The following is a 141,069-nucleotide window of genomic DNA, read 5'->3' on the forward strand; positions in this document are numbered from 1 at the left end:
AACTGCAGCTGGCTCCCTGTTTCCCGCAAGGGCAAGGCTGGACAGAGGGAAGCTCCTGGCAAGCTGGTGGTAAAGCTGTGAACTCTGAAACTGACCAAGGAAACAAAGGAGTCACCAAGTCTGCAGAACCAGTGCAGGTGAGGAACAGGCGCAGACAGCCATGGAGTTTTACTGCCAAGGAGGATTCCTGATTTAGCTTGGTGGGAGGTGATTTAGCTTGTCCAGGGCACAGGAGGCTCATCTCGCAGGAGAGGGACACAAGTTTTGGAGTGGAAAGGATGAGAGGAATCTCTTGAGACCCAAGTCAGCTTCTCTGTTTTGACAGGCTGTATTTGCAGTCTCCAGACCATGGCCAAGGGCAAAGGCCTGGGAGGAAGTCCATTCTGCTCAGTGGTGTCTTCCTGCTCCCCACCTCATTATGTGATAAGGAGGAGACTGGGAGGTCAGGGACAGTGTGGCCTTGGTTGAACAGGGGACAAAGCCAGCTTCTGAGGGTGGAGTAACCCTATCACCTGCTCTTTGTTTTCTGAGCTCCACAGATACGGCTTCAAGAGCCCGGGATGAGGCCAGCCTCTGGGCTTTCTGTTGAGAATGAAATTTCCACCTGTCCCCACAGTGTGACTGGAGGAGGCTGTCTAGGGAGGCTCACCCAAAGCCGGGGTGCACCCTCTGTCCCAGGTCCTATGAGTTCCACCCTCCAAGCAAGAAGGACGTAAACTTGGATCAAAGGAAGAACCTTGCTGATTAAATCCCCAGTGAAAATCTGAAGGGAAAGGTGATTTTAGAAGTCTGTGTAAGAAAAACCTGGTTTCCTCTGAGGAACTGCATCAAGGCCACTGAAATTACAATGAAAGGAGACAATGTCTCTAGATGCTTTAATGACAAACGAGAACTGCCAAGTACTCTCTTTCCTTTTTGCTCTGGCTTGTGGGAATTTCAACTACAGCAGTTCAATTTTTCCTTACAGTTGAGGTACTTAGAAACTCCTTATTTCGCAACCTGCTTTTCTATTCGCATTGCCTTATTTCACTATAATTTAACTTGCCTCGATCTTTTGTAGCCTTAAGAAACAGATAAAATTAAATGCGGAATAACATCCCAGTCTCTCTCTCCCGGGCAATGAAAAGGGGAGGAGCTGACCCTGCTGGGCACGGCGGCCACCAGGTGGCGCCCAAGCTCCCCAGCTGCCCGCGCCCCGACCCCACATCGCCCTCTTCTCCAGCCACCTGCACCACTCAGAGGGTCCCCACAGCGCTTCTGTGCCGCCGGCCGGTCTGGTCTCTGCTGTGCCACGCTTCCGAAAGCCTCTGGCCTAAAATGCTCTGGGTTCGCCTTCAGGGACTGGGCAAAGCCAAATGCCAACTGATTAGATCAATGCTCCAAATGTTTCAAATGGGTGAGGCCCTGGCCAGCAAGAACAGGGGGTTGTGAGGCCATACAGTCTCCAAACCCGTCAGACCGCAGCAGTGAGACCCTCATCACAGAAAGCACGGAGGGGGTCACAGGAAGGCCTTTCCCCTGTCACTACATGTGACTTCTGTCTGAAATGGTGCATTGCTTCTAGCAGCACATCCCTGGACAGTAGTTACCACCACTTGGAAGACAGAAATTGTTAAAAGACTCACACGCTGGTGTTACCATTCACGTTGGCCTCCGTGACGCATTCAGAGAAATTGTGTCATTTAAGCTGTTGTGCAACAGCTTCACGCCAGAATTCTATCAGACCTTCAAAGACGAGCTTATACCTTTACTGTAGAAATTATTCCAAAAAACTGAGAAGGAAAGACTCTTCCCCCCCAACATGTTTTACAAAGCAAACATCATCCTGATACCAAAACCAGGAAAATACCTCAACTAAAAAGAATTTCAGACCAATTTCACTAATGAAAATAGATGCAGAAATTCTCAATAAAATCCTAGCCCACAGATTACAGCTTATCATTAAAAAAAAAAAATCATTCACCTGTGGCTCAAAGGAGTAGGGTGCCAGCCCCGTATGCCGGAGGTGGCGGGTTCAAACCCAGCCCCAGCCAAAAAAACTGCATAAGAAAAAAAAATCATTCATCACAATCAAGTAGGTTTCATTCCAGGGATGAAAGGCTAGTTTAACATATGCAAGTCCATAAACATAATTCACCATTTTGACAGAAGCAAAAACAAAGACCATATGATCCTCTCAATAGATGCAGAAAAAGCATTTGCTAAAATTCAGCATCCTTTTCTAACCAGAACACTTAAGAATTTAGGCACAGGTGGCACATTTCTTAAATGAATTGAAGCCATTGATGACAAACACACAGTTAATAGTATACTAAATGGAGTAAAACTGAAAGCTTTTCCACTTAGAACTGGAGCCAGACAAGTGGCCTCCATCACCACTGCTATTCACCATAGTGCTGGGAGTTCTTGCCAACACAATCAGGAAAGAGAAGGAAATAAAGGGCATCCAAATGGGAGCAGAGGAGGTCAAACTCTCCCTCTTTGCTGATGATATGATCTTATACTTAGAAAACCCCAAGACTCCTGGAAGTGATCAAAAAATATAGCAATGTTTCAGTTTATAAAACCAATGTCCACAAATCAGTAGCCTTTGTATATGCCAATAACAGCCAAGATGAGAAGCTAATTAAGGACACAATTCCCTTGAAAGTAGCCTCAAAAAATAAAATGAAATACCTAGGAATATACTGAACAAAATTTTCTTTCCTCTACAAAGCAAATTAATAGCAAGAAAAGAAATAGCAGAAGATATTAACAAATGGAAGAACATACCATGCTCTTGGCTGGGAAGAATCAACATTGTTCAAGTATCTATACTTCCCAAAGCAATCTACAGATTCAATACAATCCCCATTAAAATACCATCATCATACTATCAAGATTTGGAAAAAATAATTCTTTGTTTTGTATGGATCCAGAAAAAGCCTCATATGGGCAAGGGAATTCTTAGTAATAAAAACAAAGCTGGGGATATCTACCTACCAGAATTCAGGCTATGCTACAAGGCCCTAGTGATCAAAACAGCATGGTATTGGTACAAAAATAGAGACACTGACAATTGGAACTGAATAGAAAACCCCATGAGAGGAAACTAACATCTTACGGCCACCTGATATTTCATAAACCAAACAAGAACATAGACTGGGGAAAAGAATCTCTATTCAATAAATGGTGCTGGGAGAACTGGATAACCACATGTAAAAGAGCAAAACTGAACCCACATCTCTCACCATTTACAAAAATTCATTCAAGACGGATAAAGATTTAAAGCTAAGGCATGAAACAATACAAATCTTCAAAGAAAGTGTGGAGGAAAATACGTGAAGATATTGGCCTGGGGATTTTATGAAGAAGACTTCCATGACAATTGCCACAACAACAATAAACAAATGGGACTTAATTAAACTGAAAAGCTTCTGTACAGCTAAGGAAACAACAATCAAATCAGACAGACAATCTTCAGAATGGGAAAAGATCTTTGCATATTATGAATCAGACAAAAGCTTGACAACTAGGATCTACGGAGAACTCAAATTAACCAAGAAAAAAAAAGAACCAACAATCTCATATACCACTGGCATGAATAGAACCTTCTCTATAGAAGACAGATGAATGGCTAACAAACATATGAAAAAATGCTCATTCTCCCCAATCATCAGAGAAATGCAAATCAAAACTACCCTGAAATAGCCCACATCACAGTCTCAAAGCTGCAGATGCTGGCGTGGATGTGGAGAGAAGGGAACACTTTACACTGCTGGTGGGACTGCAAACTAATACAACCTTTTTGGAAGGAAGTATGGAGAAACCTCAAAGAACTCAAATTAGACCTCCCATTTGATCCTGCAATCCCATTACTAGGCATCTACCCAGAAGAAGAAAAATCCTTTTACTGTAGGGATTTGCACTAGACAGTTTATGGCAGCTCAATTTACAATGGCCAAAATGTGGAAACAACCTAAATGCCCACCAACCCAGGAAAGGATTAACAAGCTATGGTATGTGTATACCATGGAATACTATTCAGCAATTAAAAGAGATGGAGACTTATACCTTTTGTATTAACCCGGATTGAGGTGGTATGCACTCTTTTTAGGAAAGTATCGTAAGAATGGAGAAGCAAGAATCCAATGTACTCAATTCCAATATGAACGCAGTAGATGAGCTAATACTTGGTGTCGGGGTAGGGGAAGGAGGGAGTGGGGAGGGGAGCGGGTTGGGGGGTCATGGTGTATGGCACACCTCTTGGGGGTGAAACATAATTATAAGAAGGAATTTACCTAACACATGCAAACAGTGTAACCTCATTATTTGTACCCTCAATGAATCCCAAAGAAAAGAATAAATAGTTTATAAATAAATAAATAAATAAAGCTGTTGTGGACGTAGACCTCTGTGCCCAAGATTAGGAAAAAAGTCTTTAGCTAAAGTTGAAAGAATGTACTTACATATTACCTTTAAATTCAGGTTCTTTTTATTTTTATACTAAGTATTTTATTTTCCAGTACCACCAGTGTATATAAAATAATTACCCTTGTGAAGGAGAACTCCATGCACATTCAGAGAGGTAGATGTTAAGCGTTGACAAAGGCAGAAGTTGGTGTGTTACAGGCTTCAAAGTTAGCTGTGTTGAACATTTACTGGCTTGTGAGAAGTGGTTTAGGAAACCTTTGAAAGATTTATTTTACTGCGAAAGGAACAGACTTCCTGAGGTCTGAAGGGATTTGTGGTGGAAGATTTCTGCGGACAGAATCGTTTCGCGTCTGTGGTTGAGTGTGGCCTCCAGCCTGAGCTGTTGAACCACTTTCTTCGCCGTAGCTGCTGGAGGAAGCAGAGATGGCGCAGGCAAGAGCCGGGGGTGGTGCAAGAGAGAATCAGGGGTGGCCCACAGGAAAGCCAGGCCAAGCGTTACCTTTTGGCGGGGCCAGATAACTGGGCCTAAATTCAGGTTCTTGACACCTTGTTGAAGCTCCTTGTCCTGATAGTTAAGTGTGAAAAGAGGTGTTTCCATTGACAATCTACTTTATGCATGCTGTTTTCTCAAGCCTCTGCAGTATCTGATCAGTTGTATTTCCAGAAATTTGAAAAGAAGTGGAACCCTGCAAATGAACCCTGCATTTACATCCAGGCTGGGCACATGGGATGTCGCGGCGTGGGCAGGGAAGCAGTACTCAGCGTTCCTGCTGCTCTCCTGAAATTCAGACTGCTAGACCTGCTCCTTGATACTGTTCTGGGTGGAAAGAGAGGAAGCAGCTTTCCACAGTTGGTTTTATTGGCCTTTAAAACTCTCTTGCAGGAATTCTGAGTCTACTCAGATACCTTTTAGTCAATGGATTAGAGAATTCATTCATCTATAGAGAGAGGGAAAATACCTGCATTGCTCATGATTTACCTGGGGCTAAAGACATCAGGCGGGAGCTCAAAGTCACTCACACACAAGTGTATGCCTGATTTTGCCTAGTCCAACACACTCCACTGTGACCGTCCCCTGCCCTTGGGGCCAGGGGCTCAAGGAGCAGCCGATACGAAAACCCAGCTTGAGTATATCCCCAACTGTCACAAAAATCTCCGGTGGCTCACCCTGTGCTCCCACCAGTCCCACTCATGCTCATCTGAAACAGTTAAGGTACCCCAAGACGATTTCTGCAGGACTTGATGGGTCCATTTGTGTTTTAAAGCAGACACCAGGTGGTGTTCAGTGCAGGCCACAGTGAGCCCAGGAGCAGGAATATGGCAGGTTCTTACTTGGAAGGAGGATCGTTAAGGCCTGGATGTAACTGGATCAAGGTGCTAATATAGGCTTTGAGCAAGACCTGGCAGCCCGGACACTGGGCTCCAATAAGGGCTAAGGTCTATATGTCTTACATCCCAGAGCCTACTCTAGGATAGAAATAATGTATGAGGCAACCTCAGTGTTTTTAATGGAAAAGGTCTGAGCATAGGAGAAGACTCCAGAAGCGTCAGGGCCCTCCAGGGAGTGAGGAGCCTGCCTCTGTGGGAACAAGCCAGTGCACGCCCGGCGGGAGGGAAGGCCCTGGTAAACGTGCTCCATGACTCCATCTCCAAGGAGTGGCTGTCGTCTCCTGACTCCACACAGGAGAGCACGATGCCATCTGTGGTGGGCTTCCCTTCTTCTCCCTCACAGAAGGGGACATTTTACATTTTCTGTTTCCAGGTGGCGTCTGTGACATCCTTGGGGTCACTCTGTTTGGCAGCCTGCCTGTGATGAGGGTGGGTCACTGAGAAAGGGTGGAACCAGAGCCCGTCAGAGCCGGGTGCTGTGGCAATCCTGGGGACACCTGAGGACACTGAGATTGGGGCAGTGGCTCGTGATGTAGCCGGGGGAGCCACCACATGGCCATTGGTCTGCTGGCTCATGCCTCGATGACCTCTGCCCTATTCACTGGAGTCCATATCTCTGTCTCTGAGTTGGCATATTGCTTTTCATCACCAGCTAGCAACTCTGAGTCACATTTCTGGGCAGGAGTGCTAGTGGCTTTCTAGGAATCAGCTCTGCAGAAAGAAGCCCCTTACTGTTCTGGGCCCTGTGGTTCTGTTGTCATTGGTGTGACCCGACTAGCCCATTTTCCAAGAATGACCACGTAGCAGCTGTGGGCTGCAGAATTTAATTTTGTGTTGTTGACTATGGTTGGCATCTTGAACCAACCTCAGGCAGCAGTCTAGCCCAAGGCCTGGCAAAATTACAATGCTTGGGCCAAATATGGCCCACCAGCTGTTCTTGTAAATAAAGTTTTATTGGAATTCAGCCACTTCCACTCCTGTTTTACCCACAGCCACTCTCGTACTGCAGTGGCAGAAGTGAGTAGTTGCAACAAAGGCTGCATGGCTGGCAAAGCCTAAAATATGTTATCTAGCCCTTTCCAGGAAGACTTTGCTTACTCTTGGTCCAGAATTAGAAGAGACTACATTTTTAATTTATTTAAATTGGGACAGAAGATTACAATTCTGAGTCCTGGGAAGTGCAGGATGTTTGGGGCAGGATTTAAGGCTCCCAACCCAAGGATGGCAAAGACTTGAGGCTTCAGGTCAAGGCTGATGACTGGTTATAGCTACCTGGAGGGATGTGTTGGGAAGGTTTCGAAGACTCTGTCTGGGCTGGTGTGGGCCCCTCCAAGGAGATGAACACAGTTACGATTAATTTATACAAAGAGCACCACACTGGGAAATGAGCGAGGCAAACCCAGGCTCTTCTCCAAAGGTAAACAGTATCCAGGAACAGCTTAGCATTGCCCCAGTGCTGCACTGGCGCTGCTGAACTTGGAGTTGTAAATTCACCTTTACTGGGGTGAGAGGGAGGTGAGATTCAAATTCCATTTGAATGGTTGCAGCCTCCACCTTTTTTTTCTTTTTTGAGACAGAGTCTCACTATGTCGCCCTCAGTAGAGTGCCGTAGCATCACAATTCACGGCAACCTCAAACTCTTGGGTTTAAGCGATTCTCTAAGTAGCTGGGACTACAGGCACCTGCCACGGTGCCCAGCTATCTTTTTGTTGCAGTTGTCGTTTTTTTTTTTAGCAGACCTGGGCCAGAGTCAAACCCACCAGCCTCAGGGTATGTGGCTGGTACCCTAAGCACTGAGCACGGACGCCGAGCCTCCAGCTCCAGCTTTATAATTAAAGCTCTCCATGCAGTCAGGTAAGGCTGGCAGAGCACAAGTGTTTGCTTAGGAGAGCTTCTTGTGTGAAGAGTCCTGTTTTGGGGAGGGAAGAATTTATTTATCTGTCCAATCAAAATGCCAGCTAAAGTGTTCCAAGTTATTTTAAAATGAAAAGCACACGATGGATGACCAGGCATGTTCACTGCAGAAAGCAGTGCTCAGCGCAGCTCCTCCCTCTCTCTCTCACACACAAACACACACGCTTTCTGAAAAGTATCCAGCCATGTACTATGAAAAATAGAGATATTTATTATCTTAACAATAGCTGGATACTTTCCAGACAGCCCTCATATATAAATCCCTTAGACTGTGGTTTTTAAAGTTGAATAATCTGAAGACTTCCTACCCCTTATGTCCAATAGCCTGTAATTCTGTAACTGCAGCAAACGGCTCTTCCTCAGCGATCCAGATAAATTCAGGCAGTGGAGTGGTCTCCTGCAGCCCCTCAGCCGTCCAGTAACTGTGTTGCTGAAAAGGTACACACATATCTAGTTTTTGGAACTCAAATTACATTACAAATACACTGGGTCTGCTACTCATGCTAATTTTTTTTTTTTTTTTTGTAGAGACAGTTTCACTTTATGGCCCTCAGTAGAGTGCCGTGGCCTCACACAGCTCACAGCCTCACAGCAACCTCTAACTCTTGAGCTTAAGCGATTCTCTTGCCTCAGCCTCCCAAGTAGCTGGGACTACAGGCGCCCGCCACAACGCCTGGCTATTTTTTTCTTGCAGTTTGGCTGGGGCTAGGTTTGAACCCGCCATGCTCGGCATATGGGGTTGGCGCCCTACCCACTGAGCCACAGGTGCCACCCTACTCATGCTAATTTTTTAAGAGCACATCAGCCACTTTTGTGTAAATCCAGAGTTTTCAGATATTGCATGGCTTTTCAGGGAAGAACTACCAGTAGTCTTCTGTGTGTTTCAGCTGTTTTATCAAGGTGTTTTTTCCACTTAAGTAGAGCTTAAAACTTCTCAGGGCCACCATTCCCTGACAGTGAAATACAGATAAAGAACCGAAGAACTCAGGAAGGCATGCTGCCTGGCACCAAGCACCAACCTCTCCCACGTGTCACCGGGTCTCTCCCACATTCAACATTTCGGACTTAATTTTTTTTTTCCTTCACACCATGAAAAATTGCTGAACAGGCTCCAGCTGACTAGGTTTTCTTTTCATTTAAAAAATGATAGGAAGCATTTAAATTGCATAAGCCCACCAGACCCTATCTCAAATGCTGACTATTCAAAAAATGTATCTTACAACTTAAATTTGTTGAGAATTTATTTGCATAAAAATGAGTTTTTTCCCACGGAGTCCCTAGAAATCTATCACCTCTCAGCCGAGGAGGGGTGGTGGTGGGCACCTGTCTTAGTGATCCTTGTAACTAAGAACACTGGTATGTCCAGCGTGAGTTTGTGAGTTGAAGAACAACAGACAGGGTGATCAGATGTAGAATTCTTCCATGTCATTATCTGCAGGACCGGGAGGCCCTGGGGGTGGTGGCCCATCTCTGCCAGTCTGCCCTGCTCTGGGAGAGTCAGAAGGGAGTAGTGGGGAGGAGTCTGTGCAGGGCGAGGCACTGGGAGACAGGGGAGAAGTACCAGCTGTCACTGAGGAGCAGGAAGACCCTTTGGTAAAGAAAGGGAGGGAAGCCCAGAGGGCCGCTGTGGCCCCCCTACTGACAGTGGGCAGTGGTCCTTCTCTAGAATCCTTGTGTGTTGACCAACGGCTGCTGCATCCCTCGGAGGGCAGAGGTGTTTCTGCCATGCTGCAGAACCTGCTGGGAGCGGAGTATGCAGACACCACAGACAGGTCTGAGGAGGACAGCCGCAGGCCAGTGTCCACATCTGTCTCCTGGGCCCCCTCTAGGTCATCAATGGAGAGGAGATGGCCGTGCCTCTGCTCCGATGCCCTGTGCCCTCGAGTGCCTGTGTTTGAAAACCAATGTGGTTCCTCTAAGGAGGCCGGGGAGGGGCCTTCTGTAGGCAAACAAAACAAGGACTTGCTTCTCTGGAAACACCAGGGAGGGCTGGGGATACTGTTGGCTTGTTCAGCAAGTCCCTGCTGGTGCCCAGGAGGCAGCCCTGTCCAGCTGGACCCCAGGTGTGGATTGTTGAGGGAGGGCTGGTGGCTGCTGCCAGGCATAGGGCTTGCTGCGGTAGCACATGGCGAAGGGATGGAATGAGGTCTCTTCCCGGAGCAGTGGTGCGCTCGGCCAGGCCTGGGGACCTTCTTGTGCACCCTCTGTGCCTGTGGGGAGAAGCAGACAATGTTAGTGCAGAGTGGGGGCTGGCTGATTACACATTAGGAGACACTGTCTTCAATCATTGGAAACTTCCAGCAATGTCATGGCCATAAAGCATTTGATTCTCCAAACTCTAGAGTAGTGATTTCCAGCCTTTTTCATCTCATAGCACATTTGAAGCTGTAGTTAAACGTCTACAGCACACTTAAATTATGTTGCTCAAAATAAAAACAATAAAATTATACTTGTTGGTGCAACTTGACACAAAATGAATAACACCTATTCCATCAATATGCTTTGAACTGAGGGATCCAAGGAGGCCAATATCCTGAGCCCTCTGGAGGGAGTCAAGGGTGCAGCCCCCTCCCAATGATCCTCACAGGTTTTTACTGCAATCTCAGGCATGAGAAAATATAGCACAGCAGAAAGCTTCCAAGGGAGAGTCAAGGTTAAAAAACAAGTAATTTTTCTTTAATTGCATGATTGATCTTAACACATTCTGTTTACTACACTCCTGTTTTGCCTTTTTCTTATCATTGCTAAATATGACTGAGGGCTGGGACAGTGTGCTGTGTCTAGTGAGTATTGTTTTTAGTACTCAAGGCCTGCAGTGATGCTTGGATTTTTCTCAGATCACTCTGTCCCTGGTGCTTAGCACTTTTAACTCTATGCTCTATCCTACATATACTTACTGTGCTTTGAACTTCTTTCAAAAATAATTAACGATCTTTAAAAAGTTTCATGGCACACCCAAGATTCTCTCATGGCACACCAGTGTGCCAGAGCATACTGATTGAAAATCAATACTATAGAGACAGAGGCAGCAGAGCTTTGAGGGGCACCAGACTTCTCAGTGTGATGAGTCATCCCTAAGGCTAGGAAGAGATTTCGCTCCTCAATGCAATTTAGAATAGTATTTCTGAAAGTACACATGTCCATGGTGCTCAACATATTAGCAAAAAGAATAAAGGCCTGACTTGGCCTGGTATTGGAGCCAAGAATCACCACAATGCATAGCTCTTGCTTCCCTCCAACCACAGCATCACCAGCTGTTCACCTGGTAGACTCTGGTCAGAAACATTACCGATGGGAGGATGGGCATGAGCAGGACAGGACCTGCACAGTTTCAGGTTAGATTCACACAGGTCCTGGTTCAGGACAGGGGCTGACAGCACTCAGGGTCCACCTGCCTGGGCAGGCCTGGTAATTTTCTTTGGCTCTGCTGGGGGTGGAGGGATTGGCTTCTCAAGTGGGGTCCTGCCTGACTTAAAGACAACTGGAAAATGCAAATGACTGGGCTTCTGTGTGTGCAGTCCCCCTGCTGGGGGCTCGTCTCTGGCCTCTCTTGTGTGCAAGGCTGCTTGACTTGGAATGCTGCAGGCCGAGAGCGAGACACTGCAGATGTTTCAAGACACTCTTCCCCCGGACCTTTCCAGAGTGAAACAAGCACCTGTGTCCCCCTCACACAGATGCCTCCCTGGCTCTGAGCTCTTGGTGGCTGCCCTTCTGAGCTGCTCTGAGGGCAGTGGAGATATACTATGGGGTCAGTGTCCTCTCTTTCTTTTTGAGACAGTGCAGGCAGGCTGCCTCACCATAGATCAGAAGCTCTCTTCTTTTCTGTTTAAGGAACTTTCTCTAAAGAACATAACAGCATCTCATAAATTAATCTGCTTAGGGCAACCAGCCAGGGAGTTCTGGTTATGTTCCCAAAGTCATCAAAAAATTGGAATTCAGTAATTGACCCATGGCTTTTTTCCTGAAACTTCTAAAAGTAGGAAGTTTGCAGTTGGGGGAGTGAAGGGGCATGGAGAGCACTGTGCAGCCAAGGATCTGGGTGTCGAGAAGCTTATTCCCCTCCGGCACATTTGACTTCTGGTAAAGGTGACCCTGCCCCTCCCCAGGAAACCTGGCAAAGTCTCCCTATTCTCTCAGGGTCAGAGTGTTGTCCCTCAGCCTCACACTTCCCCTTTCTGAGTAAGGTCATTTCCTCTCGTTCTGTCCTTGGCAGAAAGCATGATGCCTCAACAGTGTGGCAATGTCTGCTGTGGATGGACCAGTGATGCACCTTTCAACCCAGGAACTAAAAACTATTGGGGGACGGGGTTCACATGAGAAACCAGATTTTTGCTCTAAATAAAAACACCATATTCTACTTCTCCTTTCACTTTTCTCTGGGTGGTTTTCACATACCCACTAAGGATGTTACACACAGGCAAGCCTGTGTTGCCTTTTTTTTTTTTTTTAATTTCAAAAAATTAAGAGGGTACAATGTTTTTGGTTACATGTATTGATTTTGTTATGCTTGATTCAAGGTTATAAGTGTGCCCACCACCCAAATAGTGGTCATTGTACACTGTCACATGTTCCTGGGGAAGGAGACTTGCAAACACCCCCAGCAAGAGCTGTGGCTAACCTGTGTATTAGAAATATAACGCCCTTGCTCAAACTGGGGGGCAAAGGTCTACAGACAATGCCTACCATTTTTAAAATTTAATTTTAATTTTTATAACTGCCAGTTTTTAGAAACAAACTAGTTATACAAAGCTTATGATGGGATAAAAAGAGTCCACCCTTACCCTGGAGTCTTATTCCTCAATCACTGCTGACTATAAACTCTTTGCAATGGTGAAAATGTTCAGCATCTGAGCTGTTCAATATAGTTACCACTAGCGTGTCGGTTCTCCCCAGAGGGGACGTCCTCAGTCTACTGGCTGGGCACATGTTAGAAACCCAGCAGCCAGTTAGGTAAGGTTGGGCTGGTGGGATCCCAGTGACCCTGGAAGCGCAATGCAGAGCCGCACCTTCTCCTCCTGGGCTCAGTGTGGTCCACTTGCCCTCAACTGTGCTCAGGTCTGAGTCTGCTGGTCCATGTGTCCAGAGGGGATGCTTCAGTCTTCTGATGGAATGAGGAAAGAGGTAGCTGACCTGGGGGTCCAGCTGCTTTGTGTGTAGATATATGCTCCAATAAACCTTTACTCACAGAAGCAGGTGGCAGGCCAGATTGGGTCTGTGAGCTTTCTTGTCTCCTGTCAACTAACTTCAAAACCAATTTTTCAGTGTTTCTGTGCCCTTCCCTGGGCAGACGCTGTGCACAGGCTTTGCCTGTCTCCCTGTTAGCTGGGCCGTCCCTCCTGGCCCTTCCTCAGAGGTGACACCAGGCCTGAAGCAGCAAGTCCTGGCCCTTCAGTGACTCAGAATGATGATGACACAAGGACAGTCCCTTGAGGACAGGAAGGGAGCCTGGTTTGGGAGTCCCTGATCTTGCAGAGAGCAGGAGGATGTACTCCCCCCAAACTAGCCTGCTGACCTCATGTGTCCCACCCCCCATGAGGCAATGGGGTAGAAGGAGGTCCAGTTCTGCTGAGCTGGGCCACCCGGCATTCCTGGAAGAGGGAAGTAGCTGGTCCTGCACTTGGAGTTATCTAAGCTTCAAATGTGGGATACTTACCACCTTTATTGTTTTTTGGCCTAGACTCCAATCTAATTCAGGGATAAATGGGCAATCATCAACGCCATCTGCTATAAATAAAATGGATTATCAAAACTCAGAGGCAGTGATAGTGCAAGGCTGAGCAAGCTGACCACACCAGAAAAGGAACCACACCAAAGTCCTCCGCTGGACTCAGTGAGGTCATCACGGCCCAGCCCACAGCTAGCCATCACAGTCCCTGTCACATCGCCCTCAGTGTCAGCTATCTACACCATTAACAGCATCAGTGAAATACAAAGATGTGCCAGAAAAGATACTGTCAGGCTCTGCAAGGCCAGGCCGTCAAGCAGATATGCCGAAAGGAACAGAAACGAGGGAAGAATTTATTGTTCCATGGGCCAGTACTCCCATAATTCTGATGGCAAGTAAGAATCACCTGGGAAGCTTTTTTAAACAATCTCTGGGGGTCCCAGGTACTAACTGTGATGCTCCCTGGCTGATCTGAGTTAATGTGCAGCCAGAACAGGGGCCATTGCTTCAGGCCAGCTTTCTCTTTCCCCTTCTGCCTGGCTGGCTTTATTTTTCTTGTTTTGGGGCCTGTCCCTATTTTTATGGCTACTGACATGATGATGTTCTGAATGACTATATACACTGTTTATTTTCATGACTCTTCAAAATTTGAAAAACTTTCTTTCGCACTCTCTGTCAAGTAAACTCTTGCAATCTTTCAGCTTCAAAAATCTGTGATTCTGGAAAGCTGTGAAAAATGGGACCCCGAAAATTGTGCTTGTATGTTTTGCACTGGGAAGTCCAGTGGCAAGGTGAAGTCAGCACATGGGAATATTCTTTTCTCTTTGTCTCACTCCCTCCTCTATGTTAATTCATTTAGCATTCACTTTTTTTCCTTTTTTTTTTTTTTTTTATACAATTATGTTGGCTAAAGTATGCTGAACTTACCCTCTCAATTAACCTCTGTCTGGAAAATGATAAGGATAATGGAAATTCTGGAGACTGGGTTTCCATTGCTACATTCCCCTCTCAATACTATTTTTCACTTTGTTCTTATTTGCAAATCTGTTTTAATAACAAAACTTGCATTTTAGCTTTAAATCATCATCAGTCAACCTTTACTATGTCTTACGTAAGTTTGCTCTTGCAATAACATTTGTTAACTGACTTAAAACAGAGAACTATTGAATGTATCTGTAATGCCTGTGCCAGAAACACAAGGTGCCCGCCTCAGAAGAGATCAACTACCTGCCCACAGAACAAAGACTGCGGCTGAACAGAAGTCCCATCCAGCCTTCCTCAGAACACAAGGACGTCATTACCCTTGCAGATTCTAAAGAGCAAAGAGAGACCTGCTCTTTTCCATAAAGCTGCCTACCTGGGGGAAAGTGTTGATTATTGAGAACTGGCCTTGTAATCACAATGCCTCTACTAAGCAAACAGAATTTAGGAAAATAACTAAGAAAATGCCACGAAAGCTATGTTAACTAGTGTGATGAAAATGTGTCAAACGGTCTATGAACCAAGTGTATGGTGCCCCATGGTCATACTAAAGTACACAGCTATGATTTAATAAAAAAAAAAAAAAAAAAAAAAACTTAGGGCAGCGCTGGGAGTTGCCTGGGTTGATACCCAGCAGCCAGGAGTGCCATGAACTCCCTGCTATCTGCGTGAGCAGTTTCTCACTGTGTTCCTAGGTATTCTCCTGGCCAGAATTCTGTGTGTGCTTTCTTGGGTGGTAAGAAGCAAGTAAAAAATATTAAATTAAAAAACAAAACAAAAACTATTCTCTTTGAAGTACTCACTATTTACAGAAGAATAGCAGACTCTATTCTTTCTTCACAGAAACAGAAGACGCTAAAGACTGCTTGACAGATGCTCAGAGTTTGTCAACTGTCTAAGCATCTTTATCAAAGGCAAGATGTGGGGCAAGTATGTTGTGAAGAGGAAATTACCTCAGGTTTGCATTTTCAGGGACTGCAACCCCCTCCTTAGTCAGTCAGCCGGCCATGACCTGAACAAGTCCCAGCCACTTTAACTTGCTGGAGGGCGAATCTGAGTCTAGGGCCTCTGACTCAGTTGGGGTCCAGCCTGGAGCAACACAGGACCTTCATGGGGCTGGGCCAGATCCCCATTTCCCTGGGGTCTGGGAGCCCCTAGAGTAAAGGTAACTTTTATAGGAATACCCCGGGTGAGAATATATCCCTTGAACTATCTCACTGACCCTAAATTACCCAGTTCAGTAGCTGAGTCCTGGGATCAGCCCTGGCCACACCTGGACTAGTCCTGTCTGGGATTAAACTAACCCTCTAATATTCAGGACAGGGGGTTACATAGATAAAATTCTGAAATATCAATGTAGGTTTTCTGATTTGTTTTTGTACACAAAACAAAATCCAAAAGCTACTTAAAAAATTAATATTCAATTAAAGTTACCAATTTCAAGCTCAGTTTTCCTTTAAACTTATTGATGATTTCAACTCACAAATCTTATTATTCTATTAATAAATACAGCAAATGTTAACAATTATTTTTATTTTTTTAGAGACAGGGTCTTGCTCTGTCACCTAGGCTGAAGTATATTATCACAATCATAGCTCACTGAAGCCTCAAACTCCTGGGTTCAAGAGATGTGCACCACCGTGCCTGGCTATTGTTTTTTGTAGAAATATGGTCTCACCATGTTGTCCAGGCTGGTCTCAAACTCTTGACCTTAAGTGCTCCTTCCACTTCAGCCTCTCAAAGTGTTTGGATTATAGGTGTGAGCCACCATGCCTGGCCTAACAATTATTTATAAAAGGGCTTTTGTAGTTTAATTAATTTCCTTTAACGTCTTAAACTGCACTTACACATTTAATGCACTGATTTTCTTTTTAAGTACTTTAGTGGTCTAGTTAGTAAACAGAATCTTTAAACTACTTCACTCTTACCAATCCAATCAAATATACAAATCTGGTAAATACCGAATTCTCCTAAATATTTTAATGCTATAAATTTGCTAAACTTTACTGTTATATTCCTCGACTTAAAATTACACATCTAAATCAATTCTCAACTACATTTCAAATTAGAAGTATGAGGCTGACCTCTTGTTCTAATAGGTCAAGTTCTCTAAATCACAACAAATTCTTAAAATACCAAACATGAACAAATTGTTTCTGAATCTAACACAAAAATGTTAAATTTTTCTGGGATTAAACAAGGGTCCACTAAGGAGATAATTACATCATTCCAAACAGCATGGGGCTGCTTTTTTAGGTGACTGCGATGTGGGGACAGTGACGTGGGCCAGGGGTGTGTGACCTCCTTGGTAGCTGCAACAAAAAGGAATCTAGAACTTGTGAGGGTTGTTTCCATGGCCCATCTTCCTGGACCTCAGTCATTGCTGAATTCCTCTCTGCTGACAGATTTCTGCAGCCGCCTCAGACTGTGGCTAATTTCCACCACTGTGACCGAGACTCTGTGTGTCTGTCTCCCGTAAGGTATTTACACTGTACCGGGTTGGATCCCTTGTCTCTCTTCAGGTTTTGCCGCCTCCCTGCTGACAGTGAGTGTGTTGGGGATGGAAGAGAAGACCTGGTTGCATCTGGAAGGCTCCGTTATCAGAAGTGTCCCCTCAAATGAGGCACTCGGGAAGGGGACCCTAAACCAGCTGGGCAACTGAGGAGGGAAGCAGGGTTAGGGAAGACAGACACTAATGCTGCTCATAACTTAGCTGTCAAAATCATTACCCTTAAACAGGCCTCGGAAAACAACTCCCCTTACTGGCTCTGGCCCACGGGTCTCCAGAGGGTCGTCTCTGCCTCCCTGTGGAGACAGAGTGACTGAGCTGAGTGTGGACACCTGACCTAAGGGAACAGGATGAAAAGACTGAGCTGACTGTGACTCACACAGCTGAGGGGGTCACACCAATGGTACAGTGAGAGTCTGGAGTCATGTCTAAGAGAAACACGATTAGCTCTGATTTCCACCCATTTCACGAAGCCCTGGAAACTTCCTTAATTAATTTCCTCAGGGTTAGGGTTAGGGTTACCCTAATTTCCTTTCTTGAACTGTTTTTCGTCTTCCTGTCTGTGGCCCTTTCAGAGGAGATGAGAACTGAATTTTGTCCCCTAAGACTGAGTGTTTCACTCTTTAGGGGGCACGCACAGAAGCCCAACTCACACTGTTAAGAAGGGAGTGTCAGGACACCGAGGAGACTCCCACAACTGCTCATGTGACCCAGCTGGGCCACAGAGGTGGAGCACGGATTTAGAGGCAACCAGAGGCCCCTTCTTTATCTTCCCCAGCCTTCTCTGGGCTGGCCAGCACCATTTCTCTCTCTCACAAAGCAGGACAGCTTGCTCTCCCTGGTGGAGAACACAGCTGCTGACCACTCCCAAGCTTTGGGCTTCAGCTGCCCAGAGGGAGACCATCTTTTCTTTCTCAAACCAGTCCTCAATGTCCACAAGATGTCCTGTGCACAGTCTGGACACATCAACTACGGCTAGAGAGGCCGGACCAGGTTATTCTGTGTGAATGGGGGAAGAAGGCTCTCCACAAAGCAGTACCAGAACGAGAACACCTTACTTGGCCACAGTATTCAGTGACCAGGGCTGACTGTGACCAGAAGGCCAGCTTATCTTCACCCTCAGACCACTGCTTAAAAGGCTCGGGAGTAGCTGTTTCTCTTAAATAGCTAAATTACATTTCTCTCGTTTTTAGGTTCTCCCGTTATTTTTTTTAATTTTTGATTTCAAATTAATATGAAGGTACACATTTTTAGGTTACATTGTTTTCAATTCTAAGATAAGGTTCAAGTTGTAGTTGAGCTCTTCCTCACACTGCACATTCGGTGAGATCCCGGCAAACATCCTCCCTCTTTGCTCTTCCCCTTGCTAGGCTATATTTGTATTTAATCATTCATGTGGGCATGTAATTATCTATATATTGGTTTCATAATACTATTGAGTACATTGGATGTGTTTTTTTCCATTCTTGAGATACCTTACTAAGAGGAATGAATTTAAACTCCATCCAGGTAAACACAAAAGATGTAAAGTCTCCATCTTTTCTTATGGCTGAGTACACTCCACGGTGTACATATACCACCATTTGCTAATCCATTCATGGGTTGATGGGTGTTTAGGCTGTTTCCATGACTTGAAAATTGTGACTTGAGCTGCAATTAACATTCTGGTGCTGGAGGCACCTGAAGCTCAAGGAGTAGGGCGCCGGCCCCATATACCAGGGGTGCAGGTTCAAGCCTGGCCCCAGCCAAAACCTGCAAAACAACAACAACAAAAACATTCTGGTGCAAATGTCTTTGTGGTAAAATGATTTTGTTCTTGATACCTAGTAATGGGATTGCAGGATCAAATAAAAGGTGGACTTTTAGTTCTTTAAGAATTTTCCATACTTCTTTCCATAAAGGTTGTATCGATTTGGAACCCCACCAGCGTGTAAAAGGGTTCTATTCTCTTTGCATCTTTGCCAGCATCTGGAGATCTGGAACTTTATGACGTGGGCTAATCTCACTGAGGTCAGGGGAATTTTGATTTGCATTTCTCTGATCATTAGGGAGAGATGAGCACTTTGTATAGGTTGTTAGTTATCCGTCTGTCTTCTTCAGAGAAGTTTCTGTTCATGTCTCCTGCCCACTTATAAATGGGGTTGTTTGCTCTTTTCTTATTAATTGGAGTTCTGTCTAGGTTCTAGCCCATTTACATTGTTTGAGTGTCTTTCGAATCAGAAAAGAACACTCAAAATTCTTCTTTCCATAAAAGCTAGGTGATAAGGAACCTGTGAAACCTAATTTCTTAGAGATATATAGGAAAGGAACACAAAGGAGCATCCTAATGATTCAGGTGTGGCTTCAGCCTTGCAGTTCGAGACTTTTCCTTTGCTTCTCATTTTTGGAAAGCTACTCTTTTGAGATCCAGGGGAGAAAAATCTATTTGCAATTTCCTACATTAAATATTGCAGATCAGTACTACATTAGAATCAGAATAAGAGGACACACATTTCAGAATTTTCAAAATCCTATATATATTTTGCATATTATGTAAAAGCATTACATTTGAAAACAAAAACAGTCATTTCTTCCAAAGGAGACTTACCTACATATTCCCAAAAGTTTTTGGTTTGAATTACTAGTGAATCTTAACATGTGTGGGGACAAGGCTCACGTAACCAAAAATCCTTAGGCTTTGAAAGTTTAATAAACAGGGCTTTGATAAGCAGAATCAGCCTTGTACCACAAGTCTGACGTAGCAGGTTGAATCTGCTGACTCTCCCCACAGAGTCTCCCAACATGTGCTATAGCTCTTATTACCACTGCTGTGTATGTGCCTCCCCGGCTAGAATAAACCTCCCCTGGGCCAGGGGCTTTGGTCTATGTTGTTTACAGACACATCCTGAGCTCACAGAACCTGGCACGGAACAGGCTCTCTCTAAGCTGGCTGAAGGAAGAGCTGGTTAGACTTAGACATGATATAAATTCCTCATGACCTAAAGATTACAGGTCTGTGTTGCTGCCAACAACTGCCACAAGGATTAGCTACAGGAGCGGCTGCGGTGGCAGGACTTTGCTTATTCCCAGGTGTCACTGTGAGAATCAGAACACAGGCACACGGGGCAGCCCCCCTTCTTCCTAAGTTGGTGGTCGTGTCTTCCAGAGTGATAGACTCCTGCCCCTGCCCCTTCCATTCTCACTTACAGACGTTTTACAATTGCTTTTGGTAAGTCAGCAGCCTACATGGCTCACAATGAGCCCCATCGCCTTCTCTAGAATCTAGTCGTCAAGTTCTGCCAGGCGGATTCCTGGTCGCTAATGTACATTATGAGTACAGCTTTGGATGGCTACTTTAGGAGAAACATTTGTCTTATAATTTATCTAGCATATGATAGCTTTTGTATATTCCAAAAAAATCTGGCAATATTTATTCAGTGGGCTCTATAGGTAAAAACTACCCAAAACTATCTCCCCCAAATGGCTTAATATGTTCATATTTCTCCAAGGTATGCGATTTTTCATATATCGAAAAGTGTTGAATACAACAAGGTGTTAACATCTCATGCCCACTCCCTAAATAAAATTATTCTTATTTCTAACATCCATGCATGCACATAAATTATCATTTACCCACATGTATACATATATGCATGAGAATATGTACACATAATAGAACCTATGTATCGTTTTCTTTGTTTTTTTTTTTTGCTGACTCACTTGAAACTAGCTTCTAGGAATAATTTATATTTTGCTGAATCACTTGACACTAGCTTCTAGGAATAATTTATTTATTAATTGGATAGTAGAATGCTGTGGCATCATAGCTCACAGTGTAGACGGGCATACATTCACATATATCAATCAAGCGTCTGGAATTCTTAGGGGCTTTTCTGTGGTCTTAGAAGAGGCCCTGGAGGTTGGGAGGCCCTTGGCGGCCACCAAATTCAGTTACTGGTGGAGCTATCTCTGTGCATTTAATCCTTACTGGGCCGCTGATTAGCCCTGTGGCCTGAAGCAAGGGGCTTATGGGCCCTGATGATGTCAGTGGTGGTGATAATGATAATCATGATGAGAGTAGCAAATTCTTTTTTTTTTTGAGACAGAGTCTCACACTGTCATCCTTAGTAGAATGCTGTGGCGTCACAGCTCACACCAACCTCAAACTCCTGAGCTTAAGCGATTCTCTTGCCTCAGCCTCCTGAGTAGCTGGGACTACAGGCGCCCGCCACAACGCCCAGCTATTTTTAGAGACAGGATCTCGCTCTGGCTCAGGATGGTCTCAAACCTGTGGGCTCAAGCAGTGCACCTGCCTCATCTTCCCAGGGTTCTGGGATTACAGGCAGGAGCCACCAAATTTTGATTTGCAATTCTCTGCCAAATTATTATTTTTATTAGATCATAACTGTGTACATTACTGCATTTATGGGGTACAATGTGCTAATTTCATATATAATTTGGAATGTTTACATCAAACTGGTTAACATAGCCTTCACCTCACTTGTTATGCTTAGACATTTATACTCTACTTTTAATATATTTGACACATACCCTTGCAATATGCACAACAGGTGATGATCCTCCCTCCAGCTGGCTACCCTGCTCCCTCCCCTTGCCCTCCTCTTCTCTTCTTCTTTCTGGGCTTTATCATTTGTATGACAGTGTGGGTGATTATATATTGGTTTCATAATAGTACTGAGTACATTGGATATTTTTTCTTCCATTCTTGAGATACTTTACTAAGAAGAACATGTTCCAGCTCCATCCATGTAAACATAAAAGAGGTAGAGTCTCCATCTTTTTTATGGCTGCATGATATTCCATGGTGTACATATACCATAATTTGTTAATCCATTCATGGGTCGATGGGCACTTGGGCTGCTTCTATGACTTGGCAATTATGAATTGGGCTGCAAATGTCTTTGTTGTAAAGTGATTTCTGGTCATCTGAATATATACCTAGTAAAGGAACTGTAGGATCAAATGGCAGGTCTACTTAGAGCTCCGTACGTGTTCTCCAAACTTCTTTCCAGAAGGGACGTATTAGTTTACATTCCCATCAGCCGTGCACAAGTGTTTCCTTCTCTCCACATCCACACCAACATCTGTAATTTTGGGATTTTGTTACATGGGCTAATCTTATTGGAGTTAGATGGTATCTCGACATAGTTTTGATTTGCATTTCTCTGATGATTAAAGATGATGAGCATTTTTTCATGTGTTCATGCGCCTGTCTTCTTCAGAGAAGCTGCTGCTTAAGTCTCTTGCCCACAATGAAATGGGATCACTTGTTCTTTTCTTATTAGTTTGAGTTCTCTGTGGATTCTAGTTATCAAAACATAACCTGCAAATATCTTCTCTCATTCTGAGGGCTGTCTGCTTGCTTTACTAACTGTGTTCTTGGCAGTGCAGAAGCTTTTTAGTTTGATCAAGTCCCAGTAATGTATTTTTGGTGTTGTTTAGATTGCCCAGGGGGTCCTCTTCATAAAATATTCTCCCAGGCTGATTTCCTCAAGTGTTTTCTCTGCCCTCTCTTCTAGTGTCTTTATAGTTTCATGTCTTTAAGTTTAAATCTTTTATTCAGTGAGAATCAATTTTTGTTAATGGTGAAAGGTGTGGGTCCAGTTTCAGTCTTCTACACGTGACCAACCAATTCACCCAGCACCATTTGTTAAACAGGAAATCTTTCCCCTAATTTATGTTTTGATAGGCTTATCAAAGATCAAACGACGATAAGTGGCTGGGTTCATCTCTTGGTTCTCTATTCTGTTCCATACATCTACCTCTCTGTTTTTATGTCAGTACTATGCTGTTTTGATCACTATAGATTTTACAGTATAGCCTGAAGTCTGGCAGCATGATTCCTCCCACTTTGTTTTTATTTCTGAGTAATGTCTTGGCTATTCGAGGTTTCTGATTCCATATAAAATGAAGTACTATGACAGTAGTGCTTTAATAGGGATTGCATTAAATTTGTATATTGCTTTGGGAAGTATGGACATTTTAATAATGTTGATTCTTCTAAGCCATGGTGTGTTTTTCCACTTGCTAACATCTTCAGCTATTTCCTTTCTCAGAGTTTCGTAGTTTTCTTTCACGCCCTTTATTAGGTAAAGTCCTAAATATTTCATCTTTTTTTGGTACTACCGTAAAAGGAATAGAGTCCTTGACTATTTTTTCAGCTTTTATTGTTGGTATATATAAAAGCTACTGATTTGTAAATATTGATTTTGTATCCCGAGATGCTGCTGTATTCCTTGATCACTTCTAAGAGTTTTGTAGTTGAGTCCTTGTGGTTTTCCAGGTATAAGATCATGTCATCTGCAAAGAGTGAGAGTTTGATCTCCTCTGACCCCATTTGGATACCCTTGATCACCTTCTCTTGCCTGATTGCATTTTTTCATGTGTTCATGTACCTGTCTTCTTCAGAGAAGCTGCTGCTTAAGTCTCTTGCCCACAATGAAATGGGATCACTTGTTCTTTTCTTATTAGTTTGAGTTCTCTGTGGATTCTCTGTGCATTATTATGTTGAATAGCAATGGAGACAAAAGACATCCTTGTCTAGTTCCAGACCTGAGTGGAAATGTTTTCAATTTTGTTCCATTCAATATGTTATTGGCTGCGGTTTTGCTGTAGATGGCCTCTATCCGTTTAAGAAATGACTCATCTAAGCCTATTTTTTGTGTTCTGATCATGAAAGGATGCTGGATATTATCAAAAGCTTTTTCTGCATCAATTGAGAGAATCATATGGTCTTTGTTTTTTATTTTGTTTATATGGTATTATATTTATAGATTTATATATGTTAAACCAAACTTGTAATCTTGGGACAAAACCAATTTGATCATGGTGTATAATTTTTTTGATGTACTGTTGAATTCTGTTTGCTAGGATCTTATTGAATATTTTTGCATCAATATTCATTAGTGATATTGGTCTATAATTTTCTTTCTTTGTTGGATCTTTTCCTGGTTTGGGGATCAGGGTGATATTCGCTTCATAGAATGTGTTTGGAAGTATTCCTTCTTTTTCTATGTTTTGGAAAAGGTTATGTAATATAGGTACTAGTTCCTCTTTAAAGGTTTGGTAGAATTCTGACGTGAAGCCTTCTGGACCTGGGCTTTCGTATAGTTGATGCTATTTCAGTACTTGATATAGGCCTGTTCAACATTTCCAGTTCTTTCTAGCTGAGTCTAGGAAGGTGGTCTAGGTATTGGTCTATTTCCTCCAGATTTTCATATTTCTGAGAATAGAGTTTTTGTAGTAATCATTAAGGATTTTTTTCAATTTCCGAGGTGTCTGTTGCTATTTCTCTATCATTTCTGATTGATGATATTAGGGATTTTAATTTTTGGCTTCTGGTTAGGTTAGCCAAAGGTTTATCAATTTTGTTAATCTTTTCAAAATACCAACTTTTTGATTTGTTGATCTTATGAATGATTCTTTTGTTTTCTATTTCATTTAATTCTGCTCTAATTTTGGTTATTTCTTTTCTTCTGCTGGGATTGAGGTTGGAATGTTCTTACTTTTCCAGTTGCTTGAGATGACTCAGTAAGTTGTTGATTTCTTCTCTATTCTCTTGAGGAGGGCTTGCAATGGTATAAATTTCCCTCTTAGGACTGTCTCTGCAGTATCCCATAGGTTTTGATAATTCGTGTCTTCATTATCATTTTGTTCCAAAAATTTGGTGATTTCCTTCTTAATCTCGTCTTTGACCCAGCTATCATTCAGCATAAGGTTATTTAGTTTCCATGACTTTGTTTGAGTACCAAGATTCCTGTTGTTGTTTTGACTTTTATTCCATGGTGGTCTGAGAAAATACAAGGAATAATTTCTATTCTTTTAAATTTACCGAGGTTAGACTTGTGACCTAAGATGTCATCAATTTTGGAGGATGTTCAATGGGCTGATGAGAAGAATGTGTGTTCAGTTTTGTTAGGATGAAATGTTCTGTAGATGTCTGTTAAATCCATTTGTTGTGGGGTCAAGTTTAAGTCCAATATTTCTTTGTTTAGTTTTTTTCTTGGTGGGTCTATCCAATATTGCCAAAGGGGTGTTAAAAATCTCTATTTAACTATTATAGGACAGGAAGATATCAAATTGTTGATATCTTTTAAGCTTTCCTTTATAAATTGAGGAAAATTACAGTATAGTACAAGAAGATATCAAATTGTTCATATCTGTTAAGGTTTCCTTTATAAATTGAGGAGCATTCTAATAGGGCGCATAAATGTTAATAAGTGCAATCTCTTCATGTTGAATGTTTCCCTTGACAAATATGAAATAATTGTCCTCATCTTTCCTTACCTTTGTTGGTTTAAAGCCTATTGTATCTGCAAATAAAATTGCAACCCCTGCTTTTTTTCTGATTTCCATTTGCCTGAATTATAGATGTCCATCCCTTCACCCTCAGTCTATTTTTATCCTTTAAGGTAAGATGAGATTCCTGTATGCAACAGACATCTGGCTTGAGTTTTTGTATCCAGTTAGCTAACCTGTGTTTCTTGAGAGGACAATTAAAGCCATTCACATTAATTGAGAGTATTGATAAGCATGGAAGTGTTTTGGTTGTCATGAATTTCAAGTGACCAGTGGATCTTTTCAATCCTTTCACCATTGTGGATGTTAGATTTTATTCAAGGCTTTCCGGTGACTTTACTTTGGTGGTAGACCATTAAGCTGATCATTATGGAGGATCAGTCTGAGAATATCCTTGAGACCTGGTTTACTTATGGCAAATTTCTTCGATGTGTGTAAGTCAGTGAAGTATTTGATTTCTCCATCACAAATGAAACTCAGTTTAGCTAGATATAGGATCCTGGGCTGGAAATTGTTGTCTTTTAGGAGATTGAATGTCCATGACCATCCTCTTCTGGCTTGAAAAGTTTCAGCTGACAGATCTGCAGTCATGCTAATATTCTTCTCCTTGTAGGTTATACTTTACTCGCATCTGGCTGCTTGCAGAATTTTCTCCTTCATATTAAATTTGGCAAAGTTGATTACAATGTGTCTAGGAGATGCTTTATTTGGATTGAGTTGTACTGGGGTTTTGAAACTGTCTGCTATCAGAATTTCTGTATCTCTTGCCATGCTTGAGAAATTCTCTATTATATCTTGGAGTAGAGCATCTATGCCTTTAGGACCATCCTCTTCTCCTTCAGGAATTCCTATAAGGTGAATGTTTGCTCTTCTGGAGTGGTCCCACAGCTCTGATTGGGAATGATCCGTTTTTGCTCTCCACTTCTCTTCCTCTTTGAGCATTTGGGAGCATTGAAAAGCTTTGTCTTCAATGTCAGAGATCCTTTCTTGAGTGCCTGATCCACTCTATTACTGAGGGATTCTACTGTATTATGAAGCTCTTCAAATATCTTTCTCATTTCTTTAAGGTCTGTAATTTCTTTTTTTGCATTATGTCCAAATCCTTAGAGATTTTATCTTTGAATTCATTGATTTCTTGAGACACCTTTGAACTACTCCTTGAATTTCTAATTCCAACTTTACTTCCATATTCTGAATTCTATTTCTTTCTTTTTTTTTTTTTTTTTCCGGCCAGGGCTGGGTTTGAACCTGCCACCTCCAGTATATGGCGCTGCCCCTGAATTCTATTTCTGACATTTTAGCCATTTGTTTATGAATGGCATCTTCTGTTGAATCTCCTTTGTCATTCTTTGGGGGAATCGATCTACTCTGATTATTCATGTTGCCAGAGTTTTTACGCTGGTTCTGCCCCATGATTATTTTTCACAGTTTGTCTAGTGAAGCTGGTAAGGTGAAATTGGATTGAGGGCTCCAGGAGTTGTAGTTGACAAGTCCTTTAACAAAGAGCTGGGACTTGTGACTGTGGTTTTCCCCCTACACCTTTACAAAGGTCCCTTTCAGTCCTGCAGCCTTAGACTCTGGGGACCTGATTGGTGTGATGGGGCTAGGTGGTTCTGTCTTGTATTCAGCCAGCCTCAATCCAATCCTAGTGAATTGGTGGCTTTCAGCTGAAATCTCAGCTGGGGAGTGGTACAAGCAACTAAGACGCCCCCATCCCCCCACCAGTGACAAGTGGAAGAGGAGAATCAGTCCCTCCCACTACAATGCCACCAGGGCTCAACCTTGAACAGTTCCCAGGTGGCCGGCCCAGGTAAAGAGTTCCAAACCAATTGTCCCAGGCAACACAATCACTGTTCAAGTGGGAGAGTTCAAAAGGTCTCTGGCAACCAGACTGCAGGGGTCCACTGGCAGCTCAAGTGTGACTTGCGCCAGTGCTCAGTGGAGTCAGAAAGGCCCACCCAGCAAAAGAGTTAGTCCGGGGGGGTTGGAACATCCTTACCCACCTTGCACCTCAGCCACACTCATTCACTGGTAACCCCGCAGGGCTGTGGCCCAGTTCCCTCCAATGCACAAGTACACCAGGAATTTGTGCCTGTCTGAGTCAAAGGGGAGTTAATGCTTCCACAGCCAGGCCACCACACTCTGCAACTTGTAGGCAGGAGGAGCTCAAGCCTGATTCCCTCTGGTGCTCATTGGAAACTGGGGAGTGTTCCACCTGCATCTGTTCCAAGCTGGAGTTACCGTCACAGCATGTGATTCTCTTCCTCAGAGACCATGCCTCTGCCCTGGCCACACTCCTCCTCTGGAACCCCTGCTGCATGAGGTCTGGCTCCCTTTAGTGGTCCACAGAATTGGGGAGGTGTTTGACCTTGGTGGGAGTGTGCTGCTGTGGATCCAGGGTGCCACTGTGGTTGGAGGGTGCCGCTCACGGGAGGTGTGATCCCTGCAGGTTGGAGGTGTGGCGGCCACCCGTGGGAGGTGCGGCAACCCCACACGCCTTCCAGCTATGCACGTCCCTGGCATGGGGCCAGTCTCCCTCCACGTGCAACTCCCTATTTCTACTAGAGTCACAGTTTTAGTGCAGCTGTGCCACGGCCCATGAGATGCCCAGCCCTAGCAAGGAACCACCAGATGCTCCGGGTTCTGCAGGGGGTGGCTTCCAGACCACCAGGAGAAGGGGGAAGGATGGACTAGGAGTTCAGGAAGGCAGGGAAAATATTTGTTCAACTTTTATTCCAGACAAGAGACTGCCCCAGCTTGCAGCGGGATCTCTCTGGAGAAGAAGTCCCGTTCTTCAACCACTCTCTCCCATGGGGGTGAAACAAGAGGTCTTCTGTTCACTGCTCGCTTGTAGAGAGCACACAGCAAGCCACTCTCTTGGGGGAGGGGATGGACTCTCGTCTTCTTTGGGATGGATTTTGTACCTGAAATTTGCTTCCTTGGAGTCCCAGCTTGCCTCAGCAGGAATGATGTGAACTTATGAATCTTCTCTCTCAGCTCAGCTCCTGACCTTCAGCTTTACTGGGTTTGTTCTGGCCATTATCTCTCCCTCTGAACAGGAGCTTCTTTTGAAAGCTTGCTCCAGTCAGCCATCTTACCTCTTCTTCTCCCCAGCCAAATTCTTAATGGTCCTTACTGTGTGCTAGGATTTGCCATTCTAAATTCTTTCCCTGCATGTTACTCATTTCATCCCATAACCATCGGTGACCCTGGACTTGGCTACACTGGAACTACATATCCCAGATTTTCCTTCCCCGTGGGATAGTTAGGCCTGGCATGTGAGGCAGGAAGGCGCGAGAAGCCATTTCTCACGCTCTGAAGGTGGGAGCTGGGCTATGCCCTACCTGCTGCCCACTATGTTGGCACAAGGCCTCTCTCCAGGCCTGCAGTTCCTCCAGCTCGCACTGGATCTCCGATTCTGGCTTTTTCCAGTCCTGGGCAGGTCTGCTTTAGGACCAAGGCAATGGCTGCCAGGTGTTGTGCAGGTCACGGCATCACTGAAGTTGAGGTGGCGAGAAACAGACCTGGGCTCCCTTCTCCTAAAAGCCCAACTGACCTGGAAGTTCCCAGCCCCACACCAGCAGCAGTCTTGTCTGACAGCACCTCTGACTGCACGGCCTTCCAGCTAGCTCATGCCTAGCCCCTAGGAGAGCATTGGCTGGGGTCAGCATCTGGCAAGGTGCTCACTTCATCTGTGAGTGATAGAGGCACAGAGAGGAAGTAACTTGCCCAGAGCTGCAGACATAGCACCTGGAAGAGATGGGACACAAATGCACACCCTGCTCACAAGCCAGCCTTCTGATCATTTTTTCTAATTTGCAAAATGGCAAAGATAATTCTTAGCATTAAGGGATTAAAGATGGTATGTACAAAATGTCTGAACTATGATAGGTATGGACACATACTTAATAAACGTGATGGATATCCTAATTACCCTGAATAATTACATGAATAGATCAAATCAACACATGTACCCTGAAAATATGGGCAGCTATTATGTATAATAAATTAAAATCTCAGTAAATAAATAAGTGGAAGCCACTGCTATGGAAGATATAAAAATGCTATGTGCAAATATATTCTTCTTTTTAGAGATGTGGTCTTGCTCTGCTGTCTGGAGTGCAGAGGCAGTTACAGAGCTACTGTCTTGAGCTCTCAGGCTCAAGCGATTCTACTCCTCCAGCCTCCTGAGCAGCTGGGATGTAGGCATGTGCCACTGTGCCTGGCAAGTGCATGCAATAAAGCCCTCTTCAGGTTCAGTAAAGCGACATCTAAAAGCACAGGCCACCAAGGGCCTTACTTACGGGTAAGGCTTGAGTCCCTGAGGACACAGAAAGGGAATATGACTTGGGCCGAATCTTGAGGGACTCCATAAGGATAAGGGGATCACGGACAACTGGCAGAGAGGGAGGTGTCTTATGGGTCAGCCCAACTGGTTGCTCCTGTCCTATCACTGTGAGGTTTTATTTCCACCAGTTCTAATTTACCTCCTCTTCTGAGCTCTAACAAATAGCGATAGTGGGCACTGAAATGCTATTCCAGAGCAAACAAGAGGCATCTCTGGCCTAAAGACTCCATGGTAACAGCTACCAAAGTTATCAGTCACCCTGGACTCTGTCCACAGCCACACATAAAGCATTTGCGCATTTTCCAAAAAGTCACAGTGGAAGGCCACTTACTGTTATTTTGAATGATTCTCCTAAAAGGAACCTAGTGAGGGTCAGCACTCGTAATAAGTTTGTTTTTAGATCTAGATTTTTTTTTTTCAATCAAACAATTAAAAAAAAAAACTTTTCATTTTTCTTTCTTCTCTGGCTTCAGGAAGCTCAGCACTTAACTCCAAATTCCTTTCTCTGTCCTTGCCTGATCTCTGTGGCAACAACTATCCTGCTACATATGTACTTAACACTTCACATGAGGCAGTGAATAACTTACAGATGTCAAGTGCAGACCCTAAGAAGTACTGAAGAAATACAATCTGAGACTGAACAGCATTCCATGAAGTTCCCAGCCAGCAGAAGCACCCTGAAAGCACACAGGGGCTCGCTCTCTTTTCAGAGGGGCCTGGAGGGCTTCACTCGTCCAGCTAGAATTCTGCTCCTGTTTAACCAGGTGTCCCACCTACTTACGAATCACTGAGTGGGATGCTCATTTACTTGGCCACGTGAGGGCCCCTGTGGGAAGCACACCCAGACAGGACTGTCACATGTTAATCACATCACCGTCCAGCCAGGGGTGCAGGACGTACTCTTCCCCGGAAGGGAGAAGAGGCATCTTTGGGAACGTGTGTGGGGAGGTCCGGTCCACAGAGCGGTGGACAGAGGCTGAGGCACCATTCAGGTCCTTTTCAGCAGAGCTGAACTGATGAACTCAGCTGTTTCCAGCATATGTTAGGAAGTGCACACAGAGAACTCAGGGAAAGGGAAAACCGAACAAATGAAACACACTTAGCAAAGGCTCTTTTCCTACATTTTTTAGGATAAATGAGGGGGGGAAGTGGGAACGATTTTTTTCAGAGAAAACTCACACATCTAGCTTACGTGACAAAAAAGATGGAAGAAAACATACAAAAATGCTCTATTCTGGTAGCAGTGATTTATACTGGGGAGAATTCACTGGAAATTAAAGCTGGGTTTTGGTTGATGTTTTAAGGTTAGGCCAATCTGACCAAGCTGTCAGGTCACCACATAGGGTTTGGTCTCTGCTGGGTGGGATGTAAAGCTCCAACCCCAATTGCTGCCTCCCAGGGCCATGCGCCATAACCTCTCTGCTTCCTGGAGCTGGGGGCTCTTCTGGAGAGCACCCCACTGCCCTATGCTGGGGCTCACATGCATCAGACCACATGGAACGATTTGGTCCAGGTGTGAACCTGGTGCACGGGGACCCACTAGCTCACCGTTGCCCCCCTCCAGCTCCGAGTGTGGCCAAAAGGAGTTGTTCCAAGTGTTTGCTGACCCCAACAGCTCCTGCCAGTACAGGGCTGGCTGTTTTTGTGCAGGCTACTCCCAGGCACAATGAGGGCAGCCTGTAGGCCCAAGTCCCATGGGATGGGCCCTGCCTACTAGACACTGAAACTGTAGAAACAGCAGCATTTTCTTCCATATCTCACACTAAATCAGACCCCTTTGGAAGCAGGACAGTGCATAGACCAAACTAAATAAGCAAAGTGAGACAGGCAGGCCATGAGCTCTAAGACGCAGAGCAGAAGACACTGTAAATGCCTCACTTTCCTTCTGCCTCAAAGACCTGATTCTGAGTCCTGCCATGCTCCATAACTAGCTTCTTTTTTTTTTTTTTTCTTAAAAGAAAAACTACTCTTCTCTTCAGGGCTGAAAAGGCTACGATATCACTTATAGCTTCTGCAGGAGACGTCAAACCCAGACAACACTCTAGGAAATGACTTCTATGGGGGTGATCTTCAACCGCCCTGTGCAGATGAGATAGCCCAGTGCAAGCAATGAGGCTGACAGAGACCAGAGAGCTTCCTCAGTCTGGATGGGGTCAGCAAGCCCAGGGAGGGCATAGCAGGCTGGCCCTAAGCTCTAAGCATCACTTCCCCAGGTCTGGGCCCCCTCAGCCTGCAACCCCATAGCCAAAGGCCTGCTGTTCACATGCTGTCGTCCTGCCCCCACATGTGGGTCCCCTGCACCCCTTCCCTGAGACACCAGAAAGCCAGGGGAAGGGGAAGGCAAGCCAATGCTTGCGGAGTAGCTGCCATGTGTCAGACACCAGGCTTGGGGCTGTAACTAGATGAAAACAGTGGGAGGAAGGTTTGTTCACCCTCTAAATACCTCTTGAGATTTGTAATCTTGATGGTATGTCCCAAGTCTGCTATTAAATACAACTGCAATATACTTTAAAAAGTGGACACGTCTTAGGCAGTGGAAATCAGAGCTGAAGCAACAGCTGGGTGTCTGGAGATTGTGTCTTGAAGAGGGCCACTGCAGCAGCTCCTGGGGCTGGTCAGAGAGGCAGAACCACAGGCCCAGCCCAGACCCCCTGGTCCAGGCTCTGGAGGCAGGGCCCTGGAGTCTGCTAGTGGTCTTCTGCCTACTGAAGTTGGAGACGTGCCCTCCTGGGTCCATGAGACGGCTGTGCCCCAGTCCCACCACTTCCCATGGCTAACACTGGCAAGTGGGTAGTTCTCTGACCTAAACCCCAGTGTGGGCAGTACTGGGTGGGGCTAAGAATGGTCTCTGGTAGAGACGCTGGGAAGGGTAAGATACCAGAGCATACCCAGGCCAGAGCATGGAACTGATTAAGTGTGCAGTGACTATCAGTCATCACGTCATTATTAGTTGTCATCTCCAAGACAAGATGCTGAGCAGCTGGAGACGGTCTGCCCCTGCCTCTGGCAACAAGAAGCAGAGGTGCCGTGACAGCAGGGTGGACCACGGTGGTGTGTGCGCCTGGCCTTCCCAAGGACACTGGCCGAGCCCTTCCCACACTCTCCCAGCCTCCCCTGGGAGAAAGGGGACACATGGCTGGCCTGGTGGGGAAAACTCTGTAGCTGGCACATGAGGCCTAGGGCCTGGCAGGAGGGGCAGGGCGAGAGCACGGGGTGGCTACCCCACAGCCCTCTCTACTCTCTGCTCCTGCTTTTGGCAGCCGGAGGGTCCTGCTCAGTCAGTCAGCAGTCAGCCATGTGAGAGGGGCCCTCGTCTGAGACACGCCGGGTGTCTCGCTGTGGGGCCTCCCCATCCCGCGCCACTCCCTAGCTCCCACCTCTCCATCTCCCCTTCCTCATCCCCTCTTTCACTAATTCCACAAATACTTATGGGCGTCTTAACAGGGCCAGCTGTGGTTAGAGGCACTAGGGAAACAAAGCGCCTGCCCTCAAGGTGCTTGTCCTGGTGGGGGCGGGGCGGATGTCCAGGCTGTGACACAGTCCCCGGTGCTGTGGGGTAAGCCAGGTGGTTTGCAGGGGAGAGGGAGCATGTTTCACAGCAGAGGCCTTGGTAGGAGCCTATGTTTACATGGGAGGGGACCAAGCAGGGGGCACTGCAGGTGCAGCCTGAGACTGTGTGCCCTGGTGTCCTGCAGGAACCCCAGGAGCTCAGGGTGGCCTAGGCAGCGAGAGGGAGGGGAGGTAGCAGTGAGGCTTGGTCAGGAGGCAGCACGGGGCCTAACCCCTCACTGGGGAAAACGGGTTTGGCTCTGTGGGCTGGGCAGCCAGACGAGTCACACGGTCTGCGTTTTTCAAGGACCCCCCACCCCCGTTGACCGTCCAGTAAGAAGTGACTGCAGGAGTTGAGAGCAGAAATAAGGGGACTCATCAGGAGGCTCCTGAGGAAACTTTAAGGATTCAGAGCCGGTGGTGGCCACACCCTGAGGTGGAGCGCACGGGGTCTCCTCAAAGTGGGCTCTGGTGTTTTGGTCTGAGCAAGTGGAGGATGGTTTGCCCTTTCCCGAGTTAGTTTCTTCCCAGACAGTAGCTCAGAAGACCTGGGCTCCCCTAGGTCCACGCCCACTCTCAACTCAGCTCAGGCAACCTTTTGCGACCATCCCCGGCCCTGCCCAGCATTAACCACCAGCCTCTGCATGGTGACAGGAACCGTCCCTGGTTTGTGGGACGCCTACCCAGGGGCACTCCAAAAGCATTCTTTCCGAATGTCTGAGTAACTCTGCGAGGGAAGAGTTACTAACCTAAACTTTCGGATGGGGGAGCGGAGGTTCCCAGCACAATGTAACCTGCCCCTTGTCATTCAACAAGTACACAGGAGAACTTGGATTCAACTCAGATGCATCTGACTCCGAAGCCCTTGCGACAGTCGCCCTGGATGAGTTCTTAAAATCACAGCGCCTGGAACATTTTGCTAGATTTTTTAGTTCTCGTGTCTGCTGTGAAAAGTGGGGCTGGGTACAGGGGGCTTACCCAACCCCCCAGGCCTAAGAACCGAGAGGGGTTAAGGACCCTTGAGAGGGCCCCTTTATACCTCTTGCTTCACCATCTCCCGCTCAAATTCATTCATTTTTAGACAATCTACTAATCAACACAGATAATATGCAACTAAACAGATAAATATACAAGATAATTGTTATGGCTTAAATTGTCTCCTGCTCCCTGGAATCCTTATATTGAAGTCCCGAATGCTAGTAACCTCAGAATAGGATCTCATTTGGAAATAATGAGCGGCTGCAGATGGAATTAACCAAGACGAGGCCACACTGGAGTGGGGTGGGCCCTAATGCAATGACTGGCGTTCTCCTATCAGCAGAAAATTTGGTCCCAGACGTGCCTGGAGAGAATGGACATGAGGACAGAGGTCATGGACGCTGCCACACACCAAGGGACAGAGACTGTCAGCAGGTCACTGGGAGCTAGGGGGCAGGCATGGGACAGTCTTCCACATGTCCCCGGAGACGCTGCTGACACCTAGACTTTGAATTTCTAGCCTCCAGAACTCTGAGACAATACATTTGTATTGTGTAAACCACCCAATCTGTGGTACTGTGTTAAAATTAAGATAGTAGTTTAAAATAGGGACTCAGCGTGTCAAAAGAAAAACAAATTAGAGTGCTCAGGGCCAGGGGAGGGAACCGTTGAGGTGGAGCAGGCAGCAAGGGCCTCTCTGAAACCCTTGTGATGGGAAGGAACCTGCAACAGGAGAGTCTCAGAGGAGATGATTCCAGGCAGAGAGAAGAGCAGACACCAAGCCCTGCTGCAGGAGTGAGCTCACAGCAGGTCGATGCGGGAAAGCAGAGCCAGCAAGAGCCGGGGGAGAGGAGGGGCGGGAAGAGGGGGGCCAGAGAGGCGGCAGCGCCAGCTGACTGAAGCCTTTGCGCAGATCTGGAAGGGACGGCAAGGACTGGGGGAAGTCGTGGGAAAGCCTTAGTCCTGAAAGAGATGTGGTGGTAACACACGTCAGCACACGACGCAGGTGGCCTGGGTCTGCAGCATGCAAGGCCAGGTGCTGCTCTAGGACAAAGCTCCCTTCCATGCGTGCTCTGTCCTTTCTGCCACTGTGACCTTCCCCACCTCCAGCACAGAGCACCCCTGTGTGTCACCTCACAGACAACAAGTCTCTCTTGCAAGTCCCTAAAGAACAAGTCTCGCCCTTGTGCACTGCTGATCAGACTAAAAATGGTGCTACTTCTATGGAAACAGGGAGGTGGTTCCTCTCCTCCAAAAATTAAATACGATGACCTGAAGAGGTATCTATGTACCACTTTCATAGCCGCACTGTTCACAACAGCCAAGGAGTGGAGGCAACGCAGGTGCTGGTCAGTGAATGAACGGATAAAAAGAAATGGGTCCTATCATGCAGCCTTAAAAGGGAAGGAAGTTCTGACATGTGCCACAATGTGGGTGCACCTCGAGGACATTATGCTAAGTGACCATGCAAGTCACAAAAGACAAATACTACACAGCTACATTTACATGAGGAGCTCAGGACAGTCAGCCTCACATAGCTGCATTTACATGGGGTGCTCAGGACTGTCAGCTTCACAGAGACAGACAGCAGAGTGGGGGTGACGGGCTGGGGAGGGGAATGGGGAGTGGTCAACAGGTACAGACTTTCAGTTTTGCAAAACGAAAGGAGATCGTGAGATGGCTGCGTAATAATGTGAACATGTGTAATGCCACTGAACGTGTGAAATGGTTAAAATGATTAACTTTATGTTGTATCTATTTTACTACAATTAAAAATTAAAAAAAATCTTTGGCACCCATTTACTCATCACATCCCCAGTGGCACCTGTTGCCGTGTCCTCACAGAGACGGTGTCCCTGGTGTCTCAGGACTGATGGCCCAGTCAGTCTCCTTGTGCACCAAGATGACAAGCAAGCCAGCTGGTGTGGATGAACAGCCCAGGAATCTGCCTGACAACTCTTCTCTTGTCTCTGTACCAGCTGTTCCTGCCTTTAAGCCTCATTTAAAGCTTTGAGTCGACACCCATCCTCCTTTGGCCGGATGAGGACACACAGCAGATTCCTATCAATAGTAGGAATCAATATCAATAAGGCTGCATCTTTTAAGGTGACTGTCTTCCATGGAAGGAGTCTTCCACAGACTAGACACTACTGCTAAACTGCCTTCCTATTTGAAAGACATGGAATTGCCTGCTTTAACATCTTCCAGTCTAAGCCTGCAGTCACAATCTTGCTGTGACCCAAATTGAGCTTTGGGTCCTCAATTGTCTGTGAGCCTCAGGGGAGCCCAAATTGCTTCTTAAGGAGAACAATGTCTCTGCCTATGGCATTCTCGTAGTAAGACTGCAAAGGAAGCAGGGAGGGCTTCCCTTCAGGCTGGCGTCCTTGGCAGGCTGAGCTCCCTAGGAGGGTACCAAGCACAAGCCAGCGTGCTGTGCTGTGCACTGGACACACAAGCCTATCCTTTACCTATCATATGGAACAGGTGTATTCCAGGCACCTGGCTGGGAATAAAAAAGGTAAACTCACTATCACTTGCTATCTAATGAAAGCTTGGCTGAGAGAAACTAATTTGAGGAAATTATCTGGAATTGCAGTCCTCCTGCTCAGATTAAACAAAGCCACCAGGCGCTGCAGGCAGGGACCACCCTGTTGGGTCCACCTCCCTCTGTGCAGTGGCTTCTCTGTACTGCTCTTGGCTGGATACACCAGCTTCCACTGCGGCGCCCTGTTAAGAGTTGCACAGAGCCTCCTCATGTGGTTATTCTCGGGCTGCGGCTGAGCATGGCGGCTGATGCCACTGTGGACATGAGATGATGGAGGGAGACTTTGCTTCCCAGACTAAGAACAGGAATACTCATGCATCTACAGTACAGTTGATCTTTCTCTCTCAGACTCTGAACCATACCATTGATAATTTTCTACTTTGCTTTTGTGCTAGAGAACTCAAAGCCAGATTTGGGGCCTTTCTTTGGAATAGCTCTGTCCAATAGAATTTTTTTGCAATGATGGAAACTTTCTGTACCTATGCTGTCCAATACGGTAGCCACCAGCCACAGGTGGCTAGGGCTACCACAGAACAGCACAGCTCTGGAAAATACATAGCAAATAACATAATTTGGCGATGTTACACTTACTTTACCTTCTTTTCCTATCAATATTAGCCGTCTACTTCAAATTCCTCATATCTAATTGTTTTTATTAATCTTATTGATTGATATATATCTTTGTCATCTTAAATCTTTTTCTTTTTAAACGTGAGATTTACTTATAAATACAAAAACAGGTAAGGTAGCTACAGTCCTAACTTTTTTACTAGCTACTTCTCCTCCCTGTCCCCTTTCACACAATACAGAGTCATTAACTGTTCATTTACGGGCAGGAAGTCCCAGGGCAGGGAGGAAGGGCCTTTTCTTCTGTCTCTGGTCTGTGCCGTTATCCGCATGCTGCTTACACAAACGTTCAGTCTGTGGAAATGCACTGAGCTGTATGCTACTTAGGACGTGCACCTTTCTGTACGTGTGTAATTTGTAGTATTCTTCAATAAAAAATAAACAAAAACATATAAAGAGAACTACTATGTTCAAAAGACAATGTCACTTTGGTTCTAGGAGAAGTGCAAAGAATCATGTTAAGTTCTTGACTCCAGGGGCTGTAGTTTAGTATCACAGAGCGCCAGTGCAAATTTCCACAATGCATTTTCCGGGGCGTGGGGGTGGGCACCTCCCGATGCTAGCCACTCCTCACCCACCTCTCTGCCTTTCCTCCCCAATCAGGCAATGCCAAGAAGGAAAGAGGGATACATTTCAGGAAGGGGACCGTTTTTCATCTATCTTATCAGACATTGGTAAAAATATTTCCAAATTCTTATAAGGTGCTGAGTAGCTCCCCAAACAACATCTCAGTTTTTTTCCTCTAAAAGAATTAAAATGGGGGGGGTCCCTGAAATATGGAACATTAAGTTAATGGAGCAGGAAGAAGAAGTAAAATGCAATCTATATTTTAAGGAAGCAACTAAAAACTACCCAGCCAAGATTTTCTTCAATGTATAATTTCATTCAACTAAACAAAAATAAATTTATCTTAAAAGTTATGGTTGAATGTAGCAGCCCATATAGCCTATGGCTAGGAGGAGTGAGAGTTACAAGAAATACCTGTATAGCTCAATAATGGAACACCTTGGTGGAAAGGGCATGGAGAGGGATTTAGCTCTCCTAACAAGCATGAGAGCTCGCGAGATGAGAGCAGTGGTGAATCGGCAGTCTCTACACCTGTGCTGTTGAGAGGCACGAGATCAGCCTTCTATTAGGCTGGAGGAGCAGGCAATCGGGAGCATGTGCATTCTATCATGGACTCACTTACTCTGACTCTGTCTCCTCTCCTGCCTGCAGAACGCCAGCACGGGATCTCTCTGCTGAAGATTACCAAGCTCTGCTAAAGACGAAGATCTATCTATTCTAAGAAGACTGTTTTACTTTCTCTAAGACACACACACTTTCTCTCCAGCTAAGGTAGACAGCCCTCAGACACCTAAGAGACCTGAGCAAGGTAACTTAGTGGTCCGTGTCTGGAAACTAGTTAAGGTGGGTTCGAGACCTGGCCAGTCCCAGGCCCTGACAAGTGGTGTCAGGAGTGGGATGTGACAGTTGAAAATGGCACTTTTGGAACATGTACTGCTAAAGAGAACATGTACGTAAAGACACACTCTCAGCTGTCCCTCTTCCCATGACCTATTTTAACTTTGCTAAAGGCCAAAATATAAAGTTTAATATTGGAAAGTAAGGAGATGTGGAGGGGTAGACATGAAACTAGCACAGAAGGCTGCTCTCTGCAGTCATGCGGGGGAAGAGGGCCCTGTCCAAAGGGCCACCACCAAGAACTGTAAGGGGGTTATTTGTCATTTGTCCGTACTTCTCCACCTATTACTGTTCTAAACAAAGGCCTGCATTCCTTAGTCCCATGATACACACCTTCTGTCTACTCTTTCACAGTCTGATGCTCCAACTTCAGAAGCCAGTACCTGCATAGATTTTACAACCATTTCAATGCTAGGATTTTCTCTGAAACACTCTTTCCCTGGTTCATTTGAGCAGAGCTTGGGCCAAGCTTTCACACAGCGTTCTTTCACTTACATTACCAGAGAGATCCAGAGAGAAAAAGTACTCTAATTACTGCAAAAAGGAAGAAATCACTTCAGAAACAGTCACATTCGTTTTGGTCTTTTAGTACAAACAAAATGCTTTGCATTTCATTAACTTTTACTTGGTATAACTGTGTTACATTTTGCATAAAGAATTGGCAATCTTCAAACACAGAAAAAATTTCTCACTTTTCAAAAGGGATTATAGAGCAAATGCTAGCAGTTTACTGAATAATAAAGCAACATTAGTTTCTTATCTGCAGTGTTCAAAGGAAATGTGAACATTATCCAGCTCTTACAATCGTAAATCTCTCACGGTCGCCTTTCTGACTTGAACAGCACGGCCTGGCTACGGTCTGAACCAGCCATTGACATGTGCCAAATTCCCAGCCTGTTCCTGTTGTGTGGAGTACAGTTCTGGTGTCTAATAACAAAACCAACTACCACTATGAAACTTTACCTGTGATTCAAGTAAACACAACCAGCCCCTCTAAAGGCAGCGTTCCCTGATGTGCTGCCAACTTTCTCTTTTCAGGTAGCCAAATGTGAAAACTGGGACAGCAGAGGTGGAGGCTTTTCAGAAAAATAAAGCCCTATGTGTCTAGCATGGACTTACCTGTTAGATCATGAAAGCTGGGGTCTGAGAAGCATTTCTCGGGTAGGACCTTCTGTCACCTAGATGCTAAATTTTGAATTCTAGATTGCAACTAATTATCTCTAATGAGTTTGGGACAGCCACCAGGATGGGAGAAAGAGGGCTGTTAGGGCAGCGGGTGTTTACCACAGGAGGACCTGCACAGCCCATGGAGTCTATCACATACTCACTCACCCTTTGGAGCTTAGTGGAATAAGATGCTCTCAGGGCATCACTGACTCCCCTGAAAGTGTTTAGGGGGACGTCATTTTTCAAGTTATCACAGACTTTCAACCATCTACTGCCCAGCAGCAGGAAGGCAGAGAGACAGACAGACACACGCCCTCCTGACTGTCCATCTGCCTCACAATTTTCAGATGGACGGATTTTCCTGAAGTTCCTCAGTGGAAGTGAAGACGGTATTGGGAAGACTCACTAAGCAGGAGGGGCAGACTTTGAGAACGAGCTTTCCAGGCTGTAAGCTCATGTGGAACCCCAGGCACCCTCTCCGCAGAGGGCCCTGGCAGAGCTGGGAGCATGTGGCCAAGGCAGACGGCCTGGAGAGCGCAAGGCAAGAACCAGTGGGAAAGGCCGGCCCTGCCGCCTCCGTTCCCACGTCCAGTTTGGCTGCCCGTGGCCAGCCCCACCTCGTCTCTGGCAGCCTTACTGACTCGCCTCTCTGTCTGCACACAGACGGGGAGACAGACAGACAGACGGACACTCAGGCCAGTACCTGCAGAAGGACCTTGTTGCCGTCGTGGTCCTCCGTCTGCCAGCGCCCCTCGCTGATGGGGCTGCAGGGGTTGGGCAGGAGGGGCACCAGCTCGCCGATGTCCTTCACGCGGAACTCCAGCACCGAGGAGTCGGCGGGGACCGGGCTCTGGCCGCAGGGCAGCCTCTTCAGGGAGAACTGGATGTCCACGTCCAGGCCGGAGAAGACCGGGAAGATGCAGAAGTCGGCCTTGCGCTGGCTGGGGCGGCGCCGCAGCAGCAGCTGATAGAAGCGCAGGCTGTCGGCGTAGCGGCCGTGGCTGCAGTACACGGTGAAGCGCACGATCTCGCGGCCGTAGTGCACCGGGCGCACGGCCCACAGAGGCGCCCCGGGCGCCAGCGCGAAGAAGTCCTGGCTGCCGGGCAGGTAGGGCAGCAGCCGGCCCTGCACGCGCTCCGTGTGGTGCAGGCGCCAGGGCGGCCGGCGCAGCGCGCGGTGCAGCCGCAGGATCTGCTCCTCTCCGCGCTCCTCCTGCAGGAACAGCACCACGGCCAGCGCAGGCTGCGCGCCCCCCCGGGCCGCCCTGCGCCGCCGCCGGCTCGCGCCCCGCTCCGACACGCGGAACAGCGGCAGCCCCGGGTGCACCCACGCCAGCACCTGGTCGATGGCCTCCTGCAGGGGCCGAGCCTCCCCGGGGTCCGTGATGATGTGCACGCTGACCAGGAACGGGTCCTGCGCCTCCTCCACGGAGAGCTCACCTGGAAGCGCGGGAAAGAGAACCGTGGATGAATAAAATGGGATGATTTCATCACGGCGTCTGATGAGGATGTGTCGGGAAGAGAAGCCGAATTCCAACTGAGTTCCAAATGCCATCACCATAATCTGTGAGTTTTGGATCCCAAATTAACGTGTAAAAGCTGCTATGGCAACACCCTCGTGGCCTGGTGACAGAGGGCTACCGCCTGCAATGCTTCCCAGGCTGGGCAGCGCTAGGAAAACCGTGGTGCTGCTGTTGGCCAGGCTGAGTGGTACAGGAAACACCCTCTGTCTGTGTGTCAGACAGCAAAGTCAAGTCTCTAGTAATGGAAGGGAGGGCAGGCCCAGCAGAGAAGGACCACAGGCAGGTGACGGGGCAGTCCCTGACATGACTGCAGGACCTTAGCCCACAAACCTTGCCCCTGCTTAAGCCTCTGGTTTGTTGATTTCATCAGTTTGTTTTGCTCCTTGGTTTTGTAGACACTTAATGAGCTCCTTGCTGCACACCTGGTACTGAGCAAAGGCACAGTTCAGCCAGTCTGTGACTGATGAGTTAGCCACAAGGCTGCCTGAATTTCCATCCCGCTCTGTTAGATGTCTCACTTCAAAACAGTTCCGTTTGTTAGCTTTTCTCTCATTCATGCGTTTAGTCCCACATTTGCTCAACAATCAGTTTGTACCAGGCACTGGGAGGCAAGGAAGCTGGTTCCACCAAGTGTCATGGTAGTATATTTACATACTCGGCTCGACACCACTCCTTAGAATTACACTGTGCACGGCCTGCACAACACAGGCAGCAGCCCTCATAAACTGCATCTGAGAACTTCACCATTTAGTTGGGAAGCACAGGCATAAAAATCAAAATTCAATCTGACACATGCCTCTGAGGAGTACAACAGAATCTCAGGGCAGGGGTTAGATGCCGACACCCTGAAGTGTGGAGGGGATTACTGCGGAAAGAGGATAACTCTTTACAACAGCACAGAACTGTGCAAAACCAGGCACCTTTGCAAGGGGGTGGTGAAGAATTCTGAAATACAGCAACAGATGCAGCCAGAAAAATGGACAGGAGCCAAGTTACGTGGGGCTTAGTTCAATTCAGTGGCTGATAAGGGGAAAAGGAAAGTTGCGATGAAGGAACATCAGGATTAAGTCCAGGGAAGCTGACTACGGGCAGAGGAAAAAGTTAAACTAGTGATGAGCAGACTTAAGGAGGGCTGGGCAGCGTAGGAGAGAGTACTGGTGGCTCTAGCTCTTTATCCTTCCCCTACATCTTACTTTCTGCCCTGAGACTTTGCAGTTCTTCCCACTAAATGGGTGAAGTGTACTTCCTTACTCCTTGATTTTGGATTAGACTACATGCCTGGCTTTGGCCAGTAGAAAAGGCAGCTGTGACATGTGCCTTGGCTTCTGACGTGTCCACAAGGGAGCCAGCCTGAGCTCCTGACGCGCTCAGGCTGGACCCCGGCTCCAAAGGGGTGGGAGAGAGACGTGGGGCAGAGCCGCCCTGGCTGAGCCCAGCCTAGATCATCAGCACTGGAACACCCCAGGACGCCTGGTGAGAGCAGCCCACTGTGTGTGTCTCCACCAGCTGAGCCCACACACACGGGAAATGGTACAAGGCTGTTGTTTTAAGCCACTGGATCCAGGTGGCTGTTACACAGCAGTACAATCATAGACTGTGGCAAACAGAAGGGGCTGGGCTCACGGCCTCTCTAGGATGCACATGTGACAGACCTGGTGGGTGGGGCACAAGAAAATAGCAGAGGAGTGTCCCTGATGTTTCCAGCTGGAGCAACTGGTCTGATGTGTTATTTAACCAAAACGGACAGTGGAAGAAGAAAGGGAGGTATGTAGGGAGAGACAGGGAGTTCCACTTGGCTTGAGATGCCCAAATGACTTCCAAGAGAAATGTCCTTTGGCAACTGGATCTCCGTGCTGCTGAGGTGAAGGGCTGAATTTACAGATGGACCAGTGACTTTCTGACCATATTCTTGCTTTTATGCAGTTATCTGATCAATGTATGTCCCCAAGTTGATCTGAATCATGAAAACGTCTCATAATGGCTTAGAAAATGGATGAAACTCCAGGATTACTCTGGCCCCTTTCTTTGCTCTGTCTACCTGACTTCCTGCCATTTTATTTGACACCAACACCACAATCAGCAGAAATGCAGCTGAAGCAAAAGTAGTGACGATGCAAACCACGGACATTTCTGCTGGTCAGTAACCTCAGTAAAGGTAGGAGAAGGTGCCATATTCACTGCAGTGGAGATTTCACTTATCCACAGTGTCTTGAACGCCCACCAGTAGAGACAGGTGACTTTGATAAATGTAACAAATGATCAATACAAATGGGAAAGGATAAGAAAGCTTTGGATGATCTGGGGATAAAGATACTTACCTGAGAAGGTTACAGGCAATTTTTGGGAGTGAAAAGAAGGCACACAGAATAAAAGGAGTGTTTGGGGAAAGAGGTTATCAGAGCAGTTGGGCTCCTTTAAGATCCCAGCCCCCCACACAGGATGTGCACACAGCCAGGTACACAGTTGACCATGTGTCTTCTTGGCATTCTACCTGCATGAGCTTTTGAATACTCACAACAACCCTGGAAGGGGGTGCCGTAATTGTCCCCATTTTAGACAGCAGGAAATCAAGGCACAGAGAGGGGATGCAGCCTGCTGAGGACACACAGAGAACAAGCCCTATTTCTAGCCTGTGAGGTCTGGGTCCCCATCTGCCATCCTCCCCTCTGTGGCCACGTGCTTGCTGTGCTACCCTGCACTGCCCTCTGTCTCACTCTGATGGGCAGCCTTCCCAGCTGTCCACCATCAGCTTTGCCCACTCACAGCTCTTTCCTCTGGTGCTGGTCTCTGAGGAAGAATGAGCCAGAAGCTGCCTCCCTGTGGGCACATGCACAGGCCTCTCCATCTCTGAACGAGGGCAGCTTGAACAGGCCAGCAGCACAGGGGGTGCACTCATGAAAGAAAACAAGACAGTAACCCAAAAAAGCCTGTGGCCAGGTGAAGGGGCCTAGGTGTGAAGAAGCCCAGGGGCAGGGAGCTTCTTAGTCTCCCCAGAAGAGCTGCCAGGGAGACTCAACCCTGTGCCACCTCTGTTAGTCACACAGAGCGTTCTTTGAGAGCGTTCTTTGAGAGCAGTCACCACTTCATGGAGGCCTGCATGGTGGAGCGAATGTTTACAGGTCCACAGGAGGGCAAGGTGCCCAGCCAGGGAGCCTGGGGTGGTCTGAAGGCCAACCAGTAGCTTGCAAGTGAGCAAAGACAGTGGAGACCTGTCCCAGGGCTCCTCTGCACGTGTGACCCAGGGAGACGGGAGTGGCTGAATACCTGAACTGAGGAAGTAGCTGCCTCAGAAGAGTGAAGGAGAACAGGCAATGGTGTCAGTACGTTTCAGCCACTGCTACCGCGTGCCCACTGGACATGACCTACAACACACAGGCTCAAAGGACTGCAGAACGTGGCTCCATGCTGCCGTCGGGTGCTAGGGCTCACACACTCCAGGGAAACTGGCCTGTGGAGCTGGACAGGAAACTAAGTATTTAGGGGGAAGGAGTGAAGGAGTGAAAATGTGAATAATTAATTGTCAAGGAAAGCCTCTTCGCCTGCCCGGTGGGGCAGAGACAGCCCAGCTGTGGAGTGCGCTCTGCCTTTATCATATCATATCTATTACACAGCTTCTCAGAGAGCACCTGCTCAGTTAGGGAGAAACAAACCAAAGCAGAGCGGTGGGACCAAAACCCAAGGCTGGTGGGAGGGTGGAACAGTTCACCCGGCATTAACAGGGCTTTCCAATTAGTCTGTGCTTCCCAGAAGCAAAAGGAAGATTCTTTCCTCTGGGATTATAAACGATTAGTTTTTCCTTTGTTAAATTAAAAGAAAAGCCTTGTTGAGGAAAGCAGCGCATAGTTCAGGCCTTCCGTGGAGCAGGAAGTGCCCTACCAGCCTGGGTGTATGTCACTCTTCTTTTGGCCAATATTTTACCTCTCCTATATATATATATATATATATACACACCCCCTTTTTGGCCCTTAAATGTAACAGGAAAAAAGATCTATATAATGCCAACGACTCACTGTGTGCTTATTATTGTCCTAAAAGCTTTACATGTACCACCTCATTTAATATTTAAAACCACACCACGGCAGAGGTGTATTCTTCCCACTCAGTGGGAAACGTGAGCTGGCCTGCTCAAGGCCATCTGGCTGCAGAACAGCAGGGTGCCACACCAGCTGCTCCCTCACCTCCCACGTCCACCATGCTTCCAAGGATCCTGTTGGGTTCCCGCCCCAAACCTCAGCCTGCTTGGCTGGGGCTCTGAAAACATGGCTTAGCTGCTTCAGCCATCTCAGGTGGGTGGTCCAGCTGCAAAGGTGCCCACTGCTTTGCCTGGGGGCAGCCAAGCTTAAAGCTTTGGAGGAGGGAGCAGGGAGCGAGGTCCTGCCTGCCGACAGACTCAGGTGCTGAGCCTCCTGCCCAGCTACCTCTGTGCTGCTACACCAAGACCCTCCTCCACTCTCTGCTCTGGGGAGTCACGACCACCTGCCACGGTCTGTCTCCTGGTATCTGGTACCTGCAAGACTAGCCCTCCTCCAGAACTGACAAACTGGTGTGTCCCCAGAGCACCCACTCCCTGATGGTGACATGTCCCTCATTCCAAAGGGACTTTGTGGACAAATCTGAGGACATGACAAGACCAGACAGCCCTTCTAGAATTTGGGGGCGACAATAATACCACTATCATTTTATCTCCAGTCACTGACAATCTATAATGGAAGTGTTAATAATTTACTTAACTAAGGGAGGTTTATTCATCACCTACCGTGTGCAGACACTATAGGATATGAGCAAACAAAACAGTCTCGGCCTTCATGAAGCATATAAGCCAGTGGGAGGGAGGATAGACAATAAAGACACACGTGTAAGATGAAATCAGGGAGCTAAGTGCTGAAGACATTTCACTGAACAGACGTGTGTGCAATGCGGGCACGAGAGGTTTCCCAGGCAGCAGACATCACCACTGATGGTCAGCTGAACAAACTGCCACGCACCGTGCCAGTGCCAAACCCACTGCCAACACCTCAGCGTCCCACAGGCCCCCAGGGAGGCCACTGAGCCCTGGAAAAGGGCACCTCCAGCAGTTGCAGGCTGCTCGGTTTAGGGCTATGGCCTGGAGCCTGGCTGGAGACCAGGTGGTATAAATACCTAATTTGTGTTTGTAAAGCCCCCTCTGTGGCACTAAACAGCTTGGGGGCTTGGATACCAGTCTGCCAACCAGACCCACGTGACCCAGTGGCAGGTGAGATGGTGGGTCACACCACGACAAAGACACGTCCAGGGGCATAGGCTGACCAGGCTGACAGTGTTAAAAAAGATGGGGTCAGAAAGCAGGAGGGAAAAGGCTCCAGAGTGACAAGGAACGCAGAACCCCAGAGAGGGCCACCCTCCCCCAGGGAGCTGCATGGCCTGCCAGGAATGCCAGAAATAAATGGGCTCAGAAAGGGGCCTCCAAATTCCTTCCCAGGAGACTCTATTCATCTGGAATGTAATGAATAACCTGCCTTCAGCTCTCTTTTTTACCACAGTTTTTAAAAGCCAGTTCTTCAAAACTTTGAACTAATCAAAAATTGTAGGCGCCCCCCCTTACCCTGCCAATATTTAAGATAAAATCTTAGACTTTCTGAATTCTTAGTGATTTTTTAATTCTGACAAGGCCTTCGGTCGGCCTGCAACTTTGGGCTGTGAAAGGGGCAGGGCTGGTCCCAGTGCCAGATTCCAAATGAAGCTGTAGTTAGATGCAGGGCCCTGAGAGAGTCAGGACCTCACGAGAATAGAATAGAATAAAATAAAATATTGGAGATCTGGAGATGACACAGGTTTTCCAGCAGGACTTGGAAACAATCACTATTCATCTTAGGAAACAGAAAAAATGTACCCAAACAGAACAAAGCAAAAAAAAAAAAGACAAAAGAGAGAAAATTAGCCAAAACCTGTCCCAAGGATCTGTTCACCAGGGAAGCTCCAGGCTCCTAAGTCTCACCCCAGAGCCAGTGGGTGGAGCCTCACAACTATATGAATGAAGATTTATTTTACAAAGGATTTATCTGGCAGGCCATTGGGAAGTCAGACAACAGTGATCAGCGCTTAAGAGTCTTTCTAAGGAAAGACACTGCATATACGTGTACAAAATATATCCAGAGCACTTAGTAGAAAATTGGTGACCAAATCTTGCATTTATTTTGTTTGTGACCAAACTAGCCATGCAGGAAATGAAGCCTGGGGACCCAGTGCTTTGGGCTAAAACTCAGTGAAATGTTCCAATGCTTTGCCAATTTGAATATAACACGGACAAGTCTCAAGTCCTCATTTCCAAGTCTCCTTAGAAAATATGCATCTTGGGGCCCATTTGGAGAAGGTCACTAGGCGTGACTAGGAAGTTAGGAGTAAGACTTCCACTCCAGCCCCTGGTTTCACAGATGGTGTTGGGCGACTTGCCCATGTCAGTGGTGAGTCTAGAAAGAGAACAAACACTGCCCGATTCCCAGTTCGGGGCTCTGACCTTCACACGTCAGCTGTACCTGGTCCTTAAGGGTCTGCTCCCACTAGAGGCCCCAGGGATTGCAAAGCAGGGGCAGACTTTACCTTCAGGGGCCTACAGCCTAACTGAGAAAGCATGACATTCCCACAGGACAGATGTAAGAAAAACACAAACGAGAAACGATACATTCTAAATGATGTCTAGGACAAAAAGCAGAGATAATGACGAAGTTCTCCTCTCCCTCCACCTTTTCATGGCTTTGTAGGCTTCAGCCTGTGGGTCCAGGCTGCTTGCTTCACCAGGGAGGATGGTGACAGATAAACCCAGTAATCAAATTTCTGAATTTTTTTAAAAATAATGATAGATAACATTTATTGAGCACTCAATGTTCTAAGTGCTTCCCTATATTATTTTTCATATAAAGGTGAGTGCAATTGTCATTCGGATTCTATAGATAAGTAAAGATATACAGGGCTGTTGAAGACATTCCCCATGTTCAGGGCTCCAATAATGGTGGGATGATTGTGTATAACTAGATAATTTCAATTTGGCGTGCCCTCTGAAAAGGCTGGAGGATAAGGGGAACATTCACAGGAGTGATACAGAAGGGATGAGTTTCTTACGGTAGTAGTTGTTGGTTCATGGTGCCATGGACATTTGCAGTCTCTTCAATAGACTGAATTACTCTCTAAATGATGGGTCCAGGGAAGCTCCTAAGATGTCAATTATATAATTTCCCCATACCATAAAGCCCTTAAATATTTTTTTAGGAAATACTTAAGGTATGTTATCACTATAAATCTTCAAAATTAGCTCACACATTTTAAGCCAAAGTTATGCTTTCAACATGAATAATTACATCTTGTAAGCATTCTGAGGACAGGCTTTATTTTTCTAGGTTGTTGTTACAAACCTGAACTCCTTTAGCAAATCTTTTATCCCTATCAGAGTTTTAGGTTCCTCAAACATCAGATGGGGTTCAACCAGACTGGTAAAGCCCAATAAAATCAGAATCTCTGGTGTGAGACCTGGGTGTTTTGTTTTGTTTTAAAGACAGTCTTACTCTGTCACCCTGGGTAGAGTGCCGTGGCGTCAGAGTTCACAGCAACCTCAAACTCTTGGGCTCAAGCGATTCTCCCGCCTCAGCCTCCCGAGTAGCCAGGGCTACAGGTGCCCACTACAACGCCCAGCCGGTCTTGTTCCATTTTCAGTAGAGATGGGGTCTTGCTCCTGCTCAGGCTGGCCCTGAACCCCTAAATTTTTTTTTCAACCATAGCAGATGAAATAGTCTTGAAGGGCAGAGCTCTCTATCATGGAAGACATTTTGGAGATTTTGGAGACAGAAAAAGCTCTCTGAGCCAAGAAAGGCTAAAAACCTAGAGCAGAGGGTTCACACCAGGAACCAGGGGACAAAAGGACACATGGTGTTGCAAGGGCGACTTTTCCAGCTCAGAAGTCTGTGCTTCTGCAGAGAGGACGATGCCTGGAAGGAACGCAAACCCAGTGTGCAGGCTAGGTTTCTGAGAAAGGGTCATGGCTCGAACTTGCCCTGGGCTGGGCTCTGCATGGCTGGGGACCCCCGAATAGAGCAGGACTGTGCCTTTATTTGTGGGGTGCCAGGGGAGTAGTGTGGCAGTTCAAGTGTGAAGTTTGGCTCACTTAATAGAGAAATACAACAATTCTACTTACCACCTGAGTTTGCAACTGAAATTTTATACTCATTATAATAAGAGGTTCTCATAGGAGTTCTCAGAGGGAATAGACAGTATTATGACCTGACTGGTGGTGGTCCCTGGAGTGTGCCATCTCCCACAGAGGCCTCCAGCTTCTCAGGCTGGGTTGTCTGTGACCCCAAACATTTCAGCCTCACTACCTTCAAGCCTAAAACAAAGAAATATTCATTCTGGAACCACAGAGAAAGCCCAGTTCTCCAAGTGACAAAGGAAGGACTTTAGGCAACTATTCTTATTATAAAAAGGAAAATCAGCCTTCCAAGTACAGGGCTTCACTACTCATCAATGATGTTGGAAGAAAATAAAAGCCGGGGTGGGGTGGGGGGAGAGTACATGGAACATTCCTTCCCTCCATAATCAGAGAGCTGTGCAAAGTGTAAGTGTGATAAATGTGAAGGAAGGAAAGAAGATTTAGAATGAAGGAAGAAGACTGATGAACCCCTCTTGGCTGCCTTGGTCAACTCTGGATTTTCTACCCTTTAAAGCAGGCGTCCTCAAACCGCGGCCCGCGGGCCACATGAAGCGGTGTGAATTGTATTTGTTCCCATTTTGTTTTTTACTTCAAAATAAGATATGTGCAGTGTGAATAGGAATTTGTTCATAGTTTTTTGTTTTGTTTTATTTTAACTATAGTCCGGCCCTCCAACAGTCTGAGGGACGTGAATTGGCCCCGTTTAAAAAGTTTGAGGACGCCTGCTTTAAAGGGTGCGAGCTGGGTTTCTGCACCACATTCTCCAGCCACATCCATTGTGCTATCCCATCAGAGACTAAGGGAGCAGGATGGATGTCCCCTAGAGTGGGAAATATGCTTTGCTGTGGCCACTACTGCTGCATGAGGCTGGAACAGGACTATGGTTAATACCACACTTCCAGTGAAACAAATGGAAAAGACTTCAGCCTGTGGGTCTCCAAAACCTGGAAGTTTCTAACCTACTCCATAGAGCAATTTTTGCTCACTGCCATTGTTTAAAATATCAACAGTACTATCTATGTACATATCTGTCTATTCAGATCTTTTTTTGTACATGGAATTATAATTTTTATGAGACCATAGCACTCTCGTCGTGCCCCTGGGACACGGAAATGGTACTTTTTGGAGAAAAACCTGGCAATAGCAATCAGAAACTTTAAAAATACATACACTTTTTTTATACTTCCAGCAATTACGAATGTAGGCATTTCCCCTGATAATGAAGAATATGCACAAATACTCAGTTCAGAGATGTTCTCAGTGATGCTGCTTCTAATAGAGAAAAAGTGAACACAGCCTACAGGGCGGACAGCAGGGTGCTGGGAGCAAAGCGCAGGTCAGAGACAGGTGCGTGCTGTGCAGGTTTCTAACAGATGTCCACAATGTAAATCAGTGAGAAAATTAGACTATAAAACAATACATGAATACCATTTTTTGGTAAATTATTACCCCCAATTCTATATATTTATAGAATGATATTCTCAGGAAAAAAAAAATCTATAAAGGCAGACACCCTATTATGAATAGTTGTTTCTGGATGGCAGGATTCTGGGTTTTCTTCTTAACTGTTCATCTGTATTTTCTGGTTTTTCTACATGGTTATGCATTATATTATCTGAGTTATTAAAGTTATTTTTAAATTGAGAAAGGCACCAGAGTGGCAGCTGCACGTTTTGCTCCCTCCCTTGGGGTGGGGGGTCCCGATGCCCCCGAAGCGCCAGCTCCGTTTCCCGGGGTGGGGGCGCAGTCTCGAGCCTCGGCCTCCAGGTAGGAACCGACACCCCCGTGCGGTTGAGGTCACACAAGTCAAACTCGTCTCTGAAACCAGAAGGGCTGTGCTGAGTCTCCCGGAAGCCGGTGCTGTGCAGAGAAGCCCCAGAGGCGCGGTCTGCCGCGCTCGCGTCTTGATTTTTGGACGCGTCCTTCTCGTTATTGGTTTTTTCTTATCAACAAACAGTAACACTGCCCAGCTTCTCAGGCTCTGAACCTCAGACCCCACCGGGTCCAACAACAGCTACCTGCGCTCCGGCCAGGGCCGCACCTGCCCCTCCACGGTCCTGCGCTTCACACACGACCCCAAACTGACAGCGCCACCTCGCCCCCTGAAGGACCAGCCCAGGTTTTAAAGTTGACCATTCTCAGCAGAAGAACACAATTCTTTCTCTTAAATTATAGATAAAAGAACTGTAAATACTTAGCATGTGAGAATTGTTACCACCTAGTTATTACGCAGATCCTAGAGCCTCCAGAAGTGAAACATCAGAATGTAAAAGTAAGGGATACCGATAAGCCACGCTTGGCATCAGGGATGACGTAAGGGCAAAGCCACGCTCGGCGTCACGGGTGACATAAGGGCAACCTTGCTCAACGCGGGGTGGACACCTTAGCTCAGCGCCCTTCGAACTCTCAACACACGACACTCCTGACTCAGGAGTCCAGGCGGGCCCAGGATCCTGCGTTTCTCACGCGCTCCCTGCTGAGGCCAACACGGTGGTCCTCACACGGAACAGCAAGTTTGCATTTTGGGGACTAGACAAGTCGTGCAGGCTCAGCACACCTTCTCTGGGCAGTGGACAAAACCTGGAGTGAGTGGCCTGCCTCGAGCCACACCTGCCAGCAGTCTGGTTCTGAGGCTGCAGCTATACCAGACTCCTCGTATGTGCGCTGGTAAAACAGACCATCGCATAATGACACTCCCAGGCCTGCGGAGTTTTTATTACTGTCATCTACAAGCTACATGCTCAACCAGACTAGACGAGGAAATCAGACTGATGTCCCCACGCCCAGCATCTCAGTGGTCTCTCCCTAGTCTGTGTAGCCACAATCACACACCGGGATGGAGCCCGCGACCACACGGCCACTCACGCAGAGCCTCACCCAGGACCACAGCCTGGTCCCAGCTGTGCAGCAGCTCACACTGAATCCCCTTTGACACAGTTCTGCCCATGAACATGACTGCTGTACCAGAAGGTGGTCTTAGCTTTAATAAAGATGGAAACAGCTCTTATCTAAGTTCTATTACTGGAAGATGCTTCCACCTTGCAGAGCAGTTCAAAACCCTACGATTTCCCTCCTTTTGGAAATAAGTAGACCATCTCCCCAGTGCTTTGATTTGTTCTATGTCAACTGCTGGGTTTATAATAGTACATCAAACATCATCATTAGTTTTACTAATAAGCCCCTTGGGAACAGAGGAAGTAATGAAAACACAGATGGACTGAGATACTTAAGTTCTACAACGCACTGTCTAAAAGGCTACAACTCTGATTCAGAGAGGATCAGTGACTTTTCTCTTGCTGCTTTTACTGCAGGGAGGCGGATGTGAAGCTGAGGACAGAGTAGTCAGATTTTGAGTCATTCTGCCAACTCCATGTTAATTATAAAAGCAAGGTTAATAGCTGAAATTCTTCTTCAAGAGGATGAAGGACTAGATTTGAGTTTTGCCTAGATCTTATGGAATGAGACTCGGAAGGAGTATTTGTTTTGAGAGAAAATAAAGACACTAACTCTCACACATGGATCAAAGTTTACATTCCCTACCATTACCTCTTCCAAAATATGAATCTCCCTTATTTGGAAATGTGACAAAAATTGGCTCTAAAATGAGCAAATGGTGTCAATAAGTTGTCAGATGAGAAGATCTCTAATGAAAGCATGAAGAAAATAATAATAGATACTTCATTATTCCAAGCCTGGATTTAGCTCTTGGAAATGGAGACATAGATCATATATATTCATATATTCCCCACCGGTGATGAGTTCAACAGTATGCAGTATCTTGTCCACCTTAATCACAAATGTAATTGCTTAATTAAATCACAAGGAGCTTATCTTTCCCTCCAAAGCTGCACAAATGTGGTCAAAGCCACAATCAAAATCTATTATGTATCAGTATCGTAAAATTGCAAGGAAATGTTGAAACTACTAATAAACTAAAGGGAAAAGGTAGCATTTATGTGGAAAGACAGACCTGTGAGAAAGAGCCTCAGGAAGGGAGGACACGTCTCCCCAGAAAGAGCAGCCCTGGGTGCCTCTAGACCAGCTTTGGTGCCTTGCAATTAACAAAGATGCCTGGACTTTCCCACCTGAAGAACACCTGTGACTTTTTCCCTTCGGATATGTGTGTATCCAGGGGCCCAGAGCTCCAGCAATGCTGGTCAGGGCTGCCCTGAAGGGCCATTCCCAGACATGGTGGCCCAGGAAAGGTAAGAGAGTGGACCCATCAAACACACAGCTGGTGGGAGGTCCGGCCAGCAGTGAGGATGGCAGCAGTGAACAGGGAGGCCAATGGAGACGCTGGAAGGGCAGAGCTGGAAATCAGGCAGAGGAGAGGACAGGAATCTGAATCCCAGCAGGCTGATGAACAAATTCAGTGACTTCTACCCACCCACAACATGTGCTTTTGCTGCAGATCACCACAACACACTGTCTCTGGCCATTCTTCCTTAATTTCCACAGATGCAGAATTCCTCAGGGCACTGCCAAGTGACCAGGAGATGCCCACTGGATCATCTCACCCGACCCTTTATCATTTTTGGTTTGAAAAGTGCAAAGTGGCAAACTGCTATGAGCCATTCCCGCCACCACTGGCAGTTTCTAAGGTGCCAGATAAAGAATTTATGACTACACTGAGATTTGACTGGGAACGGTTTTAGGACCAAAATTAGGTGGGCAAATAGAGATTATTTCTGTGGAAAAGCCTCAAAGAGAGAACTTGTAAATCTTTGACCACCTCCTATTGGCCATATTCTGGGACTAGATATCCTCAAGAAATGTTATGCTTTCCTAAAAAGATAATTATAAGCTCCTAGCATCTTCTAAGAGTAATTTTCCAAGTATGGTTATCATCTTTATTTGAATGGAAATATACAATCACACAGGATGGGAATTTCAATAGCATTACACAGTACAGTTGATTTTTTCCCTTGACACAATTATTGTTTTTCTCTTATTAAACTTACCCCCTTTTATTTAAATCACAAAAGAATGCACATTGTACATAGTGGTTTGATGATCTTCTGACAAAATTTCTGGAAAAACGACTTGATTCTGAGTGTATAAATTAAATCCATCTTCCTCAACAAGTATGATTTGCTGAGATCTCCCAAGGGCCAACAGAGTGTTTAGTGTTTCAGAAAACATAAAAAGAAAGCCTGCCTTCCTTGTCAATCTACAAAAGGCAAATGAATTAGTTGCCTGGGGAAAACATTCACCCAAACAAAACCAAGCCGTTCTTTAAAGAGGCCGTTCAGCCACTTTCCCCAGAACTGGAAAGTTACAGAGGATGAGTCAGTGAAAGTGTGATTCTGTGATCTGTGAGGTTCAGAAAAAAAGGGTGATGCCCAGGACTCCAAACGCCTGCCCCTCCCCTAAACCTGTGCTATTCTCTGAGGGAAAGGGGACAAGAAGCTTCTGCTGCCTCTCACCACGCTCTACTGCCACCGACTCAAAGGTGGCTCAGTCCTTGGAGATGCTCAGACCGGCTCCAACCAGCCCTCCAGAGAGGATGCCCAGGCTGCCAGACTTTCATTCTGGGTCAAAGAGAAACTGTTCGCTCTCTTTTTCTTCCATCCTTCCTCCTTCCCTCTATCTCTTTTTAGAGTTTCTAAGACATTCACATCTTAGCATCCTAGAGCTTCTCAAAGGGTCTGGAGAGGGTTCCCTGCCCAACCACCCCATTCTACAGGGGAGGAAACTGAGGCCCAGAGAGGTAAATGACTGGCCTGACAGCAGGTGGCTGGGACACCTGACCACACCACACTTGCGCCTTTCCCTTCAGTGATGACCTTTCTTTTTCTCCGCTAGGGGCAGGCAGCATAAGGAAGCAGCCCTGTGCTGGAAGGGATAAACTCCTCTACAGAGTGACTGATGTTCTCTGGAGGGAGGTCCCATGACAATTCCTAGTAATGAAACCCAGCTGTGGGCAAACAAGAACCAAGGTGACAGGAATATCAGCTCCCCCCCACGAATGCCAGCTCCCCCCATGAGTACCAACTCCCCCCACAAGTGCCAGGTCCCCCAAGGAAGCATCTGTGTCCTCTCCTGTGTACTAATAAGCAGGGCTGCAAGCGAATCGTGTGAACGTTGACTGAGAACCACCCATACACAGAGAACCCATTTTCTGAGAGTGAATGCTCAGAGTGAACTCTCAAGTCCCAAAAGCGAATCAGGAATCACACAGAAATAAACCATTTAGTTCAGAAAAGCTGACAACAGCAGCAGAATGACAATGAGATACAGCAGGATATCTAGTCCCTGGGAAAAGCAGGGACCCTGGGCCACACCAGGTCGCTGTGACAGGACAGTGCCCCTGCAACTTAGTTGTTCAGGATAAATAACAGACCTATTCCCCAGGCCAGTATCTTCCAGTGTTTTTCCTATGCTTTCTTTGAGAATTTTTATCATTTCATGCCTTAAATTTAAGTCCTTTATCCATCTTGAATCAATTTTTGTGAGTGGAAAGAGGTGTGAGTCCAGTTTCAGTTTTTTGCATGTGGATATCCAGTTCTCCCGGCACCATTTATTAAATAGGAAGTATTCCCCCCAGGGTATGTTCTTGTTTGGTTTATCAAAGATTAGGTAGTTGTAAGTTATTAGTTTCATTTCCTGGTTTTCTATTCAATTCCAAATGTCTATGTCTCTTGTTTTTGTGCCAGTACCATGCTGTCTTGACCACTATGGCCTTGTAGGACAGCCTAAAATCTGGTATGCTGATGCCCCCAGCTTTATTTTTATTACTAAGAACTGCCTTAGCTATATGGGTTTTTTTCTGGTTCTGTACAAAACACAGAATCCTCTTTTCCAAGTCTTGAAACTACAATGTTGGTATTATAATAGGAATGGCATTGAATAGGTAGACTGCTTTGGGAAGTATAGACATTTTAACAATGTTGCTTCTTCCCAGCCATGAGCATGGTTATGTTCTTCCATTTGTTAATATCCTCTGCTATTTCCTTTCTGAGGATTTCATAGTTTTCTTTATAGAGGTCCTTCACCTCCTTCCTTAGGTATATTCCTACGTATTTCCTTTTCTTAGAAACTATGGTGTCCTTAATTAGCTTCTCATCATGGCTATTAATGGGATATACAAAGGCTACTGACTTGTGGACATTGATTTTATATCCTGAAATATTACTGTATTTTTTGATGACTGCCAGGAGTCTTGTGGTTGAGTCTTTCAGATTCTCTAAGATCATATCATCAGTAAAGAGGGAGAGTTTGACCTCCCCTGCTCCCATGTGGATGCCCTTTATTTTTTTCTCTTGCCTAATTGTATTGGCTAGAACTTCCAGCACTATGTTGAATAGTAAAGGTGACAGAGGACAACCTTGTCTGGTTCGTTCTAAGAGGAAAAGCTTTCAGTTTTACTCCATTCAGTAAAATATTAGCTGTGGGTTTGTCATAGATAGCTTCAATCAGTTTCAGAAATGTGCCACCTGTGCCTATACTCTTCAGTGTTCTAATTAGAAAGGATGCTGGATTTTATCAAATGCTTTTTCTGCATCTATTGAGAGGATCATATGGTCTTTGTTTTTGCACCATCAAACAGTGAATGATGTTTATGGACTTGTGTACATTAAACCAGCCTTGCATCTCTGGGATGAAACCTACTTGATCATGACGTAGGACTTTTTTGATGATAAGCTGTAATCTATTGGCTAGGATTTTGTTGAGAATTTTTGCATGTATATTCATTAGTGAAATTGGTCTGAAATTCTCCTTTTTAGTTGGGTCTTTTCCTGGTTTTGGTATCAGGGTGATGTTTGCTTCGTAGAACGTGTTAAAGAAGATTCCTTCTTCCTCAACTTTTTGGAATTATTTCTGCAGTACGGGAATAAGCTCTTCTTTGAAGGTTTGATAGAATTCTGGTGTGAAGCCATCTGGACCAGGGCATTTTTTTGTTGGGAGCTTTTTTATTGTTTCTTTGGTATCAGTGCTTGAAATTAGTCTCTTCAGGAGCTCTATTTCTTCCTGGCTAAGTCTAGGGAGAGGGTGCGATTCCAAATATTGATCCATTTCCTTCACATTGTCAAATTTCTGGGCATAGAGTTTCTGGCAATATTCAGAGATGACCTCTTGTATCTCTGTGGGATCAGTTGTTATTTCCCCTTTATCATTTCTCATTGAGGCTACTAGAGATTTTACTTTTTTATTTCTAGTTAGTCTGGCCAAAGGTTTATCAATTTTATTTATTTTTTCAAAAAACCAACTCCTTGTTTCATTAACTTTCTAAATGATTTTTTTGATTTCATTGATCTCTGATTTGATTTTGGAGATTTCTTTTCTTCTACTGACATTAGGCTTAGATTGTTCCTCTTTTTCCAATTCCATAAGATGGCTTGTGAGTTTGCTGATGCACTCTCTTTCTGTTTTTCGAATGTAGGCATCTAAAGCGATAAATTTTCCTCTCAGGACTGCTTTTGCAGTATCCCACGGGTTTTGGTAGCTTGTGTCTTCATTGTTGTTAAGCTCAAGGAAGTTAATGATTTCCTGTTTTATTTCTTCCTACACCCAACTGTCATTCAACAGAAGGTTATTTAATTTCCATGCCTTTGTGTGGGGTTGAACATTTTTGTTAGAGTTGAGTTCCGCCTTCAGTGCCTTACGGTCTGAAAAGATGCAAGGCAAAATTTCAATTCTTTTGATTCTGTTGAGGTTTGTTTTGTGTCCTAGGATATGATCAATTTTGGAGAATATTCCATGGGTCAATGAGAAGAATGTATATTCTTTATCTTTGGGATGGAGTGTTCAATATATATCTATCAAGCTCAGTTGTTCTAGAGTCTCATTTAAGTCTCTTATATTTTTGTTTAATTTCTGTTTAAAGGATCTATCCACTTGTTTGAGAGGAGTGTGAAAGTCCCGTTATTATAGTGTAATGGGATATCATATTGCTCAGACTGAGTAAGGTCTGTTTCAAGAATCTGGGAGCATTTAAGTTGGGTGCATAAATATTTAGAATTAAAATGTCTTCTTCTTGTATTTTTCCCTTGACCAATATGAAGTGACCATCTTTGTCTTTTTTGACTTCAGTTGCCTTAAATCCACATGTATCCGAAAATAAGATTGCAACCCCTCTTTTCTTCTAGATACTGTTTGCCTGAAAAAATTGTCTTCCAACCCTTAACTCTGAGCTTTAATTTGTCTCTTGGGAGTAAGTGTGCTTCCTGCAAACAGTAAAAGTATGGATTGTGATTTTTAATCCAATCAGCCAATCTGTGCCTCTTTAGTGGGGAGTTCAAGCCATTAACATTTACTGTAATAATTGACAACTGTGGTAACATTCTTTCTATTCATCTTATTTTGTAAAAATCCATTGCTTAGTTTTGTCTTTTGTATCATTGTAAAAGCTAGGTTCTGTCCTTTAATTTCTGGGTGCTTACTTTGCTGATGGTCCCATCACAAGGGACAACAACCAAAGCAAATAGACAATCTACCCAATGGGAAAGGATATTTGCATATTTTGAATCAGATAAAATCTTAATAAATAGGATCTACAGAGAACTTAAATTAGTCCACATGAAAAAAGCCAATAATCCCATAAATCAATGGAGAAGAGAGATAAACAGAGCCTTCTCTCAAGAAGACAAATGGCTAGCAAACATACGGAAAAATGCTCCTCATCCTTAATTATTAGAAAAATGCAAATAAAAACCACCCTGATATATCATCTAACCCCAGTGAGAATGGTCCACATCACAAAAATCTCAAAACTGCACATGTTGGCACAGATGTGGAGAGAAAGAAACACTTTTACACTGCTGGTGGGACTGCAAACTAGTACAACCTTTCTGGAAGGAAGTATGGAGAAACCTCAAAGCACTCAAGCTAGACCTCCCATTTGATCCTACAATCCTATCATTGGGCATCTACCCAGAAGGAATAAAAAAAACCTTTTATCATAAGATGGACATTTGTACTAGACTGTTTATCGCAGCTCAATGTACAATCGCCAAAATGTGGAAACAGCCTAAATGCCCACCAACCCAGGAATGGATTAACAAGCTGTGGTATATGTATACCATGGAATACTATTCAGCCATTAAAAAAAATGGAGACTTTACAGCCTTTGTATTAACCTGGATGGAAGTGGAACACATTATTCTTAGTAAAGCATCACAAGAATGGAGAAGCATGAATCCCACATATTCAACCTTGATTTAACGACAATTAATGACACGGTAAGGGGGGGAGAGAGGAGAGAGAGAGAAGGGAGGTGGTGGGGAAAAGGAAGAGCAGAGAGTGGGAAGGAGGGGTGGGGACCCTCAATGAATCACTAACAATAAAGTTTTCAGAAAAAAAAAATGAAAAGATAAATAGAATATATATACTAAAAGAAAAACAAAAACAAAAGTAATAACAGACCTATTCATCTTCTCTGCTCAGACCCTGGAGTGTGATTATCTAGTTTGTTGGGAAATGTTATTTTAACAATCTACTTGGAAAACAGTTTCTGTTATTGTAGCACTGTCAAATCTACATTTTAAAGAATAGATTTAAGTGGCAATGTAGCCAAAGAACACATTTTCCAGACTCCCTTGTAATTAGGAATAAATGTGTGACCAAGATTTGGCTCACACAGATAACTAAAATCACTGGGTAGAGTCTCCGGATAACTCCTTTAAAAGATGGGATGAGTCAGTGGCAAGTACCTTCTGCTCTTCCCTTTCCCGAGTCCTGCCCAGAACAAGGATGTGATGGTTGTGGTGGAGGCAGCCACATTGTGTCTCTGAGGCAAGCCCGAGGATGGAAGCCAGACAGGAGAGTGGCACAGCAGAACAAGTGCAGGATTCAGCACCTGGCCTGCACTCCCTTCTCTGACCTTTCCTTCTTTTAATGTTAAAAGAAAGCCCTACTAGTTTTTCTTTTTGACCACTATTTGTAGCCCAATATATTTCCTAACTGAAATACATATATACATGCTTATCAAGAGACCTCACCACTGAAGTGTGAGGCAGGAACCACCAAATATTTAAAGTAAAATGAAAGATCAATAACAAGGGATTGATCCCAACTGTACTAACAAATTCCAGCTCAGAGACTGCAATTACAATAATGGAGAAGAAAACATTCCAAACCAAATTACCAGTTTCAATGACTAGAGAGGTGCTTTGCTGTGACCTAGGGGACTAATTTGAGAGCTAGAAATTGAGCAAAGGCTTTAGGCAAGTATTTTTGAAAAATCATTTCTTAAAGAAATGTAGCCTCTGGGCCAAACAGTGAAATGGAAATGGTGGCACAGAGAGAGACAGAGTTCAAGGGAGCTCTCTTTGATTTTAGGAGCGCCAGAGCTTCAGGGAATGAGTGAAATCATTGGAGCATTATTCTCATTATTACTAATAGTTCTTAATAACTAAGGGGCAATGCTGGGTCCCCAATTGGCTGAAATGACCAGAAACTGCTCTTGCAGTTATACTCATAATGAAATATAATCAGACACTAAATTACAATTCTAGATATACAGCATTCTGGACTGTCTCTTATTGCAAAGGCCAACTAAGCCACAAGATCAATAAAATAGAATAATCCAATTAAGTGTCTCTCCATTTGGGAAATATTTAGAACTGAGAGTTTCACAAGATAGTGAGTTAGGGCAAAACAATTCAGTATTTACTGATTCAAAAAATCAGGGCTTTCTATTCTAAGGCAATTATCTTTTGTTATTTTAAAATATTGTTCAATCAATCTGAATGGCTTGGGTCATTTATGTAGTGATTTAAATCACTATAAATTCTTCCTAGTTTTGTGGCATAATTTCCCATGAGTACATTTACCTGTACTTTAATATTAAAAATAAGCACCTTGCACAACATGTGGGTGTTCAGCACACCCCCTGAGTGAAGAGCTCAACTGTAACTTGAACTTTACCTTAGAAATGGAAACAGTGTCACCTAAACCTTTGAATCCTCGTATCAATCTGAAATTTAAAAAAGGCACCTTTTTCATACTCAGAGTGGCTTTATAAACATATTTCCAATCTTTTTTGTCATATACAATAATATGTATCAGCAAGGAATTAGATGGATTGATGAAAATATCTGTTTTTTTTTTTTTTTTTTTAGTAAGTGGAAACGTGATAGCTAAATTCCCTAAATATAACCTGTGTCCATATTGCTGTTGACACACTTTGCAGGATTTTGTCCAAGAGAGATGTTCCTTCCACTGGAAAGAGAACGAAATTTGCCTACAGATGTAGAGGTACACAGGGAGAGACCTGCACAAGCTGAAGCCACCCCACGGACCCAGAGGCTGTGCTCTGAGCTTTCTGTCCCCCAGGGGTAGCAGGAATTAGATATGTGTTTGCTCAGAGAATGACCTGACTCAGTTTTCTTGTTCCCACAAGCTGCTGATTACGCGTGGGCTACATCCTGCAGGCTGGATTTCTGCAGGGAAAGTAGTGGCACATGTAGTCCTCAAATCAAGGTGCATCAAATTCCCTAGGAAAAATCTTTTGGATTGGGAGCATTCTGTACCACATTCTTTGGCAAGGATGCCTTTGGTGATTCTCACCTGCTATGGAAACACGTACACACAGATGGCCTCTATGGTACTGACCCCTTGGGGTACGGTTAAGACAATACTAAAGGACATTTAAAAGATACTTACTGCTGGTGGAGGACAGGTGGCTGTAGTCAGACCTGAAACACAAGACCTCAGTGTTAGTAGGACTCATTACCAAATGATTTATTCAAGCCAGAATTTTAAAGTCAGACATGGGTAGCATTTGACCAGTGAAGAAATGTCAGAAATTAAAAACTGTAGTGCTCAGGCTCATTGTGTGCAAAATAAAGTTATGTCTGACTTTGAGAGCAAAACTTCAAAGATGCTTTAGAAACCCGGGGTCCTTCACATGGGCTCTGCGACTCCCCTTCAGACGGTCCTGAGCCATCTTAAATTTGCTGGTGAATTTTTGAATGGCTGTTTATTTTCCTGGGAAGAAGGTCCACAGTTTTCAATAGATTCACAACTCACAGATTTATTCAAAAGGTTAAACCACTGCAAACGGGCAGCCTTCAAATGTTCACAACACACCATGGGGAAATGCTCCTTTGCCAACATAAGCAGAGGACGCCAGTGGGGGAAGAGAGGACCTTGGCCATGAAGACTTCCCTCACTCAGGAAAACATCAGGAGACACAAAGGCAAAATGATGTTTGGACTGATTTCAGTTCCGTCTGAGCAGAAGGCCTGCTGGGTATGACAGTAGCAGGCTGAGGGCTGTGATAGGGAAAGGGAAAGGCAGGTTTAGGGTTGGGGTGAAGTTGCCCTTTCAGTTTCCACGCTGAAAAACTAGCTGCTGGCACTTGGCCTCTGAGAATAAGCAAAGACCTGCTTAATCTCTACTGAGTTTCTGCCCCTCTATGTGGCTGTTAGGAATCCCCTCTCCAACAACGAATAAGGTTAAGAAAGCTATTCATTTTCTGCTCCTAGAGTCCCAAAGTCATTCTCGGAGGGAAATTAATCACATAAGCATATAGGGATTTATTCTGCTGTGTTAGTTAAGGGATGTGGCTACGCAAACAAACTGCTTAATTATGTTTAATTTTATAGATATACACTGTTTTAATGCCTTAGTCTCCTGTTGCCTCTCTTGAATCATCCAATTTTCACTGCATCGAGTTTACCACGTTAAAAAACTATATACGAAACTTCAGAAAAGAAATCAAAAGAAACAAGCCTCTTACTACTTGGAATAACCCACATCACTCATAACGATGCACTGATTTATTGGTAGGGAACAAAATGGAAGAAAAACAGCATGTGGTTCTCTCTTTTTTTCAAGTGAAACGCTTTAGCAGTCATGGAATCATTGAATTTTAAAACTGGTAAGAATAACAACTACTTGCCTATCTCTTTAGATAGCACAAACTGCATTCACCTATACCAGTTCAATTTTTAATCTTATTGATTAGGATACTAAAGTGATAGTGCCTGTAAGGGGGGCTTGGACTAAGTGTGCAGGTAGCAAAGGACAGACAGACAGACGGTAGAAGGATTGGCAGGGACCCGGTGACACGCTGGCTAAGGATGAAGACAGAGTTAAGGCTCAGTACTGTCCTGAAACCCAGGATCTGTAACCCCAGTCCTGGCGAATGAAATTGTCTGTGGAGCCAGTCAGGACACAGACCTTACAACAACACTGAGGTCTGCAACATAAGGACACACACAACACGCAGCGAATGCTCAGTGAACACCCCCTGGGTCCCAGCAGGAACCCGGCTCCATGATAACGCAGCCGTCTTCAGATCATCAAAGCAATGTCAAGACTATTTAAATAAAACACACAATAAGAACATGTGATTCTGCCATTTCTTTTATTCATGAAGTGTGTCAGTATTTCAGCGAGGGTTTCCACATGCTCCTGAAGCAGACGGGATTCACACATGCACACATTTTAAAGATCCGCCTACAGATGGATATGTGTGGAGAATGAAATTTACATCTGAGACATAGCTCAGGAATCTTAAAGGGCACGGGTATTTCTGTGTTTAGGACAGGTGCTATCAGAACTGGTGGCCCTGCATGAGTCAGTCCCTTCGCATCTCCAGAGACTAACGGCACTGCCAGGTCAGGCCTGCCAACTGGTCAGTCTTCTAACAGACACACTCATCCTGTTCCAGTTCCGTCCCCACACAGCAGCTGATCTTTGCAAGGCACAAATCTAATCCTGTCTCTCTCTGGATGAAATTCAAGCTCATTAGTGTGAAACACAAACTCCTCTCTCCAGGATGGGTGGCCCAGCTCTGCAGCCCAACTTCCATCCTCATCCACTATCAAAACAGAAACCTCATAGAGGATAATTTGTACACAGTTGCCATGGTGGAGATACAATCATGAACTGCTCTTTTCACTTACATGATCACAGCACGCTGCTACCCAGCCCCTGCGATTCTCATCTTAGACACCGTGCCGTAACTTACTCAACTAGCCCCCTTCTGGCGGCCTTAGGATTATTCCTGGTCATCCACTTTTACAAAGCACACCACGAGGACGTATTTATGAATACATCTTTACATTTGTTTTTCTTAGGAAAATTATCGTCAGGGGCAACATAGAATGAGTCAAAGTGGAACACTTTTATAGGTCTTAAAACACATAATTCCAAATAACCTCAAAAGATTATTTACTGAAAATACTGCCAGTGAAAGGTAAACTGTAAAGCTTCAAAACAATTTCAGAGAACCGCCAGGCATTTGATTCGGGTTCTCTGGAGGAGTTTGTACTTCCTAACTTTTTAGAGTGGGAAGGAACTGCAGTATATTACCTGCTTATTGGTTTCAGAGAGAAGAGTTTACCCAGGGGCTCTCTCTCTACAAGACGCTCGACCCTGCCAGAAGGAAGCAGGAGAGGTGAATTTAGAAAGAAACATTTATGGGCACAAGATATAGAAGGGCAGAATAACACAAGGATTGTGTCCTTCCACACATGACACACAGAGAGACACATTTCCGAATATTTTTTTTAGTATTTATGCCAATAATGAACAGAGTTAAACATGGTCTGTTGACTATATTTTAATTACATGGTTCTATAGAAGGTTCTGTATTTAGATAGTATATCACGGTCCAAGGCCTACTTGTCAACTGAGATACTGTATATATAAAAAGAATTTCTCCCTAAATTCTCTTTTCTAGGAAAATTGTGGCATAAGGATTGATCTTGATGTTTCTGTAAAACATCGGCTCAGTGGTCTTAGACCTCATCAGTTAACTCTCAGTGCATTGATTAAATGCCGTGGTAGTTCAGAGTTAACTCGTCCCACCTTGAACACAAAGATAACGGAGCCCTAACAGATCATTTGTCTTCTGTACAAGATTTCCCCTTTTTCCTTTTTTTCAGGAACCTGTCTCATTTCAAATTTTTTTCTACCTATCCTCTTCAATCTATCTGTTTAAACTGCAGACCCATGAACCGCTCATTATCTCTTAAGAAACAATGAAATGTCAATTGGAGGTTACCCAAAGAACAGGACATAGTGTGGCCTTCCGTGTTCAGAAGCTTGGTGAGAGCTAACACAGAAGCAGAAGCCCATTACTGCCAGACCACACGATGGAGTGAAAATATCCAAATGCATTTGAAAGAGAGGCTCAGAGGCCAATCAGTCATAAAGCAGTCATTATAAAAAAACCCATAGGTTTTGTTTGGGGTGTTAAGGAACTGCCTGTCCCTCTATTAATGGGTTCTGTTTCTTAAGACAGTTTACGAGCATCAGCAGCCACCTTGCCAGTTTCTTCTAACAGAAAGTACAGTGAAGCACAAGACTTGCTTTCAAGTGGATTTGGGAAATGGGAGTTTCATGATGACACTGATTGCCGGAGAAGAATACTAGTTTGCTTTTAGTCTTTAGTCTTCTATCATATTAGGTGGGTTAGACAACAGAGGCAGCGTTTTTGGGAAAAGAAAATGTCTGAGCAGAAAATAAGAATTAATTATAGGGTGGTGCTCGTAGCTCAGTGGGTGGGGTGCCGGCCACATACACCAAGGCTGGCGGGTTCGAACCTGGCCCAGGCCAGCTAAAACAACAATGACAACTGCAACAACAACAACAAAATAGCCGGGCTTTGTGGCGGGTGCCTGTAGTCCCAGCTACTCGGGAGGCTGAGGCAAGAGAATCGCTTAAGCCCAGGAATTGGAGGTTGCTGTGAGCTGTGACTACACGGCACTCTACCCAGGGCAACAGCTTGAGACTCTGTCTCAAAAAAAAAAAAAAAAAAAAAATTAATTATAGATAAAAAAAGGCATTATTTACAAATCAAACAGCTCTTTTGAGCAGCAACTTCACCAGGTGGGAAGCCCAGTCTTCAATTCATGACACTAACCAGCCCTGAGCCTCGCCAGCATCCATTTCCTCATCTGTAAAACAGTAATTATAATGCTGAGGCATGCTCTGCAGTCTCCTGGATGTCGGTGACCAAATTGCTTAATGTGTTTGAAGGCAACAGAGCATCTACTATGATGAGTTTGATTATATGGCCATTTTCATTACATAAAACTCTAAGTTCATCATGTAGAGCAATAATAGTATGGTGAGAAATAATAACGTGCTAAGGCAGAGGTTCTCAACCTTCCTAATGCCGCGAATCTTTAATACAGTCCAAAGGGGCCATGACCGTTGTGCTAAGGGCTTACTTATGCCAGGCACTGTTCTTGGGGCTTCATATACAGAGGGTGCCAAAGAAAGTTTACACCCTTTAGGAAAGGAAAACACTGTATTAAAATCGCAATACTCAAGTATTTGACTTCTGCAATCAGAAGAGCTGCAAGGCGCCGCGTACATATACAAGATAACAGACCTTATTGGTACATGTCGAGTATTACGATTTAACACAGTTTTTCCTTTCTTAAAATGTGTATACATTTTTTTTGCTCCCTCTGTATAGACTCATTTGCTCCTCACAACCATGAGGTAGGTACAATTATCATCAACCCTATTTTACAGAGGAGGAAACAGAGGGCCGAGAGAGGGTAAGCCACTGTCTCAAGGTTCCACAATCCCTAAGTGCAGAAGCCAGAATTTGAATACCAGGAGCCAGGAACATTCAAAGTGACAGCCTGCCCACTGACAGTGGGACCCTCACAGTTTCCTGAAACCTTTTTTTCTATCGTGTTACTGAAAAAACGATCAATAATCATCTTAAGCAATGCCCTAAGATCCCTTCCCCCTATGTTTTGTTCACACGACCCTCCAACAGTCCCCCTTACCCCAGACCCTGGTGATCCCAGCTACTCACTATCTCAGCCTGGCCCCACCTAGGTAGCTGGGGCACTACAGCAGGACAGTGAACACCGCGACTTCCACCCCCATGAACACTGACGACTCATGTCAGCTGAGTAGTTCCTCGACGTGGTCCCAAACAACTATCACAAATACCCATGCCCCTCAGGTCAGAGAGGGAGCTGCATCTTCACCACAGAGTGGAAACCCCATCTTCCCTTCTCCCCCTCTGGTTGCAGGAGGGGAGATGTTCCCACCTCCTACCTAGTCTATCCACACATTGTCAGAAGTCCATCTGCCTGCACCTTGTCAGAGAGCTGACATTACAGATGACCATCTTTTCTCCAATATCTTTGTCCTTTTTTACAGAACTCTTTCTATGGGCATGGACTGCCCATAAGGCACCCCTCATCCCACACCCCTCTCCAGCTACTGTCCCTCCCCACGCCTCCCTTTTCCCGACTTAGGAACCTAGCCATCTCCTCTTCCTTCCACTCCTCTCCAGAGCCACTCTAATCTGGCTCCTGCCTCCACCACCCCACTGTCAACTACTCTACCTTTCATGAATTATCCCCATTTAACAAAGGACACTTCACACTCCTCTTGGTTAGTTTCTCAATAACACAGTTGGCCTCTCCTTCCTTTCTCAAAGACTTTTATGACCTCACCCTCTTCTGTCCTTTACTCCTGGCCCTTTCTTTCTCTGGCTTCTTTACCAGCTCATCCTCCTTTACCTGGCATTGAAATGTTGTAGTTTTTCAAGCCTGGTCCTAAAGAGCACCTGTTGCACAGAGTTGGTGAAGAATTCAATGCATCCATGAAATGTATAAAGGCTTAAGGACAGACCAAGGCACCTGTGAAATGCTAGGTGTTTGCTGTTACCTTTGGTTGATTTACTCTCTCCCAGGGCTTAAACCATCATTTTTGGGCAGATAGTTCCAAAATGCAATGTCATCATGCAGACCTCCTCACTGAGTTCCAGACAGATATACCCAACTGTGGCCTCGGCCTCTTTACTCAGCTGTCTCACAAGACCTCAGACATAATGTGTGGAAAATGAAATGTCTCATACCCTACCCAAACTTGGTTTGGAAGGGATCACAGCTGCTTGGAGAATCAGATGAAATAAAAAACAACTCTCTTCTCAGAAAAATTCTCAAAGCACGTCATTTTGCATATAATTTGAAGCAATTCATGGACCCCAAATTAGGGATCACTGCCTTAGTAGATGTGTCACTGGAGTTAAGTCTTGAAAGAAGAGCAGGGTTTCACCTGGTGGACAGGCATGCCAGGTGGAAAGGGCACAGCCTGAAAGGAGGGCAGCTTGACAAAGGCAAGGAACAGATGCGCCTGCCAAGGTGGCTCAGTGCAGGGTGCAAAGAAGGGCCCTGCAGACAGACAAAGCCAGGGAGAGGAGGAGAGAGTGCAAAACATTAGGACTTATGAGCCACATTAGAATCTTTGTGCTTTACAGATGACAGAGTCCTACAAACGTCAGAGGAGCAAGATGTGATCAGATTTGCATTTAAAAAATAATGTAAATTAAAAAATAATATAATGATAACAGACATTGAGTGTTTTCTACACAATTTTTATACATAATCTCAACAGACAGCCCTATGAAAGTTGGATTGGGGGGCAAGTTCCAGAAAAGTAGGCTATAAACAGCTGTTTTTGATAACTAAAATTCAAGAGATATTTGAATATATGGCAAATACCAGAGTAATATGCACATGTCGAACCTATTTTATTTAAATGCATGGTCATGCCATTTTACTTTTATCTTTAGCTTATGGATACTAGAGATACAATAAAGAATTCTGTAAACAATTCTGTCCAGTTACAACTAAGTATTTCAGTGACAGAGGCAAAGAACAGAGCTCTGGAGTCAGCAGATCTGTGAGCCCCTCCCAGGAGCCCTGGTAGCTGTCATGCTGATGTCCAGATCTTGGAGCTGGGTAATCCCCTGAGTCAGGACTTCTCTCTTAAAAAATACGTTGTAGGCATGCTCCTTAAACTGAAAATGAATGGACCAGGGGATCAGAACTGGTTAATTTTGCTTTGTTTCTTCTATTCATGGTCCAGGAATTTAGGGGCAGGAAAAAAAAAAAAGCCAAGGATTTTCAAATAAAGTTGATAAATACCTCTTATACACTATGTGGGGAAATGTAAGAGAGTTCAGTATTTAGAATCAGGTTGCTCCACCAGTTTATAATTGGATGCTGGATGGAACCATGAATGATTCCAAATTTGGACAACGGAGAAAGCCCCTTGCTGGGTAAGTGCACCTGCAGTATGTCCAACCTTCTTTCTTCTCTGTCTCCAATTGGGAGAACAAGAGTTGCCTTGGGCCACTCATTACATCCATAAACACTACCGAAAGCTGATGAGCAAAAATAAAATAAAATGCAATACAAATCCATGCATACTTTTCAGGATAGCCAACATCACAGATAAGCAAAATAGCCCTCAAATAATCAGCATTCGGCCAGAGGGCAGCAGGTTGGACACTGCAGCTAGGAAATAAAGTCCCAGATTCTTGCTAGGAGTGGTGGTGGAGACTGCAGGAAAGGGTGGGGAGAAGAGGCCGGAGGAGCTATCTCGGGAGGCTTTCCCGGGGTCAGAATAAACTCTTAGTCCATTCTGAGCCTGGATTCTCAACCTGCCCTCAAAGGGTTGCCAAATCCTGAGATTAGCCTGAAACGTCGCCGCCCTTCCAAGAATGAAGCTTTCTGTAGTCCGGGCAACTCCCGAGCAGCCCCCGCCCTCCGCCAGGATAACTCCAGATTGGAAAAGACACCCTTCTCTCCCGGGTCAATACCCCCCACCCGCATCCTGGACGCCGCGCTGGCTCTGCACAGGAAACGCCTCCAGAGAGAGGGGCTTTTCTCCTAAAAGACATTCTGTTGCTTATCCCATGTAGGGACACAGTATTGTTGGGAGAAAGCTAATTAGTCTCCAAAGGTTTGGGCTCATTGTTTGAGTCCGCGGAAGCGGAGACATTTCTTTAACTAAGCAGGGCAGGATCCCAGCGCCAGCTCCACCCCGCCGGCCGGAGCGCGAGCGGCCGGGACAGGTGCACTCAGGGAGGAAGTTGGGCGGGGGTCTCAGCAGCAGAGCAGAAAGTCCCACGATAAAACCGTAAGTGAGGAGTACCCTCCTCTCAGCCGACCTCTGAAAGACTTGCAGGTGCCGGGGTCCCACCCTGATACGCCCCCTCACTCCGCTCATCTCCAGGAGGCTACGGAGCTACCAGAGAAGGTCCCCGCGGAACGTCGAAACAAGTGCCAGGCAACCCTGTTTGACGCAGATCAGGGGACATCGCATGTGCCCAGCCCTCCACACCGCCTCGCGGGACAGGGATGGCAGGGGGCTGGGGGGAGACCATGCGGCACCCCGAGCCCTTCCCGGTGTCCCCGGGGCCCGACCCGAAGCAGCGAGGACCGCGCGGCTAGGACCTCGGGGCCTGCCCAGGAGGGACCGTCACCCCGGCCCGGGCTTCCCGCGGAGTCCCCGCGCTGGGTCGCGCCACGGCGGCCCTGGCTCCGTCGCGGGCTGAGGCGGCTCCCCGGCCCGAGAGAAGCCTCCGCGCAACTCGGAGCGCGCACCCCGGCCGCGCACGGCTCACCCTCCGGTCTCGGCGCCCGAGTCCACGCAGTCCTCCTCCTCCTCCTCCTCGTCGCCGCCGCCCGTCTTCGGGTCCATGGCGCGCGTCCCGGCCGCTCGGCTCGCGGGCGCTGGCGTGACCCGGGGCGCGCTCCCTCCCGGCGCCCAGCCGAGCTGGCCGGGCCCCTCCGAGCGGCGGCCGGGGGACAACTCGGCTCCGCGCGGAACGCTCGCCGCGCCCTCTGCCGGCGGCGCCCGGCGGGACCCCCGGGGCCGCGCCCGCCCCGCCCCGCGACGCCCGGCGGGGCCCGCGCGCGCGCTCCAGGGCTCGGGGTGCGCGCTCGGGTGGGCGCGCGCCCGCGTGTGCCCAGAGCCGCCACTCTCCCTGGACCCGGAGTCCCCCGACTGCCCCAACCCTCCCGGGTCCCTGCGCCGTCTGCAGCACCCAGGAAAGCAGGGAGCGGCCTGCTCCCTCCAGGGTTCAGCTCCAACACCTGCGTGTTTTCTCCTAGTTTCTTCAGAATCACCGACGCCGACTTCATCGTCACCCTTCTCAGCACAGGTCTGAGAGGATTTCACCGTCCAACTTGCCAGCTGGCAGCAGGTGTCTGGCATTCTTTTGCTATTTTAAAAACAAATACCGTTAAAAATAATTTAAAGAGCAGCTAAGGCACCTGCAGTTGGGGAGAGGTCGCAGCGGTGGGTGTTTGCAAAGTGTCGGGGTGAGGTCGGGGGCGCTCGCGGAGGCTTAGTTGGGGGGATCTGGATAACTTGGATGTGATCCCCACAGCCCTGTCAAGCCATTGGAAGGCACTGTTGCTACTTTCTTTTCTTTTAAGGCAATTTATTAGATTTAAACTCTTTGAGTCCTAATTTCCTCATCTGAAGGATGAGGCTATTGATATCTCCCCCATATTTCTGTGCTGAATTAAATGATATCATGTATGTCACATATTTAGCCATGGGTCTGGATACCTGCCCAGCGCTGGTCCCGGGCAGCCATCCTGACCAGTTATACGCCCTTCCTCAATTAGCAAAGCAGCGTCAACGCTGGATGACAAGCGGTACCTTGAAGAGGATTATAGTTTCTTTCTTTCTCCCTCTATTTTTCCCTTCTGTTTTTCCTTCCTGGTTACCTACCTATAAATCACTCCTTTTTCATTTTCATTTTTAATAAATTACATAAAAGAGAAATCCAATTCACCAACAATAGAAATACAATTGCGTCGTTAAGAAAAAAACATAGGCAAATACACCTGTGCTAAATCTGAATTGTCCTTAGCCCCACATTCCTTGTGCTCAAGTCAGAAATGAACGTATTATACTCAACTGGTGCTCATTAGCACAAAGAAAGGTGTATGCCAGTTCTTTAAGGGAGATTTCCCCTCATGCACTGATTTCTAGAAGACAGTTCTCCATCTGGGTGGAAAACATTTTGAGCAATGCACTACCCAGTGTTAATAATAATTTATTGATTCATTTCAATAACTAAGTACCAAATAGGAGAGTGAACTCTGGATATACAAATGAGGGAGATTAGCAACAGACGAGATCCCTGCCCTCATGAAGTGTACACTCCAGAGGCGAGCGAGAATAGTTAAACAACAAGTAAATTCATATGTGTTTACATATATTAAAATCTATATAAAATACCCACTGTGAAGGAAGAGAACAATGTTCCCTGAGAAAGAAAGAGAACATAATTTAAATTGTGAGACAGAAGAGAAAACTCTCTCAGGAAGGGATATTTGAGCCCTCTTCTGCCTCAGGACCTTTGCACTTTCTGTCCCACCCTGACCTCCCCCCCCACCCCCAGGGACTACTTTCTGCTAGACTTTCTATAAGACTCCTAATACATTTCCCTCAGTCCTCTGTTCAAATGGCCCTCATCGGGGAGCCCTCCTGACTAACCCTGTGTCTCACTATCCTCTTATCAGACTATTTCTTGAAGCTCCACCAGCAGCTGGCAAATAGATTTGTCTACCAATGACCTGTTCTTCCCATGCTAGCTCCATGAGAGTAGGGATTTGTGTGTTTTGCTCACTGCTGGATCCCCAACTCCTGGACAGTCCCTAGAACAATGAATGTGAGCAGAACGAATAAAAGGGAAGCAGCCTCCGAGTGGGGCGGGGGTGGGGGGAGGAGGGGCGACAAGGAGAAAGAATCCAAGAGTGGGGAGAATCAGGCATTGAGTATTCCATTGGGAATGGGGGTGATGGCAGGTGGGTGATAGGAGCCACGTAAATGCCAAAGATGTTATGAGACATAAATGTGACACCTTGAGGAAGTCGGCCATAGGCCATTATAGTGTATTTGGAAAGTAGAAGACCAATTACAGTGTCAGTGAATCCAGCCTAAGGGGAGGGATAAAGGTGGCAGAGTAGGTAAGGATAATGAACGCTCTCCCATTTTTTATCCTCATAGTCATGAGGGAACCTGCCTTTGTCTATTATGTGTAGGGACAATTCAAATGTGTACCTTATTTAATCCTCTGGAAAATTCTGTGAAGTACGTTTATTTTTCCATTTTAGGGTGGAGGAAACTAAGCCCCACTGAGTACAAGTATCTAGTCCCGGGTTGCTCTGGGAAAGGGGAAGCCAGATGGTCCACTTAATATGGGTGGAGTCCATGTCATCCACTTGGGTAGGCCAGGAAGATGGCACCAAGAAAAAGGCCAGGGAGGAAAGGCTGGAATCAGCATAGCCCTTAGGAGCAATGCCTGGGAAAATGAGATGCCCTTTAAATGATTTCGGCCTTTCTCAAATATCCAGAGAAGGGTCAGACCAGAACAAAATCCTGGCTCGCATCTCAAAATGATACATTGATTCAGGTTCCCTCATCCAGGAAAGACACAAGTGTTATCATTCATCATAGCATAACTGTCTGATAGCAGCTCCCGGATGAATTTACCATCAGAAAGAGACACTTGAACAGAATCACTGTATTCCAGTTATGTGTGGACTCCCATGCTCTGTTTCCCAGCTCTTTAACATCAATTACTTACATCATGATGGTGCAATGCCCTTCTCCCTCACCCCTGTAAGATGGGGACAGAGGGTTGTCACTGGTCTGCTTAGGGTACCCTGCCTGTGACCCTAAAGTTTTTCCTATCAGAGCCTGACAGTCAGTGAGATATGGCAAGACGTGTAACCTGCCAAGAAACATGAAACCTGACTTTTGGATCTGAATCCATCGTGTACTAGTTGTTTAAATTCTTCCTAAAGGAAAAGGGCAGAGACCTTTAGCCATCTTTACTACATGTCTGGCATTGTGGCAAGGTTTGTATATATTTTATTATTAAATCATTGCTGTGTACATTAATGCAATCATGGGGCACCATACACTGGTCACTCCTTTGTTTTTCTTTTTCTTCTTTTTTTTTTTTTTTGATTTTATTTATTTTTTATTTATTTATTTTTTTTTATTGTTGGGGATTCATTGAGGGTACAATAAGCCAGGTTACACTGATTGCAATTGTTAGGTAAAGTCCCTCTTGCAATCATGTCTTGCCCCCATAAAGTGTGACACACACCAAGGCCCCACCAAAATGTATGGTTTTTATTGTCTTGCAATGGGGCTGTTGATGTGACTCTCATGGATCACATCAACAAACCTTTAGAAACTATAAGACATATGAATACAAGTTACTGGCCTAACGGAGCTTTCTGGGTAGGGAGAGGGCAGTTTATCATGGTCCATGGCTGATGGGCATGGCTGGCATTCCCACCACGCTTAGCCTTCCTCAGAAGGTTCCTCAGAGTCCTACCAGGCACCTGCCAGGTGCGCGGTGCCATCAGCCACTAGAATAGGATGGAATGTCAAACCCTTTCCTGGAGGAAAAGTCTCAAAATAATCTGATGGTAAATAAAGAGCATCACGTTTGCTGAGGAAAGAGGTGGATTAGTAATGAAGAAGGCCAAAAGTAATTGGGCGGGGGCCAAAAAGGAGGAGATAAGTAGCTTTAAGATAAGAACTTTAAAGCAGGAGACTCTGGGCAGATAAAGATCTCTACAACAGGGACTTTGCCTGGATTTGGGTTTCAAGTTAGAGGGAGGCTAGGCCCCTGTTGTTGCATGATACCATTTGCTACAGGTCTGACTTAATCTAATCTAACCTTTTAAATAAAATACTCATTTCTGTTATAAATAGAACCGGAAATTGCACGTACCTATGTTGGTCTGGGAAGTTCTGTTCATTTGTATTTATTTATTTATTTGTTTATTAAACACACACACACACACACATTTACTTTCCAGAAATAAAAATTTTAGGTTAAAGAGAGAGATTAAAAAAAAAAAGGAGCTCTTTCTTCCAAGTCTATAAAAGTGTTTGTCTGACACGAAAAATAAATATTATGATCATGACCAAAGAAATTATAAACTGTTGACAGATCTACTTAGACAAAGCCACTAGTGCAACACACAAACATAAGGGGACCAGATGGCAAATGGAGAAGCAAAATGGAAGGTAAACTGTTGAGTTGGAAAATCATCTCATTAAAATATAAATGACCATGCTTTAATAAGGGAGAGTAGAGATAGCGGTCCTGATATAGAACCTTCCCAAGAACTCTCAGCCTTTAGTTTATGGGGATAAGATCTGGAGTCCACTGTGAACTCCCCAGGTGGTGGGCTGGTGGGCAGAAAATCAGACAGGAACGTGAGAGACTTCTCGAAAAGTGCTGTGGAAATTTAAGAACACAAGGGAAATTCTAGACTCAGGGTGCTGCCCTCCTGGCCCCTGTGAAGATAAACGTTCCTTCTGGGAATTGTGGCTGGGTCACTTATTTATCTAACAACCTAGGCTTGGAAAGGTGTGGTCTTCTGTCCTCTCCTCATTTTCACACTGTCCTTCAGGGGCCTGGTCTTCCCCACCTCAAAACGCCTGTGTTGGCCTGTTGGACTGCCATAGCACAGTGTGTGGCTAAACACCAGACACAGACTTTCCCACAGTTCTGCTGGCTGGAAGCCCAAGATCAAAAAAGTAAGCATGTCCGGTACCTTCTGAGGTCTCTGCCTGTTTTGCAGGTGGCTGCCCTCTCCCTGCGTTCTGCACACGGTCTTTCCCCTGGGTGTGTGCATTCTGGGGTCTATTCATAGGCCCACGTTTCTTGTTATAAAGACACTAGTCAGATTAGATTAGGGCTCACACATAGGCCCTCATTCTAACTTCATCTTTCCTTTACTGATTCCATCCATTGTAAATACAGTCACATTTTGAGGTACTGGGGGTAGAGTTAAATCATAGCACTGCCTTTGAAGCTGTCTCATGTAGGAGGGAGTTACGACGGTTAGGACTGAGCCTTGTCCCCACAAGGATCAGACCACACTGCACAGTTCAAATCTTCCCTCTTTCACCTACTGGGTTTGTGATCTGGGGCTAATAACTTCTCTGAGCTCAGTTTTCTATTTTAAAATTTTTTTAAATTTTCAATTATTATAGGCATATAATAGGAATAGTTGTTTATATATATATGGTACACATGATGTTGAATTATCAAACCACGATTTGTTAAATTAATCAAATTATGGTAATTGAGATATCCATTGCCTTGATCATTTATCATTTCTTTATGTTAGGAACATTACAATTCCATTCCTTTAGTTATTTTAAAGTGTACCCTAAGAAGTTAGGATATAGTCACTTTGTTGTACTATCAAATATTGTTCATTCTATCTAACTATATATATATATATATATATATTTTTTTTTTTTTGGTAGAGACAGAGTCTCACTTTATGGCCCTTGGTAGAGTGCCGTGGCCTCACACAGCTCACAGCAACCTCCAACTCCTGGGCTTAAGCGATTCTCTTGCCTCAGCCTCCCGAGCAGCTGGGACTACAGGCGCCCGCCACAATGCCCAGTTATTTTTTGGTTACAGTTCAGCCGGGGCTGGGTTTGAACCCGCCACCCTCGGTATATGGGGCTGGCGCCTTACCGACTGAGCCGCAGGTGCCGCCCTTTTTTTTTTTTTTTTGCAGTTTTTGGCCAGGGCTGGGTTTGAACCGCCACCTCTGGTATATGGGGCCGGTGCCCTACTCCTTGAGCCACAGGCGCCGCCCCAATCTAACTATATTTTAGTACTCATTAACCATGCCCACTTTATTTGCACCCCTCCCACTATATTTCCATGACATCAATTGTTTTTTTATTTTTAATTTTTTATTAAATCATAGCTGTGTACATGAATGCAATCATGGGACACCATGCGCTGGTCTTATATATAATTTGAAATATTTTCATCACACTGGTTTACATAGCCTTTCTGACTTTTTCTTAGTTATTGTGTTAAGACATTTATATTCTACATTTAGTAAGTTTCACATGTACCCTTGTAAGATGCACCGTAGGTGTAATCCCACCAATCAGCCTCCTTTCATCCATCCTTCCCTCTCCCCTCCCCTCCCTTTCAGATCAATTGTTTTTAATATTTAGTTCCCACATGTGAGTGAGGACATGAGAGATTTGTCTTTCTTTGCTTGGCTTATTTCGCTTAACATAATGGTCTCCAGTTCCATCCATGTTACTATAGATGGCAGGATTTGGATTTCATTCTTTTTAATGGATATATACTGTTTTACTGAGTATATGTAATACTTTTTTCTTTATCTTTTCATGCATTAATGGGGAATTAGCTTGATTCTGAATCTTAGCCATTGTGAATAGTGATGTAATAAACACGGGAGTGCAGGTATCTTTTCCATACACACATACTAAATTCCCGTCTATTGGATGCATTACCTACCAGTGGGTTGCTGGGTCGTATGGTGGCTCCATTTCTAGTGTTTTGAGGACCCTTCCTACTGTTCTTCTCAGTAGTTGCACTAATTTACATTCCTACCAGTAGCGTGCAAGGGCTCACCCTTGGCACATACCCATCAGCGTCATTATTGGCTGTCTCTTTGATAAAATCCATTATAAATGGAATGAGGTATTATCTCATTGTAGTTTTGATTTGCAATGCTCTGATGACTAATGATATTGAGAATTTTTTTCACATACTTTGTGGCCATTTGAATGTCATCTTTTGAGAAATGTCTATTCGATACTTTTCTCATTTTTAAATTGGATTATTTGATTTTTCCTATTGAGTTGTTGGAGCTCTTTACGTATTCTAGTTATTAATCCCTCCACAGATGGGTAGTTTGAGAATATTTTCTCCCATTCTGTGGGTTGCCTCTTTATTGACTGTTTACTTTGCTGTGCAGAAGCTCATTACCTTGGTGAGAATCCATTTGTCCAATTTTTCTTTAGTTGCCTGTGTGTTGGAGATTTTAATCAAGAAATCCTTGCCTAGACCAATATCTTGAAACAGTTTCACAATGCCTTCTTTCAGTAGTTTCATTGTTTCAGGACTTAGATCTAAGTCTTTGATCTATATGGATTTGATTTTTGTATGTGGCAAGAGATAAGGGTCAATTTCATTCTTCTGCGGATGCATATCTTTTTTTTTTTTTTTAGTTTGTTTGCAGTTTTTGGCCAGGGCTGGGTTTGAACCTACCACCTCCAGCATATGGGGCCGGCGCCCCACTCCTTTGAGCCACAGGCCCCACCCCGGATGCATATCTATTTATTGAAGAGACTGCCTTTCCCCAAAGTATGTTTTTGGCAACTTTGTCAAAGATAAGTTCACTAGGGCGGCACCTGTGGCTCAGTGAGTAGGGCGCCGGTCCCATATGCCAGAGGTGGCGGGTTCAAACCCAGCCCCGGCCAAAACCACAAAAAAAAAAAAAGATAAGTTCACTATAGATTTGCAGATTTATTTCTAGGTTCTTTGTTCTGTTCCATTGGTCTGTGTGTCTGCTTTTATGCCAGCACTATGCTGTTTTAGTTACTATGGGTCTGTAGTATAATTTGAAGTCAGGTACTGTGATTCCTTTAGTTTTATTCTTTTTGCTCAGGATGGCTTTGGATATTCTGGATCTTTTGTGATTCCATATGAATTTTATAATTATTTTTTGTATTTCTGTGAAGAATGGCATTGGTATTTTGATGGGGATTGTATTGAATCTATAGATTTCTTTGGGTAGTATGGACATTTTAACAATATTGATTCTTCCTATCAATGAGCATGAAATATCTTTCCATTTCTGGGTCCTCTTCAATTTCTTTCATCAATGTCTTATAGTTTTCATTACAGAGATCTTTCACTTCTTTGGTTAAGTTTATTCCTAGGTATTTTATTTTATTTTATTTGTAGCTATTGTAAATGGTATTACTTTCTTAGTTTTTTTTCAAATTGCCTACTGTTGGCATATACAAATGCTTCTGATTTTTTGTATATTGATTTTTGTATCCTGCAACTTTACTGAATTTTTAAATCAGTTTTAATTGTTTTTTTATGGAGTCTTTAGGTTTCTCTAGATATAAGATCCTATCATCTGTAAATAAGGATAATTTCTCTTTTTCCTTTTCAATTTGGATGCCCTTTATCTCTTTCTCCTGTCCAATTGCTGTAGGTTGAACTTCCAGTGTTACATTGAATAACAGTGATGAAAGTGGGCATCCTTGTCTTGTTCCAGATCTTATAGGAAAAGTTTTCATTTCCCCCCATTTATTATGATACTGCCTGTGTGTCTGTCATATGTGGCTTAAATAGTGTTAAGTTCCTTTTATATTCAGTTTTTTTTAAGGGTTTTTATCATGAAGGGATGTTGAATTTTATTGAATGCTTTTTCAGCATCAATTGAAATAATAATGTGGTTTTGTCCTTGTTATGTTGATATGATGTAGCACATTGATTGATTTGCATAGATTGAACCATCCTTGCAGCCCTGGGATGAATCACACTTGATCAACATGATACTCTTTTAAATGTGTTGTTGAATTCATTTTGCTAGTATTTTATTGAGGGTTTTTACATCTATGTGCATCCGAGATACCAGCCTATTGTTTTCTCTTTTTGGCTGTGTCTTTTGGTTTTGGTATCAGGGTGATATGTGGTATAAGACTCATGGAATGAGTTTGAGAGTATTTCCTCCTCCTCAGGTTTCTAGAATAGCTTGAGTAGGATTGGCATTAGTTCTGTTTTGAAAGCTTGATGGAATTCAGCAGTGAAGTGTTCAGGTCCTGGGTTTTTCTCTGATGGGAGAATTTTTATTACTACTACTATCTCCTTACTTGTTACTGGTTTATTCAGCTTTTGAATTTCTTCCTTGTTCAATCACCATTTCTTCTAGTCTTTTTAATTTATGGGCATATAGTTGCTCATAATATTGGCTAATGACCCTTTGTGTATTGATTGTTTGCAATGTCTCCGTTTTCATCTGTGATTTTATATATTTGGGCCTTCTTTCCTTTTTTATTAGGTCATCTGGCTAAAGGAGTGTCAATTTTATCTTTTCAAAAAAGAACTGTTTCGTTGATCTTTTGTGTTTTTGTTTCAGTTTGATTTATGGTCTGATCTTTATTATGTCTTCTACGGATTTTGGTTTTGGTTTGCATTTGTTTTTCTAATTCTTTGAGATGCATTATTAGATTGTTTATTTGAAGTTTTTTTTTCTTATTTCAATCTCTTTGTTAAAATTCTCTGATAGGCTTCTGAATTCCTTCTCTGTGGGGTCTTGAAGTTCATTGAGCTTCTTCAGGACATTGAGCTATTTTGAGTTCTTTATCTGAAAGGCGTTCGTCATTCCGGATTGGTCACTGGTGCCTTATTGAGTGAGGTCATGTTTATTTGATAAGGTCATGCTTTCCTGGATGTTCTTGATGCTTGTGGATGTTTGTTGATTTCTGGATATTGAAACGTTACATATTTATTTTAATCTTCAGAGTCAAGGTTTGTTTCAACCTATCCTTCTTAAGTAAGCTTTCCAGGTATTCAAAGGGAATTGAATATTGCAATCTAAGTCTTTGGCCACTGCAGCCATATCAGCATTGGGGTACTCCAAGCCCAGTAGTACTGTGACTTTTGCAGACTCTGGGTGGTGTTGCCTTGGTGTACTTGGGTAAGATATGAGAGAATTCCTTGGATTACCAGGCAAAGTCTTTCACTCTCTTCTTTCATTCTCTGTGCTGGGCTGCTGGAGTTGGGGGAGGAGTGATGTGGGCGCTCCCTGGTAGCCACCAGCTAGGATTGCACTAGGTCACACCTGAAGCCAGCCCTGTCTCACCCAAAGCCTATACTGACTGCTACCTGGCTGCCTCTGATGTTTACTAAATGCCCAAGGGCTCTTTGGTCAGCAGGTGGTGAATCTTGCTAGAAAGGGGTCCTTCCCTTCAGGGCAGCATGTTTTTTCTAGCCCGGGATAGGTCTAGAGATGCTGTTTGGGAACTAAGGCTGGGAGCTAGGGTCTTCAGGAGTCTGCTTAGTACAGTGGTTCTCAACCTTCCTAATGCTGCAACCCTTTAATACAGTCCAAAGGGATCGTGACCCACAGGTTGAGAACCACTGGACCTTAGTACTTTATTGTACTGTGGCTGAGCTTGTGCCCAAGTCATAAAACAAGGTCCTCTGAACTCTTTCTTTTCCTTTCTCAAAGTAGAAGAGGACTCTTGGTGAGCTGCACTGCCTGGAGCTGGTGGAGGGGTGACACAGGCCCTGACTTCCCTGTTGCCCTTGGGTGTGTATCTGGCTCTGAGCCAGTACAGCTGCGGGGACTTGGCCAAGGACTGCAGCTTTTGTGACTGCCTTATGAATTTATTACAGGCCCCAAGCCACTTTCTGTCTTCTGGTGATGCAGCTATGCAGAAGGTGTGTTTGTGGGGTGCAGGATTTCCCTGTGGCTGGTCTGGTCTAGATGCTCCCTCCCTTCAGGGCCACCGTACTAGGATGGAGGTGAGCCGTCTGCACCATTACAGTCCTTCCGCTTCTCTCCAGCCTGCCGTTTCCCCAGAGGCTTCCTCAGCAGGCACAGAGCCTCTGCCTTTGCCGGTGACTCGACTGGAATATTCGTTCTGGCCCATCTTCCTCTAGGTAACTATTAGCTCTTTCAGTTACTGTTTCCTCCTTAACTAGATTGACCCTGTTTTATGCATTCAGACCTCAACAATGTTACCATTTTATATGTGTGTGATTCTTTGATCTTCCTCTCTTCCCACCTCTAAACTGAAAGCTGCATGAAGGCTGGACTCCTGCTTGTCTCTGCACCTCACCGTCTAACACAGTGCCTGTCACATGCTGAGTTATAACCATAAACGCCTCTATGCCAGCACCCGAGGCCCAGCAGAGCACACAGTGGGCATCCTGTAAGTGTTGTGAATGGGTAACTGAGCACATGGGCTGTAAGCGCTACAATGCCCCCTCCAGTTGCTTGGAGGAAACTAGAGAAATCCCCAAGGATGCTCACCCCCCTTTTTAAGAAAGATTTCACAGTTTTATTGAAGTATTCATTGCTGGGAAGGCAGACTATGTCTCAGAGCAGATAGTTTAAACAGTTAGGTTCCCCCACACTGGGAAATTTACTTACTGGAAGAGGCATGTAAAGGGTGCAGTGAGAGACAGTGGCTGATCCCCACAGCCCCTCAAGAGCTGACCCAGTGGATGCTGGGTGACCTCTGGACTCCTCCAAGTGTGAGTAATCTAATCTGGAAAACATTCTATTGTGAACTGGCTGTGCTGTGAAGCTTTCGCTTTTCCATAATATGTTCCAAAATTGCAAGTATGGGATCCGAATCATCTCTAGGTGAATTAGGTTGTTTTCTTCCCAGTCTGTCTTTGTCTGGCACCTTCCAACTGCTGAGGCCGCTGCTGCTGCTGCCTCTGGGAGCTCACAGGGCAGAGGCACTGGGAAACACTCGTTGGGGGGTTCAGAATTTTCTCTTCTGCAGGGAAGAGGGGCTGTCTTTTAAATATGAGGAGACCTCAGTTCCTTGGAGTTAGGTTAAGCATCCTCCTGCAGAAGTGGGGGCAGATGGGTTGGAGAGTTGCAGGTCTCCCCCCTTGATCCTATGATTCTATTAATGTTTGACAGAAGGGCAAGTCTAAATGTGCAAGTCCATAGAACCCTGTTTCCTCCTGGGGATAAAACTGAATAGAAAATGGAATGTATCACCGTGACAAGGATCTGGCTGTGTGCTTTGGAATAGTAACTAGCTGCAGGGTTTCGTCACCTTGGAAACAGGCAAAACCCGATACAGGGATCTCAGAGGGCTTATGCTAGTGAATCAAAATTTATCTGGATTTGGCTTCATGGTGGGAAGGAATGAATGTGATATTTTATCTGTGTGTCCGGGAACACTGACAAATTGTGTTCTAAGTGATTTAAGAAGCCTGAAGTGCATAAACCAAAAAAATGGAGGTGTCACCTCTGGCTTTAAGTTTAAAAGGTGGGATTATGGGGTCAGCAATCTGTGGAAAGTTTTAGGTTGTTTTGTACTTGATGCTAAATATCAGGACAATTCATAGGGAAAAATAAAGACTGCCCAACATCTGCCTGTTTGGGTTACATGATGCCAAATCTCGAGATATTTGAAAACACTCAAATGTCTGGCAGTGGAATGACACTTTCTGGATGAACAATTATGTGGTGGTTTCAATTCTCTATTTTGGTGCTGCATAAGTAATTCTTGAAAAGTTGTTTTATTAAATGTAGCTAGGATTCACATTGCTTATCCAGAGGGTTATTTTTTAATAAACATTTTCCAGTTCTTTCATAACATTATTCCCAAAAGAAATATTATGGAAACTTCAACTTGACTACTCAGCAACGGCCCATAAACGCTGCACCACAGCCCCGGAGAGCACCTTCCTCCATGGCATCCGTGACACCACTGGCTGGTTCTCCCCTACGTCTCTGACACTGCTCCTCCTGTCCCTGTGCCGGGTCCCACGGGTCAGTCTGACTTCCACTACTGTGATATGGGCCACTCTGTTCCAATCACCTGCTCCCTTTCTCTCCTCATTCTCCATTCTTTTCTTTAGAGATCTTAGGCACTCTCACCTCTCAAATACCATCGATATGATGATGACGTCTAAATTTATATCTTTGACCCATTTCTCCCAGCTGAGCGCCAACCCTAAGTCTAATTCCCTATATAGCATTTTCATTTGGATGTCTCAGAGATGTACCTGATTCGGTATGATTTTTCTCTCCAAACCTGCTGCTTTTCTGAGTAAAGCATCCCCCAGAAAGCAGGGAGTGGTCTTGATAATGATCTTTGGCACCTCCATCCCTTCTGCCTTTCATATCCCATCATCACAGATACACCTCATAAATTTCTATTGCATTATCCTCTTCTCTCTATCTCCCAGGTCACCTCCTTGGCCTTGGTCCAGGCCAAGGTCATTGCTGACCCTATATCCACTCCTACCCTCTAACAACCTATTTTCCACACTGGGTCCCTAACTCTTACAGAAATGCAAGCCAGATGTAACTACTCTGCTTAAAGCCTTTCTGTGGTTTCCTGAAACCTCTAGGAGTATCAGAAAGAATGTGCTTGCAGGGCAAGGCCATGGATTAGGTCCTAGAAATATGGAACGGTAGGTAGACATTATGTGAGATCACTGGGCAGTTGCAGACAGAGGTCAGAGTAGGAGATATAATTACAATAGTTGGAGTAATTAAGAGCTGAATAGAGATGTTGTAAAAGTAAGCTAGGAGTCCCTCAGTCATAGCCTCACACTGGCAATCATACCTGAGTGTTCCACAGTATTCCAGAGACTTTAGAGCAGCAGTTCTGAAGTTGTGCGCTGTGACTCATAGGAACTGTATTAAAGGACCGTGGCATTAAGAAGGTTGAGAACCACTGCTTTAGAGGATGAGGCACTCTAATTGTTTAGGGCTTCCAGAATTAACCAGTTGTATACAACCTGTTTTGTATATATGTAACTCACAAAAGATTGATGTACAATCATTCATGAATTCATAAGTAAGAAATACAATTACCAAATATTTAAGTCCACTGCTCGATACATTTTCTGACTAAAGACAAATTATTTTACTTTATTTTTTGAGACAGAGTCTCGCTCTGTCACCGCGGTGTCATCATAGCTCACAGTAAATTCAAACTCATGGGTTTAAGTAGTCTTCCTGCCTCTGCTTCCTGAGTAGCTGGGACACAGGTGCCCACCATGATGCCTACCTAGTTTTTCTATTTTTAGTAGAGATGGGGTCTTGCTTTTTCTCAGGCAGGTCTCAAACTCCTGAGCTCAAGCGACTCAGCTGCCTCAGCCTCCCAGAGGGCTAGGATTACAAGTGTAAGTCCCTGTGCCTGGCCAAGACAAATCAGTTTAAGACAAATTATAATCAGAAGACTTCTTGGTGAATATAGAATCCAAGATAGGAAAGTGAGATAAATGATTCTTATTGAACTATTGGTCTACAATATTTTTGTACTATGTCTTAAAGTTTTATTTGTGCTTAGCAAAACTTTAGATTGGAATAAGAACAGTAAAGCAGATGTTTACTAAGCTATGATAATTCTTTTTTTCTACAAATGTTTCTTGCCCCCTTTAAAAACAAAACAGCAAACAAATAGTAGAAGCAAGACACAAGTTTATGGAAATGTTCCACATTTAGACAGAAAAATTGTGCTCAAAATATATCATAATTCAGAAAGTAACTTGTATTCTCAAATCCTCAACAGGAATCAGCTGGAAGAGTATTCTAATTTTTTTTTTTTTTTTTACTTTTTGCCCTCAGGAAGATAGATCAGTTTAGTAAATGAATAGTCATTTGATTCCTCTCTTTTGCTTAGGTCTTAGGAAAAAAACAACCAAAGAAAAATAAGCACCAGTTTCTGATACAATTGCCTTGAGGGAAGGAATTGGGGGGTTGGGAGTGAGCTCTACTCTGATGAGCAGAAATTGGGAGCAGTACAGTGTGAGCTCTGAGCTCAAGACTTCTGAGCTTTGTGGGATTCCTTAAGGCTCTCTCCTTCTCCATTAGGGTTATATTGAGAATTCAACACTGAACCTAACACTTCAGGTTCTTCACCCTTTAATATAGTAACTTGCTGAATACTTAACCCCATGAGTTAGATGCCATATTTACCCCCACTTAGCAGACAAGAGAACTGAAGAACAGGGAGGTAGATAGGGAAGGTAGCTGAGCTGGGATTTGACCTAGGCGACTTGATTCCTGAGTTCAGTCTCAAGGGTCCTACCTCTTCCATCTACTCTCCCTGGAAATGAGAGCATATCCCAAGTCAGTGACCCCAGAAAAGCCAGTAACACAATTCTGCAGAAAACCACAGCCGTCTTGAGAGACATGAGCTGGCTCCATGGAGGGGACGCCACTCAGGGACCTGCGTGGGAGGAGAGGCTGGGGTGTTGGTGCTTTTTAAAAATTTTCTGTCTTACCCACGTAATCACAGATAATTGGATTCTTTTCTTAACTACCCTGTCTCCAGACTGCTTACTTCAGGCAAGTAGTGGGGATTCTCTCTGGTCAGTCCACAGGGACCTCATCTCTTCTGGTCTGTGTGTGGGAACCTGGGTGGAGGGTGCTTCTTTCTCTAGGTTACCTGCTGACCACATCATTCAAGCCTCTCTTCAGGAAGAGCAAAATCCGATCACTCAGATTTCAGCTTTCTTAGTTAAAAATCTCCCTCCAAAGCTGCCTCTCCAAGATGGCGCTACTCCCAAGCCAGCTTATTTGGGTGGGGCAGGCACAGCTGCCCCACTTTTGTATTTACACGCAGTCTCTTTGTTTCCCTCATGTTTGATTAACATGATCCACAATGTTACTGGTTTTGTGTTTAACACACAGCAGGTGACAGTATTCATAAGTTACACTGATGATAGCCATGGAGTAATGGTGGAGATGGCCTTAATGCTCCTTACGGGTCACTACTACGGGTTATAAGTGTTTACGTGAGAGCCAGTGCTAGGGGAGAGAGAGAAAAATGTCAACACAGATGCTGAGAATGTTGCCATTTAAGGGCGAAGCACAGGAAGGAGGATGCTAGGAACAAACACTCAAGATTAGTGGAAAACCATTTCGTGACAGCTAAAATAAGTGTGAGTTTTGGGAAGGGGGTTGGTCATCAACAGTATCAAATATCATGTGGAGGTCAAGTAGAATGAGAGCTGTGAAGAGAGTCGGGAAGCTTCGGTAGGGAAGTGAATCAAGGTATCACGATGGCTGAGATGCTGGATCTCCTCAGCACAGACGATGAGAATCACAGGCAGGTTTCTTGATTTCAGTCTGGAGGGCTGGAGATTCCAATCAGACTGACTATTAGTCAGTGTGGACTGGAATCCAGATATGTGGGCTGAGGGGTGACTTCGTTAGGCAGATGTGAACTGGGTGTCCTTATTGGAATAATAAGAGCTCCAGAATGCACGTGGTGTTCACACCTGTAATCCCAGCACTCTGGGAGTCTGAGGCAGGTGGATTGTTTGAGATCAGCCTGAGCAAGGGCAAGACCCCACCTCTAGTAAGAAGGGGAAAATCACCTGGGCATGGTATGTTTGCACCTATGTCCCTAGCAACTTCTGAGGCTGAAACAGGAGGATTCTTTGCTCCAATCTTCTTGCTCAGGGTCATTGGCAAAATTATCCTGAATATTTGTGACTGGCTAATAAGCAACTTCCCCTTGCAGAGAAATCACCCTGACTTTCTTGGGAGAGTCACTCCAGTTCTCTTGCTCTAATAAGTTCAGCCTTTTCCAGTTCCCTTAGAACAGTGACCCCATTTGCTTTAGATAATAAAATTGTTTTCCTGATTAATGTCTTTAGCTCTAGGAATTAAAGAATTAAGACATAGATTGCATGTATTGTACTCAATGTCTCGTGTTAAGTTCAGGAGTAAGCTGTGCATATTCCAAATGGGAAGCTTAAAGGAATTCAGCACACCGCTGGTCAGACAGTCTCCACCTCAGGCCATTGCATTTGTTCTTCTACCTGGAAATCTCTTCTAACTGATAGCTTGGCTTTACTAAATCCTTTAAGGCTTTACCCAATTATCAAATTATCAGTAAAACTTTCCCTGACCACCTTTTTAAAAGTTACTTCACCCTTCCTCACACTGCACTATCTCCTTCCTGGCACTAGCCGCCCTCTGACACTGTGTGTTCTCATTGTATTTTGGCCCTCACTGTGCACCAAGTGCTACTTGAGGTGCTGGGGATACTGTGATAAACTGCTAAGCAAAACTGACCTTAGAAAAAAAATAAATCTGGAAACCAAGGCATGGAGGGAGGATCAACATGACGGCCAAGTAATAGCTTCCTTGCAACTGGGCACAGTGAGACTGGGGAGAGAAGACTCCAGGCTTCTCTGGCTGGTGGGATCTGCCCAGAAACATCCCTTTGGGGACACAGGAAGTCAGTGAGAGACTACTGGACCCCATGAGGAGGACAAAACCAGTGGAGAACTGGCAAGTGGTTGCATGTGTTCATTTGATCTAATCCCGCCAGCAACTGTAAGTACAGTAGCAGTGAGATTGCAAACTGGAAAGGCTTTACCTGTGAGCTGTTTCGTTTTTATTGGACTTGGCACTCAGTTGAATTACCTTGGGAGAACTTGGGCAAGAGTGTGGAGGACTTTAAGTGTTGTCTAGGGCCTTGGACTGTGCAGCTGAGCAGGACAGAGCTAATAGTGTTCGGCTGTGAGCCATGTGGAGCCATTGTGGGAGAACTGCCCTAGCAAGCTCTGCACTCAGGGTCGCAGAGCAAGATCAGGCAGGAGACCTTGGGTGAGTAATCTAGTGACTGAGTAGCCTAAAGGTGGGGAATGAGATGCCCGATAGCCTTGGCCCTCAGGGTCACAGAGTGAGACCAGTTTTGGCACACTGGGCAAGTGGACAGCCATTTCAGGAGTGATCCCAGCAACAAGTGCTACTGGGAAAGCTTCTGCTTAGCCAAGGTTAATGGTTTAAAGTGCCTTTTAAGTGGGCTGAGGAGAGATTTAGGCTCTCCATCCTTCAGGGTTTGAGAAATCAGCATAGGCCTCCAGTCTTCATCTCATATGCCTGCACCAGCATTGTGAATAATATCTCATATCCCAGAAGATCACCTGTTCCCCAGACAATATTCAGCATGATATTTATACTGCTTTGTTTTTAATGTTTTTAAAAATTTCAACATTTTCCCTCTAGATTTTTCTTTTCTACTTTCTTTTCTTTCTTCATTTTTCTAGTTTAAATATAATTTTCCATTGTTGCTTTCTTTAACATTTAAAACTTCATTTTTGCTAGTGTTTCTACCCCTATTATTTGTTTTTTCCCCAAATTTTATCCTGTAAAGTTTTCTGTTTGCTTGTTTTGATTTGATTTGTAGCATTTTTGTCTTTCCTCTCTACTTGGTGGAGGTGGGGTACTGTGTTTGAACAGGCTGGCAAAGAGTTGCTGACCTCAAGAGAACCACCCAACCTGGCACTTCCTGGGGTTAGGAGTGTTTAAGGTTGGCACAAAGTACCCTACTGTACACCTATATTGCTCCTGTCTCCCTCTTTCTGTGCCTCTCTTCTTTTTGTCAATATTCCCTTTTATTCACCCCCTCTCCTTTCTTCCTTTCTCTTTTTTCTCTCTTTCTTTCGTTTTTTTTTTTTCCCCCTTCATACTCTTCAGTCTTCTCATCCTTCTGGTCCTATACCAAAAGGACTCATTGAAACCCTAGGCCAGAGGCATAGTAACTTAAAGAGCAAGAGGAAGTGGAAGGAAAATTATGGCAAGGAAACAGATAAAAGAAAACACTCATGAGGAAGAATCAGCAAAAAATCCTGGCAACATGAAAAAGCAGACCAGAGAAACCCTCCTAAGGGTTTCTTTGTTTTCTTTCCTGTGAGGTAGCTACTGCAGAGGATTCCACATATAAAGTAATTTTAGAAATGACAGAAATGTCAAGAAAAAACAATGAAGGAAATGATGGAAACAATGAAGGAAACTGCTGATAAAGTGGAAAATAACAAAAAGGAATCCAAAAACAGAATCAAATAAGAGATGAACGATATGAAGGATATAGAAGAGCTCAAGGAACTGAAGCAGTCAATTAGGGAACTTAAAGATGCAAAAGAAAGTATGAACAACAGATTAGACCATGCAAAAAAAGAATCTCAGAGGTAGAGGACAAAACTCTTGAGATAACTCAGATAGTTAAAGAGGCAGAAAAGAAGAGAGAGAAAGCAGAACATTCACTGACAGAATTATGGGACTTCATGAAGCGTTCAAGCATACGAGTTATAGGTATCCCAGAAGGGGAAGAAGAATGCCCCCAGGGGAATGGAAGCCATACTAGAGAATATTACAAATGAAAATTTCCCAAATATCACCAAAGATTCTGACACACTCCTTTCAGATGACTATTGGACCCCAAGTCGCTTCAACTCTAACAGAGCTTCTCCAAGACACATTGTGATGAACCTGTCCAAAGTCAAGAAAAAAGAAAACCTTCTTCAAGCTGCCAGGAGTAAGTGCCAGTTGGCCTATAGGTGGAAATCCATCAGGGTGACTGCAGACTTCTCTAATGAAACTTTTCAAGCAAGAAGACAATGGTGATCTACCTTTAATGTACTTAAACAGAACAATTTCCAGCCCAGAATTCTATATCCTGCTAAGCTAAGCTTTAAAATTGACAGAGAAATCAATCATTTACTGATATGCAAACATTGAGGAAATTCACCACAAGATCAGCTCTATAGGAAATACTTCAACCTGTTCTACACACTGACCATCGCAATGGATCAACAGTGAAGTAAGAATTCAGAAATTAAAGGACAGAACCTAGCTTCCATGATGATGCAAAAGGTAAAACTAAGCAATGGACTCTCACAAAATAAGATGAATAGAACACTACCACACTTATCAATTATCTCTTGAATTCCCCACTGAAGAGGCATAGATTGTCTGACTGGACTAAAAAACACAAGCATCCATTTTCTGTCTGCAAACACAAGCATCCATTTTCTGTCTGCAGGAAACATACCTAGCTTCAAAAGACATTTTAAAATTCAGAGTGAAGGTTTGGAGGACAATTTTTCAAGCAAACGGAAGTCAGAAGAAAAGACAGGTTGCAATCTTATTTTCGGATACATGTGGATTTAAAGAAACTAAAGTCAAAAAAGACAATATGGTTACTTTGTATTGGTCAAGGGAAAAATACAACAAGAAGACATTTCAATTCTAAATATTTATGCACCCAATTTAAATGCTCCCAGATTCTTGAAACAAACCTTACTCAGTCTGACCAATATGCTATTCCATCACACCATAATAACAGGGGACTTTAACACTTCTCTTACAAAGCTGGACAGATCCTCTAAACAGAAATTGAACAAAGATATAAGGGACTTAAATGAGACCCTAGAACAATTGTCTTTGATAGATGCATATAGAACACTCCATTCCAAAGGTAAAGAATATACATTCTTTTCATTGCCCCATGGAACATTCTCCAAAATTGATCATATCCTAGGACACAAAAGAAACCTCAACAGAATCAAAAACATTGAAATTTTACCTTGTATCTTCTCAGACCACAAGGCTCTGAAGGTGGTATTCAACTCCAACAAAAACATTCAACCCCACACAAAGGCATGGAAATTAAACAACCTTCTGTTGAATGACAGTTGGGTGCAGGAAGAAATAAAACAGGAAATCATTAACTTCCTTGAGCATAACAACAATGACGACAGAAGCTACAAAAACCTGTGGGACACTGAAAAAGCAATTCTGAGAGGAAAATTTATCGCTTTAGAAACCTATATTCAAAAAACAGAAAGAGAGCGCATCAACAAACTCACAAGCCATCTTATGGAATTGGAAAAAGAAGAAAAATCTAAGCCTAAACCCAGCAGAAGAAAAAAAAATCCTAAATTAAATCAGAGATCAATGAAATTGAAAACAAAAGAATCATTCAGAAAATTAATGAAACAAGGAGTTGTTTTTTTTGAAAAAAATAAATAAAATTGATAAACCTTTGGCCAGATAAACTAGAAATGGAAAAGTAAAATCTCTAGTAACCTCAATCAGAAAGGATAAAGGGGAAATAACAACTGGTGCCACAGAGATACAATAGACCATCTCTGAATACTACCAGAAACTCTATGCCCAGAAATTTGACAATGTGAAGGAAATAGATCAATATTTGGAATCACAAACTCTCCCTGTACTTAGCCAGGAAGAAATAGAGCTCCTTGAAGAGATCAATTTCAAGCACTGAGATCAAAGAAACAATAAAAAATCTTCCATCAAAAAAATGCCCTGGTCTAGATGGCTTCACATCAGAATTCTATTAAACCTTCAAAGACGATACTGCAGAAATTATTCCAAAAAATTGAGGAGGAAGGAATCTTCCCGAACACATTCTATGAAGCAAACATCACCCTGATACCAAAACCAGGAAAAGACCCAACTAAAAAGGAGAATTTTGGACCAATTTCACTAATGAATATAGATGCAAAAATTCTCAACAAAATCCAATAGATTACAGCTTATCAAAAAAGTCATATGTCATGATCAAGTAGGTTTCATCCCAGGGATGCAAGGCTAGTTTAACACATGCAAGTCCATAAATGTCATTCACCATTTGACGGTACAAAAACAAAGGCCATATGAGCCTCTCAATAGATGCAGAAAAAGCATTCGATAAAATCCAGCATCCTTTTCTAATTAGCACACTGAAGAGTATAGGCACAGGTGGCACATTTCTTAAACTGATCAAAGCTATCTATGACAAACCCATAGCTGATATTTTACTGAATGGAGTAAAACTGAAAGCTTTTCCTCTTAGAACTGGAACCAGAGAAGATTGTCCTCTCTAACCATTACTATTCAACATAGTGCTGGAAGTTCTAGCCAATACAGTTAGTCAAGACAAGGAAATAAAGGGCATCCAAATGGGACAGAGGAGGTCAAACTCTCCCACTTTGCTGACGATATGATCTTATCCTTAGAGAACCCCAAAGACCCAACCACAAGACTCCTGTAAGTCATCAAAAAATACAGTAATGTCTCAGGATATAAAATCAATGTCCAGATCAGTAGCCTTTGTATACGCCAATAACAGCCAAGAGGAGAGGCTAATTAAGGACATAACTCCCTTCACCATAGCTTCATAGAGAATGAAATACCTAGGAATATATCTAACAAAAGAGGTGAAGGACCTCTATAAAGAAAATTATGAAACCCTGAGAAAGGAAATAGCAGAGGATATTAACAAATGGAATAACATACCATGCTCATGGCCGTGAAGAGTCAACATTGTTAAAATAGCTATACTTCCCAAAGCAATCTACCGATTCAATGCCATACCTATTAGAATACCAACATCGTAGTTTCAAGATTTGGAAAAAAGAATTCTGCATTTTGTATGCAACCAGAAAAACTCCCATATAGCTAAGGCAGTTTTTAGTAATAAAAATAAAGCCGAGGGCATCAGCATACCAGATTTTAGGCTGTAATGCTAAGCAATAGTGATCAAGACAGCATGGTACTGGCACAAAAATAGAGATATAGACACTTGGAATCAAACAGAAAGCCAAGAAATGAAACTAACATCTTACAACCACCTAATCTTCGATAAACCAAAGAGGAACATACCTTGGGGGAAAGACTCCCTATTCAATAAATGATGCTGGGAGAACTGGATATCCACATGTAAAAGACTGATTCTGGACCCACACCTTTCTCCACTCACAAAAATTGATTCAAGACGGATAAAGGACTTAAATTTAAGGCATGAAACAATCAATATCCTCAGAAAAAAAGCCTGGGAAAAGGCTTCATGAAGAAGACTGCCGTGGCAATTACAACAACAACAAAAATAAACAAATGGGATTTAATTAAACTGAAAAGCTTCTGTACAGCTAAGGAGACAACAACCAAAGCAAATAGACAACCTACACAATGGGAAAGGATATTTGCATATTTTGAATCAGACAAAAGCTTGATAACTAGGATCTATAGAGAACTCAAATTAATCCACATGAAAAAAGCCAACAATTCCATATATCATTGGGCAAGATACATGAATAGATCCTTCTCTAAAGAAGACAGACGAATGGCTAACAAACATGAAAAAATGCTCATTATCCCTAATTATTAGAGAAATGCAAATCAAAACCACCCTGAGATACTATCTAACCCCAGCGAGAATGGCCCATATCACAAAAATCTCAAAACTGCAGATGCTGGCGAGGATGTGGAGAGAAGGGAGCACTTTTACACTGCTGGTGGGACTGCAAACTAATACAACCTTTGGGGAAGGAAGTATGGAGAAACCTCAAAGCACTCAAGCTAGACCTCCCATTTGATCCTGCAATCCCATTACTGGGCATCTACCCAGAAGGAAAAAAAAATCCTTCTATCATAATGACACTTACACTTGACTGTTTATTGCAGCTCAATTTACAATCGCCAAAAAGTGGAAACACCCTAAATGCCCACCAACCCAGGAATGGATTAACAAGCTGTGGTATACGTACACTATGGAATATTATTCAGCCATTAAATAAAATGGAGACTTTACAGCCTTTGTATTAACCTGGATGGAAGTGGAACACATTATTCTTAGTAAAGTACCACAAGAATGGAGAAACATGAATTCCATGTACTCAATTTTGATATGAGGACAATTAATGACAATTAAGGACCTGGTGGGGGTGGGGGAAGGGGAGAGCAGAGACAGAGAAAGGAGGAGGGAGGGGTGGGGAAAGGAAGAGCAGACAGAGGGAAGGAGGGAGGGGGTGGAACCTTGGTGTGTGCCACACCTTTTGGTGGCAAGACGCAATTGTAAGAGGGACTTCACCTAACAAATGCAATCAGTGTAACCTGATTTCTTGTACCTTCAATGAATTCCCAACAATAAAATAAATGAATAAATAAATCTATGAGCTGCTTAGGGTATGACCTCCAAGGGTGTGGTCAGACAGCAAAAGATGACAACTGAAAGGCCTCCTAAGCACAGCAGAGGGAAGAGGACAAAATTGTCTATAAAGGGATTTGTCTCCATCTACTTTCTGTTGCTATAACGGAATACTTAAGACTGGGTAATTGTAAAGAAAATAAATTTGTTTCTTAGAGTTTGGGAGGCTGTGAAGTCTGAGGCTGAGGGGCCACATCTGGGGAGGGCCTTCTTGCTGGTGGGGACTCTGCAGAGTCTTGACGTGGTGTAGCGCATCATGCGGGGAGGGGGCTCATGGGAGCTGGCCAAACCAGGCTTTTAGAAAAGATCCGCTACTGTGATAACTAACCTGTAATAACTCATTAATCCATAAATCCAAGAATGGATTAATCTATTCATGAAGGCGGAGCCCTCATGACTCAATCACTTTCCAATGTCCCTTGTCCCATCATGGCTGCACTGGTGATCAAGTTTCCAACACAAGAATTTTGGGGGAATATATTCAAACCACATAAAATTTCAAGCATCTTAATACTGATTAAGTTATTTTATTAAATACTATTATTGATGTGATTCTTAAGCTTAAAACAATTCAAAACCTTATAAAATGAAACTCATGTTCCTTTCTACCTCAAACCCCTGCCCCACTTACCTAAATCTGTACAGTGTTTTACATGTTTCCTTCTAGGCATATCCTCAAATCTCACGTTTTACCAATTTGAAATATTTCTACCGAGTATGGTTTGCCTCAGTAGTCTCCATGAATGTGCTTTAGAGATATTCCTATATGAAAACATACAGATCTGCCCCCTTTAATGATAGTTTTTCTTTTAATGTCATAGATTGCCACCATGTAAAACAGTAACTTATTGACGGACCCAAATGGTGCCTTGATGAACATCTTTATAATACCTCTTCCTTAATTTGTCCCTGTGTAAATACATTTGTAGGATAAATTGTTAGCAGAAATGCTGATACAAGTTTTAAAGTATTTCTTCTTCCAGCTCTAGTTTGAATGAATGCAAAACTTAGTTTTATTCCCAGCGCTCCCACTGTGTTAGACTACACAGGGCTTGATGTTTCATCTTCTGCTGCCCAATTTCCTATTCTAATAATGAAGATATTTAGCAGCTATGCAGATAATACACTGGAGATGCAATTTATTAAAGTGGCAGCGGCAAGTACCACTTATGTGCTGGGAGAATGACTTAATAACTCAATTCCATGAGCCTTTATTAAAGGCTCGACTCATGGCCTTGATTCATCCTTTTGTGTGGGCCTCAGTCCCATGTGTGGCCCTCAGCCACTGCAGAGGGTAGCATGGGGGCTGCCTGCCGTGCCTCACCATCTGAAACTGAGGCAGAGCAGAGCCCACAGGCCATGCTGTCAGGGGCTCAGCTGTGGACAGAAGAGCTTTCCATGGTCAATGAACAGAAGAAACTCCCTCTTTTCAAGGGAATCATGGTGCCATTTGCCCCTCACAGAACATTCAGGTTTGTTCCACCTCCAACTATCTATCACTGTGTGTGAAGGACACTTCAGAGATGGGACAGTCCATGTGGAGGTCCTAACAGGGAATGCTAGAGCACAGCAAGCCAACCTGAAAGTCTCAGGCTCATCAGCAGCTCTTGGAACATCACAAATATGCCATAAAGCAGGCTTGTTAGAAAACTGCCTATAAAGTCAATCCTTTTTTCTTTTCCTTTATCTTCTTCTTCTTTTTTTTTTTTATTTGGAACAAGGCAGAAACGTGAAGAAGCAGAAACCCACATTTCCAGCAGTATTCTGATAAACCAATTCTGGGGACAGGGAAGGCTTCATGTGTAGCTTTTGCCAATTTCCATAGTGTAAATACTCACACCACAGCCAGTTGGAAAGGAATGTGCACATATGGCTCTCACAGCCAGTATGGGCTAGCCTTAGCACACCACTGCACATTACTTTAATACAGAAGTGAAAGAATTGTTCTTCTCTTCAAACTTAATTCTTCTCTTCAAACTTAAGTCTGGCTTGCAAATTTTCTTTTTTTTCCTTTATTTATTTTTTTTATTAAATCATAGCTGTGTACATTAGTATGATCATGGGGCACCATACACTTGGTTCATAGACCGTTTGACACACTTTCATCACACTAGTTAAAATAGACTTCCTGGCATTTTCTTAGTTATTTTGCTAAGACCTTTACATTCCACATTTACTAGGATTCACATATACCCTTGTAAGATGCACCGCAGGTGTAATCCCATTAATCCCCCTCCTCCACCTACCTCTCCCCTCCCTCCCCTCCCTTTCCCCCTTCTCCCTATTCTTAGGTTGTAACTGGGTTATAGCTTTCAATGATGTTAGTACTGTCACAAGTCTCGTGGATACTGAGAGGTTAGAAATCCTTTTATAACTAATAACAAAGAATATTGGTATTTTAGTTACTGTTGCTGCTAACAAACCTCAAAACATAATGGCCTCAAAAAAATTTGTTTTGTTACGCTCATGGACTTTGGAGGGCAGGAATTTGGGTAGCGGGGATCTGAGGATGTCTTATCTCTGCTACATGACAGGGGCCCCAACTAGGACACTCAAAGTCTGGGGTTTACTTGATAATTAGGGGATGAGAATCTTCTAGAAGACTTCCTCGCTCACATGTCTTGTGTTGACACTGGCTTTTATCTGTGGCTACAGCTGAGGGTTTTGGCCAGAACATCTAAATATGGCGTCCGCATGGAGTTGCTTGGGCACTGTCCTAGATGGTAGCTTGGTTCTCAGAGCAGCTGGAAGCTGTGCTGTCTTTCATGATGTAGCCTTGTTTCCTGTTTGTTTCTTTGTTTAAGGGAACTTGTAAGACACAGTATTGTGTCTGCTAAAGTTTATAAGCTCACTCAGATTCAAGGGGAAAGAAGATAGACCCAATCTTTTAATAGAAGTGTCAAAGTCACATTTTAAGAAGAGTATGTGGATTGGGAAGTATTTTTGTGGCCATCTCTGGAAAATATAATGTGCCAGAATGGCATGTGGGGAACTCTTTAGAGAAGTAGACTAGAATTAATGCTCATGCATTTCTTCATCAAACCTCCCTTGAAACTTGGATCTTTCAGAGAGACATCTAAGAGTGCTATTTAATTTTATGGTTTTACTATTTTATTTATTTTTTTTCTTTCCTTTAAAAAATTTTATTAGACTTAGAGGGTACAAATTGAATTCTGTTATATGCATATGTTGTATAATGGTGAAGTCTAGGCTTTTAGTATATCTATCATCTGAGCTGTGTATATTATACCTCATAGGTAATTTTCCTCTTTCCCCACCCCTGATAAATCTCCATTGCCCATTATACTGCTCTTTGTGTCTTTATGTAGCTATGGTTCAGCTGTCACTTATGAATGAGGACATGCAGCATTTATGTTTCTGTTCCTGAGTTACTTCACTTAGGACAGTGGCCTCCAGTTCCATCTAAGTTGATCCAAAGAGAGGTCAAACACCTTTGCATATACACATTTACTTAATGTTTGCATTTCCTATGTTGTGAAGTACCTGTTTAAGTCATTTGCCCTTTTTCTGTTGGATTGTCTTTTTCTCATTGATTTGTGGTAGCCTGAAAACAAGTCCTGTGTCAGTTACTTTTATTAAAAATTTCTTCTCCTGCTCTACATTTTCCCTTTTCATTCTCCTCATGGTATCTTTGATGAACTCTTAATTTCAAGGTGGTCCAACTTATGAGTTTTCTTCCTTGATATGTCCAAGATTATGGAAAACTTCTCCAGTATTATCTGCTAGAGTTTTATGGTTTGACTTTCACATTTATATCTACAATTGATTTTTAGATGTGGGTGAGGTGGCGGCAGGTTAATTTTTTCCATATGGATATCCAGCTACTCCTTAATGGTTTATTAAACAGACTACCCTTTTCCACTTTTTATAGGCAGTTATTGTGCCAATAATCGTGATTGAACAAGAGTGTATTTCTCTAACTTCAGAAAACCCGACAGTCACTGAAATACACTTGTCCAACGTTAAAACTCATCTAAAATTTGGAGAATGTGCAGCAAACCTCAGTATTGCAACAGTCTGAAAGGTGGAAGAACAAACCTTTGAGTCACGTGACTTAAATTTAAAGCTTTCAACTTTATAGTTAACTTTATCAGCATATTATATAAAACTATGTCATACGCATGTGTCACATACACACAAACATATACATTTATTGATTAATTGACTGCCTCACAGCTCCAAGTTCACTCTTGCTCAGATTTATGATACTGGAGTGGGCTCTGGTATTTCTGCTTTGCCAGTTGCCGGGATGTAAACCTTTGCTAGTGGAGGGTACTCGCAGGAGAGACATTGCAGGAGCCAGGCACCTCTCTTTCTTGACTTTGTTTCCAGTGTTTTCTTCTTTTCCTGCTCCTCTGATGCTCACTGGCACACAGGACACCCAGAAGTGTTCACATTCCATCAAATTTCAGCAGCATCTCTTAGGGCAATTTGCCGGTGAGTTTAGCATCATCCACACAGGGGCAAATTCTGCCACTACCCAGGTAGCTTCCCAGGAAGTCTCACAGCCAGCTTAATTAAATCTGCTCTCTCTCTCTCTCTCTCCTTCTCTCTCTCTCACACACTGTACTCGTGGAGTTTTATTTATTAAATATAGTGAAAATAACATAAAATAAATGCGGTTCATTACCATCATTATTGTTTTCAGTGTTCAAGTTATCTCAAATTTTGGGCAGTGGAAGCCTCTTCAAGCTGCCGCACGTGTGCCTTTGAATTGCTCCCACAGGTCTAAGCGGCTTCATTGTTTTCTGACACTGCAAGACGTCCACGTGCAACTGATTTTTGCATATTCGTCTTCAGCAACCTTGATAAGCTTATTAATTCCAATAAATAGTGGATTATTTGGGACTTTCTCTATTCTTGCCATCTAATCTGTATCATTTGTAATTTGGGGGGATTTTCTATTCTCGCTAGAACTTCAAGTAAATGTTAAATGGAAGTGGTGCTGACAGGTGGGCTTGTCTTGTTCTTCATTTCAAAGTATACGGTTCTAGCATTTGTCAAGTATGATATTCATAGACACTCTTCATCAGATTAGGGAGATTCTCTTCTCCTGGTTTACTACAGATACTGAATTTTATTAAGACCTTTGGGGAAAGCGAGGCTGCGCAAGGCGCGCGAGGGGGCGGGGCGGGGCGTGGACGTACGGAGGGGGGGCGACGTGCGAGGGGAGGGGCTGCGTGCGAGGGGAGAGCACGGCGTGCGAGGGGAGGGGCGACGTGCGAGGGGAGAGGGAGGCCTGGGAGGGGAAGGCGCGGCGTGCGAGGGGAGGGGCGACGTGCGAGGGGGAGCACGGCGTGCGAGGGGAGGGGCGACGTGCGAGGGGAGAGGGCGACGTGAGAGAGGGCGGGCCGGGCGCGCGGGTTGGCGCTGCTGCCTCCTGACACGTTTTCGAATCTTCTGGCGTTGCGGCCGCCTGGTTGGTGCTTTGCGCCTTTGTCCTCCGTGCCTTGGGGCCGGAAACTCTGCAGTAGCTGCACCTCTGCTGCGTGGGGGCCGTGGCCGGCGGGAAAGAAGAAGAGACTGCTCTGTCGAGAGGCTTGTTTTTCCGGCCGCCGGGCGTGACACACTCTCGGGACCCCGCAGGTAGGTGCCAGGCGGCTTCCAGGAACCCCGGAGCCACGAGGATCCATAGCAAAGGACATTTCCAGGGTGGAATCCAAGTCAAAAATGGAAAAAAAAAATGTATAGACCAAGTTAGAAATCCTGAAAACTGGTAACAGACCAGAAAAATTGAAACATAAGTCACTTTGGGGAAAAGCTTTTTACCTGGACTTACCTTCTGTCGCCATATATCTGAAAATCTGCCAAAGGACATTAAGGATCTGGGAAGGTGAGTTGAAGAATTTCTCAGCAAAGTTATTTGGTTATCTTAAATAAAAAGGAAGCTAAATTTTCACAAACCTTGGGTCAGATTTCTCCTGTACTACATGCAGAATCTGCATATACTGCAGAAACCACATCACCTCATCCCAGCCACGATGAAAGTTCATTTAAGTCCCTAGATACAGTGTGTTTAAATGGAGGAAAATTATTAGTTGAAAAGGCTATCAAGGACCATATACTACATAGAACAAAAGAAAAAAAGAGTTGTATTTACTGAAGAAATCAAGTACTTCTGTTAAAGATGTGGAGGAAAGAGTTGGTATTGGTGCACGAAAGACAAGAAGACTCAAGAGTCAACTTTATAGGTCATCTTATCTTCAGATGACCAATATGCCTTCTATAAATTATTCTACTTAGAAGCCTTCCGGTCCCTTTGATGTAGATAAGCCATCTAGCATCTAGAAGCAAACTTAGGTTAAACTAAGAATGTAAATATAAGGCAATAAATGTGGTGAAACCCCAATTCAGCTCTAGTTGAAAGAGACAAAAAACAAAAACAAAAACCAAACAAAGATATTGTGAATGTTGCCCACTGAATATGAATATGAATATCTTCAAATTTACCTAAGTGAGCAACGAAAATTTCTCACCGAGTAACCAGTATTAAGTTGTTGAGGACATTGTATCTTTAGTTTTTGCGTTTATGGAATATGAAAGGGATAGACCTAAAAGAAAAAAAGAATAAAATACAGCATTGAGTCACTTTCTCTCATTTCTGCAAATGTCTTGAAGAAGACTGAACCAAAAGAAAAGCTAGAATTGCAATGTAGTTCTTAGAAAGAATGCAGGGAAAATAATGTACAAATGATGGAGCAGAATTTTCTGTATGAAGAGACCCAGAAACCTGGACAAAAATTTGTGTTTATTTTAGAGTCCATCCCTTTGCCCTTCAAATAAATTGAGGGGATCAAATGAGAACATGACTAATAAATGTTAAATCCAGTAGGAAATGACAAATTTTACACAGCTACCTTCACATAAACAGGAATGCAAGTCTGACATTTCTGAGCATAAAATAACTGTGAGTGACTATGACGCAGAAGAACTAAAGTAGATTGCTGTTCAGGTAGACTACAGACGTCTATATCTGTTTCTAGTTTCAACATGAATAATAGCGCATCACAAGCAAAACAAAAGTCAGATGCTATGTTTTTTTTCTGGGAAAGGACCTTCATTCAATATATGGTCATGGTTCTGGTCTGATAACAGTTAACAGTTCACAGGAACACCTAGCACTTCAGGCGAAGACTTCATCCCATAGTCCTCCTGAGGAACTCAATGAATGTGATATCAAGAATATGGATAGTTTACCTTCTGGTGAAATCCATCAAAAAGTGGAAATATTAATAGGATGAAATAAAAAATATCTGGAACTAAATACTGAATGAGAAAAGGAAAGAACTGAATTTCTTGCTACATAAGAAGAAAACAGACTTTGTAGTTCACCTCTACAGTTTTTACTTCACTAGTCTTTCAGACTAGTGAAAAGAAATCAGAATTTTTGAGTTTTATAAGCTACATGGAGAACAGTAGTATATGCAATGTTTTAGATAGTTAGGAAGAAGAAAATTCAAATAATCTGTTGGCAATATTTTTCTCTTACCAATTAACTTTTACATTTACTGGCTTTCAGACTTCAAAAAGTGTGTTTTTCAGAAGTGATAAGGATTGTATTCTTGAAATTTTTATAAGTATGAATAAAAATTCTTAGGTCTTTTTTCCAACTTTGTTTACAGAACCAAATATAAGTATTAATAAAGGTAATATTTGAAATTTTCTAAAAAAAATTCAAGAAACCTTTTTCGGATCTCACAGTCTTTCTCCTTTATGCTAGCATTACATTATCTGATGTCAAACCAACCTTTCATTGTTGTGATAAACCATATTTGACAATTCGCAGTTGAAGGCAGTTCCCATTCTGTGCAGAGACGTCTATGGCTGTGCAACTTTCTAGAGGGATCTATATGTCTATCCAGTACATTGTCTCCAACCATTCTTGGGTTCTCATGGTTGGATATTTCTGCATTGTAGCTGTTTAAGTTTCCCATGGGCAGTCAAAGGTTTGCTCTGAAGTCCCGTGCTCCATGGTGCTGGTGATATGAGGATGGTGATAGGAAGCAATTGATCCACCCCCACTGGCTACCTCTGCATGTTGGTCACTACAAAAGTTTTGAGACAGACTTTGTTATAGTCCATTATTTCACTTCTAAGAAACGTAGTTGACAGCACAAGTTTCCACGTGATTGGCTTATCAGTGTTGCCGGGAAGGCTTTATTTGTTTCCATCCATGCAGATTTTACTTTCACAATGACCTGAATTTTTCTTTTTGATCATTTTGTTTCTCCATGCTGCATTCTGTGTAAGTTTTTCTGATTTATTTTCTTGTTCGCAAATTCTCCTCTATTCGCATCTAATCTTTGTTGGGCCCATCTCTGTAGTTTTAAATTTTATCATGTTTTTATTTCTATAAAATTCTATTTTTAAGTCCACTTTGTCATTTTTAAAAATCTTTTTCTGTTCCTGCAGAGATCTTCAGTTTGTGTTTTATTTGCTCCAACATAGTAAGCATGATTACCATATAGATTCTGGTAATTCCTGTTCCTAAGCCTTATGAATCTCCGATCTCCATTGCATCTACTGGTTCTTTCTTGTGTAGTCTAGCCTCCTCCATGACTATTTATCTTTAACTGGCTCTTATGTTTGAAAAAAATTGGAGGGATAACTTAAGGGCTTTAATTAAAGAAACTTCATCCAGATAGAATTTGTATTTGTTTCTGCCAGGCATGGACATGCTGATCAGTTTGGCACCTCCTTAAATCAAGTTCAAAGCTTAAAATTCACTAGATAACTCAGGAATAAGAATTAGATGCAATTGGGCGGTGCCTGTGGCTCAGTGAGTAGGGCGCCTGCCCCATATACCGAGGGTGGCGGGTTCAAACCCAGCCCCGACCAAACTGCAACAAAAAACAAAAAACAAACAAACAAACAAACAAACAAAAGAATTAGATGCAATTCCATGTGAGAAATAATCTGTTTCTGGGTCAACCTTACCCTATAGGCCTTTTAAAGTCCCAATCATTTTAAGTTCCCAAACTGGGAAAAGTTTTTTTGTTATATCCCCATACTGTTTAGATCCTTGAGGAAACTGTTCTGGAATAGGCATGTGTCCTCCAGGAAAAGACAGGTTGTTTTCCTTGTGGGTTATAATTTTTCTCTTCTTCTTTTTTTTTTTGTGTGTGTGTTTCCTTATATTTTTAAGATATATTGTCCCAAATGTTTACTTGCTAGGGTTGGTTTGGTTTGACTAATATAGCTCATAATAACTGGAAAGAGTACATGCCCTTGGAAATACATGCTTGGAAATATCTTAAGGGTAAACTTAAGACTTACTGACTGACTAAAAGAGGTACGTGGAAGAAAGAGGAATCAGGAAACTGGATATTTTTGACCTATGCACCTAAGAATGGAGATGCCAGTGACTGAGACGAACACGATGAGGAAGCCGATTGGGGGAAGGATCGTGGATTTTAATTTGTTAAGATGCCAATTAGGCATGCAGGCAGAGAAGTTGGGTGGACAGCTGTGCATATACCCTTGGAGTTCAGGGAAGAGATAGAACCTGTGTCTCAGACCAGCCACTACACATGGTGGGTTTACTTCCATTTGGCCTGTTGGTGCGAGGAGACCGAAGAAAATTATTAGTAGGAGTTATAGAATATTAATATAGAGAAATAATAAACACAGACAAAGAGATAGTTTTAAGAACAGCGGGGCTCAGGAGGCGGCACACACTTCTTCGTGAGGCTTCCAGTATGCCGCCCTGAGTATCAGGCTAGCTCTGTATTTATTTCATACATCAGTGTTACGGTCATAAATCTCATGAAGGAAGGCAAACAATCCCACCAAAGTTCTTGCTGCGCTTGCATTCCTACTAACTGGACTAACTCTACAGCTGATTATATTAATTGCAAGGATTTACTTGTTGCTTTTTACTGCTTCGAACTATAATGGTCTTACTGTAAACAAAGTCATGACAAGGAAGCCAATCAGAGGCCAACTCAAGGACCAAACTCTAGCTGACCCACAGTCACACACCACAGATGTGATGTTTTAATACTCTGACAGCCTCGTGTCCAAGCAGGTAGACTCCTCTGGCCCAATCAAGGTGACAGAAGAAAAGAGATCTTTCTCCTTATCTGGTCTGGAACAAGTTTTCCTGCGTTGGACAAAGTTTGAAGAATTCACATTCTTCACTCCCAAAAACCACTGCCTGAGAGCAAACAGCCTTGCCCTGGCAGAAAGCAGTTTCAAAGCCTCCAGCCACTGTTGAGCCACAGCTGCAAGAGGAGAGTGGGTATACAACATGCTAGGCTGCAGAAATATCAAAGTGACAGGATCTCGCACTCTGTGCTCTGAGCCCAGAAAATCAGCCCGAATTGAAACCCTTATAACTGTCTCCCTTTGTCTAGACTTTGTTCCCTATTCCTAATAATATTTCTAATCTACTAACAATTAATCATTGAGTATTAGTTTCAAACTTATAAAATCATTATTACTAAGCAATGTAAGCACATCAAGATATGACTCCTCCCTTAGTTCTTCCCACATGCACCCTTCAGATCTAGAGGTAGAAAACCTACTAACCCTAGCCCTCAGTGTACAAATACGTAAGATCACAATATGTTTGAAATTGCTAAGTGGGGCTTGGCACTTGTAGCTCAAGCAACTAAGGCACTAGCCACATACACCAGAGCTGGTGGGTTCAAATCCAGTCTGGTCCTGCCAAACAATGACAACTACAACTAAAAAATAGTTGGGCGTTGTGACAGGTGCCTGTATTCCCAGCTATTTGGGAGGCCGAGGCAAGAGAATTGCTTAAGCCCAGGAGTTGGAAGGTTGCTGTGAGCTGTGATGCCATGGCACTCTACCCAGGGCAACAGCTTGAGACTTTGTCTCAAAGAAAAGAAAAGAAAAGAAAAGAAATTGCTAAGTGGGTACAGATGGAAAAGGAGTCAAAAGACTTAATAGGTATTCAGGAAACAAGAATTCTTTCCTCCTTATGAAGCTCTAAATAAATATAGTGTATTGCCAGACAGAATGATAAGAAGCTGTTTTTATTTCCACTTAAGAGTACTGTAACACGTGAAAAAATGCACATGTCCTGTGCTGACTGTCTTCCCGCCATCCCCCTGTCCTGGCACGCCCAGGCCAGCCCTCAGCATTCTCAGCTAGATCACCACACAGCCTCAGAGGGGTCTCTGGCTCCTAGCTTGCCCCTTCCTATGTTTTCTCCACACTAGAAGCAGAATGATCACCTTAAAACCCAGTCGTGATTATTGAAGTTACATTCTTGAAGTGGCAGTCATCATTTAAAAATTAAGATTATTTTTACAGATTTAGGTGGACAGGACTATACTAGTAGCAAGGGTTTTGCAAACTGAGAAAACATGAGATTTTCAAAAAATACATGATTAAAAGTACAGCATTTGGGCAATTATTTCCTATTTATTTCCAACTGGGTTTGATAATTAAGGAACAGAACTGTAAATAAAAGACAGGGAGGGATAGTCCCAATTCTATGCCCTCTGACCACTCAGTTTTAATTCTGTCCAAACATCCATTTCTAGAATATAAGGGCTTGCATTTTGTAGACTTATGGTCAGAGGTAAAGGAGTTGGTTACTCTGGGAGAATGCCAAGTCTTTGCTAAGATGTTCTTTGAAAATAAAAAGTATTCTTCCTTTCCAGGGCTGAGTTGGATGCGGTCCTCAGTGAAGGCCAGAGACTAAAGTGGATGGCCTTTCACTGTAGGCAGCCTTCCTTGCCATTATTGATTTGGTTTTGGAGTCTTATTTTTGTAATAAACAGCCTCCAATAATTTTTGCCAAGGAATTATATTGTTTCTCATCACTTTGCTTGTTTGTTTTCAAGCCCAGTGCTCCATCCCACCTCTCCTTTACTCTGCTCTATTCTTTTATCTTTATTTCTCTTATCTTCTGGTCCACAAAGAAGCAACGTCAAAATTAAAAGGTAAATACAAATTATCAAATTAAAATGCTCTTCTTAAAGTGAGACCTTCAAAACAAGGGTTTCTGACCAGCACTGGTCCTTACTAGAGGTGAAGTACACTCAGCGCTTACCTGGGCATGTTCTGTGCTGAGCACTGTGTGTGGGATGGCTCGTATGAGTTCACAGCAGCCTTGATGGGCAGGCGCTTTTATCATCCCCATTTTGCAGATGAGGCACAGAGGATTTAAGTCATTGTTTCACGTGAGTAAAGAGGTGACTCCAGAGCCCTTGCATCTTGCCTTTGTACTGTAAGGCCCAGCAGATGGACACCTTTACCCACCATAATGCTTCAATCTTCCAACAAGTATAATTTTCACATATGGAGGACCAGTGATGCAAAAATCTAGGTCCACACAAAGTATGGGGAGAGTCGTGCACCTTGGCTTCAGGGGGTCCGTTCTCAGCCTTCTTCCTTTGAGCTCCTCCTCTGCCGCTCCCCCTCCTCTCCCGTGGGATCTCAGCCTCTGTAATACACCTTCTTATCTTGCACTCCCCAGATCTTGCAGCATATTCGACATTGATACTAGTTTTGATGGGAACTCTGGCTCTCGGGTGGAGAGGGAGCCTGGAGGACTTAGGTAACATACTGAGTGAGAAGGATGGTCCTCAGAGAATGGAGTCTGTGGGGTAAGTGCCTGGAGTGGGGAGGGCAGAGGGAAAGCACCTTTGCAGCACTGCAGCACGCCTGGTGCAGCCTTTCTCTGTGGCTCTACCCATCTCCAGCGTTGACCAGAAAAGCATGATGTTCTCGGGTACTTTCAGTTCCTGTGGAAGCTACTGAAGGGCTGGGTTTATGTTCTGGTTGGTTTGGCCTGAGTCAGGGTCATCAGGCCCCGAAGAGGGAACCCGAGCCTCTCAGGTAAAAGACTTGTGATCAGACAGTCCGAAATTTGGAAATTGGCATTCAGGGTACTGGAGGTGGCCAATTCCTGATAATGGCCTGGTCTAGGGGCTGATCATGGGAGTGGTGACAGAAGGGCTGTGAAGGGTGTGAAGGTTTGGGGACCGTGGAAGTCGCTGAGGCAGAACTCACTCACAGCAGCCCTCATGCTCTTAATATATCACTCATTCAAAACTGCTGTCATCCCAGCAAGCCAGCTGCTGCTTTTGCAAGGGTTTTTAATCTGCTGCATCTGTGTAATATCAAAATATCCAGATGGAAGGTGAAAAATCGAGGCTCTTCAACATGGTGCTGTGAGTAACACCAAACATGCAGCAGCAGGAAGATAAAATGTCAGCGATTGATGAATTTCCCCTTTTTACTCAGATGTTTTGAAGTCAGGTAGGAATAGACAGAAAGTGCTTATAACAGGCAGTTTTCTAGAAATGAAAGTTAAAGGTTAGAGTAGATCACTGCACTTCACCTGAGAGCCTGCGGAGAATGGGTCCTCTATATTGCTCCAAATTAAAGCTGGCCCCAAAGAGATGAAAGGCAGGGGCGGCGCTGTGGCTCAAGGAGTAGGGCGCCGGTCCCATATGCCAGAGGTGGCGGGTTCAAACCTAGCCCCGGCCAAAAACCAAAAAAAAAAAAAAGAAAGGCAGGCAAGAGCCTGGGAAGTCTATTAAAGGGAGGGTGTGTGCATGTGTGTATTTTGAGACAAGAGTCTTACTCTGTTGCCCAGGTTAGAGTGCTCTGGTGTCACAGCTCACAGTAGCCTCAGATTTCTGGGTTCAAGTGATCCTTCTCCCTCAGCCTCCCAAGTAGCTGGGACAACAGGTGCCCGCCACAACACCCAGCTGATTTTTCTTATTTTTAGTAGAGACGGGGCCTCACCCTTGTTCAGGCTGGATTTTTAAACATTTAGGCAGCAGGAAATTCATGACAGTGTCCCTGCCAAGGTCAAACAGGCTTCAAAGTGAACCCTACCTGGGAAATATAGGAGAGAGGGTGCTCAGGCAGCTTCAGCTGTGCAGGCCTGGGTGAATGTTCTGAAAATAAAGTGGAATGAGACATGAAAGAGGAGCTTTAAAAAGTTGGAAGCCTTGTTTTTTTTACTTGTGGTATAAAAGAGCTTTTTAAGGGACTTTACCTAACAAATGCAATCAGTGTAACCTGGCTTATTGTACCCTCAATGAATCCCCGACAATAAAAAAAAAAAAAAGTTACAGGTGAAAAGCAAATCAAATTTAAATGAACTGCATAATGTTCTTAATTATGACAAAGTCAGAATTTGGGCTAAAAGGGCTGGAGGAGAGGAATCCGCTGCTCTGTTGACCATGCTCTGAAGACAAGGGCTCTCAGACACGGGTGTGCACAGTTCCCTGGGGAGCTTGCTAAATGCAAATTTAGATCGAACATGTCTGGGGTGGAGCCAGAGATTCTATGTTCCTAAAAAATTCCCAAGAGACGCCAATCCTGCTGTTCTCCTCGGAGAACACTGTGCGTGGCAAAGCTCTAGGACAGGGATCTCACACCTGAGTTCAAAGTAAAGCTCCCCAGGTGCGTTAAACTCCCACATGAAGTAAGATTCTGGAACCAAAGCTACTGAAAACCTTGTTGGAGATTAATTAATATAAGAAATAGAGGAGTGAGATGGTACTGAAACGTCTTCAAGAAAAACATTTTTTCCCAGCAACAGGAAAAAATTGTAGATGTATGTTCGCATGAAATTTCTGAAATAGCCATCTGAAATTTAAGATGGAGGCGGAGATATTTTTAATGAACTTTAAAGATTCTGTGTTAAAGACATGGGTGTCCTAGAGTAGACATGGTAATATTTTTGTACCTTCTTGAATGATACTTGTGAATATTTGAGTAATAAACATGGCCGATAACTTTTAGGTATTTAAGGAGTTCTGATCAAGGTGTTTGTGGTGCATGTAAGTGTACGTGTGTGTGAAAGTTGTGTGCACAAGTATGTGCGCGCGTGTCTCTCTGTGTGTGTGTTTAGTCAAAGATGTTCTACTTTCACTGAGAACTCAAGGTCAAGAAAAGTTGACACTTCTTGTGATATATTCAGATCATGAGAATAGACGCTGTGCACAGCCCTGCCTCCCTGCAGCTCCCAGAGCTGCTTCTCTTCCATTTCTCCTCAGGGCTCAACAGGATTCCATCTCTGTTGCATCCAATTTCACCCCTTTTAGTAGAAAATAATTAGATGTAAATACAAATCCCAACTATTGTCAGAATTCAAATGGGCTCTACTGAGAATTAATATTTTCCATTTGTGTGGAAGTACTGATTAAGAGCACATAATGAAGGAAAAATTCAAAATTAGACAGAAGCCATTTATTTCTCAGGCAGAAATAGCTATATTATATTCATTTTATAGTGATTAGAATTTTGAAATCCACATGTCACAGTTTTATGTTGTAAATGATTTCTAATGCCCCGCCAATTATCCTCCATAATAACCACTGAACAAATGAATGTCTGACTGAGCTCATTGAAAGTTATCGTCCATGCTTTTAAGTTCTATTCTCAGATATTGTCTTAACACAATTACCCAAGAAAGCATTGTGATAACAAGCACCCAACAGTGATGTGCTATGTGTGTGTGTGTGTGTGTGTGTATTAACCTCATTATTTTGGTTGCAAGTGACAAACTCACTTCACATTGATTTGAAGACAAGAAAGAGGCCCGGGTACAATGCACACTTACAACATTGATGCAAACGGTACAAAAGCAATTCATGTAACCAAAACATTTATACCCTGGTAACGTTCTGAAATTAAAAAAAGAAGAAAGAACTTATTGATTCAGGTAACTACCCGATTTAGGTACTTCGGGTACATTTAGACCTGAAGACTCCATTTTTCAATCTCTTCTCTCTTCTGTTCCCTTTGAGTACATTTAGACCTGAAGACTCCATTTTTCAATCTCTTCTCTCTTCTGTTCCCTTTGAGTACATTTAGACCTGAAGACTCCATTTTTCAATCTCTTCTCTCTTCTGTTCCCTTTGAGCATTGGTCTTATTCATGGTTACAGCTGGCTTTTTCTAATTGTAGGTATTTTAAAATAGCTTGAACTTACAGGCATTAGGAGTCAGGATCCCAGGAAAAGACAAAGTACCTTTCCCTCGGCTCTGGTGGGCAAATCTTTGGGAAGATTGTGCTTCTGCCAGGCTTGCGCTGCCATCTCTGAAACCGTCCTGCAGCCACAGGCCTGGAGCCCTCTCATGGGCCCATCCTGGGCCATGTGTCCATCTCTGGGACCAAAATGCGGTCAGCATTAACCCCCATTGACCACCTTGAACATAAGTAGGATGATTTCCCACGAAGGAGAGAGTGATGGGCAGGCTGATGTGTGCAGTGCAGGCTAAACTGGAATGGTCAGCGAGATGTGCTTTGTGGGCCACTGCCGAGTCTGAGAAGAGAAGGACCTGGAAGGGGTCAGGGACGTTTAATGGCCAAAGCATAGAGGCAACAGAGGGGTCTCAAATTAGCAGGTAGTAGTGTGTGTGCAGTAAAATTTATATTAATTGAGAGTGAACTTTCTAAAGTAACTCACCACATTTTCTCAGAGTTTGATGGTCAGAAAATTCCATCTGACACAAAATTTGTCTCCCTGTCTCTTCCACCCACTGGACTTGGAACCATTTAGGACAACTACTTTCCCTCTGCCAACAGGGAAGGGCTGTGAGTTGATAGCTACACGTCCTTCAGTCCAGTTTTCTCAGAGGACACATCTGCAGTGGCTTCCTTGTTCCTGGTACCACAGGGTTTTGGAACCTTCCCTCCTAAGGCTGTCCCTGAGCACTCTCATTTGTCAGTGTCCTGGTGAAGGAAGATGGCCTACAACCCTCTAAACAGAGTGGAGAGAGCAACTGTTATCTCTCTTGTTTTAAATTTTGTATTTTTATTAATGAGTCAAAACCCAAGTTCACACCATTAACACACACTGAGCTTACTGCAAAATAAAGCTCCCAAGTTCTTCTCATGAAAACTTCACATCTTCTTTATTCCTACTTGTTCAGTTGGTTTGGGGTTCAAAATATTAACATTAGAAATGCAGACTTTGGCTCAGCACCTGTAGCTCAGTAGCTAGGGTGCCAGCCACAAACACCAGAGCTGGCAGGTTTGAATCCATCCCGGGCCTGCCAAATAACAATGCCAACTACAACCAAAAAATAGCTGGGCGTTGTGGTGGGCAACTGTAGTCCAAGCCACTTGGGAGGTTGAGGCAAGAGAATTGCTTCAGCTCAAGAGTTGGAGGTTGCTGTGAGCTGTGACGCCACAGCACTCTACCCAGGGTGACAAAGTGAGACTCCGTCTCAAAAAAAAAAAATGCCTTATATAGTTCCCAGTTTCATATTTAGAATAAAGTTCCCATGTCTGACTTAATAGCACATTAGAGAAGCAGTGAAGAATAGTGGCCACCCACATAGACTTTTAAAAAATCTCATATGTTTTAAAATAAACCCGATGCAAAAGAAGCTGCAAAAAACATTTGTTTGATGAATTCTAAGGTGAACCATCAGGTCAAAAGACAAAACGTAGCCAGTCACTCCAGGAGCCCTTGAGGAGGCCAGCCCAATCTGAAGTCCTGCCTCCCGCAACGGTAACTACTGTACTTCTACGATAATATAAATGAACCCAGCAAGCAATCATTTGTGTTATTTAAATATTTTTATTGTCCAAATGTACATCAATAGACACTGCACCTGGTCTTAGCCAAAAGGCTGAAAAATTATTCCATAGACACAATAGTCTTGCTCATTTAAAAAAATTATAGCTGTTCAGTTCCTTAATCTTTAGTCTTCCCTTTATCTCTTTATTTCTCTTAAAATTTGTCTATTGCACCTGACCCAAAGAGTTATATGCCGTGTGGCATTGTTATTGCATAACCAGGGAGCAATCTGATATATTCCTCCATTCTTTGTACTAATAATTCCTGCAAATTGGTAGTTGGATCCAAAGTCTTGATCAGACTCATGCTTAATCCTTTCTCTAAGACAGTAAGTGGTGCTGTTGTGAGAAAATATAATGTCCGGTCATTTCTTTTTGTGATGTTATGGATCCTCAGTGCCTAGAAAATGATGGTATTTAAATTCTATTCTTTATTGCAATTTATTTATTGTAAAACTCTTTTGCTCATCTACAATTTGGTTATTGAGTAGTCTAGTTTATATGGAAAGGCAGGATATGGCCGGACACGGTGGCTCACACCTGTAATCCTAGAACTCTGGGAGGCTTAAATTGCTTGGACTCAGGTATTCGAGACCAGCCTGAGCCCAAGGGAGATCCCTTCTCTACTAAAAATAGAAAAACTAGCTGGGCATTGTGGCAGGAGCCTGTAGTCCCAGTTACTCGAGAGGCTGAGGCAGGAGGGTCACTTCAGCCCAGGAGTCTGAGGTTGCTGCGAACTATGACTCAATGGCTCTCTACCAAGGGTGACTGGAGTAAGACTCTGTCTCAAAAAAACAAACAAACAAACAAACAAAAAAACCGACAGGATACTTTTTTCTAGTTTTCAAGAAGATGCATCATTTTTCTTTCATTCTCTGAACGTGAATAATTTGAACCCATTGATTTAGTGAGTAATAACTGGAACCTAATTGATTGCAGTTACCCCTTTGAAGCTCAAAGTGCTCCTTTTTGGCCAGTGGGAGCCTCTTCAGGTTGGTTTCTGAGTATTTTTAATATGATCCTGGTAGTCTTTGATAGCTTCCTTACTATCTGGTGTAACAAAGTGTTCTATGCTCATCTGTTTATTTCCTGCCCAGACCTGGAATCAGTCACATCCCCAAAGAAATTCAAGATTTTCGGTGGAAAGGGTATTTTAAGGCCATACCCTGGATGTTTCTAGGCTCTCACTAGAAAGAATTAATATACGGCTCTGTCTAGTATACGCTGTATAATCTCATGAGTTCATATTGAGACTTAAAATAGCCCCAAATCCTAGGGGCCTGGCAGGCTTCCCTTCTCCAGGGGAGTCCTTGGGTCACAGGCCAGGTGGTGGGGCTGAGGTCCCTTGCCACTTCAGCTCTCCATGACATTATTATCCTTCAGTGACGGAAGAGCAGATGCTCTAGGCATGGCAGTTCCTGCGTTAACGTTGGACACAAGGGAGTCGGAAAGCCTTGGAGTGAGGATTTTCTTCTCGTCAGGCCGACAGTTGGTCTGCCTGGATTTCTAGCTCCACTCCCCCCAGCTTCTGGCCATCACCCCCTCCTGGCTCCATGTGGTGACAGGTGCACCACCACTGAGGTGCACCTTTCGGAGCCGGACGCGAGGTCACCGGCCCGGCCCATGAAACTGCCAGGACGCGGACCGCTGTACAAGCTTGCTTGGGGTATGGCTCCCCATAAGTGGTGGGGAGCCCCTTATCTCAGTCAGGTAAGGCTCCCCATCAGGAGGAGCCAGGTGTCTCAGTCAGGTCAGAGGAGCTGGAGCGCCTCAAAGGTGCAGCAGTCAGTCTAGTAGGAGAAGCATAGTGGGAGCCACAACTAACTTCTCCTGTGGCCATTTACAACACAGGTGTGGGGACTGCCGAGCAAGGATGTACCTTCTCTTGTGCTTTTCCGTGCTAAGTGCTCCTTGGGCGCTTTAACAAGAGACCCAATCCCTTCCCCATTCCCTTACTACCAAGGTGTCTCCTGCAGGACCCGCCCAGAGTCTCTTCCCCAAATCAGGACTTGGAAGTAAGAAGAGTTAGTATCACCTGAGCTGGTCTTTTGAACTGAAGAGACACAAGCAGAGAACGTGGGCAGCCACTTTCCTCCTGCCTGCGTGGAAATACACTGGGAAGGGAATTGTGCAGCCGGCGGGAGAAGGAGGGCGCAGGCAGGTGAGAGTGGGGACCAGGGCAGAGACTGGGACAGGCTGTCACGGGGAGGCTGAGGCCACTGTGACAGCACCCAGGCCTCATCTGGAAAGGTACTGCCCAGCTCCACAGGGTTCCACAGCTCCCTGTGCTTGGAGAGTTCAAACAAGTACACCTGGGCTGGATAATCAAAGGAATAAAATTCATTGCTTGAAGCAACTTTCTGGGAAGCATTTCTTGAATCCCCTCAACCGAGTTAGGAGCCCCCTCATATGCAGCTGCTCCTTTGGCCCATGGATTTAGCTGTAGTTAACCTTTGTCATATACTCTTCTAAAAAAACTTTTTCTTTTTTTCTTTTTTTGAGACAGAGTCTCACTATGTCACCCTCGGTAGAGTGCCCTGGCATCACAGCTCACAGCAACCTCAAACTCATGGGCTTAAGTGATTCTCTTGCCTCAGCCTCCCAAGTAGCGGCAGGCGCCCGCCACAATGCCTGGCTATTTGTTGTTTTTGTTGTTGTTGCAGTTGTCATTGTTGTTTAGCTGGCCAGGGCTGGCTTTGAACCTGCCAGCCTCGGTGTATGTGGTTGGTGCCCTACCCACTGAGCCACAGGTGCTGCCACTCTTCTGAAATGTTAAATTTCATGTATTAAAAATGATATTTATCTTTAAAATCCAGTTTCTAAAATGCAGTCATTTGAGTTGTAATCTCTTTTTTTTGTCTCCATGTAGTTCCTACATTACTTCTAATATAAATATAATATTTATATTTATTTTTTCTATGTAACTTCCTTTTTTAACTGAACCTCATCCAGCAAATATTTAAGAATTGGGAGTTTGCTACCATTTGATCCTTCAGTTCCTCTACTAGGTATATATCCAGAAGACCAAAACTCACTTTATAACAGAGATATTTGCACCAGAATGTTTATTGCAGCCCAATTCATAATTGCTAAGTCACAGAAGAAGCCCAAGTGCCATCAACCCATGAATAGATTAATAAATTGTGGCATATGTACACTATGGAGTATTATGCAGCCTTAAAAAAGATGGAGACTTTACCTCTGTTATGTTTACATGGATGGAGCTGGAACATATTCTGGAAGAAAAAGTATCCAATGTACTCAGCCCTACTATGAAACCAATTTATAAACACCCACACTTATATATGAAAGCTATATCCCAACTATAGCCCAAGAAGAAGGGAAAAGAGGAGAGGGAGGAGAGGGGGGAGGATGGGTGGAGGGAGGGTGATTGGTGGGACCACACCTACGGTGCATCTTGCAAGGGTACATGTTAAATTCACTAAGTGTAGAATATAAATGTCTTAATACAATAACTAGGAAAATGCCGTGAAGGCTATGTTAACCAGTTTGATGAAAATATTTCAAATTGTATATAAAACCAGCACATTGTACCCCATGATTGCATTAATGTATACAGCTATGATTTAATTAAAAAAAAAGAATTGGGGGTTTGATGTACTAGGTATACACAGTGGTACCTTCGTAGCTTGCCACCCCCCCCACATGACCACCTACGTAAGCCAACTGAATTTTCATAGACCAGACATGTGGCTATTAGCACAGGAGGCCTTGTTCCTATGTCGACTACCTTGGCATGTTGACCAGGTTGTTACAGTCCCTTGGGGGGTCAATTTACAGAGGTTCTAATGTATTTATAAACATACATTAAAAAGAAGATGTTATCAGCCCCTTGAAAGCAAGGGCAGTGACCCATCTGCAGTCAGCTTCCCTCCCATGGGCTCAGATCCCAACGTTCCTCCTTTCCAAAGCTATCCACAGTAAACCATCGGCTGCGCAGTTAGATCCCTGTCTGACTTGCACGTGAGACTTTTATAAACTCTTTCTTTAATGCCCAATTGGTGTTCACTACATATGTATTGATAAGTAAAAACCCATTCCGGAACGTTCTGCAACCATGAATGTCTATACACTTGCTCTTGACTGGTGAGGACCCGGGAGGACTCGCTCAGTGGTGATGGTGACGCTATCAGGTCATGTGTTCAAAGTCTTTAGTTTTGACAGCTGGCGCAGAGCAGTTCTCTGACACTGATGATTTGTACGGACGCTGGCTGGCTGTGTGAAGAGAGCCACCTGCATAATTTACACAGCTCAGTCCAAAATAAAAATGTGTGTTCAAAAAAGAGGAGTCCACATGATCTGGCAATTTCATTTCTGAATGTGTGCACCAGAATTGAAAGCAGGTTTGTAGAATGCAAATATCTTATCCCAGGCTGAAGGGTGTCTCTATACTTCCGTTGTACCTTTAGCTGTGTACATCGTACCCCATTCATTTATTTTTGATGCTGTCATTGCCAAAGGGTTTTCTTCATACAATCTTCTCCCAGGCCAATGTCGCTAAATTTTTTTCCACACCTTTTTTCATACTACTATCTGCAGAGAACTCAGACTCATCAACAACAACAACAAAAAAGAGCAAACAAGCCCGTTTGTAAGTGGACAAGAGACATGAACGATCCTTCTCTGAAGAAGACAGATGAATGACCAACAGACATGTGGAAAAATGCTTATCCTCCCCAACCATCAGACAGAGGCAGATCAAAACCACCCCAAGATATCACCTAACTCCAGTGAGAAGAACCCACGTCACAAAGTCTCAAAGCTGCAGATGCTGGCGCAGATGTGGAGAGAAATAGAGGTACAAACTAATACAGCCTCTATGGAAAATATGGAGGTGAGAGTAGACCTCCCATTTGATCCCACAATCCCATTACTAGTCATCTACCCAGAAGAAAGAAAATCATTTCACCATAAGGACATTTGCACTAGCATGTTCCTCGCAAGCTCAATTCACAATTGGCAGAATGTGGAATCAACCCAAGTGCCAATCCATGAATGGATTAATGAACTGTGGTCTATGTATACCATGGAATACTATTCAGCCACAAAAAGATGGAGACTTTATGTCTCTTGTTTTTACCTGCATGGAGTTGAAGAACATTCTTCTTAGTGAAGTATCAGAAGAATGGACAAGCGGGTATCTAATGTACTCAATACTAATATGAAACCAATAGATAAACAACTAAACACGCCCACATGAGATAAAAACAAGTATATTCAAGTGGGGGGGTGGGGGAGGAGGGACAGGGGAAGAGGCTGGAGGATTGGTAAACTCTCACCTAATGGACACAATGGAGGGGTACACAGCACAGCAACGGGGTGAAGGGCTTGACTACAATTTGAACTTTATCCAACACACAGCAATGTAACTTAATCATTTGTATGCTCATATTAATCTAATAAATTTTTTAAAAAGTAAAGCAGGGACTCAAAGAGATGGCTTGCACCCCGTGTTCATAGCAGCATTACCCACAATAGCAAAAAGGTGTTAAGTATCTCAAATGTCCATCTATAAATGAATTCATGGGCAAAATGTGACATATATTAATACATGCCAAGGAATAGTATTCAGCTTAGGAAAGGAAGGAACGTTCGACACATGCTATGGCATGGCTGAGGACATTTATGCTGAGGGAACTAAGGTAATCACAAAAAGACAAAAACTATGGATTTGTTTACATGAGGGACTTAGAACAGGGAACTTACAGAGGCAGGAAGGAGAACGGTGGTGCGGGGGGGGGTGCTGAGAGGAGGGGAAATGGGGAATCATAGGTACAGAGTTTTGGTTTTGCAAGATGAAAACCGGTCTGAAGATGGTTTGCATAACAATGCGAATGTACTTAACACTACCCAACAGCACACTTAACATGGTTAAGAGAGATTTTATGTGATGTGAATTTTACCACATCTTTTTTGAAAGCAAGAGAAAATCTTCCTCCACTCTCTAGGGGTCTCCCTCCCTCTCTCTCCTTCTCCCACTGCCTTTCTCTTTCTCATCCTAGCATAGTTTTTTATTTGGTATTCAGTGTCATGCTCCCTGGTGCACCTGGATGAATGCCAGATGGTCACAGGTGCCTCGTGAGCACTGTGCCCAAGACGCCCCTGCCCCTCTATGAGGCCCAGGGTTTGCTGGGTGGGGCGGGTGGTGGTGGCAGAGAGTCCTAGCTGGGGGAGGGGGGGCTGTGGGAGCCCAAGCTCTAAGTCTTGTGTACATGACTTCATTTGTGAAACATCAACTCAAATAGAAAATCATCAAAACTTTTTAACGGTGCAACTGCAGAGCATTAAACCTCAACCCCTTCTGAGTGCAGGGCTGGGGTGTGCCCTGCCAGCGCCCTTCCCAAGCTGGCCCTGGCTGTGCTGTAGACAGTCACCCCCTTCAGCAAAAGAACCTTGGGTTTCCCGTGGAACAGCAGCTCTGAGCAGGTGTAGGATTCAGGGCCAACAAGAGATGGAGCTGGAGTGCAGCTGAGAGCCTGATGATTAAGTAAGTAAGCTGCAGGGCCCTGGAGGGCTGTCTGTGGATCTCCCAGGACCCAAGCTCTGAAAATCAGGGCTAGGTTTTGCTGGAGGCATCCTGACCTGTTTTTACTGTTGGCAGGAGAAGTAAATTGAAACTCGGTGATTTGAAGATTTAGCTGTTAGTGTAAATGGTTATGGGATTGAGGTCATGGAGCTAGAGAAGAATTTTGTTCCATAAGAAAGAATGCTAGAGGTGAAGTCACATTTTCTAAAAGAGAAATGGGTGATGTTTGCCACCCCATTTCTGTGAAATAAAGTCTGCCTAATGTTCCCACAGGAGATGTGCAGCCGGATCAACAATATGGGGAACATCTGTGTAAATGCCGAGACACTAGGCTCCCAACACACTCCCAGGTGCCTCCAATGCTTCTCCTCCCAGCACCATATGCTGAGGATCAAGGGTCTGAACCAGGGCGGACAATAAAGAATGCTTTCCTTCAATATTCACATCCCCAAAGAGAGTGAACCCAGAGCCATACAGGCTCCTCCAGTCAGCCTTCTGGTTTAAGCTGAAACGTTTCCTCTGCCCTCAGAAGCCTCCCTGATTCTCCCAGGAAAGGGCACTGTTTTCTGTTTAACGCTCCCACTGGACTTGGTGCAGGGCTTCAGTGCATAGCAGGTTGCTTTGATCACACAGACACACTTCTCTGTCCCTGCTGGACTGTGTGCTGGACATCTCTGCATCCCTACTGGCCAGCTCAGTGCCTGGTCACACATGCTGCTTCTATTAATTTCCTATTGGTAAAACCTAATTTTCTAACTTGGTAATACCACATTACCACAAACTTGATGGCTTAAAAAAGCATGATTTATTACCTTTCAGTTCTGTAGGGTAAATGTCCAGAATGAGTGTCCCTCGGCTAAAATCAAGGTGTCAGCAGGCCTGAGCTCCTTACCGAGGCTCTAGGAAGAATATGGTTTGGGGTTTTTTGCCTCTTTCAGCAGCCTGGATTTCTTGGCTTGTGATCACTTCCTCTGTCTTCAAAGTCAGCAATGGTGCACTGAGTCCTTGTCACACTGCGTCATTCTGCTCTCTTCTGTCTCCCTTTTCCACTTTTGAGGAAGATAAATCTCCCTGTCTTAAACTGATCAGCAACTTTAACAAGTGATGCGGCCCTTGCTGTGGGTGTCGTCGGCACACAGTCCCTCTGGGCATTGTTCTGCTCACCTCAGTGCATGCCTAGGATCTGGAAAGTAAATCTATGCTGTCTGTTTGTTCTTGCTCTATCTGGTTGGCCCTAAGGACACGTGGGCTCTAGAAGAGTTAAGGATTTATAGCTCTGGACTTCCAGGAGCCGATTTTGTAGCATTTCTGGTATAGTGTATGTGACTCTTGCCTTGTCAGGAGACAGACATAGCCCTTGATTCTAGGTATATGTAGCATAAGATAGGCACTGTCTACATAAAACCAAATAATTCAGTTCACCTCAGCGAGCATTCCATGTTGGGCCAGACACTGGGGATGGAAAGACAGAGTCTCAAATGCTGAGGAGTCCCTGTGAACATCCCTCTGGTGATCTATGGGTAACGGACAGGCTCATTTGGGTTCACTCATAGTATTTGTTAGGATGGCAGAAACTTTTGGAAAGAAGTTTTATTATACAGACAGTCTTCTTAGAAGATGTTTATAAACTGCTGAAGAGTGTATAAAATTTATACAAAATTCATGGAAAATTTGGGCTGAATGCCTTTAGCTTGTGACTAGGGCAGAGAAATGAGTTAAGAGAAGCACATGTCTTAAAGGCTGCCTTCCCATATAGTTGAACTTTTAATTATACTTCCTCAGGGAGTATATTGAAACAGTTCCCAGCATGTAATGAAAACAAAGCCCAATATCCGTTCCCCTCAGAACTGTGTGAAGTACCACGATCAAGCCCAAAGTGTTTCTCTGCACAGTGCCCGAGTGCTCAAGGGCTGCCTGTTAAAAATAGCCCCAATCCTGGGGAAATAGGAGGATTCCTCAAATAAGTTTCAACAGTAAACGAAAATGTAACAGTAAAAGGTGGTTGTGTGTTTTTGTCTGAAAATCACCCTCAAAGCATTCTGATGACACCTCTTGTGCAATCCTATTAAGGCACTTCAAAAAGGAACTTTCTTTGCAAAGAAGAATTTGTTCCAGCTCTATCCATGTGAACATGAAAGAGGTAAAGTCTCCATCTTTCTTTAAGGCTGCATAATATTCCATGGTGTACATATACCACAATTTATTAAGCCATTCGTGGGTTGATGGGCACTTGGGCTTCTTCCATGATTTAGCAATTATGAATTGGGCTGCAATAAACATCCTGGTACAAATATCTTTGTTATAATGTGATTCAAAGTATCTCAAGAATGGAAGAAAAAGTATCCAATGTACTCAGCCCTACTATGAAACTAATTTACAGCTTTCATATGAAAGCTGTAACCCAATTACAGCCCATGAATATGGGGAAAAGGGAGAGGGATGGGAGGGGAGGGGAGGGGAGTGGGGAGGATGGGTGGAGGGAGGGTAATTGGTGGGACCACACCTACAGTGCATCTTACAAGGGTATATGTGAAACTTACTAAATGTAGAATATAAATGTCTTAACACAATAACTAAGAAAATGCCAGGAAGGCTATGTTAACCAGTGTGATAGAAATATTTCAAATAGTATATAAAACCAGCGCATGGTACCCCTACCCCATGATTGCACTAATATACACAGCTAAGATTGAATAAAAAAAAAGGAACTTTCTTTAAAGCAGTTTTGTAGCTCTGAAAACTTGTAACTTCAAAATGTAATAGTTTGACTTTGTTCATCAAGGATTTAATTTATTCATGCAAAGTTTTAAACTGATATAAATAATGTATGTCTTGGACTGTCTTCTGGAAACAGTTTTATTTCTTGGGCTAACATGTAGATTCCTAAAGACAGAACTGGTGTCTGGCACTTTTTCAACTCTACCTAGAAATGTCAGAGATGTGCTTTTCTACAAATGTAAAGGGAGCCCCATGGGTATCATTATTGATGAGAAGATAAATATCAATGCTCTAGTCCTTCAAAGGTTACAATTATTTCCAGTAACTCAGCACACACAATGAGCTTGCATTTGAAAACCGTAATTGCCTTTTTGCTCAGTGGCTTCAGGAGATCATCCTTTGCTTACCTTAGTCTTTTTGACTTGTGTGTCTCAGGACTGGGACTAATCAACTGGCACCAGTCCACCATTGACCAGGCTAAAGGATTTTTTTCAGCTTACTTGTTCAGGGTTAAAGCCTCTGGCCTGTCTCAAAAGGAAGAGCCAGTTAGACCATTGTTCAAAATCAGTCTTTATTGGAATCATTTTCTAGCTAACTCCACCTGTTTCTGCATTTCAGATGTCCTAGGATTCCGGGGCAAACACATTCACCCTCCCGCCCATCCCCCCTTTATCACACTGGCTACTACATAAACCAGATTCCCAAGGGTTTGTTCAATTTCAGTCTATGGCCACTTCCTATAAAAGATTTCCCTTCGCTTTGAATAAAATTTCTGAGCAGCCTTCAGAGACAAATTAAATGATTTAGAACTATTCTAGTTGGCTGATCTATAGCTGTAGAGATCAAGAACCCCATCTAGTGGGAAAAATACGAAGCTGCCTCTGCAGTTACGGGTTGAAATCAGTAGGGCGGTTAAATTCCTGCCCCACCTTTCTCTAGAGCACCGGAGGACCCTGCAGAAGCCCCACTGGGAATCGCAGAGGAATCTCCCTTTTCTCTCTGACTGTCTGGGGCTGGAGGTGAGCAGGCAGGGAGATGCTTTGTCGAGGGAAGGAATAAAGTCCTCCTCTCCAGGGTAAGGGGAGGCCTGGCCCCGAGTAAGGCGCAGCCAGCCGCGGAGGGGGCCCGAGCCGGGCAGCTGCGGCGTGGAGGGGGCGACCAGCTGGAATTCAGGCAGAGGGTGCTGTCCCAGCGCGTTTGGGACCCGACTGGAGTGCGGGCGGAGGATGCTGTCCCAGCGCGTTTGGGACCCGGCTGGAGCGCGGCGGAGGGTGCTGTCCCAGCGCGTTTGGGACCCGGCTGGAGCGCGGGCGGAGGGTGCTGCCCCAGCGCGTTTGGGACCCGGCTGGAGGGCGGGCGGAGGGTGCTGCCCCAGCGCGTTTGGGACCCGGCTGGAGCGCGGGCGGAGGATGCTGTCCCAGCGCGTTTGGGACCCGGCTGGAGCGCGGGCGGAGGGTGCTGTCCCAGCGCGTTTGGGACCCGGCTGGAGCGCGGGCGGAGGGTGCTGTCCCAGCGCGTTTGGGACCCGGCTGGAGCGCGGGCGGAGGGTGCTGTCCCAGCGCGTTTGGGACCCGCTGGAGCGCGGGCGGAGGGTGCTGCCCCAGCTTTGGGACCCGGCTGGAGCGCGGGCGGAGGGTGCTGCCCCAGCGCGTTTGGGACCCGGCTGGAGCGCGGGCGGAGGGTGCTGTCCCAGCGCGTTTGGGACCCGGCTGGAGCGCGGGCGGAGGGTGCTGTCCCAGCGCGTTTGGGACCCGGCTGGAGCGCGGGCGGAGGGTGCTGTCCCAGCGCGTTTCTGAGGCCCGCGCAGTATGTTATCCCCGGCTGGTGAAGGGGCTTTGCTCTTCTTTGTCCTAAGGCGTGAGCATCGGTGGAGAGGCCAGGAGCCCCCCGGCACGTCTCTCCTCGCTCACCCGCTGCAGACCCGATCCGGGCGTCTGACTCCCGAGCGCGGCCCCAGGCACACGCATGCGCTCTGCTGTGCGTCCGTGCACCCCGGGCTCCGCGCCGCCATCCGCTGGTAGCTCTCCACCCGATGGCGCCTCCCCGTGGGGACGCCTGCCGACACCACTGTTCTCGCGTGGTGCTATCACAACTTGCCGCCCTTTAACAGGCCTTCCTGTTTACTGCTGTCTCCCCCACGGTGCCAGATTGCGGGGTGTCCCCGCTCCGTGCTCGGCACAGAGAGGCGCTCCCCTGCTCGCGTGAGGGACGGTGGCGCGGGCTGGGGAAAGGCCTAGCGAGGCCTCTTTCTCGCTTTTCCTTTCTTTCCCCTGGAAGCAGCCGCAGGGCCGCGCTTCACCACGTGGGCGGGAGCGCTCTGCGCACTCCGGGCGCTCCACTGCGGGCTGCTTTCCTGGATCCCCTTATTAGGGAAGAGAAGCATGAAGTCGGGGAGGGCCACAGGCACCCAGGAACCTCTCGGTGGTAGAATTCGAACCGTCACGGGGAGGGTGGGTGGTGGAGCGGCTTGGAGATACTGTCTCCATGTTAAAATCAACCGAGCAGGTTGTAGCCATATGCCCAGGCCTCATCCGCAGGGGGTGTGATTTAATGGTTTATGAGGAGGCCCAGGCATAGGTATAATATTTTCAAACAGCTTTCCCGGTGATTATGAGGTGCACCTAGTTGAGGACATGGACCAAATCCACTCCTTTGGTTGGAAAATGAGTCCGCAAAGCCCAAGAGAATAACAGTAGTAACTCTCAGGTCTGCAGAGACAGGACTCAACCCAGGCCCTGCCCTCTCTCACAACCAGGGGGCAGCCAGGACTGACCCTGGCACAATCTGTCTGTTGGGGGGCTTAACGCAGCCACTTATGAACCCTCCCCTCCAAGACAAAAACGCAAAGGATCTGGCTGGCCCACCCCGAAAGTCGTACCAAAGGACCCTAACCTTCTGGGCAAGCTGTGAAATTTACCCATCCCCTATAGCCCAGTATAAAAGGGGTCTCTAACTCCCCCCTCCCCCAGGCACAGACGCCACCTTTGTACTGCCCAGGTCAGTCACCCTCCCTTTTCAATAAATCTGGCCTGAAGATCTCCCTGCTTTCACCTTTCACGGTGTCCACCTGCGGTGTCCACCTGCGTATGAGATAAGAAAAAGGGCCCCCAACCAGGCCAGGGCCTGAGAGCGGTTATGGACGCCCTCTAGAGAGCAGCAGGCACACTCGGGAGGGTCCCTGGGACTGGCAAGGGCGGTTGCACCTGGCACTTCCTTGGGAAGTGGCTCCTCCCCAACCTGCCCGCACTTTTACAGCTGCAGCTCCCAGGAAGGGCTTGAGTGTGTGAGCTTGACACAGGCTGGAGGGCCCCGGGGGAGAGTCTCGGCTGGGTCTGTTAGTGGGTACAGGCCAGACAGACCCCAAGAAGAAGGAGAAACCCAGAGCCCTTAGCAACAGGTGATTTCATTTGCATTTCAGAGGGCACAGGAGGCTTGTTTTGTTTCAGAGAGAACACAGGTCCCAGATGAAGGGAGGGTGAGAACTCCTTCAGTGCTCAAGTCAGTTTCCTGTTATCCCAGATGGCAGCAAAAATCAGGGCCCTGGCCCATGAGACAGTAAAGCTGTGTGTGGGAAGAGCACTGCCATCGACTTCTGGATGATGCTCCTTAACTAATAACTGGAGGTTTAGACACAGCCAGGCAGTCAAACCCTGCACAGCCTCCAGGATTGGGGATTGGGCAGCCCAGGGCTCTTGGTAATCACTTAGCAAGCCACAGTCAGCATCTAACATAAAGGCAACATAGGGGTCCGTGAAAAGTTTAAAGCAAGAAAATTACCAAAAAAAAAAAAAGCTTAACAAGCCCGTAATGGGTGCCAGGCACTGAGGTTCTGCTGGGACCTGAGTGGGGAACAAAAGGAGTCTAGGAAGCAGGTCAGATCCAGCCTCAGTCACAGTCGTGGTGGGGGCTGAGTGGGTGTCAGGCAGGACTGTCTAGGACCCTGGAGCCCCCAGGCTGTTAACTCAGGACCTGTTAACTATCCATGTGCTGTGTGGAGAGTGTGGGGGTGGAGGGTGGGGTCCCCACCTCTCCCTGAGCGTCCATCCCCTGTGGGGAGGGGGCCATCTCAGCTTTTGTCCTCAAATCCTGGTTATTCCTGCTGTTTTCTCAGAGGGGACTCTTGCAGCTTCACTGCGGTCTGTGATCGGGATGGCAATATGCATTAAAAGAACGACATCACTGTGCTGAGTGTGTCATGTAACCCCTCCAGTGATTCTAACAAAGTAGGTATTTTTGGCCTTAGTGATGAGGAAGTTGAGGCACAGAGAGGTTTTGTGACTTGCTCAAGGTCACACAGTTACCAAGGAGCAGAGTTAAACCAGTGGGAAGGGCGTGGTTTCCAAATTTGAGAGAACTTTGCCAGCACTCTGCCCCAGCCTTGTCCGAGATCCTGAACGACTTCCTTGCCTTTCTGGCTCTTAATTTCTCATTGTTAAAACGCCAAGAATTAAATGAAATGTGTGTAAAACACTTAATGCACTGCTTAGGGAACAGTACGTGATACAGGCCAGCAATGACAGTTATTATTGTCTTCCTGTTATTACTGTTTCACCAGGTGGAAATCACTACCTGATACCAGGGTGCTGGGCTGGAGTTGCTCTGCTGGCTCTGTCCCCTTCCCTCCACAGCCCCTCCCCCTGCAGCAACATCACAGGAGCCAGGGGAGGAGGCCTTCTGGGCTCAGGCTTGGAGGTGTCCACTCTGTAGCCGTGAATCACCCCAGTGTTTTTCCCTCCGGCTTCTCTTTGCTCCTCTGGCCTAAATGTGGGGAAGGGGACCATCTCGGCTGGCTCTCAACAGATTGTGGATATTCCTGCTGTTTTCTCAGAGGGGAGCTCTGTGTCTGGAGTAAACAATGGACTAGCATTTTACCTGGTAGTATTCAATCCCCCTCATTTACAAATGGGGACAATGAAGCTGAGGTCCAGTGAGTGAGTTGCTTAGCAGGTCACAATGGGACTTTTTTCTCTCTCACGTTGGTCTTTTCAATATGTTTCCTCTTATTCTTTTTCTTTCTTTCTTTCTTTTTTTTATTAAATCATAAAACACATTTATTTCATCTGCTCAAATGGTACCCAGACTAGCCCTGGGACTTCCCCTCCACTTGCCCGCAAACCCCACTGTCACAGACTGTGTGGGAGTGTGAGGCTCGCAGCTTCTGTTGCTGCCTCGTCTTTGTGCTCTTAAAGTCAGAAGAGGATGGGGGTGGCATCCAGGCCAAATGGGGCCAGCCACAAACAAGCTCTTGGGCCCTCGTACCCGTCAGACCCAGTCCCTGCCGTTTGTTGGTGGCTCTGTCCAGATCAGGAGAGAAGGTATGAGGCATGTGTCAAGTGTCCTGTGAACTAGGCATTAAGACCTTCAGACTGGATGGCACTTGTGGCTCAAAGGAGTAGGGTTGCCAGCCCCATATACTGGAGGTGGCGGGTTCAAACTGGCCTGGCCAAAAAAAAAAAAAAAAAACCTTCAGACTTGTGCCCTGTGGAGAGTGACTGTTCGCACAGAGCCTTGGTTGTATTGTGCAAATGGAGTTTCTTGTCCCCTTTGGGATGCCAACACCCTTACCTGTTTCTAAGTGGATTTGGGGCTATTCATAAAAAAGTGGGGGGAAATCCCCAAACAGCCCAAAGAAACATTTCTTGTTCACACCTTCCCCTCCTGGAGCTGGGCCCAGGGGTTTTGAGACCGGTGATCAGATTAAATTTGGACAATAGGAATTTCTTGGTTTTCCTTGTTGGTTTAATAAAGGAACGGGAACTGTAGAACAGTTTAGTTGGAGAAATGATCATATTTTCATTTTTTATTTTTTTTTTGCAGTTTTTGGCTGGGGCCGGGTTGAACCCACCACCTCTGGTATATGGGGCTGGTGACCTACTCCTTTCAGCCACAGGCACTGCCCCATATTTTCATTTTATTATAGTCTATAACCATAATATTGGTTGCTGGTGACTCCCCCAGCAACAGCAAAGCAACTTGGTATTAAGGCAAAGCCAAGTGTGTCACCTACTCTGGTATGGAAGAATCTGAGACTTAGGAGTGCCTCAGAAAAGAGAGGGAAAATATGGGTGGTTATTGGTGTGTTGGGTCCTGATTTAAGTGGGCTTTTGATGTGGGTTGGATTTGAATTGGGAAAGTTGGGAGATAGTTCACACCTATAGCTCAGTGATTAGAGTGCCAGCCACATGCACCCGGGCTGGCATGTTTGAACCCCACCTGGGCCTGCTAAACAACAATGACAGCTACAACAAAAAAATAGCTGGGCCTTGTGGCAGGTGCCTATAGTCCCAACTACTTGGGAGGCTGAGGCAAGAGAATCGCTTAAGCCTAAGAGTTTGAGGTTGCCGTGAGCTGTGACACCACGGCATGCTACGAAAGGGGACATAGTGAGACTCTGTTTCAAAAGAAAAAAAAAAAGAAAGTTGGGAGATAATAGTTTAGGACTGGCGCACACAGAGGTATGGATTGGCACTAGGTTGCTGCCGTTGTCCAGAAGGCAGATTAATTGATTAGATTTTCTAGGAAGTTCCACAAACAACAGAGTGACCAGCAGGCTGGTCTTCCCAGGAGATATTCCGGGGACAGGGGACTCGGGCCATCTGCTGTGTGACCGTGGAGAGGATGCTGTGGGTGTGTGGATGGTCCCTACTCTCCTGATGACGGATTAAGGAGTCTGTCTGCCTGTCACTCCAGCCAATTACCGGAGATGGGGATAAGAGATTAATAGTTTCACTTTATTTACAGAAATACCAGCAATTCTGGAAAGTGGTGAGTATATCTCATCCAAGAACTTCTCTGCACTCCTGTTTCCTTTTGTTACTTTGATACTCTCACAGTAAAAGCAAGCATTAGTAATGTTGTCAGTCCTCATCGTGTATATTAAACAGATTCCTCCTCATGGGTTACAGGGTTATACAGTATCCCCCTAGCTTACAGTGATCATATCTTTACAGCATTCCTACGCTAGACTAACTACACAGTCACTACTTTACTGAGCGCATGAAGTGCACTGGGTCCATCACTGCACCATGGGTCTTGGAGCGTCTGGTCTCTTAGCTTTATCTGTGACAGGAGGCCTTGGAAGTGAATAAACAGCTCCAGATAGTGACATAAGGGCCTGGCTGTCCCGCAGCACTCTATGAATAATGGTTATGAGGATGACAATGGCCACCATCATCCCAGGGGTTACATGGAGGACGTGAGGAATGCTCCTATTCCCTGTCCTCGAGCCTGGCTTGACTCCCTTATAAGTCTCCAAGGTGTTTAGGGCAGGGCCCTTTGAGACAGAGTTTTCAGACATCTGGTATCACAAACTCCCCCTTTCCTGTCCCGTTTCTCTCTTGGACACATGATAACACAGAGGTTGAGATGCAGAAGGTAAAAGGTTCATGGCCACTGGGGAGACACTGGGCACATCAAACCTTCAAGGCACATGTGGAGGGCCTGAACAAGTGCAGGCTCCCTCGGGTCTACCAGGGCCCTGCTGTGGGGGCCTAATCCAGCCCTGTGGGTCCCTGAGCATTTCTGAAATTGCCGGTTTTAATTAAAATAAATTTTAATAGACCAGGCATGGTGGCTCACCAGTGTAATCCCAGCGCTCTGGGAGGCTGAGTCAGGTGGATTGCTTGAGCTCAGGAGTTTAAGACCAGCCTGAGCAAGAGTGAGACCGCGTCTCTACTAAAAATAGAATACTAGCTGAGCATTGTGGTGAGCACCTGTAGACCCAGCTCCTCGGGAGACTGGGGCAGGAGGATCACTTGAGACCAGGAGTTTGAAGTTGCTGTGAGCTATGACACCATGGCACTCTACCAAAATCCAGAGTGAGACTCTGTCTCAAAAATAAATTTTTTAAAGTAAAACAATATATATTTAAAGTACTAAATATTTAGTAGAGAAAATTTCCTCTTCTTTTTTATTATGTTAAAATACACATAATGTAAAATTTTAACCATTTTTAGATGTATAATCGTGACATTAAGTACATTCACAATGTTGTGCAAACATCACTATCCACCTCCAGAACTTTTCTATCCCCCCAAATAGGAACCGTACCTCTTAAACAGTGACTCCCCATTCTCCACCACTGCCCCCTGAGTCCTTGGCAACCACCACCCTACATCCCGTTTGAATCTGACTACTCATGGACCTCAGATGGGTGGGATCCTACAGGATTTATCCTTTTCTGTCTGGCTTATCTCACTTGGCATAATGGTTTCAAGTGTATATAGATTTTGTAAAATGCAAATTTTATTTACTTATTTATGATTATGTAGAAATGTTTTGGGTACATGAATTACTTCTGGACAGTCTGAGTCAGAGCTGTAAGTGTGCCCCTCCCCCACTGTGAGTTTGCCCTCCTCCCCCACCTAGGACTGGCTTGCTTCCATTCAACATTGGCTCCAGCATCTACCTTTTTAACATTATGACAATCTTTCAAAAATTGAAAAAAATGTCAGACACCTGATACCCCTGCCACCTGGATTTACTGGAGGTAACATTTTGCAGTATTGCTTCATAATTATTTTCATAAAGGTTTCACTGAGTCCCATTCCACTGACTGACAAGGCAGTTTTGCCTGCCATTCACAACAGAGAAGCCACGTGATTTGGGGGATGATAAGCTCATGGAGCCCAGAACTGCTGCCCAAATCCACATCCAGCTCCCCCACTAGCTGTGTGGCTGTAGATAGGTTTCCGATCTTTCTGTGAGTTGGCTTCCTTTCTAGACAATGGGAACCATCAGAAAGGCATTCACCCCATTGCTATCATCAAGATCGAGTGAGTCGGGGAGCAGCCTGGAGCACTGCTGGACACAACTATTGGCTGACATTCCTTCAGGATGTGGCTACAACTTCTCTATGGCCCTTTCAATTTTCTTTTCCTTCTCTTTAAAATTTCTCAGACACCTGTTGTGTGGCCACATTGAATTCCTCATTTGTTAAAAACAATCTGGTGTGGCATTGGCCTGTCTCTATCAAAAAGAATGAGCAACTGCCTCCCCTAGTCTTGGGCCAGATGTCCCCGTCCCCTGGGCAATCCATGCCCATCATCCCTGGCCATCGGCAGCTGGCCACTTCCCTAGCCCAGGATATAATGGCATTCTTAGGAGCCCCTCCTTTGGACCTGGTGAGGAGATCCCTTTCTACATGGTACCTTCTGTTTGCAAATACATTACTGTTTGCAAGTAAAGCATCACAGAACATGGGATGCATGTGGGCGATTTGATAAACAGATCAGAAGGTAATGCTTTTTAAAAAAATGATTTAACTTCACGGAAATAATTCTGATAGTCTCTCCCACATCCCTCTCTCATTCCCAGCTTGTTAAAATAGAGGTGTGCCTGAGTGTAATTACTTTTTAGATATTATTATTAATAGAAAAGTTACTTTATAAGCCAATTAAATGGTGGCCAACAAGATTAATGGGAAATGCTTATTTTACTTGTGTATGACGTGTATATTTATACATGCATTTTGGTAGAATGGCTCTTCATGTAAAGTGCTAACTACAAATAATTTCATATTAAAGGGAAAAATGACCAAAAGCAAGTAGCACAATTTTGGGTAGACAGTGGGTGGAACAGTAGTGTCAATGCCTTTCCTGCAGCTTCTAAGATGTGAACATGCACTTGTCGCTCCATCCATCCATACACACACTCACACAGGCACAGACATGACTCTCAGACACGTTCTCTAATTCAGATGAGGCTCCTCTCCCTGCAATCCCTGCCCAGGGCTTAATGTGACCAGGAGGCTGGTCCCTGCTTTGCCATGTGCCAGAGCAGGGCTGACAGGTCCTGTGGACGTGCTGCCCTCTGCTGGACCTTAGAGGACTTGTCTGCTCAGCCAAATTGGGGAGCTGGGGTTCCAGAGGAAGCTGAAGGAGATGGAGCAGGACTATCTGGAGGAACACTCTCCTACACAGGTCCCCCCGAAAGTGACCAGTTCCCCACTTCCAAGAAACACAGTCGGCAGTGTCCTTTCTGACCCACCCATGCAAATGTCAACTTGCCCACATGCAGAGTGGGCATGGGTGATTAAGAGGACAAGCTCCAGACCTCCGGAAGAGCTTCCCTGTGACCCGCAATTGGCACCCGCCCGGACCTCTGGAAGAGCTGCGTCGGGACCTGCGATCGGCACCCTCCCAGACCTCTGGAAGAGCTGCCCCATGACCCATGATTGGCACCTGCCCAGACCTCCGGAAGAGCTGCCCCACAACCCACGATCAACACCCTCCCGGACCTCTGGAAGAGCTGCACCCACCTGGACCCCGGTAAGAGTTGTGCCAGGACCCACTACTCCACCTGCCAGGCCTCCCCACGCCCTTACCAGGAACTCTGGGAGGCATGCAACCCCATGTCCTCCCTCCTGTACCCTCCCTGCCCCACATTGGCCCCGTCATCTGGCCAGGGATTCTGGTAGCCATGTGCCCTCTGGAGCCCTCCCTGCCTCTCTGTGGAGCCCTTCTCCTGGCCAGGGGCTGCTGGAGCCTGAGGCCCTCTGTGCCAAAGTCACTGAGCACCAGGCACTCCCAGAACCATGTACAACACCCCCTGCCTGTTGCTGGATCCAGGGATGTCACACTCGGAGCTGCTCCCACAACAAGAACTCCCAGGATGGGGCAGCCCCAGAAGAGCTACACAGGGTCACTCCCTACAAAGATCCAGCAACAATAGAATGATCCCCCGGGGGTCTAATGTCAGAGACAAACCATCCCAACTCTGAGGACGGCCAGAGGCAATGGTGAAAAACAATCATGAGATGAAATCAATGGAAAACCTCTGGCAATATGAATAATCAGAGTAGATCAACTCCCCCAAGAAACAATGGGGCAGACACAGCACAAGATCCCATGCACAAATAGCTGAGATGTCAGAAATCGAATTCAGAATCTGGATAGCAAATAAGATCGAATTAGAATTCCAAGCAGTATCCTAAAAGATGTCTCAAGAATTCAATGAATTCAAAGACCAAATGACCAAAGATTTTGACACATTGAGACAAGAAGTTGCAGCCCTCAAAGATCTGAGAAACACGGTAGAATCCCTCAGTAACAGAATGGAGCAAGCAGAAGAAAGGATTTCTGACATGGAAGACAAAGCTTTCAAACACTCCCAAACTCTCAGAGAGGAAGAGAAATGGAGGCCAAAAACAGATCACTCTCTCAGAGAGCTCTGGAATAATTCGAAGAAAATCAATATTCATCTTATAGGGATCCCCAAAAGCGATGAAGTGGCTTCACAAGGCACAGAGTCTCTTATCCATGAGATTATGAAATAGAACTTTCCAGATATGCCAAGAGATTCTGAAATTCAGATAGCTGACAGTTTCAGAACTCCAACACGACTCAACCCAAATAAGACATCCCCCAGATACATCATAATCAATTTCACTAAAGTTAATATGAAGGAGAAAATTCTAAAAGCAGCCAGACGAAAGAAAACCATTACCTACAAGGGGAAGAATATTAGAATAACTGCAGATCTCTCTGCTGAAACATTTCAAAGTAGAAGAGGACGGTCATTGACTTTTAATCTCCTAAAACAAAATAACTTTCAACCTAGGATCCTGTACCCAGCCAAACTGAGTTTCATTTATGATGGAGAAATTAAATACTTTAATGATATTTACATGTTGAAGAAATTTGCCACAACTAAACCAGCTCTCCAGGATATTCTCAGACCTATCCTCCATAAAGACCAGCATAATCCTCCACCACAAAAGTAAACCCACCCAGAAAATTTTGATCAGATTCCAACTTCCACAGTCGCAAAAAGATTAAAAATGTCCACCGGACTCTTGAAAGACTTATCAATATTCTCAATTAATGTGAATGGTTTAAAAATTGTCCTCTAAAGAGGCACAGGTTGGCTAACGGGATGCAAAAACTCAAGCCAGATATCTGCTGCATACAAGAATCCCATCTTACATTAAAAGATAAAGATAGACTCAAGGTGAAGGGATGGTCATCTATACTCCAGGCAAATGGAAAGCAGAAAAGCGTAGGCATTGCAATCCTATTCGCAGACGCAATAGGCTTTAAACCAACCAAAATAAGGAAGGATAAGGATGGATACTTCATATTTGTTAAAGGTAATACTCAATATGATGACATTTCAATTATTAATATTTATGCACCCAACCAGAACGCACCTCAATATAAGAGAAACTCTAACGGACATGAACAACTCGATTTCCTTCAGTTCCATAATAGTTGGAGATTTTAACACCCCTTTAGCAGTGCTGGATAGATCCTCCAAAAAGAAGCTAAGCAAAGAAATCTTAGATTTGAACTTAACCATTCAACATCTGGACTTAACAGACTTCTACAGAACATTTCATCTCAACAAAACTGAGTACACATTCTTCTCATCAGCACATGGAACATATTCCAAAATTGACCACATCCTAGGCCACAAATCTAACCTCAGCAAATTTAAAAAAATAGAAATTATTCCTTGCATCTTCTCAGACCATCATGGAATAAAAGTTGAACTCAATAACAACAGGAATCTGCATACCCATATAAAAACATGGAAGCTAAATAACCTTATGTTGAAGGATAGATGGGTTATAGACGAGATTAAGAAGGAAATCACCAAATTTTTGGAACAAAACAACAATGAAGACACGAATTATCAGAACCTCTGGGATACTGCAAAGGCAGTCCTAAGAGGGAAATTTATAGCACTGCAAGTCTTCCTCAAGAAAACAGAAAGAGAGGAAGTTAATAACTTAATGGGACATCTCAAGCAACTGGAGAAGGAAGAACATTCCAACCCCAAACCCAGCAGAAGAAAAGAAATGACCAAAATCAGAGCAGAATTAAATGAAATTGAAAACAAAAGAATTATACAACAGATCGATAAATCCAAAAGTTGGTTTTTTGAAAAGATCAATAAAATAGATAAATCTTTGGCCAACCTAACCAGGAAAAAAGAGTAAAATCTCTAATTTCATCAATCAGAAATGGCAATGATGAAATAACAACCGACCCCTCAGATATTCAAAAAAGCCTTAACGAATATTACAAGAAACTCTACTCTCAGAAATGTGAAAATCTGAAAGAAATTGACCAATACCTGGAAGTACGCCACCTACCAAGACATAGCCAGAACGAAGTGGAAATGTTAAAAAGGCCTATATCAAGTTCTGAAATAGCATTAACTATACAAAATCTCCCTAAAAAGAAAAGCACAGGACCAGATGGCTTTACGTCAGAATTCTACAAAACCTTTAAAGAAGAACTAGTACCTATATTACTAAACCTCTTCCAAAATATAGAAAAAGAAGGAATACTCCCTAACACAATCTATGAAGCAAACATCACCTTGATCCTCAAACTAGGGAAAGACCCAACAAGAAAAGAAAATTATAGCCCAATATCACTAATGAATATTGATGCTAAAATACTCAATAAAATCCTAACAAACAGAATCCAACAACACATCAAAAAAATTATACACCTTGACCAAGTGGGATTTACCCCAGGGTCTCTAGGCTGGTTCAATATGTGTAAATCTATAAATGTAATTCAGCATATAAACAAACTAAAAAATAAAGACCATATGATTCTCTCAATTGACGCAGAAAAAGCTTTTGATAATATCCAGCATCACTTCATGATCAGAACACTTAAGAATATTGATATAGAAGGGACATTTCTTAAACTTAAATAGAGGCCATCTACAGCAAACCCACAGCCAATATCGTATTGAATGGAGTTAAATTGAAATCATTTCCACTTAGATCAGGAACCAGGCAAGGTTGCCCATTGTCTCCATTGCTCTTTAACATTGTAATGGAAGTTTTAGCCATTGCAATTAGGGAAGAAAAGGCCATCAAGGGTATCCACATAGGGTCAGAAGAAATCAAACTTTCACTCTTCGCAGATGACATGATCGTATATCTGGAAAACACTAGGGATTCTACTACAAAACTTTTAGAAGTGATCAAGGAATACAGCAATGTCTCAGGCTACAAAATCAACACCCATAAATCTGTAGCCTTTATATATACCAACAATAGCCAAGCTGAAAAAACAGTCCAGGACGCTATTCCTTTCACAGTGGTGCCAAAGAAGATGAAATATTTGGGAGTTTATCTAACAAAGGACATGAAAGATCTCTAAAAAGAGAACTATGAAACTTTAAGAAAAGAAATAGCTGAAGTTGTTAACAAATGGAAAAACATACCATGCTCATGGCTGGGAAGAATCAACATCATTAAAATGTCTATACTACCCAAAGCAATATATAATTTTAATGCAATTCCTATCAAAGCTCCATCATCATATTTTAAAGATCTTGAAAAAATAATACTTCATTTTATATGGAATCAGAAAAAAACTCGAATAGCCAAAACATTACTCAGAAATAAAAACAAAGCAGGAGGAATCACACTACCAGACCTGAGACTGTACTATAAATTGATAATGATCAAAACAGCATGGTACTGGCACAAAAACAGAGAAGTAGATGTCTGGAACAGAATAGAGAACCAAGAGATGAATGCAGCTACTTACCATTATTTGATCTTTGACAAGCCAATTAAAAACGTTCAGTGGGGAAAAGATTCCCTATTTAACAAATGGTGCTGGGTGAACTGGCTGGCAACCTGTAGAAGACTGAAACTGGACCCACACCTCTCACCATTAACTAAGATAGACTCTCACTGGATAAAAGATTTAAACTTAAGACATGAATCTACAAAAATACTTGAAGAAAGTGCAGAGAAAACTCTTGAAGGAATCGGCCTGGGTGAGTATTTTCTGAGGAAGACTCCCCAGGCATTTGAAGCAGTATCAAAAATACATTACTGGGACCTGATCAAACTAAAAAGCTTCTGCACAGCCAAGAACATAGTAAGTAAAGCAAGCAGACAGCCCTCAGAATGGGAGAAAATATTTGCAGGTTATACCTCCGATAAAGGTTTAATAACCAGAATCCACAAAGAACTCAAATGTATTAGCAAGAAAAGAGCAAGTGATCCCATCTCAGGGTGGGCAAGGGACTTGAAGAGAAACTTCTCTAAAGAAGACAGACGCACGATCTACAGACACATGAAAAAAAGCTCATCATCCTTAATCATCAGAGAAATGCAAATTAAAACTACTTTGAGATATCACCTATCACAAAAAAAAAGTCCATGCAAACTTTCCATGATAGTCTGACACCACAGAAAAGCAAAGAAAGTCCTCACAAAACTGGCATGCGGCCCATGGCTTGAACATCCTGCTTTAAAGTTTGAATGTGTCATCACAAGATTGGTGAGGATAAGAAGTCATGGTTTTTAAAATTGTTTTTAAGATGATAATCTTAAGGATTGAACTGGAGGGAAAAAACTGATCAGAATAGAGTCCCACCAGGTCTCAGGGCTCTACGTCCAATTTTAAGACTGATCAAGAGCAGGACAGCTCAGAGTATTTGGGGGAAATTGATGAGGCTCGGGTTTGGTGTATTATTCAAATCTGTTTTTAGTGAGTTTGAATTAAAGCGCAAATCAGCTGAGCTAGCTCTTTATAACCAGATGATGACAGTTTTTAAAAATTGTTTTTCTAAATTTATAAATGCTTTCTTTTTAATCATATATTCCGATTATATATTTCTGATATATATGTAAGAGTATTTTCAAATATATGTATATAAATATTTTCAAAATTGATATAATACTGTGTTTGCTACTCCATATATTTCCTAATCTTCCTTTTCCTGTTGATATATTACAAATATTTCTTTTTTTTTTTTTTTTTTTTTATTGTTGGGGATTCATTGAGGGTACAATAAGCCAGTTACACTGATACAAATATTTCTTATGTATTTAAATATTCTTTTTCTACATCACTTCAAAACAACACGTGTCCTTACAACAAAATAATACACGAAGTATTTATTATTCAGATACACAAAAGGGAGTATATTGCAGACACTGTTTTACAAAGAGCTTTTCCACTTGCTACATCATGGACATTTTTTTGTGTTACTAATTATTTCTCTAGGGCATCATTTGTAATAACCGCTGTGCTCCATCACAGGACCATTAGACTAACATTTTTCTTCCTCAACTTTCTCCATCCTTGTGCTATGGGGTATTATTTTTCTCAAGGTCTTGTCCAACAAGTATTAAGTGTTACCTGTTTTAATTTAAATGTTTTGGATCTCCAGTGATGCATGCAATTCGGAATCATTCCACAGTTCCCATTGCCCTGTTCCAGCTCTCTGAGCTCCGACCTGCCTGGTTGAATTTCTCACTGTGTTCTCTGAGGATAGCTCCGGGCCCTTGCAAGCATGGTGGACAATTCCTCATCCAGTTTATTTGCTGAGTACCTATGAATCACTCCCTCATTTCTTGAGCCCAGCAACCAACCACCACAGCTAGTGAGGGGCAAGGATCTTTAAAATCCTTCTGCCACAGGACAAGGTAGGGCAGGTTTATTAAGACATCTTATTGAAAAGAAACCAAAGGCTTTCCAAGGTCACGCAGCAACAATAAAAGGCAGATCTAAAACCAGAACACCGTCTTCTAACTCCACATCTGGAACCTTTTCAGGACCTAACTCAGAGTGAAGTGAAGGGGGCCAGGAGTGATGGAACAGCTGTCAGGCACTTTTCTTCAACAAATACTCAGTCATCTCTGATGATCACAAAAAGGTTGATTCATTCATTCAACACATATTCATTAAGCACCTACTACATACCTAGAAAGGCAGTGTGAATATTGTAGTGAGGAAAAATTCCTGCCCTGGTGGAGCTATAACGTGGTGAGTAGACTGGTTTCAGGTAGCATAGTTGCTGGGGGTTGAATCTCAGCCCTGCCACACAATAGGCCTGGGAAGATGGTGCATTACTTAACTATCCATTCCCAAATGTCCCCATGTCTACCATGCAGGTAACAATCGTTTCTAACAGATAAAGTTGTAGGATTAAATGAGCTGACACACAGTCAGTGCTTGCAAATGTTAACCATGACCATTACTGTGATTTTCACATGGAACCTTTGCTAATGAAACCATTTACATTATTAATAATAATAGTTGGTATTACTGAGTGACCAGTTATTGAGCGCCTATAAATCAGCCTGGACTTTGATGCTTTACATCTGCCGTCCTGTTACAAAGCAGCAGAGTTTCCTAAACTTCCTTATTGGTAATAATCTTCCGGGATGCCTTAAAAAAAAATCTCCAGAAATTATCTCCTCCAGAAGGCCTTGGGAATCTATTTTCTTATTGTCATAAAACATTCTACCATAAAGTTTACCATATTAACCATTTTTACATGTACAATTCAGTGACATCAAGAGCATTGGCACTGACATGCAACACTGCCATGTGCATCTCCAGAGATCTTCCCAAACTGAAACTGCCCCCATCAAACATTAACTGCCCTTTCCCCTCCCCTCAGCGTTTGGCAACCACCATTGTCCTTTCCGTGTCTCTAAATTCCATTATTCTGGGTTCTGTATAAGGGGAACCACACAGTTTGTCTTTTTGTGTCTGGCTGATTGCACTCGGCATAATGTCCACAAGTCAGGGTTCAGTCCTGCCGGACCACTGTCAGAATCTTTATAGAGGCCGACTGACCCCCACTGCATGGATATGCTGCATTTTTTTTGTCTCCACATCTGCTGATAGACATTTGGGTTGCCTTCACCTCTTGGCGATGTCCCCACATACACATGGCAGAAGGAACGCCTTCATTGCTTTTCTGTCTGGTAGGGACAAGCAATCCAATGTTTAGATTTTTAAGGTGTAGCCTTTGTTGAGCTCACCCGTGAAGAGCGCAATCCACCAGGTTTAGAGAAGGTGCCAAATTCCTAACAAATGCTCCTTTCCTGGTGGTGCACCTGAGTGGAAGTGACTGAACGGATTCTGAGAGCCGTCCCATCCCCATGTTGACTTGAGGCTCTGCACCTCACTGCATGCTTGGGGCCATGGGGCCTGCCACACACCCAGGTGTGCACGTCAACGGCCAGGCTGGCTGTGGCCCTACCACCCTAGGCTACCAGCTCTGTCTCTGGGGTGCTACTTGGAATTATCCCACAGACCTATAATAGCCAACATGATGACACATGGTCACCTATATGCAGAGGTCATTTGACCTGATGTTTTCATTCATTCTTTTTTGATCACAGCTCACATCAACCTTAAACTCCTAAGCTCAAGTGATCCTCTTGCCTCAGCTTCCCTAGTAGCTGGGACTCTGGGTGTGTGCCACCATGCCTGGTTAGTTTTTCTATTTTTTTTTTTTTTTTTTTTTACTAGAGACAAGGTCTCATTCTTGTTCAGGCTGGTTTCGAACAAACAAACAAAAAAACTACTGAGCTCAAGCAATCCACCCACCTCAGCCTCTCAAAGTGTTCTTTTTTTTTTTTTTTTTGACAGAGTCTCACTTGTGGTGGGCAGAGTGCTGTGGCATCATAGCTCACAGCAACCTTGAATTCTTGGACTCAAGTGATCCTCTTGGCTCAGCCTCCCAAGTGGACACTACAGGTGTTCACCACCCTGCTTGACTAGTTTTTCTGTTTTTAGCAGAGATGGGATCTCTCTCAGGCTGGTCTCAAACTTCTGAGCTCAGAAAATCCACCTGCCTTGTCCTTTCAAAATGTTAGAATTATAGTGTGAGCCACTCTGGCACATACCTGCCACACCCCAATGTTTTCTGAGTTCTTGCTGCTGCCTAAGGGAGAGTCATCACTTCTAATGAATGCAAACACACAGCTATTTACTGCCTTGAATGCCCAGTTAGGGCATCTTCATTCTCTGCCCCAATCTTGGCTAAATCTTGATTCTAGGGGAGATTCATTACAGTGCACCCAGCAGCAGATGCCAGCAGGCCTACACTTCCAAGCTTCATGAAGCGATCTCTGTCTTGTAGTGTGAGGAAGTGTGAGGATGTGAAGACATGAGGAGCATGGGGTGGGGGTCTGCCTGCTGTGCCATACCCCTGGTGTCCTCTGAGGATTGTTGTAAAGGGGGCAGCTAGAGATCAGGTCTTTGCCTGAGAAAGAAAAGTCAGAAGGAATAATCTTCTTGTAAAACCCTGGAGAATAGTTATTCCCTTCTATGTTGCTACTCAAGGTCCAGAAGAAGAAAATTTTTTCTTCATCCATTTTTCTCTTTTTCTTTCCTAATTCCACAAATGAAACCAAGCTCATCTGTCAGAGATTTCTGGTTGTATCCCTGCAGTTGCTATAGCATTAGAAATTGGAGCTGGACACAAGTCCACTTCACAAAAGACTACATTTTTCAGCTTTCTTGAAGCTCTCAGCAGCCATGTGAGTAGATTCTGGTCAACAAGAGCTGAGTAAAAGTGAAAAGAGTGTGCAACCCTTTATCTTTTCCCACTTTCCTATTGGCTAAAACAAAGAGACTTTATTCTGAAGCATCTTTGACCATGCAGGAAAGAGCAAGAAGATGGAAGGGGTCTGGGTCTCTGAGTGTTCACATGGAACAGAGATACCACCCCGGATTAGCTTCCTCTGAACTGTTTACACAGCAGAGAAATAAATGTATATGTTCTTATCACAGTTTGAAAGCCAAACTGATACTCTAACTAAAATAATATCTCCCAAATAGAGAGAGAAGATAAAGAGGAAAAAAATGGGAGGGAAGAGGAAGGTCTGGGAAGAGATGTAGGTAGAAAGCAGATCCAGGAG

At 44.3% G+C, this 141,069-nt stretch overlaps 1 protein-coding gene and 1 pseudogene across 1 annotated transcript; one reads left to right on the forward strand and one right to left on the reverse strand.

Annotated features, from left to right (window-relative positions):
* Positions 1–8,362: 8,362 nt before the first annotated feature.
* On the reverse strand, positions 8,363–71,080 carry FAM124A (family with sequence similarity 124 member A). Its single transcript, XM_053564060.1, has 4 exons — positions 70,890–71,080; positions 62,153–62,184; positions 40,551–41,287; positions 8,363–9,926 (listed from the first exon to the last, which is right to left on the reverse strand). The coding sequence occupies exons 1-4, from the start codon at positions 70,964–70,966 to the stop codon at positions 9,120–9,122; spliced, it is 1,653 nt and encodes a 550-aa protein (XP_053420035.1). The 5' UTR covers positions 70,967–71,080; the 3' UTR covers positions 8,363–9,119.
* A 10,931-nt stretch (positions 71,081–82,011) lies between these two features.
* LOC128566523 (protein DBF4 homolog A-like) lies at positions 82,012–102,241 on the forward strand (annotated as a pseudogene).
* The last annotated feature ends 38,828 nt before the right edge of the window (positions 102,242–141,069 follow it).

This window comes from Nycticebus coucang, chromosome 15, assembly GCF_027406575.1.
Source record: "Nycticebus coucang isolate mNycCou1 chromosome 15, mNycCou1.pri, whole genome shotgun sequence".
Classification (NCBI taxonomy): Eukaryota; Metazoa; Chordata; class Mammalia; order Primates; family Lorisidae; genus Nycticebus; species Nycticebus coucang.

Excerpts from the sequence above, each read along its gene's own strand:
- FAM124A (XM_053564060.1), bottom strand. The coding sequence starts at position 70,966 with ATGGACCCGAAGACGGGCGGCGGCGACGAGGAGGAGGAGGAGGAGGAC. Across the intron at positions 41,288-62,152 it reads CCACCTGTCCTCCACCAGCA|GTGAGCTCTCCGTGGAGGAG; the intron begins GTAAGTATCTTT and ends CCGCGCTTCCAG. Across the intron at positions 9,927-40,550 it reads GCAACAAGGTCCTTCTGCAG|GCACAGAGGGTGCACAAGAA; the intron begins GTACTGGCCTGA and ends TTCTCCCCACAG.